The sequence below is a fragment of the Mercenaria mercenaria genome, chromosome 19 (genome assembly GCF_021730395.1).
Source record: "Mercenaria mercenaria strain notata chromosome 19, MADL_Memer_1, whole genome shotgun sequence".
In the NCBI taxonomy this organism is placed as follows: Eukaryota; Metazoa; Mollusca; class Bivalvia; order Venerida; family Veneridae; genus Mercenaria; species Mercenaria mercenaria.
The window spans coordinates 19,935,892-20,062,500 of record NC_069379.1 but is presented as its reverse complement, the minus strand read 5'-3'; the positions used below and the strand labels follow the sequence as shown (position 1 = coordinate 20,062,500).

The 126,609-nt window shown below is 33.2% G+C and overlaps 2 protein-coding genes and 2 long non-coding RNA genes across 6 annotated transcripts in view; 2 read left to right on the top strand and 2 right to left on the bottom strand.

Annotated features, from left to right (window-relative positions):
- Positions 1-2,047, bottom strand: part of LOC128550984 (uncharacterized) — a 33,287-nt gene extending 31,240 nt beyond the window's left edge. Inside the window, exons 1-2 of the mRNA XM_053531210.1 lie at positions 1,179-2,047; positions 1-19 (exon numbers count right to left, since the gene is read on the bottom strand). The exon at positions 1-19 is cut by the window's left edge and continues 140 nt beyond it. Coding sequence (XP_053387185.1) covers positions 1-19; positions 1,179-1,754 — 595 coding nt within the window. The 5' untranslated portion in view covers positions 1,755-2,047. The remainder of the gene's footprint in view (positions 20-1,178) is intronic.
- An 8,918-nt stretch (positions 2,048-10,965) lies between these two features.
- LOC128551166 (uncharacterized) lies at positions 10,966-13,850 on the bottom strand. Its single transcript, XR_008368664.1, has 3 exons — positions 13,751-13,850; positions 12,776-12,898; positions 10,966-12,238 (listed from the first exon to the last, which is right to left on the bottom strand). It is a non-coding gene; the product is annotated as an uncharacterized LOC128551166 (long non-coding RNA).
- A 29,970-nt stretch (positions 13,851-43,820) lies between these two features.
- Positions 43,821-95,417, top strand: LOC123541765 (uncharacterized). Of its 3 annotated transcripts, none has more exons than XM_053532138.1 (31): positions 43,821-43,974; positions 46,324-46,393; positions 51,188-51,551; positions 51,873-52,283; positions 52,580-52,766; positions 53,085-53,189; positions 54,284-54,424; positions 55,180-55,340; positions 55,546-55,695; positions 62,126-62,288; positions 62,599-62,744; positions 63,197-63,272; positions 65,297-65,493; positions 65,815-65,982; positions 67,007-67,157; positions 67,442-67,546; positions 68,249-68,364; positions 69,095-69,206; positions 74,993-75,190; positions 75,944-76,034; positions 80,869-80,970; positions 81,402-81,430; positions 82,522-82,589; positions 82,903-83,002; positions 83,124-83,197; positions 83,473-83,623; positions 85,286-85,339; positions 91,453-91,602; positions 92,935-93,063; positions 93,689-93,836; positions 94,551-95,414. In XM_053532138.1, exons 2-31 carry the CDS (start codon positions 46,362-46,364, stop codon positions 94,615-94,617), a joined length of 4,146 nt encoding a protein of 1,381 aa, XP_053388113.1. In that variant the 5' UTR covers positions 43,821-43,974; positions 46,324-46,361; the 3' UTR covers positions 94,618-95,414. The 3 variants fall into 3 exon arrangements, with proteins under 3 accessions (XP_053388113.1, XP_053388115.1, XP_053388114.1); XM_053532139.1 differs by having other exon boundaries at positions 43,826-43,903; XM_053532140.1 differs by lacking the exon at positions 65,815-65,982 and having other exon boundaries at positions 94,551-95,417.
- A 25,816-nt stretch (positions 95,418-121,233) lies between these two features.
- LOC128551319 (uncharacterized) lies at positions 121,234-124,378 on the top strand. The gene is made up of 3 exons (XR_008368754.1): positions 121,234-121,332; positions 121,939-122,086; positions 122,797-124,378. It is a non-coding gene; the product is annotated as an uncharacterized LOC128551319 (long non-coding RNA).
- Positions 124,379-126,609: the final 2,231 nt, after the last annotated feature.

Sequence of the window (126,609 nt, the reverse complement as noted above, 5' to 3'; positions counted from 1 at the left end):
CATTGCCAATCTCCCTAGCCTGCAAGCAAATGGTAAAAAAAGTATCAGAATAAGTTTTTAGCAATACTTACGTTTAACATAAAAATGAAATTGACAAAAGCGTTTTGCAAACAACCGTACATGTAAACCTTGTTAACCTGCGTTGCGTTGCGGTTTGGTAATGATGCGTTCAATAAGGTTGTTTTTCACTGCTGGATATTTATCTGTGGTTTTCAAATTGCAAAATGTTGATTAAAAGTTAAGTGAAATTGTCTGTCCTAACACAGTTGCTTGCACAATTTTAAAGGGATGTATTTTTAAAAAAGACAATTGTCTTTTTTTCAGTGATCTGCTATCACGTAAATACTCTTAACAACCTTTAAAAAAATGATTGCAGTCATTTTAAAAATTTGGTAAAAGATTAATAAAATAAATGAATAAATAAATAAAGATAGATTTACATATCCGTTCTTTTATTGACAGCTATCATTTGGCAATATTAAAGAAAACATTTCAGAACTTGCAATGACATGTCCCTTAAATCAAAAGTTAAGGACAAAAACACGATGATTCCTAATTGATTTAAATCTGAGGCACGGGTGTTTAGTCCTGTGATTCCTTTAGTTGCCCCATTGCATTAGGGCATATTTTCATTATGATTGCCTGTGGTGGTTGCAAAATTTTGCCCGCACAATAAAGTGACATAAAACCTTAGTCATTAAGAGAAACTTTGACTTTTAAGCCAGAGACATGGGTCTTGCGCGCCAAAGGCCGGTATATTACGAGGAACATTTATGCTAGGTTTTATTAAAAAGGCAAGACGCTTACAACTTACAAGGATGCACAATTTCACTAATTGCACAGCTAAAGGCCGGACATGAGAACCTCCGTGACAGAGTGATTAAGTTCGCTGCTTTTAACCCACTTGCCCCTTAAAATTGTGGGTTCGAGCCTTGCTCGGGGAGTAAACTCGTCATGTGAGGAAGGTAGTCAGCTGGTTAACGTTATGTTGTAACAAACTCCTTGGACTGAGCGTAGTTTCATTGGTCGATTCTATACGAGACGGATTGTTTGAATACTCGAATAACAGATCGAGGGACAGACAGACGGACAATGCTAAACATTTGGTCAAACTGGTTTACAATTCGAATTAGTGAAGAACTAATTTATTTCTCATTTTTAAAGGATTTTAAACATACCTTGACAAAAATATTGTTTTTCTTCCAAAGGTCATCGTGAATTTTTGACTCGAAGGCTTTATTGTTGATGATAACACTGCTGATACCGTGGAAATTTGTCTCTGCTGCACTCGTCACATCCTTGTAACCGTCTGGCGACATAAAACATTTAGCCACTTCCCAAGGATTGCTGCACCACTGGGTAGCGGTAGTGTTTATAAAGGATGGGCCACAGAATCGATGAGCATTCTGGATTTCTTTTTTAAAATTATCACATATCTTATTAGGACAGCCAGATGGTTGAAATTTAATAGCAGAATGTCTATGGAAATTGCATTTCCCACGTCCTTCATTACACTTTCTATTTGTAGGACAAGCAACAACATTTTCTGTGCAACAACTAGAACATGTGGTTCCTACAGGAAGACCATTGTTGTTGCAAATGTCGCTTAAACATTTCTGCTGAAACTGTTGTATTTCATGATTAACAAAAGGCTCAATACCTTCTTTAGTAAATAGAACACTTAGTCCAGCCTTAATCCAATTCTTGAATTTTGATTCTGACAATTTAAGACTGTGCATTCCTTCGACAGCCATATCTATTTCAACAGCTCTCTATTGGACTAACATATTAAAAATGTAAAGGCTTTGTTCTTGGTATTGCACAGCTTCACCTTAATTGCTTCGTATCCTTTCAGCTTTTTCAATCTATTGACATTTTTTTAATCCTGAATCAGATCAAATTATTTCTATATTTAAGTCTCAATTTCATTAGCAGACAGTTAACATATCGTAATAATGATTCCTTGTTTAGAACGGTCGCCTTTAGGCAAGAATGTCCGAACTCAATAGCATTGATCCTGTAGCGCAACCATGTCTCAAGCATTCAACGACCTGCAGAATAAACAACAAAATATACTAGTGGTATAATAAGTATGCTATTATTTATATTGTTTCAAGGTCAAGCATTCTTAGATCAACACTAAGGTATGGAATAATTAAGAGCTGTATGAGTTTGAAGCAATGGATCTATGCACGGCCAGAAAAAAATGTCAAAAGAACAAATGTAACAACTACTGTTTTCAAATACCCGTTTCGGCATGAAATATAAGTTGACAAATCTAACGAAAGAAGCTTATCAAGTTTCAGAAAATATTTCAATTCATTTAACACTGGACAATTTGACACTGTTTGTAAGAAAAATGAAACAGCAAACTATAAATGTAAAATACAAATTACACATTGAATGATTTATTTTTGAGTATTATAAATGTTTGGTTGTGTTTAGCAAACATATGGGACCGACCTTCACACTAACTAATTTTGTACACTTATACATTTCTTCTTTTTAGCTCACCTGAGCAATGCTCAGGTGAGTTTTTCTGATCGCTCGATGTCCGGCGTCCGTCGTCTGTCAACATTTAGCTTGTGTATGCGATAGAGGCTGTATTTTTCAACTGATCTTCATGAAATTTGGTCAGAATGATAACCTTGATAAAGACTAGGTCGAGTTTTAAAATGGGTAATCTAGGGTTAAAAACTAGGTCACTAATTCAAATCAAAGAAAAACCTTGTGTATGCGATAGAGGCTGTATTTTTCAATTAATCTTCATGAATTTTGGTCAGAATAATTGCCTTGATAAAGACTAGGCCGAGTTTGAAAATGGGTAATCTAGGCTCAAAAACTAGGTCACTAGGTCAAATCAAATAAAAACATTGAGTATGATAGAGGCTGTATTTTTCAAAAAATCTTCATGAATTTTAATCAGAATGATTACCTTGATGAAGTCTAGATCAAGTTCGAAGATGGGTCATCTGGAATCAAAAACTAGGTCACTAGGTCAAATCAAAGAAAAACCATTTGTATGCGATAGAGGCTGTATTTTTCAATTAATCTTCATGAATTTTGGTCAGAATGATTACCTTGATGAAATCAAGGTCAAGTTTGAATATGAATTATCCGAGTAAAAAAGTAGGTTACTAGGTCAAATCAAAGCAAAAGCATGTATATGCGATAGAGGCTGTTTTTCAATTGATCTTCCTGAAATTAAGTCAAAATGATAATCTTAATGAAATCTAGGCCGAATTTGAAAATGGGTCATCTAGGGTCAAAAACTAGGTCACTAGTTCAAATCAAAGAAAAACCTTGTGTATGCGATAGAGGCTGTATTTTTCAATTGATCTTCATTAAATTTGGTCAGAATAATTATATTGATGAAATCTAGGTCAAGTGTGAATATGGATCCTCTGGGGTTAAAAATTAGGTCACTAGGTCAAATAAAAGAAAAACATTGTGTATGCGATAGAGGCTATATTTTTCAATTGATCTTCCTGAAATTAAGTCAGAATGAATGCCTTGATTAAATCTAGGTCAAATTTGAATATGGGTTATCTTAGGTTAAAAGGTAGGTCACTAGGTCAAATCAAAGAAAAACCATTTGTATGCGATAGAGGCTGTATTTTTCAATTAATCTTCATGAATTTTGGTCAGAATGATTACCTTGATGAAATCTAGGTCAAGTTTGAATATGAATTATCTGAGTAAAAAAGTAGGTCACTAGGTCAAATCAAAGCAAAAGCATGTATATGCGATATAGGCTGTGTTTTTCAACTGATCTTCCTGAAATTAAGTCAAAATGATAATCTTAATGAAATCTAGGCCGAATTTGAAAATGGGTCATCCGGGGTCAAAAACTAGGTCATTAGTTTAAATCAAAGAAAAACTTTGTGTATGCGATAGAGGCTGTATTTTTCAATTGATCTTCTTTAAATTTGGTCAGAATAATTATATTGATGAAGTCTAGGTCAAGTGTGAATATGGATCCTCTGGGGTTAAAAATTAGGTCACTAGGTCAAATAAAAGAAAAACTATTTGTATGCGATAGAGGCTATATTTTTTAATTGATCTTCCTGAAATTAAGTCAGAATGATTGCCTTGATTAAATCTAGGTCAAATTTGAATATGGGTTATCTTAGATTAAAAAGTAGGTCACTAGGTCAAATCAAAGAAAAACCATTTGTATGCGATAGAGGCTGTATTTTTCAATTGATCATCACGAAATTTGGTCAGAATGATTGCCTTGATAAAGTCTATAATCAATGTGATTATGGGTCCTCTTGGGTCAAAAAGTAGGTCACTAGGTCAAATCAAAGAAAACCATTATGCATGCAATAGAGGCTGTATTTCTTGATTGATCTTCATGAAATTTGGTCAGAATGATTGCCTTGATGAAATCTAGGTCAAGTTCGAATTTGGCTCATCTGGGTCAAAAAGTAGGTCACTAGGTTAAATCAAAGGAAAACCTTTTGTATGCGATAGAGGCTGTATTTTTCAATTGATCTTCATGAAATTTGGTCAGAATGATAGCCTTGATGAAATCTAGGTCATGTTCGAATATGGGTAATCTGGGGTCAAAAACTAGGTCAATATGTTAAATCAAAGAAAATACTTATTTACTCTTCAAATTTTTGCTTCAATTTTAATGATAATTGGTCAGAATATATTTTTTTCCATGAAATGACTAGGTCAAACATGTTTACACTGTTATTGTGTGTTATGGTGTGTTTCTCAGGTGAGCGACCTAGAGCCATCTTGGCCCTCTTGTTTTTGTAATCAGGTGAGTTATCTTCCCAAATAATTAAACAGGTGTCGCTACGGGCGAATAAGTCCTATAATGCGGTGTACTCTCGGCTTTTATCGTATTGTTAAAACTCTTTTGTTAACCTTTTATGCGTTTGACAGCTGAATTAAAAAGTGATTAAATTATTTAAAAAGATATAATCATGTAATTTATCAATATCATCTATTTGGATAACTGTTTCTTTGTTTTTAACATAAAATTTAAAGCCTTGTAGAATTGTCATCACTTCAAAATGCTGGCAAGTAATAGTTAACGGAAATATTGTAGCATTTATTTTAAACGAGTCACATTTCCATTTAATTTACGAGCAAAGTGGTGCTAGCTAATTTAAAATTAGCTAGTTGAAAATATTGCTGAATTTTACCCCTTTATGGATGCTTTGTTTCAAATAGACAATGATTACTCTGGATATATTAAGTTTGCACAAAATTTCCTATCCACTGGCTGCATACTGATTGTTATCATAAAAATGTGCATGCCATGTTTCCTGTTAACTCTAGGGGATTCAAGAATATGTCCTTAAAGCAGACTTAACACTTCCTGCTCTCACTTGGGTGTTAAATATTGGACAGCCTGATGTTAATGTAATGCGACTATAAGTTTTCTTAATACTTTTAACAATTTGAGATAATGTCTAATAGGTCTCACATTTAATTTTTAATTTCAAAGCTCTACAAATTTGTGGTCTGTTTATTTTATTAAATGTAAAGTTTTATATTTTTACATTCTTGTTATTTATTAGTTTGTTTTCTATAGTTAAGAAATAAACGTGAACACATTGTCAGTGTTTTTGTTAATTTTCAATATATTTAACTTATTGTTGGGGTGTTATCTCAAGAAGAGATGCATTAGGCCCGATAAATATGCGAATGACAACCTCCCCATAAAGTACAGTGTCAAACCCACAGTGAACAATTAAGATATTAAATCATGACTATTTTATCGGAAGTTTGTATTTCACTTTATTTGGGCAAGTAATTGCTGTGAATTTGAATTGACTGAAAATTAAAGAGGCAGTACCATAAAATTAAAATTAATACGAGGTATGTCAACTTGTAAATAACTTTAGGAATATATACTGTCTATACTGATCCTTATTTAAAGAATATAGTCAGAATACTTGCACAATGATTAAAGGGTTTTCCAAGAAGTGCATTTTAATATTGAAAAAAAAAAATACTTAAAAGCTAAATAAAAGCATTTATTGTGACAGTTAACAAATATGACAATCATACAGTCTATAGATATACAGACACACAGAAAATGCACTTTAAAACAGTCCTTACAGCTAGTCTATATTTTCAAAGCAAAGAATATCAATAAATATAAATAAAGCTCTTTCCTTAATTGCTCAAGTGATAAACAGCTGAATTTTAATGACATTGTCGGATACTTTCCAAATCTACTAATACTACTTTCGCACGGTATTTGTAACAATAACATGCTAAATGTTACTATTGAGAAAAGGGTAATCGGGTAGTGAAACCATTACCCGTGACAAAACAGTTGTACTACTGAATCGTATTGACTATAAAGCAAACTCTGATTTACCACGAAGTAAACCCTGAATTATGTAAATAATGTAAACACACTTTTCTAGGGCCTATTCGCATGTCGCGCCACCTATACGCGCACCTGTTTAATCAGGGGAATTAAATGACCGAAATCGACCAATAGGCATGAATAACCATCTACTTACTGGAAGATGCATGTTATCATTCTGACGGCGGTATACTCATTTCAAAATTTCAATAACCGACTGCAAGCGAATGTCATATGATTTCTATAAAAGCAATGATTGAACAAAGACTTAATCAGCAACACTTAACATGGCTTAATATTATTTAGTGTATGGTTCAGTTTACTGTAACTCAATAGTATATTGCACTTAAATGTTGAGTAACTACTTATTACTGGTATGCAGTTGGTTAGTCTTTCGAATTGCCAACTAGCTTCGCTGATCTTTTCGACGACTTTTTTGTAGGTTTTTTTTTTTTTCAAATATAAAGTTTTGAATATCTTTGTCTTGAATCTATTAACGTTATCAACTGGCTTTTATTTATATTTTAACGGCAGTACGATATTTTCAAAAACAAATACCGTTGCTAAGACTGATCTATCCAAACAATTTCTAAAACAGCCTAGGTTGTTCGTACGTAATCATTCAGTAATGTATGTGGATTTTGTTCTCGTAACATGCTGTTTATCAAAATTTAAAATCGTATCATAAATGTTGTATGTTATGGGCAATTGTAACCCATTTTTTAACTTCAATAGATTTATATCTTTCAAATTTCTTTTAAAGATAATATTTTTTCATTGGTTTCACTTCCTAGTAATTTAACAAATGAAGGTAACGTATCTGATTAATGCTTTGTTGACAATACATATTTGAATGCAAGGACAATTAAACATTGTTTACCAATGAATGCGGTGTATTTTAGCCACCGTTCAAGTCTTTAAAAGTAAAGTTAGTTGAAAATATCACAATCCAGTATAATTGCAGTGACTGAAAAATCATAATTAACTGTTGAACTTTACTATTCATGGCACATTGATATTACTATTTTCAGCCGATTATGCTTATCAGATCAATAATTATGTACTGTAATGGATGCTTTATTATTAATTTTGGTAAGTCATTCATTAAGATAATTTAAAAATAATACCAAAAAATTCGTAATACAATGTACAAGTTACAATGTATAAGTTTAGTCAAAATTGTTCAGCAACACATAAATTTTTTTACAGTCTTATGTGGAATCAATTTGCATGTCTAAAAATGCAAAAAGCCTCCCTGAAAATGCTACAAAATGTTAAGCATAGGTCCACAATGATGTAAAACAGGAAAAACAGGAACTAGCTTACAGAAAAAGAAATGTGTTTTTTTTTTGTCTTACAAGCAAAATAACGAATCGTTGGAACCGAAAAGTTGTTGGCTGGGACATGGTCGGTAACATATATTCAAATATGATGAAATTCTGCATAAAATACAAAACAAAACCTTCTAGTACATGGGGACAGACGTTAAGATGGACACAATGTGATCATAAACAAATGTCACGTGAACACCCGCCCTGTATTAAATATTGATAGAAATTGTTAACATCAAAATATCACAAGACGGCATTGGAATAGTATTCTCAAACTTAAGAGACAACTCTACCGAAAAAGTACCCTAACAAAAGTTCTATAAAATTGAAACCTCAAAGTTATCAAACATGTTACCCTTAATAAAAAGTACTTTTCCCTTAAACCATTTCAGTCATTTGTTTTGTACTTTCAATGCAATGTCTAAACCACCGACTGTGACAGTGAAATATCTGTTATAAAAGATTGTTATCATTATTATCATTATTCTTATTGTTATAATTTGAACTATAATCATCATCAGCAGCAGCAGCATCAGCATATAAAAAGCCAGGTATAGTGAAAACGGGATAATTACTGTACTGCACGAAATACAAATTCATTTGTTTATACAATTTCAGCAGATTTGATACGGTAGTTATAATTCTTTATCCATAATTCTATGGCGGTATTATGGAAATTAGAAAAAAAGATCCGCCTGTATGTGAATACTATTTAGGTAGATATAAAAACGTATTTCCGTTTCCAGCAGTTTAGATAAAATAAAATGTTCATATGTAACACTATTTACAATTTGTTATGTATTATTTGACTTTTAACACGTGTAACAAATTAAAACCTAATTCTGTCCCTACAATGTGTGTGCAAACTGAACATAATGAATTTCTTTATATCTTGTCTTCTGGAACCCTGATTTATTTATTAAGCATATATGTCTGTCACTATTTAGCTTCATCTTGTAACGATATAGACAAGTTACTTGTGTTTTCTATTTAAATTTTGATGGTGGTATACTTTTTTTCCAAATATTACGAGGATCGTTCAAATATGAATACATTTAGAACGTTATCTCACTCAATAATGCGAAAATCACGAGGAAATTAATATTATTGGGTAGATAAACGTGTTTGCATTGATACCACACCCATTAAAATCCGTTCACTTTAGCTGTGTCTATCGCTCGCTAAACATATACTAATACAAAAATGGTTGGAAGAAGGTCAGCGTACGCTGTTGAAATACGGTCCTATACTAACAATCGTTGTATTCTTGGCATTAGGTGTAAAGACATTTTTGATGAAATATGTTCTGTTTATGGGCATAATGAAATGCCTGTTTGTGCAGCGCAAACACCTCGGTTCTGCAATATTCCAATGTCTTCATAGTATACCTAGAAAAGACTATAAAAATGCCTTCAAGGATTGGATTAGAAGACTGAAACTTTTCCTATCTGTTGGAGGTGAATACTTCGAGGGGACCATTTTTATATGCTTAGATGCATTCATATTTGAACAATCCTCGTATCACACATTTTCTAATGCATATCTAAAATATAATACCCTCCAATCAATACTTAACACTATTTCTATCAGTTTTTATAATTATGTATACTTACTCTTTAACAATACAACTCGGACAAAAATCATCTTTTCTATAATATACAATACAAAATTAAAATATGAAGAACGTTAACACGCTTTTAAATCTACACCATGTAATGTTATAGCTTTATATTCATCGACCCTTGTATTACATTTTATACGAAACCTTTTGTGAGAAATGCTCTCATGTGAGACGATTGATAATACATTTACAATCAATTAAGGAAGTGTTCAATATTATTTGTCTAGGATTTATTTCTCAGTCTTCATATACCTAAATATTTGGTCTAAACTATGTGCTCTCTAAGTCAAGCAGTTCTTATCCAATGTTTACCACCCATGGTCAGAATGGAATGGGCATAATATCTCGGCTAAGTTTAATAAGAAATTATCCTTTTGTTTCACGGTATCGAAGACACAGGAGACCAATAGTGTTTGAACTGACCAAAAGTCACATTTTCTTGCGTAACCTTAAATGGCTTGCCTTGACCCCTATGGGTACGACATATACTCAAACTTGGTCTCATTTAATAGTCAGGTCTCATATCGATATGACCATGTATAGTATATGCATATTTGAACCCGGTCGATAACCTTTTAAACATGGTCAAATACGAAGTTAGAAGACAAAATAGTGTTCTTATACGATCCGACCCGACCCCTTGGGCTATCCAATGTACTCGAACATGATGTCAGTCCTTAGCCAGGATCCATAAGTACACATCAATATATGGTACAGGTATATGTGTTGGTGATTCAGGGTCGAAATTTATTGAAATTCTTTCTGACGTGGTCAAAGTAGGCAGATTTTCTAAGTTCGAACACTATCTTGTGACCTTGTACGACTTGCCATGACCCCTAGGGCTACACTAGGTATACGCAAAGGGTCTTAGTCCTTAGCTTGGACCTGTGCCTACACGAGCATGTATGATACCTGTATATATCACGGTCATTGGGGTTCGATCCGGGTCTAAACCCTTTCAGACAAGGTCAAAATTGTCATATTTCGCAAGTGTGAACACTTCGACGCTGTTTTTCAGGAGGTGAAAATAAACGTTGCGTCGGAGAGGGAGCAGTTATTACTTTACGGCGAACTCTGTCGTAATAATGAGGACTGGTTCTCGGCTTCGTTTTAAAACGTCAAAATTATTATGAGAACAATTGTATTTTTGCAGTCATTGTTATTAGGACGATTATATGTTTGATAATCAACAATTCATTGTGCGAACGATGTTCGTTTTTATCAGACACATAGATAAGATCTTATTTATGCCTCTGCTTTGTTTTAAAGTACTGTTGATGTATCTAAGTATAAATAATGTTTTGAAAACTAGAAAAATGTAACAAGAAATTGAGTTTTGCAACTGTAAAACAATCAAATCAATTTAAATTTGAATATTAGCATTTGAAATTTTTTGATTAAATTAAATAAATGTGTCAGGACATGAGATTTTTGGCCCAAATGCGATTTTGGTCTAAATTGGGGTTTTCAGCTAATCTGACAGATTGTCATGTTCAAAGTAAAAATTTGCAATTTGACAATAGAAATCAGCCATTGGTATGGAGAAATTACCGCTTTTCGGACACCATATTTTCGTCTAACTGAATCAAAATAGAGGCAGAATATCTTAATGCAAACTCCTTCTTAAAATAATATGAAAAGAAAATACATAACAAAATATCAAACACAACATGCAGTTTATTAAATTTATTTTTTTCTGTTTCTTTCTTTCATATTAGCACAAATTATTTTCCCCTAAAAATCGTTTCCATGGCAACACAGTTGTTAAATCCAATTTTAATAGTTCCTTGAGAAATCCAGCCAAAATTAACATCTAGAAAGTGTAGTTAATATACCGTCAACATTTTCTAGTGTACAGTGTTTAAAGATAACAGTTTTTTTTGCAAAAATCTTATGGCTTTCTTTTGTAGAAAAATAGATTTACTAGAAATCGAGTTAGATAGCATGACAAAACTAGGACATTTTGTTGTAAGAACACTTAACTCATTGGCATATTTCTTTGTTACTGTTAGACAGAAAATTATGCAAAAAGATATAATTATTAGAAATATTATAAACTGATTTTGCTCAAGGTAGTAGTACAGATGTCATACTGATCAGTGACTCGTTACCATGGCAACAATGATGTATTTTCTTACCAAAAGTACCATTTCTATCAAGTTCTTGAAATAACTGAATATGTTAAAGTGTTTTTCAAAATACTATGTACATCGAAAGCTGTCTACTTCATATTCAAAAGTAAGAAAACCTCATTTCATGTAAACTGATGTGACACTGTTTGGGATATACATAATTTTCTGATACACACAACACAGTTACAACTCTTGCTAGTTCAGGGCAGATTCATATGATAACATAATGTTTTGTTGATGCAGTTATTACTTAGAAAAGAATATGACCTTACATTAATTTTTTGACAAATAGAACATATAAACATGAAAGATGTTTTACAATAATCTATAGTCAGATTAATGTTTAATACCATGGCAACAATGCACTATTTTCTTAAAAAAATAGCATTTATTGTCAAATTTCTTGAAACTGTATGATTATTTAAATAAAAAAGAGCACTCAAGATATTTTATGCATTGAGAAGTTTTTAAAAAATATTCTGTATTGCTTAAACAAGACAGTTTTACTCTAACCACTTCACTGCTGTTCTGGCAACACACCATACTTTTACCAAATATTTCTCACAGTTGAACTGTGACAATTCAGTTAGTTCTACTTTTTTCTTGACTTCCATTTGTAGTTTGAATCAGCTTGATGAACTTTTGCAGAAAACATGGCCTTATTTTGTGCACTTCTGTGACAGTTGCACTTTATTCCATTGACATACTTTCAACTGGATGCTCAGCAAATATGTTAGGTCCTTGGGTTTTATTGTCATTCACAAATTCATAAAGAATTTTATTTTTCTGGAAATTCTTTCATCCTTCAGCCATTCTGCAAAAAAAAAAAAAATACATTAGTATTAGTAACTTTAAGAAGCAAGTTACAGAATAGAATACTGTGAAGCATTTTTTTAAAAACAAAAGTGTCTTTTTGTGTAATCTACATAAAAGCATTAATAAGTATCCATCCACCAATCAGTCTTATAATTTTCAAGAATACAAAAGCTAGCTTAAGCTTCTGACATACTAGACATACACTTAAAAGAATCAATTCATTCAGTATAACTAAATGAATACTCAAATACTACAACAGTTTCTTGGGAAAATACATGTATGATAATATTCAATCATTATGCATAGTTCTCCACTCTCTTAATATGCTAGATATGTTTGTTGAATGAATCTATTAGTAATGATTTCTTTCAAAATGTTATTAATACAATCAGGTCATTTATGTGTATGATATTTGTAAATGTATTTAACTTACTTGTACTTATTTTAAGAGGAATTTATTTTTTGTATATATTTTTAAGATGTATTTATCTTTTTTTTAAATAAAAAAACTGCAAAAATGAAGAAAATTACAAACCTACAAACTCTTCCAACATGTGGTACGTAGACATGCCTTGAGAATTCCTTTTTTTTTGTTTAAGGTCATAGCAACATCATGCCAATATGCCAGATGTTCCTCAGTAGTTGATCAATAGTTGATCTGCAAAATTAAAAATACTTTTAAAAAAAGCTGAAATGTGAGATAAAGATGGCCTAGCTAGTTACATCAGTAAACAGAACACAAAAATTTATATTAAGAGTGTATATGTTTCAACCAGAAGCATGACTTTCTTAACGAAATGTCTTTAAAGTTTAAAATATATTCATTTAATTTGTACAAGTTGTTTGTAACTTGTCAAGAACATTATGTAGCTGGTGAGGGATCCAACAATCATGGTCAAGTGAACTGAATTCAAGTTTACATGAAAAGCTATTGAGCAATTGCATACTGGTATTTCATACTGATACACTGATCAGAAATAAGAGTGAAAACAGTTGTGGAAAAAAGTTAGCTTCCTGACATCCACCCCCACCCCCACACCGCCCCACTTATTTGGAGAATATCAGAGGGGGGTAATTTACAGATTAAAAAAAACGAGGGAGGAAGAAAGAGGGGGTTATTTAGTTTATGTAGTGTGGAGGCAGTTCCCAAGCTGGGGACGGGTGTATTTCATGTGACAATGAGAGGGAAAGAGACGAAAAGTATTTGGTGGAAGTTGGAGAAGGGGGGTAAAATGTTTCCGGGGGGTGGGGGGCGGGTAATTTTCTTTTTTGAAAAACTGTGGGTGTTCTGGCTGACGCTGTTTTTATTTTCTGAATATTGCCCATTACCATCAGAGGTCCGTAACAGCATATAAAATCTCAGAGCCGAATATTTTAGCTAAAAGTAAAATTAAAGCCCAATTGACAATTCTGGGATATTTCTGAAGAAAAAAAAAACACTGACAAAACGGTCGATATGGATTTAATTAATATTTTAAACTCTACATATTGTGTAAATATTACTACTTACCTGTAAATCGCGCAATACCATTCATTATCCCTTTTAAATTAATCGTCAAATTACGATTTAAAAGTTTCCTTTCTCACGACTTTTCATGTTTACAAATGGCGTGTTGATACAAAGGGCGATAAATTGTCAGTTATTTGATAATGAAACAAAATGGCAAAACACGGAAATGTTACAAAACATGCTTGATAAATGACGTTTGTCTCTTCGTTCGTTTATTGTCCCGATAATATAGTGTTAATTGATAAAATGCATTAATTGACGCGAAAACGTGTTGAACTCCACACATTTTTGTGACGTAACTTTAATCGGGTTTTTCTCGAATGACGTAACGCCGAATTTGGGCCAAAAATCTCATGGCGCGACACAAATCTATAACTGAAACATTTAAATTTCATTAAAAAAACTGACTAACTAGTGTCATTATGAAAATGATATAATGTTACTTTAAATATAAATAGGGATAATGCACTTATAAACACCAACATGGGAAATAAATTGGCATAATGAAATATCAACTAACAAAATATATGAAATGGCGAATATCACCTTCCATAAGAGTATACGGTATACATACAACTTATTTCCAATATGGCCTTCTATATAAATCAAACCTGGGGTCAATTACTTTATAATGTAATTAATTAAATTACAATTACATTGAGAAATGTCCAATTAAATTACAATTAACATTACATAGAATTTAACAAAGTCATTAATTACATTATAATTACATTACAACTTGTAATTAATTACATTCAATTACAATACCAAATGTGGTGCTTCTTACATGAACACTGTAGCAAAGTTCTTTACTTTGTACTACATATACATGATAATTCACCTGTAAACTGATTTCAATTATTTAAAGTAATTTAAAATCTGTCTTTGCGGGAGAACATCACTCAGTCTTTAATATTATTACAAAAGGAGCTGAAAATCAGCCCTAATTAATAGTAACTCTATTGTCAAGCGGAATTCAGTTACAGAAGATGCATGTAAAGTCGGGTATTTCTCTGAGGTCTGAATTTCTCTGAAGTGTACAGGATCATGGTTCCGCAATATGATTCAGATTCAACTAGTATAGTTCAGTATTTAATCATTTACATTTTAAACATACATTTAAAGTATTTATCCTTGACACTACCTATTATCCAAAGGACCACATTGAAAATAAGTTGTAAAACATTCATGAGCCATCCTAGAATAACTGTGTCTCTAAAACTGTAGAATATCATAATGTCTACAATGATAACCATATTTTTTTATCTTGTTAGAGCTGTGGTGTCAAATGCTATGTTGTTTGTATCATTTTATACAACAAGTTTTATCACAGATAATAAAGATTAAACTAAATGCTAAGCATTTCAATTTTTACTCGGAAAAGAATCTAAAAAGTAATGATGCAAATAACAAATCATAATTTGATCAGTTTCGCCTAAAACATAGTGACAAACATCATCAAATATTACCAGTTGGTTCTAATAAAACAATTATATCAGAACAAAGGAGCTCTGTCCAAGGGATTAACACATACCATAATATTCTGTTGATATATTTTTACAGCTATGAAATACAAATTCGCATGTTAAAGTGAAGTGTCACTTGTAATAAACATATATATATACTATTTGTTCAACAAACTGGATTAGCATGTGTCATGTAATTGGAAAGTAATTGAAATGTATTTGTCAATAACACCATCAAACTGTTCTGTTATTAATGAAATTACAATTACATGTAACAATTACATGTAATTGGAGAATGACACAATTAAAAATTACATTCAATTACTAAAGAAATGTAATTTAATTGCAATTAATTACAATTACATTTTTAATTACCCCAGGCCTGATATAAATGTAAAACAAAGTATCTACAACAATAAGAGTAACAGTAGCACAAAATGAACGACAAACACACATTCAAAAACAAACACGATTCGAAATTATTTAACCAGGAGAATAAAACAGTGTAATTCATTTGCATACATGTACATTCATCTATCAATATCATAAGTGACATAAACTTTAAGAGCTATCCTATGCAACAAAAAAGCATGATAAATTATGAAGATTTAAAAATAAATAAATGAATAAATAAAAAAGTAAATCTCATATTAGTAACATTGTTCTTGTAATAAATAATCGGACGTGAACCTATGTTTACGGACCTGAGCCTATGTTTACGACCGTGAACTTGGATATAAAAGCGTGAACCTAGGTTTACGTTCCATAAACTAGGTTTCTCGAACAAAACTGATTTTCGTCCGTAAACATAGGCTCACGTTCGTAAACTATGGATAAAAGGCTTGTGAACCAACGCTAAATTGAAAAAAAAACTAGTACATCGAACGTAGCCATGGGTTCAAAAGCGTAAACTATGATTTACGTCCGTTATCCAATGTTTTCGCTCGAAAATATAGGTTTGTATTCGATGATCTTAATGTTTCGACCAAGAACGCACTTATTGAATAATTGACTTGCCGTGAACCTATGTTTACGGACGTGAACCTATGTTTACGACCATGAACAATAGTTTACGGACATGAACCTATGTTTACGAGCGTAAACCTATGGTTACGACCGTGAACTTGGGTTTATGAGCGTGAACTTTATTTTACGATCGCGAACCTAGATTTCCGTTCTATAAACTAGGTTTCTCGAACAAAATTATTATTTTCGGTCGTTATACTATGTTCACAAGAGTGAACGTATGTTTACGGTCGTTAACCAATGTTCATGGTCGTAAACCCAAATTCACGATCGTTACCATAAGTTCACGTTTGTAAACTATGGTTTACGCTCGTGAACCTAGGTTTACGCCTTTTAACGTAGGTTCATGCTTGTGAACTTAGGATAACGACCGAAATTCATAGTTCAATCGAGAAACCTAGATTTTCGGAAGTTAATCCGGGTTCACGAGCGTAAACTATGGTTTACGACCGTTATCTTATGTTTTCGCTTGAAAATATACGTTAGTATCTGAAAAACCTTGTTTTACGTTCGAAAAACCTAGTTTTTATAAATTCAAGAATAGTAATAGCTCACAACAAATATTGTATATATGTACGTTATAGGGCAGGTTAATGATATATCAATGTCGCTGGAAATTGTTTTATTATTATGACGGTTGATTTTCGCTAAAAACAATTGAAGACTTTATGAAAATATTTCTTTATTTATATATCGACATCTTTGCGATGAATTTACTAATTATATGACTAATTCAGGAAGAAAACTAAATGCAGAAAATGGAAGAAAATGATTCTCGTGTCATGCTATTTATATATGAAAAACTCTGAACAGACAGTATAAGCACATTGAAACCTACTTAATGGGGTCAATTAATGTATACACTCGCAAAGAAACACTTCATCAAAGAAATAGAATCCAAAACAGAACGAAAATTACCTCCCATTTTTGTTTGTCTATTCCTGTTTATTGAGCCTCCAAAAGTCCCAATTCATTGTCTAATTGTTACATTAATATCTTCATGTATTTACGTATTCACAACACTTAAAATCTTCCACGTTTTGACGCACTATTTTTGGAAAATATTTAACTTGAACACCAGTATTTAAATTAGTAGAATATTCACTTCACAATGAACACTCCAATGTTGAAGATTATCTGTCCAATATCATAAGTTAACTATTATTAGATTATTACTGTGGGCATATTCTATTTAAAAATACTTTATGTCGAAATGATTTAAAACGTGTTTGTAGGTCATATAACTTAAGGTAGTTCGATACATTTTGTGCGCATGCGCGGATGCTCTCGGTTTACGTAAAGTCGAAAAATTTAAGTGTGTTGAATTTTACTTATTTCTTGCTTGCTTTCCAAGAGAATCTTCAATAATCGGCGTCTTAATGGAAAAGGTAGAAGGAAACTATTCGTTGAGGCTTTAAATCTAAGTTTATCGCGGGATTTTTAACGACATTCACCGGTTTCGTAAAGCGGTCGTTTGTTTCGGCGCAATGCGGAAGTGTCGTCTTGATGCAGTTTTTTGGCTAAAAAGTTGACGAATCTTCGTCTCACTACGTCTGTCATTTGTTTTACGTTTGCCATCAGTTTTAAGCAGTAACTGTTAGCTGTCGAGAGTACCGGAACAGACTGTGAAGTATTTCTATAGATCTAAATATGGTTCGTAAAAAATGACACTTTGTCTGGCATTCGGAATTCCTACACTAGCGATCCATGAGGACTTTATCCAGTTTCCAGAATGGCAGGAAGGAAGGACTTATTGAATTGGACCACTTGTCAAGGCAGCTTACAAAAGTCAGAAATTTAAAAGCAGCCACTCGGCGACAGTAAGCTTGTCTACATTTTCCATAAAATTTCCAAAATAAATACTGGGAAAAAAACATGAAATACATACGACATCAACACAAAATAGCACAGCACCAGAATGAATGCGGAAGTTGTCACGAGTGGTGTGGCATTGTTCCTGTTCATTTATGGTTTACAGATTCCAAAAGTCTGATGAGTCATGTAAAATCTATTGTATTGTCATTTGATTGTAGATCATACTGTACTGTAATTGTTTATTAATTATTTTAGTTCATTCTAAAGCCCTCAACAGACGGTAGGTTTTTGTTGTACAACACCAATTAAATTTAAGATGTACAGCCAAATGTTATCGTGTGTTCGATGCTATTCCTTGATTTCGTAAATCTTTCTTGACCTACAGATTAGGACATGTTCTATTTTGTAAAATTTGAGCCGCGTCATGAGAAAACCAACATATTGCCTTTCCGACCAGCATCAGCACAGTCTTGTCCATGCTGTTCGCTATGAAATGGTTTCTCTAATTGCAATAGACTTTGAAAGCAAACATCATTGATCCTGATCAGACTGTGTGGATGCACAGGCTGGTCTTGATCCATGCTGGTCGCAAAGTCACTATGTGAAAAGTTAAATGATTTGAGCCGCGTCATGAGAAAACCAAAATATTGCCTTTCCGACTAGCATCTGCGCAGTCTTGTCCATGCTGTTCGCTAACGGTTTCTCTAATTGCAATAGACTTTGGAAGCAAACATCATTGATCCTGATTAGACTGCGTGGATGCACAGGCTGGTCTTGATCCATGCTGGTCGCAAAGTCACTATGTGAAAAGTTAAATGATTTGAGCCGCGTCATGAGAAAACCAACATATTGCCTTTCCGACCAGCATCTGCGCAGTCTTGTCCATGCTGTTCGCTATGAAACGGTTTCTCTAATTGCAATAGACTTTGAAAGCAAACATCATTGATCCTGATCAGACTGCGTGGATGCACAGGCTGGTCTTGATCCATGCTGGTCGCAAAGTCACTATGTGAAAAGTTAAATGATTTGAGCCGCGTCATGAGAAAACCAACATTGCCTTTCCGACCAGCATGTGCATGGTCTTGTCCATGCTGTTCGCTATGAAACGGTTTCTCTAATTGCAACAGAATTTGGAAACAAACATCATTGATCCTGATCAGACTGCGTGGATGCACAGGCTGGTCTTCATCCATGCTGGTCGCAAAGCCACTATGTTGGTTTTCTTATGGCGTGACTCATTTGTGTCATGCATTTATAATCATATTCATGGGATATTATTTTTTATTAAGAATGGTTACATTCTTTTCAGTACCTAATGCACTATGTTTACTAGGTAAAGCTCTGTTATTTAAATGGGAGTGGAATACTGTCTAAATGTGAAAGATGTACAATTTTAAAATTGTACATCTTTGAGATAATTAGTGTTGTACAATTAGAACTTAACGTCTGTTGAGGCCTTAAGGTTCTTTTATCTTTTCTGGAGTAATGGACCATTGTGCTTAAATATGTTTTATCATGATGATTTATGAATGAATTAATAAAGACCTAGTATACATAATTTTAAAATATTTAATTATAAGTAATCAAGTTAGTATTCTGTAACATTGCGAATTGTATTGATTGTCAATTTTCAGAACCAGATATGATTATGTCTATTTTCAGAACCAGATATGAGTAGAGTACAGTTTGAGAAATGTCTTGGTAGAACAGATACTAAGGAAATAATAAAGAGCAGAACAGACCACATTTCTCCTTCTTATAACTGGTAAAGTTCCAAGTAAGGGCAAGTACAATAATGCAGCCCCAGTGAGAGTTCGTGATGAGGTGTCAACTGTAAATGTGTGGTCGTTAAATGATGTGCAGTCAGATTGATAAGTATTTGAAGTAACATTAATTTATAAATTATCAGTTCTGAGAGAAATTTTTGCTGAGCTTTGTGCAGGATACTCACTAATTTTATATTATAATAATAAGTACAATGTCAGATGTACTCCAGACTTCACACATATGTTGATGCTTATACATATGTGGTGATTAATTTGTCAAGTGAAGAAATTTTATGAATAATGTTAGTGGGTGACAGAACAGAAGTACAAAGTCAATTACAGAGGTCGACAACACTGAGTTTAGGATACAGAAAAAATCCGGTGATTCTGACGAAACAACATACATAGAAAGATTATACTAGTAAAATGAAAACTTTTAGTGTATGGAAAAGTTTGGAAACAGGTTTATCATTGACAGAAGAGACAGTATTTACAGACTGGTCTACACTTATTTTGATTTGACTTTTACACGGTGATTCCTCCAGTAAACAGCTAGTGATCTGAGAAAATTGTGTTCATTATATCATACAGGTTTAGAGTGGATGTAAAATTAATGTGTATTTAAATCAATCAAAATTTTTCAAAATTGGATGTTGAAACTTTACAACTGTTTAGTATTTCAGTAATCAGTTTGGATTTTTGAGTGATTTCAATAAAGTACAAATAAAAAAAAAAAATCACTCTTAGCCAAGATGATGTGCTATTGTAAAAGATAAAAAGAAAATTCACAAGTCACATTAACTTGGTAAAAGGGATTTTAACAGAATTAAACTATAATTGGTGAAGGATTCTGCATGTTGTATCAAATAGCTATAATGTATTTTATAGTTCTTTGGATGTATCTTCTATCTATCTCTTTTCAAACTAAATTTTATCTCTTAAATCTATTGAAATCTATTGAAATTGCCATCAAAATAAAAATTTATTTTAAAAACAATATATTTAACAATTAAAAGGTATATTCAACAAGCCAGTACTTTGTTACTAATCTTAGTCAGTGGAATTTATTTTTAGACTTGTCCTATTTTTTTTATTCAGTTTCTGGATCCCCATTTATTAGTTACAGTACACATTTTGGGATTCCAGCAATTTTCCACATCCTCATTACAAGGTAGTATTGATTTTCATTGGTCCAGTGGTTAACTAATTTTAGCATAAAGTAAAACTGTTCTATTAATAGATTTTCAGAAAATCTGTTTGAGTATTTATACCCAGTATACAAATTCATGTACTTTTATTTGATTTGAACATTACTGTTTAATATTATCCTGAACAAATTACAGGTTATCTTTGCTTTATATTAGAGAATTTTGGTAAATTTCATTGATGAAAGGTCCAAGGTACTTTTCTCAAATAGTCAATTAATAGAAATTTTCAAATATAATATCTTGTGCAGTGAATTAAAAGAAATTTATTTATTTCAGTACTAGTCAGTTCTGAACTTGAAAGATACTTTGATAGGTTTTTGGTCTACTACACACTTTATATATTTCTATGGCCTGATTAGAAGTAGCTTGTTGGTTTAATTCAGTAACTTACTACAGGAAGAATTATTTAAGGTAGCTCAACACAACTTCTGGACATTAAGGTGATTTATTATCATATATGATATAAGATAATTTTCATTGAGAGTCCTACATACCAGAACATTTTTGAGTGACAATTAGAAATATTTTAGATTACTTGGGGTGGTTCACTACCTGTTAGAAATATTTAAGGTGGTTAACCATCTGTTAGAAAATGATAATACGGTACAGTACTGGGACTTGTTTTTGTAGGCAATTATCACAACATGAAATTTTATAGGTGCTGAATTGAAGGTATTGTCGTGGTGTTTATAACTCCCCCGCCACAAGTGGTGGGGGTTATAGGAATGGTCTCTGTCCATCCTTCCCTACTTCCGTCCTTCCATCTTCCGTCCTTCCGTAACATTTTGTGTCCACTCTGTATCTCCTAAACCCCTTGAACATGTTGAAGGATTTTTTTTCAAGTGTGCTGTTAACAGACAGCTTTTGTGATATATCAGGAGCACATAATTCCGGACAAGCTGGTCTGATCATACCCAAAATCGAGTTATTCCAAGAGCTTGTGCTCGTATACATTGCCGTTAAATCTGATCAAAATTGTTATGAAAATGTTCAGAGCGTTAAAATTGTCAAATATTGCAACTTTTTATATAACAGGGACAGATAACTCTGGACTTGCTAGTCTGAAAATGCCTGAAATCTAGGTCTTGCAAGACCCTATGGCCGTACTAATTGTCTATTTTAGACAATTTTCTAAGTTTATTAGAGATTTCTTTAAATAAAAATGATACAGTTGTAAAAAATGGGTAAATATTGCTATTTTTTACTATATCAGGGGCATATTACTCTTGATATACTGGTCGGATCATCCCCATAATGCAACACATTCCAGATTATGTAGCCATGAATATTTTTTTACTTTGGTGAAGATTGTTATAGTAATATTCATGCTGGAGTGTAAACAATGCTATATAATTCATACTTAACTTTACAAAAAGTGGGTGGGGTAATATTACATCTGTTTTTTTATGATGAAATGTCGATGTAAATGGTTTGGAACTATTTTGTTATTTAAAATTATGTTTTGCACACATGTTCATATTGTTTAGGCGTTTTTTTTTTTTCATGAAAATATTTGTTGTTACAGCTTATTTGCCAGCAGACCCCAATATTCTAAAATTTTGGTACTTTCATGATAAAATACAGAATATCTCTCTTATATGTTCGGTGACCCCCAATTTTTTTACCCTTATTTTGAAGCAATTGTGAGACACAATATATACAAAAAGTATTTCAAAAATCTTAATTGTAGAAATAATGTTATGCTATCTTTAGACTGATACAAGTACTGGTCCCATTGGAAAAAAGTGGGTGGGGTAATTATATTGCCTTGTGAAAATGAGTAACAGTATTATGTGAAAATCATTAAAATTTCATACTGACTTCATAGCATATTCAATCTGAATTGTTAGAAATACAATTATTTTACAACTGATAAAGATAGTTTGTGTTTTGAAATGTACCCCCAATTTTTCCAGGTTTTTCAAATTTCACTTTTGTCTTCACAGTGTGTGTAGAAAATGGCCGATATAATGAAAAGGAGTTCGGTGACCTACCGTTTTTTTTTTTGCTTTTATATGAAATAGATACTAAAGATCTTCAAACATGCAAAGTATGAAAAAATTCTTAATTGTAGAACAAATTGGCCTGAAACGTATCCAACATCCTTAAGTGGTATAAAGATAACCTCGGTGATTTTAAAACGCAATATCAAAACTTTTCGTTCAAGGTCGAAGATATTCATTTACACAGAAATTTATGTGAATCAGTCTTTGAAGCAGTAAACACCTTGATTAAACGTTTTAAAGAATTTTAATTGTTGAAAACTGTTTAAAACCACGTGGTAATGAGCAAGTCTCAATGCTGATTAATGTAAAAATAATGCGATCGGACGCGCTTTATCATGGTGTTTTACATTTGCCTAAATCTTTGAGATATACTATTACAACCAAAAAAATTAAAAACTAGTCAAAGTGTGCAATTATATTAAAATGCTTCTAGGTAGGCTAGTAATTAAACCAAAGCGAAACTGAATTCAGAAACAGGCTAAAGTAAACATAATATCAAACACAAACAACATATTTATTATCAACCTCAATATACTAAATACTACAAGTATTTCTACACGATAACTCAGCGGATATAAAGAAGAAACAACTTTATAAAAAAAAATATATCCTATATCTTTTATTTATGTTAACAATCAGGTCCGTTCAAAAATGAATGATAGGAAACAAACCAGTAGAAATTATCAAACCCTCTCATGGTGAAACAACATTTACCACCGGAAATAATTTACATACAAGTCTTCATACAACATAGATGCACATGAATCGTCCGGTACTTAGAAATTTGAAAAAAAGGAAAACTGTGAAGTCAAGCTGTTATTACCAAATTAAACATGATTAATGCAAGAGATCACAAGAACCTTAGTAGCTGATTTTATTATATACCTGTATTAGATATGTCAAGAAAACTGTTTATTATTTTACAAGTAAATATGAACAGGAAGAAAAATATCAATATTGAACCATTTATGTTGTATGTTGCCTGACTACCGACATTTAATATGCATGACCTGACAAAGATCTATAAAGCACACAAAAACTACACTCAGTTTCAAATAACATCGATATACATTGAAGATTTCATTCGATAGCAAAACAGCAAACAAAAAGGTTGGGGTATTTAACATTGTATGGTAACCATGGCCGTTCTAAACAAAAACAAAAAAAACAAAAAAAAAAACAATGTAATATAATCTAAGTTACATCAAACGATTTTGACTTAATGGATGTGAAATTACATCAAACGATCAAAATCGTTTAATGTAACTGAAGTATATTCACATCCATGAAGTCAAATTAAGTCAAAATCGTTTGATGTGACTAACAGTAAAAACGAAATTGTAGAACACCTGACACAAAATTGCACACTTTCTATGAGTTTAAAAAAAAACATATAAGTTAGGTACCATTCCGATCGAAATACCATTATGACGATTACTTCTTTAGTTGGTCATTTCAATAGTTATTGAACAGATTTTGGTAACAAAAGTTCAAAAGGACGTATGTAACTTACCTTCTAACTGCTATTTTTTGTTTCTAACTTGTGTTTCCTACTTTGCACTGATAACACTATCGGTAAGTGTTACATGTTCAAAATTTATTTTCCGACAAACGAAACATAGCCTTCAATCACTTATTAGATTTTGTAAGATGATAAGCTTATAAAATGGATATGTACACTTTCAAAGAAATACTCACTTGTTGATCAAAATGAATAATGTATTAACAATCCGATGTTACAGCTGCCAGGTCAGAAGACAGTCGTTTCAAAATTACCCCAAAAGGCGAGTATAAATTAAAAACGTTTTTGCACATATGTACCATGAGACCGGATTTAGTTTCGTACAAATTGACACACATCTCACACCTAATATTTGTTTCAGCATTTGCATAATAATCATAGACGTTGAATGATACCTTTATGTCTACCAGAAATACGTGAAGTGGTTCAATTATACAGGACTAACAGACGACTTGGTTTCCATATCACATTTCTATGTTGCTACAAGCCTTGTGGTGATTATGCAAATATACATATACATAAATACATAGCCTTTAAAGGTGGTCAATCACATTTAAACAACATTTAATGGCATTTTTTACTTTTTGTATATTCTGGTAGAGAATTATTTAAGGAACAAAAGGACCGATTACATAGAGTTAGATTCCTATTTGAAATGTTTATTTTATTATTTTTATAAAATTTTGTAATTACTCCCCTTTAATATGAAAGTTTATAAAAAGCTCGGTATTTCTTTTCGATACAATGTCTAGTTTTACATTTGCATTTGATAGACATATCAACTATTGAACAATCTGAACCAAAGTGCAAGTTTTAAAGCTGTGTGTAGCTTCTGAATTCATTTATTTCCAATCTATCTTGGTTGCGCAACCAAGATAGGCAAAGGGAGGTAATAATAATTTTTCAAACTTGCGTTTCTAATGAATTCCATCTAAATACATAATTTTTAATGCAAATATTTTACAAATATATTACAATATGTCTAATATTTATACATTTCCTTAGGCAAAGTATGTTTATCAAATTTATACTTATGATAAAATAGCTCTATCTTGGTTGGGCAAGGAAAATGAAATTTTAATAATACCTCCAGTGAAAATCTAATTTGTATTAAGTGTTAAGTGAACATAAATGAGTGTAAATGATCAGATGCTAAAGTTTCGAACAAATCCGTTACATGGCCAAAATCTGATTATCCACCTTTAGATAGCGAAAAAGTATAAAATATTCTACTGCGCTTTACAATTACATAACACACATTAAAACATAAACATTCAAAATATGAACAGGATTATAGACCTAACATTTAGACTGATAGTATTTAACAATAGTCACACATTGTTCATGAAACTGTCTATACAATTGTGTTTTCAGTTTTGATCTAAAGCTGGCTTAAAACTGAATGTCTTTCAGATAGGTCCAACGACGGCCATAGAGCTGTCTTCTAATTTTGTTTGCCGTTCAGGGATGTTAAAGTTGGTGTCACTTAGTGCTCTCAGTCTGTACCGTTGTCGAGTAGGTACAAATATTTCCCTCAGATATACTGGAGCTGTACCATTTGTGACACGGAAGACTATAACAATGTACTAGGACTTTCAACATGACCCTAGTTTTAACCGGAAGCCGGTGTAATGCTTTCAGAAGTTTAGCAGTTGATTGTTCATATGAAGCATTCATGACTACTCCAGCGTCATGATTTTGGACTCTCTGTAGTATTTGATTTGGTAGGCTGGAATGTCGGTAAATGTACCGTGGCAGAAGTCAATGTGTGAATGAACCAATCCATGCACTACTGACACAGTAGACTTTTTCTGGATGTGATGGTCAAAGGTGAGTGTATTTGCCATGGTTAACCCAGGACTCTGATATGATCGACACATTTTACGTCACACCCACCAACATTTACACTGTCTTGTGATGATCAATTTCGCTAACTGTTGTCTGGTTCCATATATAATCATTTTAGTTTTAGCCTGATTTATTTTCAGTTTGTAGGTTGAGTCCATTTTTTTTATTTATTTCATTGAGGCACCTGTCAAGATTTTGAAGAACATTTGTCTTATTTTTAGAATTTCTCGCTTGAATTTTAACGCAGTCTTTTGGTCATCCGCCTGTTCATAGAGATCTGCTGAATATTTCTGCACCATTTGGATGCAAACCGATATATACAGGGTAAATATCATCGGTCCGGCACAAGAACCCTGAGGAACACCGAACCACAATGGCTCAGTGTCAGATGCTGACTGTTCGACTAAGACTTTCATTGTTTTATTCGTGAGTTAAGATTCGATCCATTTCCTTATGAAAATGCTACATTTGTTCATACATTGTCAAGTATGTGATTTTAGCAAAACAATTGCAAAGACAAAAAAGGAAAATAGCTATAAAGACCAAAAAAAAAAAAAAAAAAACCAACAGAGAACTATTTGAATCCACCATTAGATTTGTATCGTCTGCTGTTTAATTGAACAGAGGCTCGGTAGAGTTCGTTATATCACGGATATTGACACACTTTTCCGAGGTGTGTTTCTCCCTGCAGTCATTGTTAACACTTTTCATGTATGTCCAATCATTTTGTTTGTTGTACATGTATGAAGATGAGGCTGAGAAAAAGAAATACATCGGTCTGTTCTTTTTAAACTCTTTGCACATTTCAACGCCAAATTCCTTCAGTCCTCAGCATTGGTCTTTGTACTCTTTAGAGTAAGACAGAAAAAAATAGAGAAAACTTAACTCACATATTTTTTTTTAATTATTTAGTCTAAGATAACTTCCATTAGTTATCAGACTCTGCGGGAAGAATATTTTGAAGTATCGTCAATACTTATTTTGTATTTCTTTTAAATTACACAACGCATGAATAACTATTTGACAAATGTGCATTTTTTTGTATCATTTTATCATTAATTTATCATGATTGCTAATTCCATCGTTATTATGTTTAAGGCGTTTCATAAGTGCGGAAAATAAAGCATTAGAAAGAACCTACGCCGGGATTGCTAATTTGTTAGCCCTGTGACATACGCTTTTTGCTTGTATTCTTATTTCATAGACATTTTACTCTATACTGTAGGTAGTCGTTATACAAATTGAACCCGGATAAATTCGTACTAAATTTTGCGAGTGACTTGTCTTATTAGAACACACTTAAATATTAAACTTCTTTATCTCTTATCAGAAAGTAGGCGATTTTGAAAATATAAAGTCGTCCGCACTAACTATTGATTTTATTGGTTGTAGTTTTTAAGGTAGGCAGATATTTTCGTCTGAACTAAATGGGCAAACTTCGCAGTTAAATAGGAAAAAATATTAAGGACTTTGAAACAGAATTGAACGTAGAGACATGAACATAAACTTCAAATTAACATGTAGGGCTTACAAACTTCTGTTTAATTTCAAAGAATGTATAAACTATAAAATTTCAATATACCATGTTGAAAATTTGACTTAAATATTTTTATATAATCAAATCAAGCACAGATGTGTCGCTGTTCGTTTTATAAAAAAAAACAAACATAATTGCAAAATCTTAACAAACCCTTAACATCGAGCTATATGAGAAATGTTGTCAGAAAGTATACCATAAATTCATCCTCTTTCGTTGCATACACTTCTCAAGTAGCTCGATGTTAAGGGCTTGTTAAGATTTTGCAATTATGATTTTTTTTTATAAAACGAAAGAGGATGAATTTGTGGTTTACTTTCTGACAACATTTCTCATGTAGCTGTTTCTGAAGGAAAAAGGAAGACTGTACTTCCCCTGCGATATGGTTATTTCGTTTATGTATGCAGGTCGATTCGAAAAGCGAAAGCATTTCCTAACGTACAAACGACTTTTAAAAGTTGTGAAAGAGAAATTGAAGAGGAAAGAATTCTAATGACGAAAAGTCCCAAGTGCCTGTGAATGTATTCGAACCCGGGTCGGTCTGACCACTGAGCCAGTGAGTCGACTCCCTGACACAGTTATCAGGGATTGGTTTTAAACTAACAAACTATGCGTAAGCGACGGTAACACTTCCCCTCTACAAAGAAGTCATCATTTATAATGACGCGTAAGCCTATATGGGATAGAAAGTGCCATTGTCGGCACGAGATAAAGTCCATTTCGCGGACGAGCCCCCATCTTACGACTTAAAAGTGTAACAGAAATTGAAGAGGAAAGAATTGTAATGATAAAAAGTCCCAAGTGCCTGTGGCGGGATTCGAACCCGGGACGCGCAGATGGAAGGCTAATGCTGTAGATAGGATACAGCATCGCTTAAATTGTTGTTCATGCAACAGTATTTATGTATTTAACGTAACATAGTCTCCACAGACATTTCCATAATATAACTGCTGACGAGTGCCTTTACGTCAATAGGAAAGCCTGTGTATTCAAATGTAACGTAGAATCACAATATGCTCTTTTGGCGGGTGCTTTTTGGCAGTTAGAAATCCTATGTATTTTACTGTAACGTAGAATCACACCATGGTCTATGGGCGAGCGCCTTTAAAACAATAAGAAATCATGTGTACTTTATTGTAACGTACCTCGTACATACGCTCTATAGGCGGGCGTCTTTTCAAAAATAAGAAAGCTTGTGTACTCTACTGTAACGTAGAACCACAAGATGCTCTATGGATGAACACCTTTACGACAAAGAAATCAATATTGCAACGTAGAAACCACTATGTTCTACGGGCAAGCGCTTTTACGTCGTTACAACAAAAGGAGGTCATACATACCCTATTGTAACGTAAAACCACTATATGCCCCATAGCCTTTACGCAAGCACACAATTATAGAAACATCATTTAAAAATACTCGATTTGATTGAGTTTGTTGATGAGAGGTAATTAAATAGCAACACCCTAAAGACCTCTGGTACCGACATAGCGGAATTCTAATAATATGACAGTCTAACGGAATAGATTCTATGATCCTAAGGACCAGAAAATATAACAACACTAAATCAAAGAGGGTATTACAGCCGCCACATGGAACGCTGCTGTTGTGATAGTTAATAAAATCTACAAAACCATCACTTGAAAGAATAGAATACAACCAATACAAAATAATAGCAGATTCGGGTTGACTCAGTCTGTTCATGAAGAGAATTAACCCTCACACCCCCGTAGTAAGAACTCCATGCACTCAGTTGCGTAGAACCATATAGGCAAACGCTTGTACGTCAATAAGAAATCCTATGTTCTCCGGTGGAACGTAGTATTATAGCATGCTAAAAGCATGAATAAATATGTCTGGCAAACCACAGGACACAGATCATAAAGTTTAACATATCAAATATTCGCTCCAGTTCCATTACTGAAATTCATAGTAAAACAAGACCACTTAATCGCAAAATTAAAGGTAACCTTGGGAAATATATAATTGAATAAATAAATGATACATTTAAAGGTTATTTTGCTGAGTATATATATTTAGGCATTTCAAGACCAGTGACTAAGTATTTTCTAATTGGTACAGAAATACAAAACGGTCAATTTTCGTATTAAGCAGATTGCTGAGAGAAGACCTATTTCATGGCAAATTTCTATAGAAACAACTATACAACAAATAAGTAAGTCTAGATGATGTCTTGGTATACCTTTCACATCGGTTTTTTCAAACATATTAGAAGTCTTTGACGCAACTGATTTCTTCCAAGGTTCTTTTCACAGTTTTTTTTTGCATAAATATGGGCTCCCCAATGTGTCAGGTTAGCAATCAGTGATAGGTTCAAGTTGGGTGTGATCACGCGGTGTCGATAACTTTGCTGATAAACTAAATAGGAGTTGTAAATATGATTTAAGAAAAAGCGTCATATGTTTATATAAAGCCACATGAGTGTCAAATGCTGAAAACAAGATTGCAATATTGCTTAATATGTTAGCGTGGTTTTAAAAGATGATATCACATTTGAACACAATTGCTTCGATTCTTTTTTGATATATACCGAATAGTGCTTTTCCCCATCCATACATCAGAGGTAGCAGAATCAAAACTAGTCTAATTTGTAAAGTAATCAAAGTCTGGTTTAAGCAAACCAAGATAATCGTACACGAGATATTATCAAGGGTATAGTATATTGAACCACAAGATACATAAATTGGAAGTCGAAGTAGGAAGATTTTCTTCCACAGATTTCCCATAGAGCAGCCTGGCATCTGCTTTGCGCTGCAACGTAGATAATATTAGATAATATCAAAAACGTTTAGTCAAATTCGAGATACATGAAACAGCACTCGACTGCCGTTAACGATTTTTTTTTTGCACGGTCTCTGTCATGTTTGAATAAAGCATACAGTGTATTGTACAAGAGTAAAAGGAGTTTTACTAACATCTATGAAAGGTCGCTTTAAACTCTAGATATGAACAAGTATCAATTGTACTATATGAACTAACGTGATATATAGATACATGATCTTGTAACATTTAAATAAACGGAAAATTACCAGCGCATGTTGTTGTGTCTGAAATCGTTTTAGATCGACCGAATTAAATCATTTGTCAATCTATATTGTCAGAGATACAGAAGACGTTACAAACGTCTTGCTTGATTACTTAAAATCTGCTTCAAGGCGATAGTTTTTTTGTGAAAATTATACATTGTCAGCTCTATACAGAAATGCTTTTCCAACTTTGCATCGCACTGATTATATTTTCGTTTGTTTGTTAACGTCATGCCTACACAATTATAGGTCATCGATAAATATGGAAGTCCAATGAAATAAAACGTGCTCAAATAAACTTTGAAAACGTTTCTCGAAGACAAATATTTTATGTTAATTGTCGAACCGCTTGAAATTAATAATACTTGTATTGCGTATATAGACTGCTTATAATCATGGTCACAATGTACGACGCGAGTAAACGCACAAAGTAAACAAGCACAACACTCATCAATGATAACATGAATACCGCCCGATAACCGATCCCTAACTTGACATTGATGAACGAACGTTTATTTTTAGAAACTTCGTCATGTATTTGTTATACACTTGTAGTGTACAATTGTAGATCATGCAATTAAGTGCAGTTAAAGAGACTGTCAAATAGGTTATATTACTTTCAGGCATACAAGCGATCACTTGTTTATGAAACGCCTCAAATGAAAATCTGTAATTCACGGATATTTTAGCAAAAAAGTGTCATTTCTACACCGTGTATAATATGCTTTACTCACACTAAAGCTGTGAGTAAATCAGTTAGTCTCTAATCTCAATTATCAGAACAAAAGCAAATACAGTATAGGTTAAGACTACGTATTTTGACAGCAAATATCTACATTCTTCGCGGAGTAATACAACATTTCGATAATGTGGATAACCCTCTGGTTGTACCCGTCAGTGTTTGTTTACATTTTAATGACCTGTCTTCTGGCATGGATTGTAAGATATTCTGAAACGAAACTAATACATACCTTTTAAATAAATAATCGTAGAAAAAAGTTAGATTGTATTCAAAACTAAAAACAGTCAGTTTACTGAAAATATGATTTGTTATGATTCTGAATGTATGTTATTCAAAATTTTAAATCAACTGAATAATACAATTTATTATTCGAAATTCGAAAAACAATAATTCTTAATATCTTAAGCTCTATTTTTAATATACCCATTTTCCATTACTCTTATCTTCAAATAATTTAGTTCAAGGGCCGCGGTTGATTGGGTCCTGATGCGTATTGTTGTCAAAATGTTAATCTCAAGTGACGAATACATCTTTTTAAAGGTTAAATAACTACGAAACAAACTCGTACTAAAGTCCCGCCAAACAAATTAGCATACAGCCTGATAATTTCGAAACATAATACTTATAGACTATGTGCAAGATAACTTTTGAGTAATTCCAAATCCAAACAATAGTATTTACTAGCAATCTTTTATCGCGTAAATTCCCCCGTTATCCAATCTTTGTATAATTTCTGCGAAGCATGTGCTTTGTTTCACCCACATGATTCTCTTTTAGTCACTCCAAAGATGAGACAGACGACTGTAACACTTAATCAGCGTATCTTCTTCTAATAATTATAATGATGATGATGATACCAGTAATATAAACGGGAATCAAATTAACTATAGATTTTCCTCCATAACGTTATTGGAATTTTGAAATACCTAGTGCTTTATACAAATGTCATAGTAATTACAGAATGGGAAAAAAAGTTTAGGAAATTCTCTACATGAATAATATGATCCAAATGAATATCCTTCTTTACAAAATAGACAAAATTCGATTTCTACTACAATATTTTGCTGGATGAAAATGATTTATTTTGCATCATACGAAACGTATAGTGAATTAAACACGCGGTGAATAACCGATATATGTAACCAGACTGGATTATTTACATAATCAAGTACTAGTTATCTGCCTTGGACTATCATACTATTAGGTAATTCTCCCGCCTTTTATCAGTGTTGTCACGTGCTATCAGTTCCTAGTCAGTTGTAGAGGAGGACGGACATGTGGAATTGGTTCGTCAATTTGATTGTTTCTTGCTGTAATGGTCATTGTTGCAGGTTAGGAATGCTTTGCTCTTGTTTTTATTTGTTTAATTATAGACTGCAAGTTTATTTCCGGTATTTTATAAGTAATGAAATATTTGGAATATATGTAATTATACATGTATATAGTTTTCAAGATGGCGTCATTTTTAACTTTCTTACTTTCTATAATCTTATTCTTAAACCTAACCGAGTGGTGCAGAAATATCCAGCTGATCTCTATGGATACGCGGACGACCAAAAGATTGCGTTAAAAATTCAAGCGGGAAATTCTCAAAAATGAGACAACTGTTCTTCAACAACTCGACAGTTGTCTAAATGAAATCATAAAATGGATGACAACCTTCAAACTGAAAATGAATCAGTCTAAAACTGAAATTATTATGTGTGGAACAAGACAACAGTTAGCGAAATTGAACATCACAAGTGTAAACGTTGGTGGGTGTGACGTAAAATGCGTCGATCATGTCAGAGACCTAGGTGTAACTATGACCAATACACTCAACTTTGACCATCACATTCAGAAAAAGTGTCAGATAGCTCATGTGCAGTTACGAAACCTTAGGGCTAACGGAAACATCTCACACAGAAGTCAACTGAATCATTAATAAACTACAGCGGGTCCAAAATCATGCCGCTAGAGTAGTCAAGAATGCTTCCTATGAAAAAAAACAAAAAAAAACCCGAACTTCTGAAAGAATTACACTGGCTTCCAGTTAAGGCTAGAGTCATGTTCAAAGTTTTATTAATAGTCTTCCGTGTCATCAATGGTACAGCTCCAGTATATCTGAGGGAAATGTTTGTACCTACTCGACAACGATACAGACTTCGCTCACAAAGTGACACTAACTTTAACATTCCTAGACGGCGAACAAAACTAGCAGACAGATCTATGGCAGTCGTTGGTCCCAAATGGTTGAACGATCTGCCTAGCTATCTGAAAAACATTCAGTCTGAAGCCAGCTTTAGATCAAAACTGAAAACACATTTATTTAGGCAGTTTCATGAACAATGAATGTAGTCTTGTTAAAATACAAAATATCAGAAGTGGTGTAAAATAGTATTTATATATGTCCAAATCTTTAAATCTAAGTTCTAGAATCCTGTTCATATTTTGTATGTATGTATGTATATATGTTAAATGTGTGTTATGTAATTGTAAAGCGCAATAGAATAGTTTATAATTTTTGCGCTATATAAATGCCATGTATTTGTATTTGTATTTGTAATTAATACCTATGCAGTAGCAATAAAGGATCACAGTGTATGGTACTTAGTTGCACTTGTTGTTACTCTAATTTGCAGCATAACAGCACCTTCACGGGAGTGTGTGTTGGACAGAGTACAGAGCAGTTGTAGAGACGGTGTGTGTGTTGATTCGATCCACAATCGGTATGTAAAATGTTGTATTTATTATAAATGATTGTATAAGGTTTATTTAAGGTAATAATTGGGTTGCCTACTTGATGATGTAAGTTGTATACTTTTAGAGTTATTATGAAATACACATAATACTATGTTATAAATATATGTATAAAACCGGATGTCCATGTCTGATACGGAGTCGAACCTAACCTTTTCTTGTGAGTGTTTGTATTTAAATTTAGTGTAATACTCCCTGTCGGAGTATGATATTGACTAAGGAATAATCGCCTCTAAGGCTGTCCGGATTGCTATTGTTTTAATTCATATTGCCGCTCATGTGTCTATTAAGCTCATAAGTATTTAGTGTAATTTATTGTTTACTTTCAGGGTCACAACTTTGTCGACACTTACGATACTTGTATTTTATCAATCTGGTGTGCCCTGCAACCTTATGCTATAAACTGCGAAGTAAATAGAAATAAAATGATGAACTGTACTAGTGTTGTGGTTCAAGCATATTAGCTGTAATTCTAGTTAGAAGTAGAAGAACCCAAAGGGTAACACACACACACATATATATATATATATATATATATATATATATATATATATATATATATATATATATATATTATCTTGTCGATCAACAGTGTGACTTGCCGGTAAAATTGTTGTTAGGGATGTCGTTCAATAAGAGTTTTGTTACATGCCATCCGATTTTGTTTTCAGTTTTCAATGATTTTCAAAATTCAGTAAACATATGTTGAATGTAGACCAGTCATATAGCACATACTGCGGACAAATTATTAATTCAATAAGTCATAAATTGCTAATAAAATTCCGAACAATGCATGAATTTAAACTTAATTTGGATTACATTATTTATTACATTCTCTTCCCGGCGTATGTTTTCAGGTTCTGTAACAATCAGGCTGCTAATGTATCAAAAGGGTAGCTTTTGAATGTAGCTTTTGAAATGATGAATGATAAGACATTCTGCTTGGCCGACAATTCCATACACCCGTGTGGATCAGGTTGTGCATAATTTTATAAAGAATTTAACAATTTAATTAATCTAAACAGAAAGCAAGTAATATTGAATTAATGATAAATTGTGATTGTTCCAGGTATGTCTGCTTCATTAAGATTGACAAAACACCACTTCAATATATAAGCTAAGGAAGAAGATGTCCACAAGTGTCAAAATCTTGAAATCAGGGTAATTCGTATTTGGTGGCATGGTAATCTAGGTTGAATGTTGATATAACAGCTGACAAGCATTCACCTGACACTATCATCGACTGTTAGCTGTACGTGAGACAATATGATAACACTAATTGGCGCATCCTTCTGCAAAGCGTACTGAAAGCGATCAGTTACAATATATGTATTCAGTTCCTTCCTTATTTCATGTAAACAATTAGATTTTGAGACCTCATTTTCAGTTCTTTAGAGCATTTCAATCATATGAAAACGATATATAACAAGTAAGTATTACATGTCTTTTTACAACAACAACAACAACAACAAAAACAACACAATAGAGGTTATGTTACATACCTGAAAACATAATCTGTTTATTTTTTTTTTTTAAGAAAAACACAAAAAAAAAAAAAACTCTCTGAAAAAAGGTCCCATGAAATTGCTGTTTAGCTATTAGACATATGTAGACACTTTCTCAATGGATAAACCTTAAACCTGGAAATTCATAACGAAATGTGGTCTAGATCTTTTCTCAATACAATAAGCAATAATACTTCCGTATAGCGGGTTAATTCTTCGGGCAAAAAAAATCTGCGGCTTTGCCCTGAAATGGACCTATTTTATTTCTGCGTTTTTTTATTTCTGCGACCTTCGAGAAAAGCAGGAATTATTTTTTGCGGTTTGCATAATCTGGAAGTAAATTCTGTGCATGGGAAATAGCTACCGCATTTGCTATGTTATAAGCAACCACTCAAATGCATATCGTCTCGTTAGTTTTGTCTTGGTGGCATTATCATCGAAGACAGTGAAGTTGGCGCAGCTGATTTATGTTAAAAATAAAAGGTCTTAAGTACCGGAAATTTATTTTAAAAGACATTTTCTTAAAATGTTATAATAGTGGACGCAACTTGACCCCGATGGTTGACCTTTGTATTATAATACATAATGAGGTACAACCTATTATTGAAATGGTGTGTACGTAAAACGCTGTATACAAACTCATTCCATATAAATATACACGGCCGCCCTAAGCACCCCTTATTTCTACAATGAAATAATCGATATGAATAATCAGCCTAAGGTCAACCATCGCGGTCAAGTTGCGACTGCATTATAGTGCTGGTAGAAAACTACGATTTATTTACAAATATATACAAACGCAAAATCTAGAATGTAGTCCGTTCACATTCCATTTAGTTACAACAGTAACAACACACATTAATTAATTGTTTAACTTTTCATAAACCTAGAGTGTTTTGTGATATACACTTGTAAAGATTACACACTCGAAACGGTAACCATTCATTCCTGGAAAATAGATTGATACAGTAACAAAAGCAATCAACCACAATGGATACGGTGTGAATAATTTTATAGCAGACGAAAAGCTCGTGAAATAAAGATAACAGGTCATTATATCAAGCGAAATATGAAAGTTTATTCCTGCGTAAGAATATTCTGCTAATAGTTTAAATGTGCGGAAATTATTTCTGCGTGACAGCCTCGACCCACAAATTTAGCAGAAAATAAAAAGTCGCTATACGGTAAGTCAAAAATAAGGCTGTTACATCTTAATAATAACATATTTCTTCAGTAACATTGAACTACATTTTGGACTACTTCAAATGTAACGCTGAATAGTCACTTTCCATTAGGTGTAAACAGTTCTTAACAGGTAATTTTGTTAATACTGAACATGTAGATGGATGGGGATGTGTTTTTAATTTCAAAGTAAGCGTGCATTTTGTTTATTCTTGTTTTCCCTAATTTAAAGCTTTCGGACATTTGACTGGACAGGCCATCATTTTGAGAGGAAACGCGAATGGTTTTACGTTCCGAGGTACTATAAATGGCTTTGAATGCACTGAAGTGCCTAATAAATAGCATATAAATATAACATTTACAGATTTCAAAATAAATGCTGTTTATTATAATAATCAGTTCTTTATTTCTTTCAGATCACTGCGTGAAAAGAGACGGCCTTTGTCTTCAAATGACTTGGGTATTGTCAAAACAACCGCCATCTTCTATTACGGATGGACACATATGTGTTATAAAGAAATACAAGAATGTAAGCTAAATTACATGAAAGTTTGGTTCGAGGTTTTGTTTGAAAAACTACAGTTTACCGGCTTGAAAGTTAGACCTACTTTAGTTGAATGGCCCCAACGGAACCGATCTGTGCGCGGATCTGTGCGCGAGGGGGGGGGGGGGGGGGGGGGGGGGGGGTTCGGGGGAAGATGTTTTTTCTCATTGTCAAAAAGGTCATACCCGTTTGACTTATTTTTGTCTTCTGAATAAAGAAAATCAACCTGAATGTGTACCATGTCGAACACCACTTACTATTAAACTTATTTTAATCGATTGTATGGACAACGCTCCACAGCGCAGTACATACTATGGCGTTTAATCTTTGAAAGAGTTACATGAAAAAGTTTCATTCGGCAATATTATCTTATTTAAAACAGATAGGCATTATCACAAAATCTGAACACTATATCTTTTGCAATATTATTATGTTTACAACTGATATTGTTGACACTATAATAGTTTAAGCGTATGCTTTACAATTTTACGCTTTCAAAATATCTTCTTCTCGGCGATATATAATTTTGTTTGTCGATTCACCGTAAAATCCAACTAATTCATTCATAAAGGGGTACGGAATATAATATTACGTAAAACCTATGCGTAAAATTTCAAATATAAGTCAACTTAGTAAAACATACGGATACAATTTATATATTTCATATATGTTATAAGAATATATATGATTATACATTAATTAAAGTAGAATAACTTCTTAGGGCATAAAAAAATACGTTTTGTTTCCGTTTTATTGAACATATGACATTATAGAAAGAATGGCTGAGTTAAACTGCGAAAGATACTTCTACAATCGGACTGTGGTCTTGAAATCGTAGTTGCGAACAATGGTTAACACCAGTTTTAGTCTTCATATAAAACCAGTTTTGCATAATTAATTTTGTTTCATGTTTCATAGAGAAGGAATTTATGTTCAATTTTGAATTCTAAAACGTTGCAAACTTTTATGAGATACATGCGTATTCACACTGGAGAACGTTAATACAAGTGTGGCAGGCTTTTTATTGTTGCATTTAAGTACATACTAATCAACACGCTCTTGATTACTGTATGACAGAACATTTTATGCTACAGGTATGCTACAACGTTTGATTTAATATTTTGATAGGATAAACATTCCGTGGCAGAGTGGTTAAGGTCGCTGACTTCAAATCACTTGCCCCTCATCGATGTGGATTTGAGCCTCACTCAGGGCGTTGAATTCTTTATGTGAGGAAGCCATTCAGCTGGCTTACGGTAGATCGGTGGTTCTGCCCAGGTGCCTGCTCGTGATAAAATAATGCACGGAGGGGCACCTGGGGTCTTCTTCCACCATTAAAGCTGGAAAGTCGCCATGTGACCTATCATGTGTCGGTGCGACATAAAATCCAATCAAAAAAGAAAAGAAAAAAGATCCATCGTTCACATTATTGATTTTAGCTTACATGTACAGGCTCTGTGCAGTTTCCCTTAATACTCACAAACCAGAGTGGATAGTTCCTTTTAACCCAATAAGTATGACAAGTATGGGTTTGGTCGATACAGTTACAATTATAAAATTAGAACCATTTGAGATGTGCTTACACAATACTGTTATATCAGGAGGCGTATAACTCTGTATGTGAAATTGTACGGAGAAGGCATATATACCTGTACACCTTTATAAACGGTTATTTCCGCTCAGTTAGGGCATAAGCACCCCACAAGTATCTCACAATATAACAGAAACAGGGGCAATGACTTAACTAAAGAATATTTTGTCGTCATTTGTTACCACTAGAAAGGCAATATATCCATGTTAAAACAGTTACATTGTATCTACATTACCCAATTTAGTGTTTGTATCTATACATGTAATTTCGCACAGTGTTATGTAAGGTTAATTAACGATTTAACTGTAATTGTTTTCCTGCGTATGTTTTTACAATAATCGGGATAACGGTAAGGTGCTGTAACGATGTGGAGGCAGGTCACATCGCTTGTTTTACATTAATGTTTATATTTTATACCAGATTTATATAGCACTTTTTTTAGATCAAAACGTTAAAATGTGATTTACATAGCGCAAAACCAGCCACTCAGGGCGCCAAATTAATCCTCTACTAGTACAGACACAGAGCGATCTGACAAGAGGGACAGAGTGAGACAAAGCCCTCAGAACATTGAGGGAGAGTAATCCTTTTTGATACCATCCTGTCGGGCTAACTTAGCCTACCTCTTTGAGAATGGACAGTCTGGTTCTTTAACGTGCACGTTGAATATCACCGATACATACAAAGCCGTCTGTCCTTCCTAGGATGAACCAGCACTGGCTTCTTAGTTAAGCGGGAGACACTCAAGAGCATCTTAGAAATTTCCATTGCCAAGGCCGGGATTCAAAATCCCGGATGTCTGAACTGATTACAATGTATGTACAAAATTAAACTCTTTTATGTTTGGCAATAATTATGTTACCAGGAAGTAATACAAGCATGTATATATATATATTGAGAAATGACCATGCAAATTTTGCGATGTGCAGCAATATATACCGGTAATTGCATACAGTCCATGGTCACATGCAAAATCACTCAGCAATTTAACAGAAAATTTGGATATCAAACCAAAACTACCAAGTGCTTTGCAAGCAATCGATGTATTCCGAATGTGAATTAAAGGACTAGTGTCTTTAAACACGGACACATACTCTTCTTTGCATTAGATAGATAAAATGAAAATGCATTCAGTTACAAAACTGTAGCATTACTTCTATATAACATTTTGATATTATGAGAGATTACATGCAATAAGTATCCATACTCTTTGTCACATCTTAAATACCCACAGAAAATTGGCATGTGTTTCTCTTTCAGAATATCTACTAACGTATAGTTCATTATCTTCGTCGCACCAACAGACAGCATAAGGATCATTCAGACGCTTCAGCATAACCTTTCTTTCTGTACCATCGCCTGTTATCTCAACAACTTTCTTTGTTTCATTTCCGTCTTCATTGGATACAGTAACAAAAACAGACCCATCTTCTGTCAGTGTAAGACGTCTCGGACCTCCAACGGTTCCATATCTACTTAAAACCTGACCTTGATAATTTAATACAAAAAGAGCTTTGTTATCTCGATCAGAAACGTAGATTGAAGAACCTTTTGCATTGATAAATTGTGGACGACTAAGTATATTGCCTCTCATATTTATTATATGAAGCTCAGGGGGAGAAATTAATGACACAACTAGTTGCCCTTTGCAGCAGCATATACCCCAGTATTGTGTACTGACCCTCAGGGTACGTTTCTTCCATAGCTTTTTTGAGGAGGTCGAAACCAATTGTATTTTTCCTTCATACGGAAGAGTGACGGCAAGTTCTTCATTGGTAACTGCTGTGACACCCCAAGGTTTGCCATTTAACCTTATCTGATCTGTGAGAAAATCGTTGCATGTGTTTGCCATTTTTTTACAAATTTATTGCGGGGTAATAAAAATAAACCCCAGATGTGCGTTTAAAGGTGCGGATTTGACTGTGATTTTTTTTCTAAACCAGGGCTCCAGATAATTTAAATCAGTTTTATAACATATTTATTGGGTGTAACACCCATGCATTTGTTTGCAGTTTAGTTTCAATTCATCATTTAAGTTTTTGCTTCTTTTTCCCCTGGCTTGCTTTGGCTTCACACTCGCTACCGAATAAAATTATAAAAATAGAATATTCAATATACCTTTAGCTATGTGTTGGGGATAGTTTTGTTGGTTTAAAGAATGCGTAGAGTGCTTGTTCACTTATACATTCTTAGAAAGAGACATTTTTGTTTATTCCGCCCCCGGAAGTTGATATTTAAATCGACACCGCTTTAAAAATACACTACCGTACCATCAATATTAATTCCCAACTATTTGATTTACGCAGACATTGATGTAAATAATAGTTTAACCTCTAGAGGTTTATAGAGTACCATTCAATGCATGTGTACGTTCAATGTGGGAGAATTAATGCCGACTGTGCTCTGTTACATAAAGCACCCGGGACAATTCAGATTTTGTTTACGCAGTAAAAAGTCATTGCGTGCATTTCTGTTATTTCATATACGTTTAAAAATTATCAGACATGTGTATATGCATTATTTCATTTTAGCGTAATTTACGCTAATACGCATCTTATCTGGAGCCCTGTAAACAATTTTACTTACTGATATATTGATAAAACGATGTGTAGATATATAAATTTACAGGCGATATACTGATTTATATATGTTCTGTTAATTACTGTGTGTGCTCTACTTGGTGAAGTTCTGTAAAACAGCTTCCCTTGAGTAATATCTACGCCCCTGTTAGCACTGGTATTACTATGTAATAGGAGCGGAAAAATGTGTAGCCCGATACAGGACTCGAACCTGCGACCTTCTGCTTGCAAGTCAGATGCTCTACCAACTGAGTTAATCGGACAATCGATATCGTAGACTAATTATATACATTATATACACACTGCTACATTCCTCCCTCCTTTTTTTAAAGACAAACTCAGATTCTTTTGACTAACCCAGCCATTGCTTCCCCCTAGCTCTAGGATTCCAAGGCTAGTCACCACACTCACGGCACCAATGTAATAGGAGCGGAAAAATGTGCAGCCCGATACAGGACTCGAACCTGCGACCTTCTGCTTGCAAGTCAGATGCTCTACCAACTGAGCTAATCGGACAATCGATATCGTAGACTAATTATATACATTATATACACACTGCTACAACTATTAGGAGGCTTAGCATCATGAAAAATGGAATATATACATTGAAAAAGTAAAATGAGGTACATTATCTACCATAGAACTAGTAAAACCAACATGAATATTTCATATTTTCAAGAACTGATGACAACACCTTCGTTGACAGCAAATGGTGTAAACATATTAAAGGGAAGTCACCACTGTTAGTCAATTTGATTGTAATATACATTTGCGCGCTTGTATTAAAAATCTTCAAATGCGCGAAATTATGAAGATATACTGAAGTATATTTTACATTTGTGTTTATCATACTGTACATAGTGCCCAATAAAATCAAGCGTAACTATAGTTACATTTCAACACTTGCTGAGGAAGGCGAATCCAATTCTTGCGATGTAGAATTTCAATGTCGCCGCTTTGGTATGCAGTGAAACTGCCGTCTTTTTATGACGTAGACAACATTGACGTCTACTAGATCCTGTCTACACTAATTTCCGGTATAAACCCTTTACAAAAAATTCTTTACGGAAATGATCAAAAAGTTAAATTTCAAATCAAAAATAAAATTTGAAAGAAATATCATCTTTCAATCTAGAACCGTAAGACGGTGAATCCATATACTTTTTAAAACGCTTAAATCAATTGCACGCTGAGCATGCGCATTTAACCTGCTCGGTTTTGCACGCTGGGCATGCGCATTTAACCTTCTCGGTTTGGCACGCTGGGCATGCGCAGGAGAACATTTATTTGCGCGGTAGCGCACGCTGCACGCTGAGCATGCGCAATAACTATTTCTCGTTTATGCACGCGTTTCTAACCGTGCAACACGTTTCACGTTTCGCCTTCAACACGCGTGTTGCTCACGTTATCACGCAAACTCGGGGAACAAACACGCAGGCGCCACTGTATGTCTTAATATTTTGATTTTGACACGAATTGAACTATTTGCATAATGTTATAAGATTATGTTAGGTAAATACTATTCGGATCGCCATTGCTTTTTAGACATTAACAAGGTTTGATAGTAACAAAAATGAAAACAAAGACATAGAAAATATCTTAAGAGCTTACATGATGTTCTTTGTTGATTTTCATTTTTGTTTTGAAGACTTTTATTGGCCAGATCCAAACATACGGTTTAATACAGTGAAACACATAAAATGACATTATACTCCATGAAATCAAATTATAATGACATCAGTCAAGCTATTCCTGTTATTAAAGTTGTATGTGAGTAGGTCGTATATGTTCTATATGCCTACCTGCGTTTATTTTGAAAGTCACAATTGAGACTGACAAGTAATACTCCATATATTTAGCTAACATTCGGTAATCTAACAACTTCTGGATGATTCAGGTATGAAAAATTACTAGGTTCATAAGATAGCGGAGCACCATACGACAAGTTTAATGTTCAAGTATATTTCATTGAAATAGTTAATGAAGATTACACAAAAAGAACACCTCACAACTCAACGCTTGCCGAGGAGGTAGGACTTGAAATAATTTATTTCAAGGATTTTCAGTAGCATTTCATCAGTTAAACGCAAATGAGAAAAAGGTAAATCTTTAATTTTCTACGTTTAATGGATTCAAACGTCACTCTTTAATCCCATTGTTTTTCTATGTTACAAGACAGTGTGTATATATATATATATATATATATATATATATATATATATATATTAGGTAAAATTATATTTTAATGAGAACTAAATTGTCTCGTACACGTACAATCAAAATGGAATGGTAGTTACTAATTGTACAGTTTGTTTGTTTGTTTTTGGTTTAACGCAATTTATTTATCAGGACTTCAGTCATGTAATGGTGGGCAGAGAAAACCTTATGAGTGTTTCTTGATTTTGCACCAGTATAAATTTGTTTCCCATAGGTAACTGCCAACTTCTCCACATGAATCAGAGGTTTCAGACACAATGTCTATCAATTCGCCACTAAGATCATACCATGGGATCGTGCTTGCGACCACGTGATACTAAGTTCGGTGCTCTCTGAGCTAAGCGGGCAGGCTTGACCAACTGTGTAAAGACTTAACAATAAACGTACAATTTGTCTCAGAGCTATTAGATGATAGCCCGTTTGAATAAAAACCATTTGTTTATTGTAAAATATAGCTACGCTAATTCAGACCTAACGCCGATAAATTAAAAAAAATGAATTGCAAAGTTAATGCTTACGATTGTCCGTCTGAAGGAACAATTTAATAATTGGTATCACTGAGGATAAAACCTTAGCAGGATAAAAGGTCCTAAAAAATCTTGTAATTTTAGAAATAGTAATCCTAATACGAAAAGTCTAACTGCAATATTTCGGTTGAGTTTGATTAAAAGTAAGCTGCAGTCAATTAAAATTATGTCCATTGTATTAATCCAAAAGTGCATTGTTTCACACTTTTCATGCTTTAAAGGCAACTGTATTGTTGAAAATTTCAATGAATTTCTTATAGAATATATATGTAAACAGGAACTCGAGGATGTTTCATAATGAATGACATAGCCATACCTGAGTACCAGGCCAAAATTCTCAAAAATGTCAAAGTTTCTCTTAGTTTTAATTAAGAAATAAAATATTCATGAGAAACGAACGACAACATAGAATCGGCAGATCCATGAATCGCACTAGAGAATTAATTTTTTGATCATGTTATGTCTTTCATTTCGCATGAACACCGAAAAAATGTTTCATTTAATGTATTACCATTATATTTCCTTTCCATTTGTAAACAGTACTAAATTATAAGTTGCACACTTTTGGTTTCATTTCACATTAAGATCAGCTTCCCGGCCACTCTGTTCACCAGACGGAACAACTGCGGAACTAAGTAACTTTCTCACTCACTATACGCGGACGTCGTCTAAGCAGCGGTCTGTTATCACTAAGCAACATTAACGTAACTTTCGCGCCTTTCCTTTTGCTGTTCATACGAAATAAATGTCATAATTTTCAATTGAAAATAATAGGGCGAATGCAAATATTTGTTAAAAAATCCCACGGACGCTTCGTGAAAAGTAATCTACAACGATGTGAGTAGTCGAAAAGAAATCTCAGTTAATATAATAATTATTATTGATAATAGCCAATAGTTTGCTAGTTCATCGAAATATCCCTTGACACTTCAAAGTTTGCCTTGTTTTAAGATTTAGAATTGCTCGCTCAGTAAATTCAAAGACCATGAAAAATATAAAACATTCTTGAAAATAGAATATCGCTCTGTATGACTTGTTTACTACATCCACACACTGTCTACATTTAGTCATTTTTTGAGTGCATGCTGTTTTTGGATCTTCGAGGTCTTGGAAGTCGAAGAAGTCGATTCGTTAAACGGTCATACAACTCCGTCACAGGACATTGTAGACTATCATGGTCTTAAAATTGACATATCTGTATATTGTGAAAAGAGTATTGATAACATACACTTGTAACAGTATAATACCACTGATATCATGCCATTAGTGAATTTAGTTTAAAGATGTCATAATGATTTAGTACATGCAGGTTAAAAACCAACTTGTTTATATACACATTGTTACTTTGAACTTCATCCCCGGTCACAAGGTCTAAACGTTTGTTGCTACTTTGTTTATTGTTTTGGTTGCATTTTACAGTAGTTATATTTTGGTTTATGTAATTGTATACCTTCTTAACCGTTTTAAAGTTTAAAAGTCTTTGCGTATATTCAAGCAAATGTAGGCCTATATTTCGGGAAATTGGTGACTTCTCTTTATATTTTCTACATTTTATTGCAGTATAAAATTCGATACACATGAGATAGCAAATGTATGGAAAAAAACGTTATAGATAAACTAAAAGGTAAAATTTATTATAGCATAGGATATACATGTTCTATATTTACTTTACCCATGTTATTTACAAATAATGTTTGATTTTGTAGATCTCAAACACATTGAAGTGTTTATATGTGTAGTAAGTATGGCATCCTCAAGTGCAAACCAAACAGACAGGTAAGAAAAACGAAAACATATATATCAATGTTGATAAAGTAATTCGGGTTATGAAAATATGGAGCAGAGGTTCTAGTTCATCTACCTTTCAAACTCTAACGGTAAATTTCTCATATAAGATACCGACAATACTAAGCAAGCCTGTGTCTAAATATTGCTTGTCTTAAGTTTAAAAAATCTGTACTTATCCATATATAGGTGCATTACTGGGTGTATTTTTGTAATTTAATATAATTGAACAAAATATACAACAGTATTAATCTACCTTTATAAAGAAATTGTATGTATTCAATGTATTGTCGAATAAAAATTTATAATAAAATTGATAGGTGTTGCTACGGAAGAGCATTAGTAACTCGAAATTTCGACTTCGTATCTTGCCCTTCTATCCGCTAAATTTGAACGTCTGTCCGTCTGTCAAAGGCCAAAATGTAATGGACGACTTCTAACTCTTCAAAGTGGAATCATCTATCTACATATCGATATATTGTACCCAACATGTAGAGACTTGAACATCAATGTATGACCTACCCCATAGCCTCTAGAGCTTCTCCAGATTTCAAACTGTATCCAGACTATATACATGTACATTCATTTACATGTATGTATGTTTAGGTGGTAGAGGCTCGAACTAGGACAAAAACCTTCCAGATATGGTAAAAATAGTGAAATATTCTAAGCTTGAATACTTCCAGGTAAACATCTTTGACCTCTCCTCAAAATCTACATCTATCCATGTACCTAATCTTGGTCAGATTCATAACTACACGTTCATGTAAGGTATGTCTATATTTCCGTATCATATGGGCTCAAACTAGGTTGAAAATCTTCGAACTTAGACATGATTTGAATAATCATATCTTTATGAGCAAACTCTGCCCGGCCATCTGTTATCTGTTATCTCCGTGTCTTCACCGTCTTTACAGACGAACTACTTTACCTGTCTGTATCGTCCCACAACCACAAATTCACATATACAAAATATATACAACTGTCTATTATGACTGGAAAATCGCCTTACATTAGATGACTAGGCTGATGCAGTTTTGTACCTATTATTACGATTAGGGCTTTCTCTAAGCTTAATAACTGTTTTTAAATGTCTATAACGTTCATTTTGAAGATTGAACAGTAGACATCTGCATTGGAATTTTAGATCTGAGAGCTTTTCATAGTGGTTTTTATACTTCCACGTTCTATATATATGTGATCAGTCTATAATAATGTTAATTTTGTCATGATCGGTAGATTCTTCCCAGTTATAATAATCAAGCTGCAACTCTCTAATGATCGGTATACGCGTCGCAGATAGAACACAACAGTGGAGAATGAAATGTTCGAGTGTCTCTGAGGCACCTAAGCACAGGCGACAAACGTCATCTATTTCTTTTTGATTAAAGGCTGCACGGTTTGAAAGATATAGACTCCACACATTAATTTCAGTTTTACCGGAATCTGTTTGCATCGTATGCAGACTTCGTTGGTATTTGTACTAGTGGATGTGGTTTATTTGGCACCATTTTTCTACAGTTCATATTTTTCAAATTCAGTACCTAATATTGGTCAGGACCTATACATCACCGTAAACTATTGTAGTTAATAACTTAAAAGTTCGAGTTACTAAGCCGAAAATTCGAGTTACTAAGTTAAAATTTCGAGATACCTAACTCGAAATGTCGACATAGTAACTCGAGACTTCGACTTAGTACTTAGTAACTCACATTTTTGACCTAGTAACTCGAAATTTCGGGGAGACAACTTTTTCGGAATACTTTAAGTACAAATGACATTCATTTTCAAAGGAAGAAAACTTTTTCCGATTATTTTAAGTAATCGTCGAGAAAAAAGTTGTTTCCCTTTGAAAATGAATGCCGTTTGTAAAGAAATAAAGATAAACAATTGCTGAAAACTGTGTTCCACCTTGTTATGTGAAATTTCACCACTCGCACGCTATTGCAAATGCATCAAAACGAACATATGTAGCAGTTCTTTGAAAATGGTGAGTTTTTAAAAGGGGTTTTACTGTCCAGAAGTGGGGCCCCTATAGGCAGTCATTTTCTGGAAATCAATGTTTATATCAGTATACTGACACTTGTTTCGTAAAGTAATATAATATACATCTTTTACATGCTGTTCAATTTTCATGTCAAACAAGTCTTTCTTTGTATGATTTGGTGTTGTTTGATTTTTGTTTCTCAAGACCTACTTCGTAACCTTAAAACAAACTTAGCACATGTCTCGATCTTACAACAACTTCTGTTACAATTTAAACATGTTTTAAAAACTTCCATATTCTATTAATGCAAAGAAAAGCACAAGACAACTTACTTCGAGCTTTTCAACACAAATTGCTTGTCCGAAGAATTCGAGAATAAATCCGAGCTTGATGTTAAGCAGTCAAATCTACCAATAGAGCCAGGACACAAACGAAATCATCAGTGGTTATAATAAAAAATACCCGCTATAATAGTAATCTTCCGCGTTGGCCGAGAGGGTAAAGGCACTGGTTCAAAATGCCCTGTTTTGTCAGGGCCGTGGGTTCGCTCCCCGCTAAGGGCGTGGAAAAACTCTTGTTAAAAATTAAAACCTCGAAAGCCGTAGGACCGGATAATATATCAAATGCACTTTTGAAAAATTGTGCTAAACAACTCGCTCCTGGTATGACGTCTATATTTCAAGCCTCAATAAGCACAGGGAACTTGTCGGACGACTGGGTGAATGCTAACATATCGCCCGTCTTTAAAAAAGGGGATGTCCACCTTGCCGAGAACTACCGACCGGTGTCTTTAACTTCAGTTTCATGTAAATTATTGGAACATATTATATGTAAACATCTTCTTAATCATTTAGAACGGAACAATATCTTGACTAATTTAAACCATGGATTTAGGTCAGGTTATTCGTGTGAAACCCAACTTCTTGTAACCATGGAAGACCTATTGAAAAACTATGATGAAGGTCATCAAACAGATGTTATAATATTGGATTTTTCTAAAGCCTTCGACACTGTCCCTCATGATGAGTTATTACACAAATTGTAAAGTTTTGGCATTGAAGGCCCTATACATACATGGATAAAGAACTTTCTAACCACCAGACACATGCAGTTAGTTGTCGACGGTGAATGCTCCTAGAAAGCTACAGTAGATTCTGGTGTGCCCTAGGGCAGAGTGATGGGATCTTTTTAATTCTTGTGTCATATAAATGACTTACCGCAATCAGTGCAATCCCAAGTTAGACTTTTTGCAGATGACTGTTTACTACACAGAAAAATCCGTTCCCAAAAGTACTATGAAATATTACAAAATGACCTATTTAAACTTGAACACTGGTCTGCTAAATGGGGCATGCGTTTTAATGCCAAAAAGTGTTATTTATTAAGTGTTAATAATAAATCACCACATTTTTACACGTTATGTAATGTCATCTTGAAACAAGTTTCTGAAAATCCTTATTTAGGCCTTACACTCAGCGATGATCTTACATGGTCAACACATATTACTAAAGTTGCTAAGAAAGCCAATTCTACCATGGCGGTTCTACGTAGAAATCTTAGAAATTGTACTAAAGACTGTAAGAAAACAGCATACATCTCACTGGTTAGGTCATTGATGGAATACGGAGCCATTATATGGGACCCATACTTAAAAATGATATTACCAAACTTGAAAGGGTGCAACGTCAAGCAACACGTTTTATAAGAAATGACTACAAATCCAACAACGAAGGGTGCATGACAAGGATGCTACAAGAACTGGATCTTCCACCATTACGAGATCGTCGCAGATCCAACCGACTCGTCTTCCTATATAAAGTGGTCGAGGGGTTGGTACCAGCTATACCACTCGACGAGTTCATCAAACCAGCTAGAAGCAAGAGACAAATTAAAACTAGTAGTGACCCAAATTTTAATACAAAAAACATAGTGGATAGATATATAGTGAATAACCATCGTGGTCTTATAATAAAAACTGCAAAAACTGAACAGTATAAAAATTCTTTCTTCATCAACACGACTGTGGATTGGAACCATCTGTCAAGTGAGATAGTCGACACACAGACAGTTGAGGGCTTTAAGTCTGCCCTTCCTCAGTATTACTAGCGCACTCCCCCCGGTGTCCTACGCTGTAAAAGGCCCTACACCGTATCGAAGCAGAAGCAGAAGCAGAAGGGCGATTTTTTTTATTTTTTTAAATGTAATATTGACATATTCTTTTTAACGATATAATCTCAAAATAAAAAAAAGTTATTAAAAAATAGATTTCCATAGCGGGGAGCAAAACCTACAGTAATTTTTACTAGCGCCTTAGACCGTCGCGACTGATGACGTCTAGAGCGAGTATTTTTATTATAACCACTGAAGAAATTGTCTTAGTCCCGGCTCATTTAGTAAATTTGACTGCGCAACACCAGCTGTTGCTCTTCTTATTGGATACTAGTTTGCAATAACAAATCAGAAGAGTGTGTGCTATTTTTAGATAACTACATCCAATGTCCGGATCTTAGGGTATTCTGTTGATCGGAATGTTCAGTTAGCAGTTTTATATCGAACTATACAGGCGGATTTTACGCTATTATTGTATGGTATTGTTGAAAATGTTTTTTTTTTTTTTTTTTTCGAAAAGCGCTCGGGTTTATCGTTAAACTTTTGACACTGTTTGAATATACATTTTCTTATACTCGTTACTTCTACGTTTATGTTCTTTTATCCTTCAAGGATTCAATGTGTTTGAAAGGCATTTCGTTGATGTTTCTTCTTAATTCTTTCACTTAATTTACTCTGATCTACTTTAGAACGCAACCAAGAGAGCCTTTTACCATTCAACGCCCGGCCGAGATTGAACAGAGACGGACGAAAGAGAAGGCGAGCAAAGACCGTCATAAACCATCAAAGTTCGCTGTAGGGTCAAAATGGCTGTTCACCTTCATATTCGGTGTTATTCTTTTATCGAGTCTAACACTAAGCAAAATTTCGATTCTAGTCTTATCCGAGGCAATGAACACTGATCCGGACATAAATACAGATTCAAGATGCAGATTGTTTGTAAAGTTGCAAATACTTATACTGGTGCCAAATATGTTTGCTCTCTTCAAAAGTGTCTGGAAAGGAACATTTCGCAAAGATCTGCCTATGCCATCCCTCAGAACTATTTTTTATGTAAGTATTAATTTCGGCGACTTAATTCTTACAGTTTGAAATATATAACGAATATGCCTTCTGTCACAGAATTGTATTTCTTAATCTGTTAGTTATCTTCAGGAATTACCAAGACTGAACTTTAAACACATGAGACAGGAGGAAGGGACGTTTTTTCTTTCATATAATCATTTTCATAAGCAAAATAACTGGCAATGTAAACGATTTTCTTTTATTCCATGTCTGTTTTGATTCAAGTTGTTTTTTCACGATTTTCTTTTCTAAGAATTATGACACAGCAAATTATACTTTGTATAGTTAGCATAAAAATTTAACTTCCAGGCTGTGCCCATCTCGGTTCTTGAATCAATTGGAGTGTGCCTATTTATATTCAATATCCCGGGACTGTGCAAGACACACCATATTGTTTTGTTAATGAACAGTGTATTTTTTGTTCCATTGCTTGATAACTTTGTTCGAAGTTGTAAGAAAAGAAACGAAGAAGATGGAAAACGGACCCTTGTTTTATTTGGTTCGGCTTTGTTTCTTGAGATAGTAGGCGTTTTGCTCTCTGTCTTCTTGGTGTGTCTTCATGTTGCTTTGGAAAAATTGTGGATTCCGATTATTGGAATTTTATTCCTGTCTTTCGCTTGGACGCCTTCAATTAATAAAGTTTTGCTGGAAACAAAAATTAGCGGGAGAAGAAACAACGGAAATACAGAACAAACCGACGGGCAAATGTCAGATTTACAGGTATTCCGGCTTTTACAATTGTCAGCCTTACTATTGTCTACGATGCAGGAACTATAGACGGGGCTATGTGAATTAAAAATATAATGATTATCTTCAAAGTTTCTTCTAACACGCGCCAGCCAAATGTATCTATTAAGAACATATCTAATGAAATAATGTTCACAAATGACCCCCTTACAGATCTATTGTATGTTATATTGACGTTAACAAAATATTTAGTTCTGGCATTAACCCGTAAAAAAATAAAAATGTAACGCAATTTTCACTGGTTTGTATAACCCTTTTCTTTCAATAAGGAAAATCCAACAATACAGGAGGAATCACAAGGTAGACCAGCCCAACCTGAAACATTGAATGATGGGAAAAGAATCACTTGGAAGTTGACGCTTATCATGTCTCTTACAAAAATATGTTCGACATATGGAATATCAATGCTCTTATTCAGTGTTGATTCCATTTCCCCATTTCCGGAAAACACTAGCGGTATTTTTGTTGCCTGTGGCTTTTTAAATATTGTTTACAATAAACTTTATGTTTCAAGAATATTCAAATGCACTTTATAATTTCTGCCATTTTTAATATTTATTCAGTTTTCGCAATGGCATCTATCACATTTCTTATTTAATACGTACAGAGATTAAAATAGTTCGTTTGAAATGTTAAACACACACTCATGCGCGCACACACTAGCACATGCACACCCGTTGTTTAAAAAATACCTTTATAGAGTGAATGAACTTTTGCTTTTAGAGATACTGAACAATGACCTTAAGTACTTTAAGTCTTTATGTATTGTTTTAGTGACAATTGTCAATTATTCAAACGGCTGGAAACTGTCGGTTTGGGAAGAGGCTAGCAACGAAGAAGTGTATTATTTTGTCGCACACATTTGCAGTAGTTTTATCAGTAAGTTATCATAGTGTTTACTAATATATGAACACCTTGAATTAAATTATTTCATAAATTAGCTAATGTTGTGGATTCGTAACATTAGACTTTACAAATTTGATTTTTTGAGTGCATGAAAAGTTATTCATATATTCTAACAACAACAGCCATACAGATGCGCCGAATGCTAAATGTTATATAGTTGTATAATTCAATAACTAGATATATACGTTACTGTTGATATGCTTACATTATTTGGATTCATGTAAATGGAATTGAACGCCTGCTTATGTGCTTCATAATGTATATGAAGCTGCAGAGCTACGTTTAATGTATAACGGATTTTATGATACAATTTTAATATCAGATTGGGGCTTAATTGTAGCAAACTCTACACATGGTGGTTAATAATGAGGTACAAATTATATACATTTGTGTCCCTAGCGGGGTGAGGGTTGAAGTTTGTCCACCCTAATCGTGTAATTAAGGGTCAAGGTCAGGACAACATGTCAAATGTTCTGTTCTATTTTTTAACAAAAGTATAACTTTTTTACAATAATTTAATTTACAGAATTCACTGTGAAAGAATACATGTTGGTTATTGGAAAATGTAAAAATGTGAAATGTTGCATTTCCTAATAATTCAATACCCGGATTGTCTTTGCCATGTTAAGTGTATTGAGGAGATTTAATAGGTGTTTGAATGATGTAAAATTCGTTGACAGTAGTTAATGTCTAATTTAATTATTTCTGAAATTCTAGATCAAGTTCGGTAATAGCTGCACAAGTAGCTATCTCTCAGTGTTTTTTTCCAGAATCTACAATCAATATGTTACTTCACTTAATTTATTTTGATATAACATTCTCAGAATACTATTCCGTTGGCACGTTGGCACAACATTTACATTTCTACGATGTCAAGTATTTTTAAAGATTACGATCCTTTGTCCGGATTAGTTAATATTTATTACATGTCTGCACAATATTTCAAAATAGCCAGTGATATTCGACATTTTCCCCTTATCTTGACTGCACTCGTTCCTGTCTTTAAATAATAAAAGTAAAAAGCGCAGAAAGGAGATGTAATGCAGATGTTATTTTTCGTTTCATAGGTTATTACATTGGGTACATGGCTTGTACCACCTGCATGCAAATTGGAGCGTTTGCACTTCCGTTAGTGTTAACAATTGTTCCATCACTTCTACTGCTGACAATTAAAGGAAGCTGTGAATCATTATTGATGCGTATTGGAAGTAAGTTTACTATCTGCTTCTTGTTTTACAAAACTGTATTCGGACTGTTATCTGTAAGTGAACATGCCTTTTATAATTTATATACATTTTGTACCTAATTTTAAGGACTGTTATTTCAAAAAGGTGAAAACATTTAAACGCTATATTTGAAATGAAATTGTATTCGCAAGAAAGGCTATGTTGAAGGATTGTTGTACGTATATAACATAGATTAAAGTCATTTGGGATGTTATTACACGGTAAGTTTAAGTTTTGATGACATTTTATAAAATTTCAGACAGCGTGGCTCTTTATAGATGGAGAGTCGATATGTGACAGAAAACTAATAAAACATTTAGTCCAATTTTGACTTTCAGTGTAAAATGTGTACATTTATTTATATTTCTTTTATTATAGCTACAATTAAACATTCGTTTCTAAAGAAATAATTTCAAAGCAAATCATTCATACAGAGTAAAACATTACATAAAAACAACTTTAAGTCTGGCTGCACCCTTCTTCCTTGTGAATGTTCATCAAAAATTAATTGTGGATATTTCGTAATTAACATAAGACTTAATCTTGTTTCAGTTGTTCTGCGAAATTTAAAAATTAATAGCTTGACCATGCAACGTTTTGGGAAACTAAAGAAAAGAGCAAATTGCTTTGAAAACTATTATTTTCATATGTACTTATCATGTTTGTTCTCTATTTAGCATAGCATAATATGTTTTGACGTTAACATGAATTTTATAATCCATGTCAGTTTATTGCAGGCACAAAGGACATATATGATTGCATTGTCATTCCGGCTAACACGAAACTAGACTTAGCTCTTTTAGTCATTTCCGGAAGCTGTCTTTTAGCAGCACAGATACTGTTCACATTTCGTTTAATATGGAAAAATGGCTTGCTGTTTAAACTGAAAGAGGATCAGGTTTGTACTTATTCATAACATTTTGTTTGAAAAGTACATTTCTAAATCAAGTCTGAACTTTAAAATGCATTTGAGTGAATACAACGAATACACACAATTTATAAATTTGATAAGAAAACCACAACTAAACCAATAGTGATATATTCATTTAAGGTGGTCACAGTGATGTTTAAAACTAAACTTGTTTTATACTTTTGAACTTCAGTTGTTTTGGCTACCAATGTACACGCCAGTACTTCTAGAACAGTGGCTGATGTTAATAAGAAGGAATGAGTTTAATGACGAAAACTATAGTGAAAAAGTTAGAAAAGGAAGAGAAGCAAAAGTCATTATCTGCACGACTATGTTTAGAGAAGTAAGTAAACGGATAGGTAATATTAGTAACATCATACACTATCGTTTCTTGTAGTATTGCAAGTGACTGCTCTGTAATATTTCAATAAATGTATTTTTAAATACTGATATTATATTAAAGCCACATCTGACAGTTTCCTATATGTATATGTATTGGTTGGCTTGACACATAAAGGCAAGGAGCGTTGCGCGCGCGTAAAGGTCTTAACTTGCCATTAATTCTTCGCAAGGGAATTTATCTGGTGGTGTTTCCGGGGAATTCGTCGGGCTACTATTGTGCATGTTGGGGTGTGTTGATACAGGATGTTTGGGAGTGATTATAATTTTACGTTTGATTAATCAAAAGTAACCAAACTGCTTTTAAACAGTTGGACACGGCCGATTGTATTTGCATTTAATGTGGAATATTTGAATGGCACTTTTCTGCGTGCCAGTTCATTCATTTCATTAATACAACTTGATGTTGCATGACTCATGGGTACAGTGGTGAAGAGCACATACTTTATGTGTCAAGCCAACCAATACATATACATACAACATCATACACTATCGTTTCTTGTAGTATTGCAAGCGACTGCTCTGTAATATTTCAATAAATGTATTTTTAAATACTGCTATCATATTATTTCTGTTTTTAAATTGATTCTCTGTCAGTAAACATAGTTTAAAGAAGAAATTATGTCCGTAGGAAACTTTTGCCCCATGCCAATATAGACACTGTGGCAAATGCCCTTGACTATGAACATGACAAAATAATACATAAACGTCCTGGTCGTTCTCATAGACCACATTTCTTAAGATTTTGTATACTGAATGCAAATGCTGACTAAAACAGTATTATAAATTAAAATGCACTGCTTCCTTACCTTAATCTTGAATTATCTGCCCTTGAAAATTGGAATTTTTAGTATTTTATGATTTTCAAGAGCATATAATTCAAGATCAAACACCGGTGCCTATGCGATTTAATACATATTTCCGTTTTTAACTTGATTCTTAGTCAGTACACACAGTTTAAAGAATTTCTGGGATTAGGAAAATGTTTGCGTATATACATATAGGAAACTGTCAGATGTGTCTTTAAGTATTCCCTTTTAAGTTTCATATGCGTCTTTTGTTTGTAGATAAGTTTATATATCTGGGAATGGCAGAAATATTTACTGTTTCATCCATATTTTCTGTGACTTTTCTGACGCCTTCAGCTTAAATAATACCTTCATAATATACAATTTTAGAACAAAATTTCTTACGCTTACATTTGTTAAATACTATTGATTATTCTTGAATTTATTTATAAAAAATCGACTTCGCCAGGCACCAGTTAGAATACTTTGTATAGTGTTAATGATTCTAGAAACGACCGCTCATAATGCTCTTGACCGTATTTGGTTAACAATAAACTATCTTATAAGATACAGTTAAATCATCCACAAATGAGTGGCTTGTCCATCTAAGAAACGTCATTAAGTCCTAGACAGATGGAGGTTTCTAAACTGTATTGTTCATGCCCAACCTGCAACAAACGTGCGATATAATTGCCCTTTTTTATTCTTTGTAAAGCATAAAAAGCATTTGTCTTAAAGAACTAAAGACTTATGGTGGAATGCATTATTTTGAAGAAATTTGTTCAAAAGATGACTTCACACATTTTTAAATGATATACATTTAGTTACAGCCTGTACAGAAATCCTTTTTAGAAGTAAGACCTACGAATCATTTAAAAGTATTCACATATGAAAGTAAATACTAAAATACAAATACAAATACATGGCATTTATATAGCGCAAAAATTATAAAATATTCTACTGCGCTTTACAATTACATAACACATATTTAAAATATAAACATTCAAAATATGAACAGGATTCTAAAACTTAGATTTAGAGATTTAGACATGTATAAATACTGTTTTATACCACTACTGATATTTTGTATTTTAACAAAAGTACACTCACTGTTCATGAAACTGACGAAACACGTGTGTTTTCAGTTTTGATCTAAAGCTGGCTTCAGACTGAATGTCTTTCAGATAGCTAGGTAGATCGTTTCACCATTTAGGACCAACAACGGCCATAGACCTGTCTGCTAATTTTGTTCACCGTCTAGGGATGTCAAAGTTAGTGTCACTTTGTGAGCGTAGTCTGTACCGTTGTCGAGTAGGTACAAACATTTCCCTCAGATATGGAGCCGTACCATTGATAATACGGAATCTTATTACTAGGACTTGGAACATGACTCTAGCCTTAACTGGAAGCCAGTGTAATTCTTTCAGAAGTTCAGCACTTGGTTGTCCATAAGTAGCATTCATGACTACTCTAGCGGCATGATTTTGACTCGCTGTAGTTTGTTGATTTGGTAGGCTGGAATTTCGGTAAATAAACTGTTGCAGAAGTCAATGTGCGAATGAACCAATCCATGCACAAATGATTCAGTTGACTTTTGTGTGAGATGTTTCCGTATAGCTCTAAGGGTTTGTAACAGCACATGAGCTATCTGACATTTTTTCTGGAGGTGATGGTCAAAGTTGAATGTATTGGTCATGGTTACACCCAGGTTTCTGACAAGATCGACGCATTTTACGTCACCAAAGTTTACACTTGTGATGTTCAATTTCGCTAACTGTTGTCTGGTTTCATACATAATTATTTCAGTTTTAGACTGTTTCGTTTTCAGTTTGAAGGTTGTCATCCATTTTATGATTTCATTGAGACAACTGTCAAGTAGCTGAACAACAATTGTCTCATTTTTAAAATTTGCCGTTTGAATTTTTAACGCAGTCTTGTGGGCATCCGCGTATCCATAGAGATCGGCTTAATATTTATGCACCACTCGGTTGAGAGCCGATATATACGGGGTCAAGATCATCGGTCCGGCACAAGAACCCTGCGGGACACCAAACCTCAGTGGCTCCGTGTCAGATGCTGACTGTCCGACAAAAACTTTCATTGTTCTGTTCGACAGATAAGATTCTATCCATTTCAAGGGAGTGCTATGTATACCAATTTCATCTTGAAGGATTTGAATTAGTATCGGGATATCGATGGTATCGAACGCTGCACTCAAGTCAATCATGACCACGATTGTTACTTGGTTTTTATCTATGGTTTCCAAAAGATCATTATGCATTTTGACCATTGCTGTTACAAACCCATGGTATTTTCTATAGGCACTTTGGTAAGCTGGGAGGAGATTGTTAGCTTCAATATGCTTATTGATTTGGTTTAGTGCAGCTTTTACAAGAATTTCGGAGAGGAATATTAAATTTGACACCGGGCGATAGTTTTGCAGTTCAAGTGGGAGACCTTTCTTCTTCATCAAAGGTTTTATTACAGCACTTTTCCATTCCTCAGGGATCACACCATTTAGCAGTGATCAATTTACAATTTCTGTCACAACGGGGGCATCTTGTGAAAAATGCTGCTTTAATTTTTTAGTTGGAATCACATCAAGTTCACAAGTTGTAGATTTTGACGCGTTTACAAGTTTCAAAATATCGTTTTCGGAAAGTGGTTTGAACGCAGCAAATGCATTCATAATCACAGGTGGATTCGACGAGGAAGAATTAGTATTGCTGGGTGTTTCAATTGGTATATTGTGAAGATCATTTCTCAACTTGATTATTTTATCGGCAAAGTATCGTAGGAAGTCATTTACCAAAGATACTGCATTTGTGTGTAATGGGAGCGGATTGTCCTTCGACATTCCCAGTAAACCTGATGTAACAGCAGATAAGTTTTTGATGTTTCCTTCTGCTTCTCCAATCTTGGTCTGGTAGTACTTATCCTTGGCCCTAGAAAGTTCAGCTCTATATATGTTTCTTACACCATTAAATACTTTCTTTGACAGGTCAAATTTGTCATTCATAAAGATTTTCTCTATTGATCGTTTGTATTGTTTCAGCAGTTTTAAGTATCCTGAGTACCAATGATTTGTCGGTCTACAGAGAATAGTTCTATCCTTTAGAGGGGCATGTTTCTGAACAATGTCTGACGTGATTATAGTGAACTCAGACACAAGATCATTGCCGTTGTACGAGTTCACTACAATGTTGTTTAATTGTCCGAAATCTGCTTGTAATATGTCACTGGATACAGATTTCCAATTGCGATATTTGATTTCTTTCCTGATCAAGGGAGGACGACACTGTTTATTGTTAAACTAAGAAAGCAGTGGTCAGAGATGTAATAGTCTGCCAAAGTTCTAAAACATTCACACGTTTGTCTCCCAGCTTTGTGATCATCAAGTCAAGAATATGACCATCAGAATGAGTTGGAGCATTGACATGTTGAACCAGTCCAAAAGATTTCAAACACTGCATAGTTTATTACCAATTATACCATCCCAAACAATACAATCTTTAAACGCAAGTTAATACTTTTATATCAAAATATTGTAGGACGATTATACTGTAGGATGATTATTTAAAAGGCAACAGTTCGTTTCGAAATTGTATACACCCTCTGCAACTCAACTAGGGTATCAAGTACATGAGCTGGCTAAAAATTACACTATAACCAATATATGATTATACTATATTTTTAATGTCAAATTTTATTTTTGAAAATATACATTAAAGGTGGTTAATAAGATTTTGATCAAGCAATGCATTTATTTGAAACTATAACATGTGCTCATTTACATTATTTGTGTGCAACATTCAAGTAACATTTTTATTTGAAGTATATTTAAAATTTGATTTATCTACAATGGTTTTTCAACCAACTTGAAGATAGTTATTTATGCATATGTATATATTTGATACAGATATTTTGCCTACATAATGATATAGATATAACATAACTATTATATAACCTCAATGAAACCAGTCTCTTTTCATTCTGATTCCAAGACAGAGTGTGGTTTTGGCGAACACGTGCATTTCCTAGGGTCGTAAAGTTAACATTGTGTCTTGATGCAGTCATAATGGGATGTCCTAGTAAATTGTAGACACTGTGAATAACAAGGAAAATAGTACATGGTTTATTTACAAAATTTAACAATGCACTCAGACAATTACAACACATCTGAACACACAACGGCCACCGGCAGCGGTCTTAACGCCATAACCGCCAACCACATGCAGCTCCTCAAAATACTTCATACATGCATAATACACTCTGATTTGCCCAAACACCAAATATTAGTTAAATTGATAAATCATTGGCAGGTAGTATGTTGTAATTTTAGGTACTTTCATATGCCTACTGTTGACGATTAAGACGTCTGTTTTCTTCGGCATATTGCTATAACAGCAAGTTTGCCGCCGTCCTCAGGGGATGACTTCTGTACATGTATGTTGCAATCTCTTCCGGATACATGCACCAGTTATTCCGTATTCTATACACAAAATCTGTCATTTTCTCGGTGCGCCCTTGCGTCTTCCGGCATCGTGGATTAAATTATAAAATGTATTTGAACACACGTATGCATGAATCAAACACTGTTCAGCAAAAAATGATGTCACTTATTTGAATTTTGCAGCGCGATATCGAAATGTTTTACGCGGACGTTTCTACAAAAGTTTAATGGTAATGATGACAACATGAGTTGTTATAACCTTTTGAAGGTAGATCACCGGTTGTATATTGTTGTGTCGTAAGATCTGCGGCGTTTACATTTAATGAAGGTGGGCCGGTGTTCTAGTGGTAACACGCTTGACTGCCAATCCAGAGGTTCGGGGTTCAAATCCCGGTCCAGGAACTGGAAATTTTTGAGATGCTTTTGAGTGTCTCCTACCTGACAAAGAGGCCTATACTGGTTCTTTCCAGGAAAGACGGCTTCGCGCGTATCAGTGCTATACACCGGACACGTTAAAGAACCAGACTGCCTATTCGCAAAGAGCTAGGCTATGTTAGCCGGAAAGGCCCGTTCTCACTGTCTGTTCTGGGGGCTTTATCTCACTCTGTCCCTCTGGTCAGATAGCTCTGTGTCTGTACTAGAAGAGGATGAATTTCACGCACTGTGTGGCTGCGTTTACTATATGTATAGCGCCTTTGAACGTGTTTGTCATGAAAAGGGCGCTATATAAATCTGGAATAATAATAATGATAATAATAATAATAATGATAATAATGATAATGAACTCAGATGCAGCCTTATGTAATGTTATTGTTTGATAGAACATGTTTTGTTCCTTGGAATTAGACAAAATGTCCATGTGCGTAAAATGATTGCAATCTGACGTCAATAACATTTTTTCCAAGTGTCTTCGATTTATTTGGACATCTTAATCTATCAAACTAAGTCTCCCGTGAATATTACGAATTTACAGTATTAAAAGTATATGAAAAAATAAGTCTAGATTCACAATTGTTGCTTCAGACTAGATTGCGAGTCTCCCTTTCAGCCTGCCCATGTTGCTGTATCACTGACTATATAAAATTATGTTGTTTGGTTTCGAAATAAAATAAAAAATTAAAAATCCTTTCCAGGATGAACATGAAATGAAGCAACTTTTAGAATCAATATATGGAGTTTTTCAAACCAAAGAAAATAAGTACTATGAGTCGCATATTATATTTGATGGTGCCACAAAAGGTATCGATCCCACGGAGCATGCTTTACAGCTTCTATACCTTATCCATGAAGTGTTAGGTGAGCTAAATTATTTTGGTAACGTTTGGTTAAAGCAATTCGTCAAACTACATTCAGCATGTTGTCATTTACATTCATTTACCATTTAAGAGCGTCGCATAATCTGATTTTTAGATGTTTACATATGTAATCTATCTAATAAAAGAAATAAAGTACATGAATGTTCTTGAAGCACAAATTAGAATTAACGCTGAATGTCCATCAGGGCATTGACTAGATTTACTTATTCTTTATGAGTAGTGATGGCATTAAACATGAAACTTTGATACTTGTCGGAATACTGATATGGACTTGTTTAATATGTTAAAAGGGTTACCACCTGATAAATGCGAAAGAAAAAGTACGCCATATGGGATGTCTCTTAAGTATAAGCTAAAACCTCAGACTGAAAATAACACATACGGAGACGAAGACAAAACAATGGAACTTACAATTCACATGAAAGATAACACAAAGGTGAATATAAAATGGAAAATAGTAAATTCCTTGCCCATACAGTTATATGTTTAAGCTATTGTGCTATTGTTTAAATATTGAAATAAATGAATCACTTATTACTAAATTCAGTGGATATTATATGATTACATTACATTTCCCCTTTAGGTACTCTTGCTTGTGGTCAGATATTGAGACTGAGAATACAAAGCAATAATTTGTAACGATGGACTTTCTTGAATCAAATACATGTATTTTGGGTTTGAAAAATGGTATGTCCACAACAATTATACATGCATATTAAATTAAAGTGAATGCACAAGAACACGGTGACGAAGTCGATATAGTCAGGTTAATGATTTTTTATATTAAAAGATATTTAAGATTCATTGTCATAAGTCTAATTAACTTGGTTATTGTTTTTATTCTATTTATATATTATATTCGATATAATTTTATTATCATTTCTTCAGGTTAAGAGTAAAAAGCGATGGAGTCAGGTGATGTATATGTCTTATGTGTTAGACCGTCGCCTCAAAGATATAAAGGGTAATTATCAAGCCAGAGATTTCCTTTGTTAGAAAACCTATACTCGCACAGAGAAACAAACATATTCACTTTGTTTTAGTGGTAAACGTCTACAAAAATAACAATAATACACCTTCTCGTTTCAGGCAAATTGATAAACTACGCATAAATGGCCGGCAATATAATTTCAATAAATATAACGCTTAATAATGCAGCCTTTAGCTCGACTGGTTGTATCTGAACAAAATACATCATCATGGTGGTGGTGTCAATTCGTGTTTAGAAATCAATATCCTTTTCTTTTGCATACGTTGTCCCGGAAACACTTTGAACAATTCATATTTTTGCAGACTCTTACTTTACTTCCAAGTGCATATTAGAATATTCATATAGAGTCAGTGCCCTTATAAAGATTGCTGTGCAACGACTGTGTATTGATCAAACTAGATAGATTCGGATGTACGTTGTGAGGCTTGATATTTGTTTTTGCCGTGTGGCCGCCGTAAAACGACTTCCCCGTACATTCAATCTCGAACTTCTCAGATCCATAGCACGACTTTTATGTCGTGTTTTTGGGACTGTTTAGTTTCTTGGCTTGAACAGTTCTGTCTGGGAGGTTCCAATACTCACGCTTTCATAGCTTTGGGTATTGTATAATCACCTCTTGGATATGGTGCCTGCTTTTTAAGTTTTTCTTTTGGCAGTTAATGTGATATGCAGGCTTCATAACATCAGATCCCCTTTCTAAAGTCCAGTTTGTTTAGTTCTGGTCATTGTTTTCTCGTTTAGGGCATACCCATTATTTTAACTGGGAACCGCTTTTCATGGAATTACATCCAAGTGTATTATTGAAGGTTGCATGTGCTCCGCCGTATGAACACGTGCGGATGTCTCTAAATTATTGTTGTACTTGTAGCATTTGTAAATGTTGACTTCTGCTCAACCAGGGCTAGATGGCGTGGACGATAGCATGCATTTCCACTACCGTCCATGAACAGGCTCAATCAAACCGCGTCTGCAACATTTTCGCTTTTGTCGTGTAGACCGACCTGTGGAGTTTCCCAGAAAATATTACTGCGGTTCTAATAATCATGCCAAACAAAACAGTTAAACAAATATCTGTATATTTCACAGCATTTGATATTAAATTAAAATTCTTAAACCCGAATTCTTTTTGTCTCACACAGTAGGCATTTCTGACACATGAGACAAAGTATTCTAAATAAATTGTCGATTTGAGATAAAGGTATCCCACATTTCATTTCTACAACCAGAGTTAAAAAGTATTAAGGATTCATCGCATTATTAACGCCTTTATTATGTTGGGTTTCCTTTTCAGTATCAGATAGCCTTAGTTTTAAACAATTGACGATGCAAATCATTGTTGTGCTATGTAAACATGACTAGTGGAATAAATCTCTTGATTTATGATTTTCGCCATCGTAATCACGCGCTTCGCGTATCGCTAGAGTAAATGAAATTGAGGAGAGGAAAATGCAAAACAATTTCAGGCTCCGGTATCGTAATCTCGCGATTCGCCATCGTGGTCTACTGCTTCACCATGATTGTGGTCACGCGATTCGTCATCGTAAACTTGAATTTCATCAACAAGCTTTTAGCGCTTTGCTTACAATATCTGTCTAAGAGGAGTCGAAGGCCCTAAAGTCACACCGTTCAAAACTGCTGAGATTTCTCTTACGTATTTTTAGCTTATTGAAATAAATAAAGTGTAGTAGCAGTGAAACATAGGTTACATACTTGCCATGGACGGCGAAAAAAAGAGACAATGATCTTTCGATTTATCGTTATGAATTTACTGATACAATCTAAATACCAGTCTGATTCACGTGAATTCGATAGCATTTGCATTCAATCAGTATTATTACTATGATCGTCATTCATTAATTCCTAGTTTATTGTTTACATTTAATTGTTACCAGCGCAAGTATAAATTACAGTCCATTACCAAACTCAAGGACTCTTAACGGCTTGCTTATGCAGAATTAATTTTATTGTAAAAGAATGTTATTTCTCACATATTACAGCTACAGACGAAGATGTCTTTATTTTGACTACGGACGCTGATGTAAAATTTACCTCAGATTCAATAGCTTATCTTCTCGATTTGCTAGTTCGTGATGACAGTGTGGGCGCAGTATGTGCGAGGACATTTCCTCTTGGAAATGGTCCAATTGTTTGGTATCAAGCGTTTGAGTATGCTATTGGTCATTGGTTTCAAAAGGTTATTATTTTAATAAGTAACATAGTGCATTCTAGTTGTTTGTATCGTAGTACATGTTATATGAAATAAAGATGTGTCCTTTATTTGCTTTATCCAACTGCAAACACAATTTCTTGTTACATCTATATCAAATGTAAATTTGTTAGTTCTCATGATAGTTAATTTTTCTATCACATTGTTCTGTGGGACACAAAATAACAATTGTACTACAGATATACTACACCTTGAATTCAAGGACAAGCTTTAACTTTGGTATATGTCATATATCAAAGAAAGAATCGGAACAAATCTAAAACAGGCTCAATTTCCTTGCTATTTTAGGCAGCAGAACACGTATTTGGATCCGTTCTCTGTTCGCCCGGGTGTTTCAGTGTGTATAGATGTAAAGCGATTCGAGAGGTTCTACCAACCTATGCATCAGATGTGGAACATGCATTTGATTTTCTTACAAAGGACATGGGAGAAGACAGATGGCTTTGCACACTTATGGTATAGTTTTTATGTACAGAAAGAAAGCCAACACAAATATGCATGTACTCAATATTATCAAACTTAACTACATTTATTTTTAAAATTTCCATCATGTAATATATTATGTTCGAATAGAAATTTATGAGGCATAAAAACCATTTTCAAAATGAGTACTTGAACTGTGACATCACATATGATCAATAAAAAATTTACAACAGATTCAACGAGTGTAAAGCAATAGAAAAAAATGAAAAATAAGGTATGATATGTTCAAATTATCTTTTTCTGAGCAATGCATTTGATCACGGATAAAATATAATTGATATGTTACGTCAAAGGGTAATAATGACTTGTTACTAAGGATACTAAAATTAACAGAAAAAAACCCAGCAACTATTATTGATAACAAATTGTATATATTATCTATTTATCAATTCAAATACATTTAAACGGTGAAATATCCGTAATATCCGATACAATATGCAAAAATAGTCAAAATCCTCCCCTTTTCAAATTTAAATCCAAATAAGATGTTCACAAATTCAAAGAATATAAATTCTCTCTTCAGAGATAGTTTTTAAATCCTTACTGTTTAAATAAATTCTTCAAAAGTTAAATATCCAAAGTTGTATCATTTTCTTATTAAGAGACACTGATTTTTTTTCAATAAAATACTGACTTTATGTTCTACCCTGTCAACAGACAGCTTACTATTTACAGTATCGTGGAAGGTTCCAGATTTTTCAAGTATCTACAAGAATAACATTTAGATTATGAAAACAAAAAAGGAAAATCGATTTAAGAAGATTTAAAAGTAGTTTTCAGTCTTACATGTATTTATTAGTATTGTGGTAGAATATTCTGGAATACCGTAGAATGATAACAACATATTTGATGTCTCAAAATTACGTCAGGAAACAATAACTTATCAATAAATTATAACCTTAGGGGAAATGACATATACATCACAAATATTTGATTTCAATTAAGAAGGAATCTATTGTTTTGTTTGAAATATAAGTCAACTTCTGTCTACTTACAGGTTCAAACTGGACGACGCATTGAATATTGTGCTGCAGCAGAAAACAGCACACATTGTCCTGAGACATTTGACGAATTTTTCAAACAAAGGAGGCGATGGGTGGTTTCAACACTAGCAAATATGATGTTGCTGTTGCAACAATGGACATTGGGTTATACATTTTAAACTTTAGCAGTCTTCGTTTTTATATCAAAAGTTGAAATATGAATGGATCTCATGTGAGTTAATTTATGCATTTCATACTTTCTCGAATTAAACGCCTTACAAGACGAAATTTTTGTCCATCCACAATTCCTTATAACAACTACCATAGTAGAATATTTCAAAAACGTTCCAAAGACGGCATGGTACAATACGTAAAACACATCTATTTAAACAAAGACGACTTGCACGAGAAGCATTTAAAATATAATCCTTGCATTTATATTTTTATAGTTTATGATTTCAATCACCGTGTTTCATTTCTGTTCCTGGTTTACCAAGCTGTCTTGCTGTTTGCTACACTGATTGGGCCAAGTTCTGTCGTATTAGTTATATGTGGTAAGATACATACTGTGCGAAATTTGGCTTCTTCCTATTTCCTCCGACACGTGTGATGTAACAGACTTATATATGCTTCCCGTTGAATTGCACACTTCAATATGCACACTGTGTTTCATTATTATTGTCGTTTTATTATCTAGAAATTATTAGAGCACACTAAATAATCAAGATTACATTCTGTATTGTATACATATCTAAGCCCGCTTATCTCAAAAGAGAGATCCGTTCTACGGGTCGCTGGACAATGAGAACGATCCTCTCCGTACGGGCCGTATGTACTCAGTAACGATTTGATAAAATAAGTTATGCCTGAAATCATTTGTCCTCTACCACAGATTTATGTGGGGAAGTAACTTGCGGAGAAAAGGTTTGTACTGGTACAGAATCCAGAAACACTGGTTAGGTTTACTGCCCGCCGTTATAAAATACTGTTGAAAATTGCATAAAAACACACAAAAAAAAAACAAACAAACAAACAAATGAACATATTTAGGTTTACAAATAAACTTAATTTTTCTGTTGGTTTATAAAATCGTTTTAAACCAACTCCTTAGCAAGGGAAGAGAACACTCGTTATTCAATTGTAAATCTGGTTCGAACCGAACTGACATTTAATACTACGTTTTAAAAGTGAAAAGTAAGTACTGACCTTGGTATACTGCGACGCTTTATGCGAGTGGTGTGACTTGTTGTTTTCAGGTGGTTTGCAGTATTCCTGGAACTGGAATCCAGTTCTTACACTCATATTGCAGTTGATGATATGTGCAGGATTCACTATAACATGCCTTATTACATCACCAAAAACTCAGCTTACTGTAAGTTTTTTTTCCAAATGTTTGAACAAAAATGCCGATGCCTGTTTCAAGACATTTTCTTATCAAGTTAAGGCTCTTGAATTAACCAAACAAAATCTAAAACGCCACAACCAACCTACTCATAGGCTTCACTACCGTCCATGAACAGGTTCAATCAAACCAAGCCTGCAACATTTTCATTTTTGTCGTGTTGAGCGACCTGTGAAGTTTTCACTTTTCTCTATTTCATAAATGTTACAGCAAGTGTGTCTGCCTTTTCGTTATAATTGGATAGGATCATATTTATGGACACCTTCAACCTTTTCATTTAATGAATTTACTACTTAGTTTGAGTTCCTGAAATAAAGGATGCAGCAATCAGTAATTAAAAATCTGGTATGATCCTAAGAAAAACATCTATATAGACTTATCACTTATGGAGGCTACAATAAACATTATTGTTGTTTTACTTTTTAACTTCAATATTTTTGCATTTTATTGTTGTCCTTCCGACAATTGCAATGTTTTCTATAATCTATTACTAGTCATTGCCAAGATACAAGTAATTTTATAGAAAATATAATCACTAATCACTTAGTGCAGATGACACTGTTCTAAGGAATAAACCTGGATGAAAATCGACGTACTATTACTAGTACAACGGTTTTATTTGTGAATACTTTACGCACTAGTTTAATAGTTTTTTTTAGAAATAAAGTCACGGTTGGAATAATATAAATGTTTTTAACAGGTTGCGAAGATCCTAACATTTATGTATGCAGCCGTTATGACAGCCGTTACAGTTGGAACAGCATTGCAGATTTCATACGATTTCAAAGGATTTCCAGGAGCTGAGGCGAATTGTGAGTACTTGTATGAATTTATTCAATAAAAAACGCGTATTTTTCTTTCTTTTTTTAAAATGGAGTAGGCAAAGGTATGTTTTGAAGTCTCTTGTGATCAATAACCTATCATTAGTTCTATCCCATGTGACTGGTACAGTAATTTCAGATGTATTAACCAAGGAGACATCATATCATAACGCTGGACGCAGAAGAAATCAAAGGTTATTTAAGATAGATTTAATATAGAAAATAACTTCTCAATAATGTTTTAATTTCATCAGTTGCCTATGAACAATTGAGGGTTGTCCGCAAAACTGTTGTAACTCACTTTTTCTTGGAAAATCACTTTTTTGAATTTCTTTAAATATTTTCATATTATACACCTGCAGAAAAAATATAGGGTTATATTCCCAAAACGTTTGTTGTATAATTAAAATGCGACATAGTTGTAACTCAAAATGACAGAATGTAATTCCCGCAAGACTGTTGTAAGTTGACTTACTGCAGTCTTGCGGTAAACTGATGGTCATTTGTCAATAAGAAAGAAATGACTTACTGCTATATTGCACTGATAAGAATTTTTAACTGTTTTACTGTTTAGTTATACTCCTAAATTGTTTCTTGTAATAATGCCTTCAACAGAACTTACAAGCAAGGGTGTGGTAAGAGAGTCGAAATGAATTTTTAACTCAATGCACTATGCGTCTCCTATAGAAATGCTTCGGAAAGCTTTTTCATACAAATTCAATAGTTTGTATTGGTTAAAGTATCTTTATTACACATACGCAATGACTAATCAATAGTTTACAATGGTTTTCAACAAAAAGAAAAACTGATCAGCAATATGTACCATCATCGTATGAGTATAGATTACATCTTTTTAGATTCTGGTCAGGGAGGGCCAATGTGCCCTATACAAGGGTACAGGACAAGCCAAATTTTTCCTTGGCTAAAAAAAAATTAAGAAAATCTATCTTTGTTTACACCACAGACCTTTACATTGCAGACAATTCATGGGGACTCGGGCATAAAAGCGGGTAACAGGACCGGGTGTCTTCAATGAAATTTTTATAAAATGTAAAAATTGATTTCAACTCATTTAGATTTGAAGATTGAATACTGCTTAAGCCGGTGCTAGTGGGCGTGGGCAGTGTTGCTTTTTCCATTACTTCCCATGGACAGACTCAATCAAACCGAGTCTGCAATTTTCACTATTTGCCTTGTTCTCGGTGCTTCCGAGGGATCTACTTTCCAGATTTTATTCCCTTAAAAGCTTTAAAGAAATGCAGATTTTCATTAAAATATTTAGTATAAAATCAAGAGATGTTTTAGAAGGCGATGAGATCGAAAGGTTGTTCAGAAGTTTGAGATAGTTTGGACAAAACTTTAAATACCTCCCGATTTTAGTCTTTTTCACAACTTTGACAAACTTATGGGTGGTGCAACAATTGCCGACTGATGCCGGAAAAAAATGCATTTTCTTACAAATTTACATGGTTTTGAGATTCCCTTTATGTGACCAATACATGGTTTTAAACAGTTTTTCAGAAATCTGTATATATTTTAAACTGTGTCTTATACGACCTACACTCTAACGTCATCTTGACAGTATGTTTTGCTCCCCTGTGAGCAAGACTTTCTGAACTTCGTACATTCAAGCAGTCTATTGCAATGATATTCTATCAAATTTAACCACCTACTGGAAACTCAACTCAGTGTCAATTGATTTGTAACACATGTTTGGGTCATGAAATAACACTTTCCACCCATGGAAGTGATATTACATTTATATAATACAAAATTTGATTCATATACAGCTTAATTGGTAGAGAGGGAACTCGGAGAAGGGACAGAACAACACGATTTTTATTTGAATTATAAATGCGATGTATCTCATGCTATCACCTACATTTATAACCCCAAAGACACCTAGTAAGTTCCAATTCAATATCTGCATTTATTTTGGAGATAACAATTTGCATGTAAAATAGAAAAAGTGGAAACTCCACAGGTCGCTCAACAGAACAAAAACGAAAATGTTGCAGGCTCGGTAACGAGGATTTTCTAAGTCAAGAAGGGGCATAATTTGGCCAAAATACATGTCAGAGTTATGTGACCCAGTGAAGTTGATACTTGACCTAGGAAAAGAAAAAAAAATCAAAGCTATATGCCTTTACATGATAGCCATATGTACTTGCATGTAAAACTTTAAGCAAAGTGAGACACCGATGCAGACACCAGGGTGAGCAGAGCTGAGTTATGGAACCTGCATACTGCATGTCATATCATCACAGTGAACAAGTGTGTGAAGTTTCAATCTATTCCTATTAGTGGGTACTGAGATACCTAAATTTGTTTACATGACATTGTTAAAACGCAACCAATAATTTCTTAGTAAAAAAGGGCATTTAGATTTTGTAAAAATGGCTATCAGTAGACAGCAACGTTAGACTTTTTAACAGCCTTGTCAACTGAATGAATATTAAAGTCGAAAAATGGGCATGATTATGTAAAATTGCAAAACAAGGTAATGGAACCTGTGATAGTTTTCCGACTTGGAAATTTTTGGTAAAGGTTTTATACGTAAGCTCGTAACTCAGTGCCCACTTATGGGAATGGACTGAAACTTGTCATACTTGTTTGCTGTGATGTTGTAACAAGCAATGCACAGGTTCCATAACTCTACTTATATTTGTACAAAACTATGCCTCTTTTTCGACTTAGCAGCTTTTGGTTAAGTTTTTGTATGTAAGCTGATATCTCAGAACACACTAATGGGAATGGATTGAAACTTATGATAATTGTTCGTTGTCATGAGCCGATGTACTTGCAAAAGTCATGGATATTTATACCAGTCCACTCATTTAGTTCAGGAGATAGACTACAGGACTACAGCTTAAAAGTTCAGTACTTATAACATCTGTGACAAAATAACTGTGGTGTGCAAACACCCGCAGTTTCAATCTTCTTTAAATAGGAAAGTAAATCAGATTGTGCAAAAACGTTTATTTACAGTTAGCATTCTAATGAAGTTGTTGCTAGAAGTATAGGGGTGTGATTTTATGGTATTATACCAGAATTGGCATTTAAATTACTAATTAAGTGCAAATGTAACAATGCAGACAGTTCATATTCACGAAGCCGCTTCAAGATTCTACAGTTTATATAAAGAAGAAAGCAAAAGAAAAGTTAGAAATGCATAATTTTAAGTTTTAATTCAAATGCAAAAAGTAGTAACTAATACCAATGTAAATAATTGGTAGTCCAGAATACTGCAAAAGAGTTGTAACTTTAGATACAACTTTTTGGCAGTAAACATGAACAATGCTAGTAAAATGGATCAGTTTGCAAACGAGTTAAGTTACACCTTTTTGCGGTAATGACTTGACTGCTAAAAGTTAGAAAAGTCATGCAATATAGTTGTAAGTAATTGAAAGTCAAATATCTCAGATAAGTATAACTTTAGACATAAAAGAAGAATTTATTTTCATGAGTCATTTAAATTTTTCCAGCATATCTTCAAGTTTTGTCAAATAAGCTGTTTCTTGTAAAATAAGACATTTTTTAGCTTTTCCTGAAAAGTTTACAAAAATGCAGTTACCGCAGTTTTGCGGGCAACCCCCAAAAATGATACTCGCCTGAATGACAAACATACAAGAAACAGCTTTCAAACACGCACGATTAACTCGATAATGGGACATTTAACGAATTTCTTTTTTTTTCACTAAATCTTTGTTTGTTTATTCGTGCGTCCCTCCTTCTGTCAGTGAACAAAGGCTTTAAAACATACAAGGTATTACAATGACATTTGGTATGTTGACAACTAAGTAAAAACTGAATTAATCTTTCGATAATGAAAATGAACACTTTAGTACATAGATGGAACCCGCTGTTTACAATCTTTTTCAGTGACCATATATCCCCGCTGATTGGCTTATTTATCTCAACATGGGGACTTTAATTTGAAAGATATTTAATCGCTATATGTATAAAAGTTATATGAAATAGGAGTGTGCCATGTTTATTTGTTCCTATACTTTACCAAAGTAAGGGGAAAACTCTGCCCTATAATGATCTATATTTGAATTGAATTTCACAAAGACCTATTAAAGTATTACAGTAACTTTGTTTTGTCGGAATTAATGAATTCGAAGAGGGCCAAAATAAGAGCTGGTCTCATAGCAAAGGTAACAGAAAATAAGACAAAATTATATGTCTCCCATAATGGCCTGTCAGTGGTAACTCACTGGGCATGTAACTTACGTTTATTTTCAGTACGCTTTGAATTTGAACCAGAACACTATAGTGGTCATCTACTGAACAAAGACACTCGTGCTTAATGCTGGATGACCATAATATGTCAAAGTGTTCTCAAGCTTATATAACCTGAATCAGTGTTGACCATGACAAAAATCATCATTCAGGTTTCGATAATAAAAAACTGCAGTCTCTTAGGGTCACTGTGATATTGACATTTAACCTACTAGCACCTTAAAGAAAGATATCATCTACTAATCTACAATGAATTTTGACTGCAAATCATTACGAGTGTCACTGTCACAGATATCTGTACCGTTGTGACACTTGTGTGTCAATAATTCTGCTCGATTTCCATTTTAAGAGAACCGAATGAATACTCTTCTAGCTTATTTAATACAACAAAATGGCATTTGGCAAATGGCACACCGATCTTAAAACTGATTTTCAATGACCTTGAATGCGACCTACTGACCTACTTTCTTGTTTCTTAAGATACAGCTGTGACATTTTGATGACATTTGTAGTTTTGCATGCCGATTTTTAAACAGACTTTATGTAACCATCAATTTGACCTACTGACCTACTTTCTTTTTTTCTAAGCTACAGCAAAAGGGTTTGGACAGCCTGTAATATTGTTTTACAGATTTCAAAAGTAATCTTGCATAATCTTTACCTCTCCTAATTTTCTTGTGTTTAAAGCTTTAAGTTAGCTAAGCAAGCAACTCTACTCAGGTGAGCGATACATGGCCATCATGGCCCTCTTGTTATGCTAATGAGAGTTATTTTCCATAAAAAAACAGCAACCCAAAAAGAACTGATACTGATATTCAACATAGATATCACAGTAAGTTACATTGTCCCTAACGTCACGTCAAAGGTGGTTCAGCTGGCTGTTATGTTAATATGATACCGAATTCGCGCAGAATAAATTTTCATAATTGCTAGACGTGAGTAGTTCCTTTTTCGTTACTTAATACAATAAAGTTGGTATTAAACGCAGTTCGTCATAAGATATCCAAACGTAATTCAGCTATATCTTTTCCGAGAATTTAAGGTAAAGCTGATCATGCATAACATTAAGTAAGCATACATTCGAAAAACAACTATTACGGCAATATTTCTGTTTGTAAGTATTTTGAAAGTTCTAATTTACTTTTTTCATGAATCCGTGTATAACAATTGCATGATATTGAGACACTATACAGGTTATTTAATTAAGTTGCCACATCGTCAAATATGACAACAGAATGACAAGAAATAAAAGCATTATATTTTAAGACATGTTATTGACATGCTACGCTTTTGCTACAACTTAATGTTTGGTTTTGATGGAAGAGTATTTTATTACCAAAGTCCTTTACGATGTTCAGCCTAAGGACCAATTACAGCAGTTCCTCTTTACTACTTTTACTAATGAATAAGAGTATGTCTTGATATGATACATGTAACTTTGAAAGAACAGTTATGATAAAACAATGATATTGACATTCATTTTTAATTTCTGTCGGTGTTTCATTTAGTCATTTTCCTGTTCAAATTTTCAGTCATAAGCCACGACATAAAAATATCAACAACAACAGTATATCTTGCCACAGTAACCGGAATATTTCTTATCGCCGCTGTACTGCACTTGCAAGAATGTATATATCTGTTACATGGGATATGGTACCTATTGTGTCTACCCGCTGGATATCTGTTGTTGATAATATACAGCATCTGTAATATAACTGACAGATCTTGGGGTATGTTATATGATATAATTTTAACATCTGTTTTAGACGAACAATATGTATCCTTTTTTATTATATACCTATATAAATTCTGTAAATAACTGGCTTATTTTTAACAATTAAATATGAACAGGCAGGAAAAAGTCATTATTGTTCCTTTTAAATTCCGTAGTCTACGTTCCGTATTGTATGCTGCCGGACTACTTTCATTAATATGCATGACCTCACACAGTTCTGTAAATAGCGTACATAAAAACTTCACTTAGTTCCATTTTAATATCGATAAACATTGACAATTTCGTTCAATAAAAGAACAACAAACAGAAAGATAGAGGAATATAATAAAAGTGTCATTATAACAGTAGCTAGATCTGGGATTTTGTATTAGGCTCTCATGGATTTTGCAAGGTCGGGTCACACTCCGCGCTTGCGCGCCTCGTGAGATCCGATGTGGCAAAAATCCACTCAAGCTGAATACAGTATCCCAGATCGAGCTACTTTTATAATAACCCTATTATTCCGTATACTTACTTTAATGTAAGTTATTGGACTATGAAGAAGTCGAATGAATAATTAAGATCAGAATGTAAATTATGTCATTTATATTTTGTGTACGTTTTGAATGCATTTTGTCAATTCCATGTATTTTTCAAACTACTTTACCTAGTCAGAAATAGAAACATAAACTGGAATTGCTTATTTAAAGCTGCTGTGTACCTAAATTTATGGCTTTATCTGTATTATATGGAATATACTACATTGCAGGGACAAGGGAAGGAAAGCATGGGTCTGATTCTTCAACCGTTTATACAAACATGCAAAAAAAGATTGCGAAAAAAATAAGATCAATATTCAGGTAAATTACCCGGTTAACAAAACAAATATGACTGATGGTTCAAAATCGATACAAGTACATGTTTCAATTACCGTCCATTGACACTGGGACTCAAAAAAATACTTTGGCTGCAGTGAATATCTACAACGTTAAACACAACATAATGAATTATAAACCGTATTTCAAAAGTCCATTGGATTGTAGAAAGTAAGGCTTTGAGAATAACACTTTTTAAGCATTAGACATAACAGAAAAAATATCATTCTTTAATGACATGCGTTCACAAAACATGTGGCATTTCAATCTAAAAAGCAAGTGTGTATTTTAGATATTTAGCTGTTTAAGTTCGAATAAGTTCACTGTAGATAAAATTATTTATAATGCGTTTTTGCAACCTCGCAAATCTCACAAATAGGATACGTACATGTAACTGTTCTGAATTAAAATATTCCCCTCTACGCACATTTCAGCAGTGTATCAACTAACCCATATAAAATTTCGAAATATGTTGCATTCTAACATCATGTTCTATTTGTAAGTCCCCTACTGGTTGAAAAACCAGTTTCGTGAGCTATATATCTGTTCAGCCTGTAACTCAACAAGACATAAAATATTATATATTGCTCGACACAGATGTACCCCATAATAATGATGTGTCATGCTAAACTTACTCACCCCTGGCTTAAAAGTCAAGGTTTCATTTGGCAGTATAATATTAACATAGCATGAACAGGGTGTCCAGTTAAGAGCCTTGTCTTCTATCAAGGGACTACACTATATATATATCATCAGAAGACGTCTCATGGCATGTACCCCATAATAAAACAATGTGTCGTGAGCCACATCCAGACCGATGTAAGGTCAAGGTCAATCTTTAAGACCAAAAGTCAATAGGTTCCTACCTTTTCCTGTCAATAACTCTGTAATCGATTAAGGGATTTATATATTAGTTAGCACAAATATTCCCAAACATAAGAAGACGTGTCATGCGCCCAGATTCCCAGCTCAGATATCAAGGTCTAACTTTGAGGTCAAAGGTCAATTTTTGTTTTCCTTTGTAATCCATAACTCTATAATTAAGGATATTACTTGATAAATATTTTACCCATAATGAGACAATACGGCATGCAGAATACCAAGACACATAGTTTAAAGGTCAAGGTCACACCTAAATGTCAAAAGTCAACGTTGATAGTTTCCTGTCCAATCTATTAAATATTTTGATACAAGTTCAGGTTTCATATGGGCCCAATATAAATTGTTGTTGATGTATTGTTTTTAGAATTACTTCCCTTTCATTTGATGTCTACATATATTTTCAAAAGTTTCAAAATTGAATGTTATCAAAATTGAAATTATATATGTTTTTAATATCTATAGAGTGGAGCTTTGCATGGTAATAATCATTCATCATGTTCACTTGTTTCATTTAAAACTGTGAACATCAAATATTTGTGACAGTAATATTAACATAATTTATATTTTACAAAGCCATGATAGACACTTCCGTAGAAGTGATTAATTTAATCAATTATATACTCTGACTGTAACATTATTGCTCTCAGAAAATGGTCATGATGTACAACTTATCCGAAATAGTCATGTTATATGTTTATAAGCTGCAGTGTTTCAATAATAATAACAATATTGATAACTTTATTTTAAGAAGGTCACATATTTAGAGTACATAGCATACATACAACTTATTTCCAATAGACCTTCTATATACATGTAAAAGCACAGTTTCTACATCAGTTAGAGTAACAATAGCACAATTTATACAAACTCAATTTGAAATGATTGTATCAGAATAATAAGTCAGTGTAATTCATTTTGCATACATGTAAACTCATCCATCAGTATCATAAAATGATACTATATGTCAAAATTATGCATAATAATTGACGAAGATTATAAAAGAAATCTCAGTATTAATAACAGTGTTTTGTAATAAATAATCCTTAATTTTTCTTTTAAATGTTAATAAATTATCTTTCAGTTTGATGTTGAAGTGATTTCCATAACCGTTAAGCTATGTTTGTTTCAAGTAGTTTGTTCGGGGCTTCAACAAAAAAGATCTTTACGTGTCGAAGATCGAAGATTATATCTCTCGTTGTGAGAAAAATGATATTAATTCTGACATATACTTTGTACAAGGTTGTTGTCACATTTGAAAACCGGTACAGCCATGTGATTGCATCTATTTTCGAAAGTGGGCAGATTCAGATTTTTGAACACGCTACTTGCAATACATTTTCCCCTCTTTTGTACATTATATATTTTATCAGTATCAAATTTACAGGCAAACCCCTATACAGTAGTACAATATAGTACGTGGTTTACATAATATATGCATTATAATATAACCTCTATTATACAGATTCCCAAGAACAATTTGACTTTCTCATGATAACATTAATATTTCAGAGACAAAATATGAAACTTTCGTGACCAATGTCAATAAAATGACTAAATTGCTATTCTTATTTATTTGTGAAATATTGTATTAGAGTTTGAGGACATTTGCAAGTGTTGAAACTGTCCGATAGTTTAGCGTTTATAAAGCATCACTGAACGGCTTGTCTGTGATTGGCTGTGGAACATGCAAGCTCGTTTGTGCTGCTTGATGTTTTGCCGAAATTGTTCTGGTGTATTAATTATGTCCCCCACATAATGTAGTGTTGACAGTATTTTCGGTCTGCCTCTCTGTCACTCTGTCACAAAATTTATTAACGCACTTCCTCTGACACCACTGAACAGATTTTACCAAACTTCACAAGAGTAATCGTTGCTAAGCTTATGTGTGCCTGACGTCAGCATTTTCCGGTTTGATGATATTCAGACGAGTTTTGACACTTGATTGATCAAATTTGATAATGTTTTTGGCCTTTTCATTACATATTAGATGATTTTTCACAAAACCTTGCAGGAGTGATCAGTGTCAAGCTGCACTGTGCATATTGTCGGTTTGTTCTGGTTGTCTGATTTTTAATCCCCCGCCACGAGTGGTGGGTAGTTATAGGAATGGTCTCCGTCCGTCCTTCCGTCTTCCGTAACATTTTGTGTCCACTCTGTATCTCCTAAACCCTTTGAAGGATTTTCCATAACAATGTGCGGAACCGATGAGTCAACCATGTCGGCTCAAGGTCAAGCTCATAACTCAAGGCCAAATGTTTGAGCCTTCCATTTCGTGTCTGCTCTGTATCTCCTAAACCCCTTGAAGGATAATCATGAAACTTGGATCAAATGATAACTTCATCAAGACAATGTGCAAAACACATGAGACAGCCATGGTTGCTCAAGGTCAAGGTCACAACTCTAGGTCAAAGGTTTGAGCCACTATCCATAACAGCGGCGGGGGATATAGCTGTCCTTAAGACTGCCTTGTTAGTGGAGTTATGGCCCTTGATTTGTTGCATTTGCATTGCCTGGTCAACTGCCCCGATACAGTCGGCGATAATTACACTTAACTTTACAAAAGAGATCATTGCCATGCCTAGTTGTGCATGTCATGGGCATGTTCCAGTTTGGTGTTATGACCTTGATTTCTCAAAGTTTAAAATATTCTAGCCACTTTTCTTACACTTTCGGGCAGATTTCTACTACACTTTACAAGAGTTAGCAGTGTCAAGCCTAGTTATACCTATCATTGACGTGTTCTGATCCACTTATTACAGGTATGACCCTTGATTTGTCATATTTCTACCTACTGTATACAAACAGACTGAATGTTACCAAGCCTCCAGAGCAATAATTCTGAACCGTAATTGTTCATGTAATCACCATGTTCTGCTTGAATGATTTTCAGCAAAGCCATTCCCCTTGATTGTGAAACTATTTTATATCTGTGCCAAACTTCTATACCACTAATTGGAACTCAGCAAAACTTATTACATGTACTGATGTAGCTGCTATGTCTAGTTGTGTACATCATTTGAATATCATGGCTCAATGGTTTCAACTAAAGTAATGACCCTTAATTTGTCTCATATGCAATTTCTGCACGTGTACTGGTGTAAGGTATATATAAAAACTTTTCTGATTGTAATTACTTTCCTCTCTGCACACTGTTTCTATAAATTTATCTTATTCTTGCGATCCAGATAACTTTCAGAGAGTGAATATGCAGTTTGACTGGTCGAATTCTGTTAAAAAATGTCAGTCACTGCCTGTTTGGGACGATATAATAGAGATTTGAGAGTAGTGCATATCAGTCGCGTATATTGAGCAGCTTTGCAATCAATTTTATTTCGGTTTGATGGAATGTTTGTGGAATATACAAGCTCCTCTGCACTGCTAGGTGATTTTGCTTAATTAGTCTGGTTGGTTTGTAGTTGTGGTTTGTTCTTATATATTCTACTACAACTGCATTGGTTTCGATCGATTAACATAGTTATACTGTAAAAATTGTCGTCATTGAAGAAATCAGATTCTTGCTTTCTTCATTTGCATAGATATGTTGTTCCAATATAATCATAAGAAACAAACGTTTTGTTGCAGCTTATGCTGTCAAAGTCCTGCTGTAGATACCCAAGAATAATAATGTGTAATCTTTCGAACATGTGATAATTACGAACATGCGCTTTTAATATGGGTGTAGAAGAAAAAACAATTCCTTTTATTTTACATTACAGCTAAATGACAATTAAGCTATCATCAGTTCCGAACAAGATATTTAATAAATCATCCTAAGACACAATATTTTGGGACTTCAAGTCCTAAATGAAAGTTTGAAGTTAAAATATATTTATGCATATAAACATTGTCATTTTTGAAGAAATCAGATTCTTGCTGCCTTCATTTGCACAGAGATGTTGTTAAAATTTAATCACATGAAACAAACGTTTTGTTGCAGCTTATGCTGTCAGAGTCCTGCTGTAGATACCCAACATCAAGAAACAAAAAGAAATACAGTGTCTACTCAAACAGATGAATACGATGAAAAGGAAGAGAAACAGTAAGAATAATTACGTGTTCTCCTTAGATCTTCTGATAATCATGAACATGTGATTTTGATAGGGGTGTAGGAGAAAACAAAAATATCCATTTTATTTTACATTACAGTTAAATGACATGCCATTATCAGTTGCAAACAGGATATTTAATAAATCATCTTAAGACACAATGTTTTGGGATGTTTAAGTCCGAAATGAAAGATTGTTGTTAAAATATATTTATACATATATTAAATGATCCTAACCCTAACCCTAAGATCATGCGTAATGTCTATCAAGTACATATGGATAACATTGAACAGAAAGCAAGACGTTGCATTAAAAAATTATAATGCTGTGATTAGACAATTTATTCTTGTTTGATGTGTTCTTTTTCCTATTCTACTTTTTATATCAGTAATAAGTTCAATAATAAATTCTTCTGCATTTTCAGTCCGACAGTGAAGAAAAATAAAGGAAAGGGTATGTTAATTTTTATTGCTATACATTTTATATTCAAACTTAACTCACCTTTTTTCCCCTAACACAATATTATTTACTTAAACAAAAGATTGATATTGTTTGATTAATTTTAAAGTCAGACTTTTCCGACTCTCATAAAAGTTTTATAGCTTTTTTTTTGCAGACAACAAATAGTTCACTCTCATTGTCGACAATTTACAATGTGTATTCAATTTGTCAAACATATAACTGTAAAATCTGGCAGATAAGCGTATTTTCGAATATAAGCGCATATCAAAAGTACGCGTGTACGGCCTAGCCATTATTGCGTATGGGATAATAAGCACAAGTCATACATTTACCGTAATTTTGTCTCAAAAGTAGGTGCATATTCGATTACTGGTAAACAAACAACAGATTTAATAAAATATATAATTAACGGTATTATACCATGATAATTTTCTTACCTGTTGAATAGCAAATTGGTGTTATTTTTTAAACATATTTTGGTAAAACGTTAACCGTTTACAATAATCATGTATTTTGAATAGAAAAAAAGTTTGAATACAAGAAAAATTATTTGCGTTGTCATTACAGTTTGTTATTATTGTATAAACCTGTAAAACATTATTTGCAATATGATCATCATGCTTTCATTATGCATAAATACTGTATTAGTCTATACCGACGCAAGTGTAGGGGTATTGCGGCTGCTTTTTTTGTTTTTGATTGTGGAGGAAGACCCCAAGGTCCACTCCAGGCATTATATTACCACGGGAGGCACATCTGTAAAACCGTCAAATTCTGCACCTAGATGGTTTCCACACATGAAGAATAACGAGATCGAGCTCTCTTTGGCAAATGATTTGATGTCAGCGACCTAAACCACTTATCGCCAAGGTGGACCCTAGTCCTAATGAAATGTTTGTTTTTCATATTGTTTTTATGTACGTAGTATAGTATGGTTATATTTATATTGATAAAGGGTATATTATGCTGCAAATAAATCATTTTGTTTCTCTTGTTTAAACTGAATCAAACTGTGTTAAATTTGTGTTCATGAATTTGAAATAAATCAACCAAACACATCCATAATTGCTTATAAAATTCAGGTACGGAGGTCGGTAAAACTACCCGGAGAGACTATACTACAGTTGATGATTGGTTACCGGAAGAAATGGTATGCATATATTGCACTAAGTGTTAACGAAATTGCCCATCAATGGTGACATAATTATTTTAGTATCTTTAATTCAAAACTGATCATTTATTAAAGTCAGATCTAGTTCAAATAAAAAGCATAAATTTGTATTAAATATTTAGAATCAACAATAGGCCGTGGAAACGAATAACAAATCTGCTTTAAAATGCACTTCTTTTTATAAACCCTTAAAAGAACTTCTGTACAGAGACAAATAACAGAAACAAATCAATTCAACGAACATAATAATTTTAACAACCAGAACGTCTTGCAAAACTTTGTTTAAATTCAGGTAGACAAGTACAGCAAACAGTTTGTCGATAACGGCTTTGAAAATACAATTTTCATAAGTGCAATGACAGAGAAAGATTTGCGCAAAATTGGAGTAAAAAGTAAGTAAATATTTTTGTTTATACAAACGTCATGGAAGTGTTTACCGTAGTAAACTATAACAAAATCCAATTTCATCTGTTTCTTTTAAATCTTTGGTTATCTTTTCGATTTATTTTACAGATGACGGAGAAATAGTAACATTACTTTCGCGCATAAGGACTCTACCAGATTTCAAAATAGCCCCTGAAATACCGGTAAGAGAATAACGATTGATATTGAGTCAAAGCAAAGAAACATCTACGAGTTCATTTTAGCTACACAAATTGTTATATATGCGGGATAAAAGCGCTAACGTCATATCAGCCACAACCATATCAGATGATTTACACTCTCATCGGTTTTTAATGTCAGTTAATTTCATAAAGTATACAGTTTTCATACAGCAAGTGTGTAAATGAAAATAGGTTTCGTGTACTTTGTCACATTATTAGATCAATCGTTGTTTCCATACGTTATTTAATTACTCCAGACTACCTTATCGGAATGGTTACACAACATTGGACTTGAACAATATAAAGCAAATTTTATGGAAGCCTCGATAAAGTCCAAGGAAGAAATGGAAGCACTGAAATCATTTGGAAAACAAGACATCAATGAACAGCTAAAGATAGTAAAAAAAGGTTTATACGCATGTTCTTTATTCTTCTTTTAACAGAATAGAAAAACTTACAAAGCACCACTTCATACCTGAGATTTTGAACTTTGGTTTTCCATTTTAGCGCCCCTAAACTTTATTCAGAGTAAACTATTAGTATATTTAGATAAGTATATAAGAATGTACGGCGTCCGTCGTCAATCGTCAGTCGTACGCCTTCCGTGGTCCTTCATAAACAATTTTGCTTAAATACCTACTCCCTTGACAAACTATCAGATTTATACCATTTTGTTTGCAATAGCATCCATCGAATTTGTTTAAAATGTTCATGTTAGGCTCTTCGATAGGCCGCCGCAGCTAAAAATAGATATACGGCTTCTTCTAATGAAATATCTGAAGGATTTTCATCATTACTGGTCTGATGCATCATTTTGCAGTCTTATTATTTGATTGTTTTAGCTGGAGGCATCTGGCCAATCGTAAGGGCCGAAAGATCGAACAATAGAAATACTTCGAAACAACTTTTCCTCAAGAACCGCCTAATGGATATTCATCAAACTTAATCTGTAGCACCTTTATGTTAGATTCTCAATCATGTGTGTTCAAATGGATCCCTTTGTCAAGTTTAGGGACCTAAAAGCTATATATTTAAATACCTTTTAACGACCTTTTTGCACTATGTACTGAATGGATCTTCATCAAACTTGGTTTTATACCGTTCAGCCGTTTTAGGGGCCGTTAGAGTTAAAAACTATTAGAATATCTTTAAATGACATGTTCTTATGAAACGCTGGCTAAATCGTTATTGGTCTATAGCGTCATTGCAAGGTCCCCCCTCACACTCGTTCATTTTGGGGCACTTGAACCTTTTTAAGGGCCATTTATTCTATAATAAGCTAAAATAGAAACAAAACATGATTCACTTGATGGATCCTCATCAAACTTTGTATATAGCGTCATTGAAAGATCAACCATCACATGTGCTCAAATGGAGGCGCTTGGTGTCATTTAATGACCACCATAACAAAACATAGAAAGACCCTCAAATGACTTCTTCTGATTAATCATTGGATAAATCACATATGGTGTGCAGATTCATCGTAAAATCTACAACCAATGTTGTTCAAATTAGAAAAGCTTTATGGATCTTTATCAAACTTGGTTTTTATTATCACTGTATGTTTTTTCCCATTTCCTTTTAGAGGCCGCTAGAGTTAAAACAAACAATACAATTTAGTGTCATTGTTAGGTCGTCTCCAGAACTTGTTCAAATCGAGTCATCTTGGCCACTTTTAGGGGCAACTAGAGATATAGAGATAATAATAGAAAATCGTCTTATCAACAACTTGAAGGATTTTCATCAAACATAGTCTGTAGCGTCATTTCAAGATCCTCTCTTGATGTACAAAAGGGTAATAACTTCTTATTTGTAAGTTTGTCCTCATTGTGAGGCTTTATTTGTTGGCCGTCACAGCGAAATCTCAAAGAAATAAACGCGTGGTTAACAAAGATTTTACCGGATATGACGAAATTATAAGTCACTTCAATTCTTGAAAGAAAATTTAAAACTGAAGGACCATGTCATGCTTAATTCACGGTTTCAGCATTTCAGACTTTATAAGTTGTATAATTGTTAAGCTATTTATTTTAATTTTGATGTAAAATCATTGTGCATTGTGTCTTTTAGGACATGTCAAGCGCCTACGTGATGCGATCAAACAGATGCGTCAACCAACTAAAAGTAATGTATATTACAGAATCTTTAAATAATTTATTCAGTAACGCCATATTCGATAAGATTTAAAAAAACCTAAAGTATTCATAGTGACTAGATTAATGGTCTACTTAATGAATTCACTTACAAGATATTTTTGTGAGGTGGAAAAGTATGCAGACGAAGGTGTTTGAAATTGATATTCCAACTAGTAGAAATTATATTTTGAAAAATATCTTAATTACAAATTTATTACATTTATAATCAATCTTGTAGGATATCAGTTGTCGTTATTTATTACTGTTTCTTCAAACATCACCAATTTATGTAAATTTAAGTGGAAATATTACTGGGTGTAATAAAGGCGGAGATTTGTGATACTGTCAAAATAGTGCATCACTATAAATGCTAGACAGCATAGTTTGATAAACGTTTATAATATATTTTACGGTTGAACTTACGTCATATTGCCACGTATGTCAAATTACTGGCATCATCCTGTGATAGGACATTAAGACTGATGAATCACATTTTGGTCTTGTTTATGTTTTTTAGTATACCAGTTGTATTAACCGTCCTTGATTTACATATTTGGATACATTAGATAGATTCCAGGTCATATCTTCATCTGTTTGTTTTATGACAAATGTACACGTTGAGTATACATTTTTCTTCTGGGATCTCTAAAATCAGTATTTACATTAGACAGTATAGTATAGTAACCATTTGGTAACACTTACAAATTGTGTCCCTACCGCGCTTCAAGTGTATACGAAATATAAACGCATCTTTTGATATCACATTCAGCTTAGATTCATATCAAGTTTGTCAGAAACGCATTGATTCATTATATATTTACGGTGTCAGTTGTTTAGTGCCCGATTTCGTACGTATTTACACAATATACAATTTCAAGAACAATATTATATTTGTATGACCTTCTCTGTGAAGACATTCACTCGTAAATAAAACAACCAGATAATTAAACAGCAAATAAGAATGTGTAAGTTGCAAAAGTAGTTGGGTTTCTCTTTTTTGACGTTGCATAGGAAACTTTTCTCACAGAGCACAGGAGATATTTTTCAAAATAGTATTTACTGGTGCGTGATGAGCCAGTCCTCCTGCTTTCATTATGTTTTGGGAGAAGACCTATCGGGGACTCTTTAAAAATTGCCGATGGGAGTTTATCGAACGGTCCCGCGATATGACTTAAACTTACAAACTGATTTAATTTATCCACCCGAGTTGTATAGTTCTGAAATTCTGTAATAAAAATTGAACCTTTCCGGATACATCTGTATCTGTATCGTTGTTATTTGTAACTTGAAGGGGTCAAATGATCATGCTATTACATTTCTGCTTCTGTGACTTTTCTTTAGAAGCATATATTCCATTGATTATATAGTCCTATCTTTTTAGAAATGTTGTATCCGAAATATACTCTGAAAATATTTTTGTCATTTATAATTAATGCATAATATAAAATTGACGTGAGTAAATAAGTGTCAAAGGCCATGCGCTTTATTTTTTTACATTAAAAACATGTCCGAGATAAATAATATCAATGCACATCTAAATTTGTTGAGTTGATTCTATTTTAAGATAATACAGAGATGAAGTAAATGTATTCTAGGCAAATACAGAACTTCTACAAAGCTCACTTTTCAAATTATCTACCTTCATTAAACTACATTAAACTTATGAATAACTTCCCAATCGACTTTACTGAAGTTTCACACAATGGCAAATTACGTTTAAAGAAAGTGCATCTTGACTTTTACCACGCTAACGTTTTATATGATCTCCCCTTATAAAAGTGTTGTCGTGGCAATAAAAATTAAACACAGAGAAGGTTTTAACTGATCTGCCATTTCTATCAACAGAATATCCAGAATCCATTAAAATAAGAAAATAAGGGATACACCGGGTACAAATGTACTGAAACGATGACTAAAAAGCATTTTCTCATCGCTATTATATTCTATTCAGTCGTCTAGATTGTACTTACGTTAATTACAATAACGGGATATTAAGACAAGGCAAGACAAGGCAAGACAAGGCAGATGAAAAAGATAAAAAAAATCTCAATGCTTTGTTAATTTTATTTCCTAAGTAAGGAAGTAATGCAACAGTCAAGAAAAAAAAATGACAAATAAGGTATAACTTGAATGTAAAATGTCGTCGCTTTTATACTAAGAACGGAAACTAGAAACACTGGTCGTTCAAAGAAAAAAATCAAAAAGAAAAGATACGCCTCTGAGCAATGCATGTCTTCCGGAGTGTATACCATGAGTTGTTTGACCCCTGCTGGTTAAAAACCGGTTTCGGGGACTATATGATTGCGCTTTTCCGTCCGTCCGTGTGTCTTCCCGTCCGTCTTTTCCTCAGCCCGTCCGTCCGTCCCCAATTTCGTGTCCGGTCTATAGCTCTGTCATTCTTCAATGGATTTCAGCGTTAATTCCGCACAAGTACTCGCCATGAAAAAACAACCTGACAATTACCCGAAAGGTCAAGGTCATACTTGGAGGTCGAAGGCCAAAACGGCTTTTTTTCCCGACCCGTCTATAACTCAACAATCCTTTAAGGGATTTTTTATCACTTGGCACAAGTGTATCCCATAATAAGATTCCATATAATGTGCAACACCGCGATCCCTAGCTCAGAAATCAAGGTCACACTTAGAGGTAAAAGATCAATAGGTTTTTATTGTATGGTCAAGAACTCTGCCATCCAGGAAAGGGTTTTAATATTACTTGCAAAATGTTTTCCAAAATGAGTCAACGCGTCTAACGCAACATACTTATCCCTATGTGTCTAACGCAACAGACTTATCCCTAACTCAAAGGTCAAAGTCACAGTTGGAGGTCAAGGTCAATAATTTTGTTTGTCTTTTCTGGTCCATAAGTCATCAGTTAAGAGATTTTAATATTGATAGACATAAATGTTCCCCATAATTAGGTATTTTGTCATGTGCAATACACACACCCAAAGACCAAAGGTCAATGTCCCACCTGAATGTTAAATATCAATATTGTTTTTTTCCTGCCCAGTCTGTAAAATATTTTTATATTAAATCATGTATCGTATGGACCCAATAAATAAAATTATTGATGTATTTTCTTGAGAGTTACTTCCTGTTTATATGATGATTTCTTACATTTTTCTCAAATTTTCCACTAATTTCAAAATGAAATGTTATTCAAATTGAATATAAATACTGTATATATTTATTAATGTTATTAGCAATCAACAATTGTAGATTATGGACATGTAAATTTTATCCAGTAGGGGATTTTGTATTGCACGGCAATAATATATTCACTTGTTAACATATGGCTTATCAATTACCCGATACCTAAAGTACATGTCTATTTAGAAAAAGCATACTGTAACATGGTGATATTTTTTATGTTTATGTAACGCAGAAGTTACAGTACATGTATTACAGTGAGAACAAATGCAACGAAATTTATTTTATGATAAACATTTAATAGTGGCAAAGTGTTACATGTATTTGTTTTTCTGGGCAAGTGCCTCCAACTTTCTGGTGATTTCATCTATTTGTCACATGTGTATCTATCTTGCACGATCAAACTATTAGTGTCAGATGTCCTTCCTTTAATGAATACGACTTATTGCAGCTTAGGGAAAATTAGTCTAAGTCAAACCTGTCTATAAGGCCACCCTTGGGAGAGCCAAATTGTGATCTTTTTTGGGAGGTGGTCTTTATTCACAGGTTAAAATACAAATAAAATGGGAAACAAAACATGTGGTCTTTACAGCCAGTTGGTCTCTGCACAAAGGTGGTCTTTAACATAGGTTTGACTGTATATATGATAATCATTTTAATATAGGTAAGTAGTAAATAAAGTATTAAAATTTCTTATCATTCGTTTAAAAATAGCGTCTCACTACAATAAAATAATGCTTTTCTTCAACAAATCTAGGGTTGATAAAATTTTGTTGTCATATCGTGTAGAACATTTAACAATTTTCTAGAAAAAATACTTATGAACACTTCGTATCTTTATAAATGGTATTTGCTCGTTTTCTAAAAACACAGCTTCAATATGTATCTTGTGATTTTTTACAAATGGAAAGAAGTAGAGAAATGAATGAAATAATTTGTTTATGTTGTTTAATATGTTTGAAATTTTACCACATTATTTACAACAATTTGGTCTAAAGTTATGCTTAGTCCAGTACAATGATAGAGCATAGAGAGTGAAGGGTATATACAAGGTTTGATTGCAGTTTTCTGTCATTTTGATCATATTGAACAAGAAACTGCTGGATGATGCCTTTATCATTGGGCAAACCATTTTGTCATCGAATGCTCAACCTATGAAGCGTTGCTTATTTTTACTATGCCCCACTTCGAAGAAGGTGGGGTATAATGTTTTGCAGATGTCCGCCAGTCTGTCGGTCGGTATGTCGGTCGGTCCGTAGACCAATTGGGTTTCAGATGATAACTCAAGAACTCTTGAACCTAGGATCATGAAAATTGAAAGGAAGGATGGTCATGACAAGCAAATATCCATTATTGATTTTGAGATCAGTTGCTCAAAGGTCAAGGTCACAGTGAGTCGAAACATTTAAACGGTTTCCGGATGATAACTCAAGAATGCTTGGGCTTAGGTTCATAAAAGTTGATTGAGATATTTGCCATGACAGCAAATGATCCCTGTTGATTATGAGGTCAGTTGCTCAAAGGTCAAGGTCACAGTGAGCCGAAACATTTAAACGGTTTCCGGATGATAACTCAAGAACGCTTGGGCTTAGGTTCATAAAAGTTGATTGAGAGATTTGCCATGACAGCAGATGACCCCTGTTGATTATGAGGTCAGTTGGTCATAGGCCAAGGTCACAGTGACCCGGAAGAGTAAAATGTTTCCAGATGATAACTCAAGAACGCTTATACTTAGGATCATGAAAATTTATAGGGAAGCTAGTCATGACCAGCAGATGACTCCTATTGATTTTGAGGTCAGTTTATTTAAGGTAAAGGTTACGATAACCCAGAACAGTTAAACAGTTTCTGGACAAAAGCTTGAGCCTAGGATCACGAAACTTAACAGGAATGTTGATCATGACCAGCAGGTATCTGAATGATAACATGAGAACACTTGAGCCTAGGATCATGAAATTTGATAGTGAGGTTGATCATGACCAGCAGATGATCACTATTGATTTTGAGGCCAGTTTGTCAATGGCCAAGATCACATTGAGCCAGAGTAACTGGAGAATGTTTTGGTCTAAGATCACTTTTGATACAGAGTTTACTTATGATTAGAGTAAATGATCTTTAATTATGTCTCCCACACCACTGTGAGAAGTTTACTGAAAATACTGATGAGTGATACAGGTCTTGGTGCGTGGTTGACTGAAATACTTAATGGAGACGAAATGCCAATCTAGATGATTAGTCAGTTGTGGGAGACTGGCGATTTTCTCAAAAAGAGCTCTAGTTGTTGATTTGAAGTCAAAAGCAGCTCTAGTTGTTGATTAGAGGTCAGTAAGTCTAACATCCAGTGCACCATGACCAAATATTTTCTGTTCCTTGTACATTTACTCAATGCACCAAAGGGCGGGAGAATTTTGTGTTCCACGAGCTCTTGTTTAATTGATATCACCCTGGAAACCTTCTTTATATTTTATATCGTTATTTGATAGAATTTTTACAATTTTCAAAAACCAATGGACAGTAAAATATAATAAAAGTGTTATTTTATTTATTTAGAACACCTTATTTTATGATAAATATTTTTCACGATAATTTGCCTGTATATTATAGATTATGCAAGGTTCAGGATACTACTTTAATTCTGATGATGTTTTATCAGTGATTACATGTTTCAACCGTACATTTGTAATTTAATAACATTACAAGTATGATTCTTTGTTTAGGCGTATTCTGTACGCTTGTGTTATGCTTATTGATGTGACAACCTGGAACTATGTTACAAATATAACCCTTTTAACTTTAAATTTCATTTTAAGTGAATAAGTTACGATTTAAATGTGAAACCTAGTCAGATATTCCAAAGGTAAGTATCATATTATATCTTCTTGAAAGGTCCTCGGACTAGCAAACTGAAAAACCGAAGTATCCAAATTTAGATCCTAGATATCTTTTGTAGGAGAGGAGAAAATTGAAAAAGCGAGAAAGGCACTACAGAAGAATATACCAGAGGATCATTCGAACGGGCTTCAACAATTTTGGACTGATTTGATTAAACTTTGTCTTGTACCACAGTCGTCTGCATTTGGTTCAGAAAATACATTAAAAGGTAAATGGTATTTATTATGGCTTAAGATTTTGGATCCGTAATAGAGTACCTCACCATAAACCTACCTGGACTGCAATTCTCAATGGAGGAGGGGGGGGGGGGGGGAGTGTGAGGGGGTGGGGGGAGCGTAGGTTCAAGCCCCACTGGGACCAATTTTTTTCTCTATTTTCCTTTTTTTCTAGTAAGTTTTTACTTCTTTCTTTCAAGACTTACTATGGATGTATTGTACAAAAATGGAAAATTTTCACTTTATAAGCGATTTATTGCTGTTCAACGTGAATTTACCTCTGAATCAGGAGGGGTAGAGTTAGACATCTTTACAAATACTGACTTACATGCGGTAAAAGTTCTCTATTTCGCCTTCATTCTTTATATTTCATATCGTGGCATTAATTCAGGTAGGTTTTACCTCTGCCCCAATGTTATTTTTGAATGAAGTGAGCAAAATTCAAAACAAACCCACAAGATTCGACCTTAATTTTTCAATGTTGGAGTTAGAATTCTGTCTCATTAAATCTATTTACTTGAGGCACCCTAGAAAAAAATGATATTTACAGTTGTATTTTGTGTTTTAAAATTGTTTAACAATAGTTTGATCTGGCTTTTATAATATTTAATGCTGTAATGAATTATCTGCAAACGTTTTAGATAGTGGCCATCACATTGAAATTTGTCTCTACTTGTCAATGAGCTTGAGGAAATACCATAAATAATACAAACTTTACAAAAAAACAGCACGGTAAAAGTTGTTTAAAATTTGCAACACAGTGCGAAACATGGTCAGCTTTAAGAATATACCAAGCAAATGCCATTTTTTTTAAACATTACTATTAGGTGTCCAATACCTTAAAGGACCTAAACTAAAAATCCGGTCTCGAAGTTTATAAATAGTTATGATCTAATTCTTGATCATGTTAGTCTGAGGCAAAGTAAATTTCAGGCCAAGGAGATTTCTATCACTAGTATATCAACTTTTAAAACTTGACTAACACACTAAAAAACTTCCCAACTTACTTTACAGATAGAACTTGTCTTAATATGAATAATATATTGCCTATAACTCATTCAAATACTTTTTACTACAATACCAAACGACGGCAGATTCTAAAACTCGCGAAATGCCCTTTTAACAGTGAAATGTTAATATCTCTCATTCTAGAAAGGTTGAAGAATGTAATGCTGTCTACTTCTATGCAAAAATAACGTAACGTTGTTTGTTTTGTTTTTTTTTGTTCATTAATGCGCAAATAACCTTGATGTTGCAATTCTGTTAATATATGAATTTACAAATTTATTAGAAGATGATACAAAATACCTTCTTGAATTTTACAGAGAGGTTGAGTAAGTTGCGCAACACTTGGCTTGTAATATTTGCTTTGTCAAATATTTTGTGGTTGATACTGATTTCCACTTTGGCTGCTGAAGGACATTTACTGAGTGTGTTTGGAAGCAATCCTGTCGGTAAGACATTACTGTTATGCTGGATGTGTTTTAAAGTTTATGTCAGACCATGTGAGAAATAAATACTCCGTTCATGTGATACTGAAAACAAAAATTGCTCAAACACCATTTTATTTAATATTCAATTTTGTGCTAACTTTGTTTCTCTACTTTTAACATCAATTTTCTTATTTCGGAAAATCAATGTCTAACGTGATATACACATCAAGTAAGATCTATGACGTGCACATAATGCGCGCCTTTGACCGGTATCGCGTTTCACACAGCGTCATTACGTATGAAGATCATACATAGTAAATTTATTGTCGAAAATGATATATAATTCCGAACGTTTACTTTTCTAACACATTCGAAATCTTTCAGGGAATTGTAATACAATAATCATTATTTTAAAAAAATATATGTTATGTCGATCTCACTTATTAATTATTACTTACAACTTTATTTGTTCTGGAATTAAATGTCATGTTGCATATATTTAGTATACTATGTATGTATGTAACACCTAATAGGCTAAACATCCTGATAAAGATACTAAATATCAACTTCAACACTTGTTTTTGCGTAACTATCACAGAAATGGAAATTATCGAATACTAAAATGCTAATATTATTTTTGTTTCAGGTTTTATCGTCGTAGTCCTTTTTGGGTTCATTTTGATATTACAATTTTTGGCAATGTTTGTGCACCGCTTTTCAACATTGAAACACTTTCTGGCCCGAGCACCATATTTCCGCAGCAGCGGCAAAAATGTTATCTACGACCTTAGCAAGTAAGGTTTACCATAATTTTAGTATTTTCGCCAAAGGAGAGAAAAATTCACACGGGGTTGCGTGGATGCAGCCTCAAGAATCTCATATATAAGCATCCATTTCAAAGACCTTTCCACTCTTGTTACATGAACGTATTTTATGCTAAGCCTGACTACTGAATGGTAATTTTTATTTAAATTGTAAATTGTTCTAGTATCTTACATTTTGCAAATATAACAAACACATGCAAACTTCTTCTATTGATCTATTTAAGACAGACCACCAACCTTTTATGGCAATAATTAAGTAATTAAAAGAATTTTAAAGCAAAACGAATATCATTTTGCAATTTAGTGCAATATTAGATACTTTGTCGTGTATTACTTTATTCAAAATGGTTGTCTTAAAAGTAGCAACTTGTGATATTGATTTAAGTATTGGCCAGTTTTATATTTTGTTCTTTAAGTTAGAAGAAGAAAAAATATATTAGTGTTACATTGCTGAGAACACATTTTCTATATATATATATACTTCTGAAGTGTATACTTGCACTGCTCGAGCGATTTCATAAGTTTGACACAAATGTACGTCGTAGTATTCTAGGTCTAGTTCAATTGTTCAATTCTGATCTACAAGTTTAATATATTTTTGAGGAAATGCTATGCAATTTCTTGGATGGATAATCTAGTGTCACAAGATTTTTTTCCATTCTATTAAATGTGTTTTTATTTCAGGCAACCCGATGAAGCTAGGCAAATTGGTTTTGAAAATCCAATGTGCAACGTACCAGCAGAAGATTAGCGCCCGTAGCTGTTTAAGATCTTTATGCGACCACATTTGAGCAACATTTAGTGACAGTTTACATATTTCATTTTAGTATATTCTGTTACAGATTCATTTAAGAAACAAAAGGACCCATTTCATAGAGAGAGATCCTTGTTAGAAATGAATGTTTAATTACTTTTTATAAAATTTTGTAATTACTTCCCTTTAATAAAAATATATTTAAAAAGTAAACTATTGTTTTTTTTTTTATTTAAATTTTATTTCTTATCTTACACTTGCATTTGACAGACAGTTAGTTCAAGAAACTCAAACCAAAAGGCAAGTTTGAATAAAGTGTGTTGCTTCTGAATTAATATATTTCCAATCAATCTTGGATTTGAAGCCAATATATGTAAAGGGATATGATGATATTTTACAAAGTTGTATTTCTAATGATTTCGGCTAAATAATATTTATCAAAATAGATATTTGAAAAATTTAATGCAATAATTCTTATATTCATGATTTCTTAGGTAAGTGTGTTTAATAAGATTGTATGATTGCTAAAATAACTCTATATTATAGTTTTGCTCTCAGGACAGGAAAGTCAAATGTAAAACATACCGCCAGTGACATTCTAACACGTATTAAGTCAGTGAAAACAAATAGGTGTAAATGATCATTTGTTGCTTTTTGTGGCCAAATCAATAATTGCAAGTAAAGTTTTTAATCTATAGGGGTTGTAAATCAAATATATGATTGCTAGCCGGTGAAAAAAATATTTTGGTAAATATTGACCAGTAGACTATAGCAGATACAATATTGGTATACTCAATAATTTTGAATCAAAAGTAAATGATACATTGGAAATGAATGTAAAGTAGTTAGTTGTTGGACAAAATGTCAAGATATTAATTGCTTGTTTTATATTGTGCGTGGTACGACACTATGATTAATTACGTTGCAAATCGGACAGTAAATCATAATAAACTAATCATACTACCTTGTAACATTGTTATTTTATGTTGATGTTGCTATTGAAGATCGAACTGACAACTAAATTAGTGGTAATGTCCGGCATTTACATATATTTTACTGAGTTTACGGCTTCCTCACATTTTGACAACGATCATATGAAATAGACATTTAACAAATTAAAGAGTAAATAACACGGTCGGAAGTGGAAACCTAGAAGGGTAGTGTTTCAACAGATTTTGCATTATCGTAAATTGTCTTTCTTGGTAATCTTGGAAATTATAATTGTATGTTTACATTAATCATTATTCTAAGACCAAATTCCTGGACGGGTGTACCATCACATAACTTAAACCTTTTGTTAAAAGAAAGTAAGAACACTTCTGATTAAATAATACCATTTATGTTTGTTTCAGGTAAGTGTGGATTTAAAGATGGTCATAGTGGCATCAAACTTCAAACGTTAAATGGCGATTGAAGTTGAAAATCCTCACAAAGGGAGCGACCAGGGCATGCCTAAAAGAATCGAACCTTGTTGCGCTAAAACTATGGCACAAGCATTATGCCATAACTATCCCCGTAACCCTTGGTACGATTAGCCAGGTAGAACCAGGTAGAACCAGGCACCCCTTTTGGTACCAGACAAGAACCAGGTACTTCCATGTACCATATACGAACCAGGTACCCCTTTTGTACCATACAAGAGCCAGGTACTTCCATGTACCGTATACGAACCAGGTACCCCTTTTGTACCAAACAAGAGCCAGATACTTCCATGTACCATATACGAACCAGGTACCCCTTTTGTACCATACAAGAGCCAGGTACTTCCATGTACCATATACGAACCAGGTATCCCTTTGATACCATACAATAACCAGGTACTTCCATGTACCATATACGAACCAGGTACCCCTTTTGTACCATAAAAAACAGGTACTTCCATGTACCATAAACGAACCAAGTAACTGATAGTACCAAGGTAACACCATTAGCGCAACATAAACCTAATAACCATACATGTAAAAAATATAACCTATATAAATGGTTGAGCAACTATAAGAACGCCTAGCCCTTTTCGCTCTCTGGCCAATTCTTATATGCTCGAAAAAACGAACTAGAAAAAAAAATGAATTTTTGAACCCACGAGTGTCAACAACCCCGTTGAATGGCGGCGGCTGGTCAGGGACCCATGAGTATGCAAAATAATTTAGTATTTGACATTATTAACAGCTCAGTATGGCATGCCCACAGTCGCACCCAGATGTAAGAATTTTCCGCCGGCATGACAAGTGAAAGATTTAAAGAAGGAAAGTTTAAAATTGTACATTACGAAATTGGCAATTCATAAAGATTTGAAATAACACGTATAACAAACAAATATCTTTGTGTCTCATTAAAATATGCACTTAGCATCGTGCACCTCACAATATATCCGATTTATAAATGGTATGAATAGTGATTGTCATATATTAGGCAACAATAACGTATAAAGAGTCAAGTTTTTCAAGTAAGCACATTTAAACATACAGTAATCTAAATCACTGAATATTCCCAGTCATATAAACCAATTAATGCGCGTATATTTTACACATCCAGCTCAATGTCACAAATGAAAAATAAATCACTGATGAATATTACCAGTCATATGAACTGATTAATGCACGTTGATGCCGTACATCAGCACAGTGTCCGAAATGTGTCAACGTTCTATCACATCGTGATTGAAAAAGCAGCGAATCCTTACATGCAGGAGGAATGAACTACATGTATATATAATCGTCTTGTTATACGACATAGGTAGCGTTTTGTGTCTATCATGTCTGATAATAACGACCATTGACTCTCATGTGCCTTATCTGATGCCAATATGTAGGTAAAGCATTCTGAAAGAACGAAAAACTCGACAGCAGAAAAGTAACAATGTTGGAACAAAGAAATAAAATACATTTTTATAGCTCTTTGGTTGGAATAATGAATAAGTATAGCAAGTAGCGTGTGACAACATTGTAATACTTTAACGGTTTAAAAGTAGAATATCATAAGATCAAACAAGAATAAACTTCAAGTATTTAAGTTATGCTAAACTAAAAAGAGGGTGCGGTGGGCGGGTTGTTCGTTTAGCGAGCTCGTGTAGAATGGCCGATACGGAAGTATAGTAAACACGTGACATTTTTTTAAAACTTTATTTCATATTATCGTCTGCTACGAAATCTCGCGATACTAGCCATAGCAACGATTTAGCGTTATGGCAACTAAACCTGAACTATAACCAAACCAGACATTCGGATTTAGGCCAGAATAAACAAGATTAATAGAAAGGATTAATCTCTATTATATTTCAAACATCAATTAAATAAAAACTGAAATAATGTCTGAGCTGTTTATTGATCGTTTTAGATGTTCCATACATATTTTATGTTGCAAAATGATTCCAGTTATAACGTTTTAGTTGCCAATGGGCAGAAAATAAAGTCTCAACCGTCAAAATAATGCAAATGGTGAAACGAGCATTAAACTTTCAGTAAGTGTTAAAAAAAGAAGTGGGCTTAAAATCATGTACTATCATAAATTGTCAAGATGGCCGCCATTTTAAAAACGGCCGCTTTAATTTAGTCCACACATACAGGTCAGTCTTGAAATGTAGCTACATAGTGATGTATCTCGTACGTTTTAATCAGGATCACGCTGAAAAGCATATATTATTGTAACAGACTGAAAATATTTCAGCCCTAAGGCGAACACTTTACCACGTCGCCATAAAAGCCAGCTCAATAACAATGAAGTATAAGTGCACCCTTATACTCTATCCTACTACATCCCTTCATTTTAGAATTCGTTCTCGGATTCCAGGAGTTTGAACCTCTGTGAGATGATCCGAGGTGTCAATTTATATCTACTCTAGATATTTACCTTGGGTTCCAAATGTAACGGACTGAAAATATTTCAGCCCTGACCAGGAATCGAACTCGGACCTGTCACACTTAAGGCGGACACTCGCTATAAAATCTTGCTCAGTAGCAAAGAAGTATAAGTGCACTCTTATATTCTATCTTGCTTTTGGGGCGTGAGCGGTGTTGCACATTCCTTACCTCTCATGAACATACTCAATCAAACCGTGTCTGCTATTATTCTTCTTGGTTGCATTCTTTGCTTCCAAAATATCCTTTTTACAGATTTTATCATTATTTTTGCAAAACGAAAATGAGTTTGCTTTGGCAATTGTATTTAATATATCTCAGTGGAACATGATATTATATTGGCGAATATTTTACATATTTGATAAATCCTTAATTCCTGTATCAAAAACATCAAAAGTTAAAGAGCAGAAAGAATAATCTTCTTTGCATGTGACTAATGCAGACCTAATCGAGTTTAAGTAAATCAGTCCGAGAAATATATACTATTAAGTACGTAGAACATGCTTTTATTATGGAGAATTATCTAATATTTTTTATTACTCCAAATGATACCAGTTTCGGAAGTAAACCGGTAGAGCGTCTCATCCAAGAAAACCTACATTTCATGCGTTAGGAACTCTGAAATAGTTTAAATTCAAATTATGAGAAAAATACTAAAAATATGTTACCTATCCTGATTTCCTGTTCCTTGTAAAAAAATCCTGATCAATATTTATATATTTATTGCAAGCACAGATTATTTTTCATGAGAATGAAAACTATGTCTACCCACTTAATATGATCTTCTTCTTTGACATGGTTTATATTAGGACTGAATCAGTCGCAAGCTAAATGGGTTTTATATCTCTTCCTATGTGAATTTCAATTAGAATTGGGAATCAATGAATTAATATGTTAAATATCGGCCATTTTTAATTGATTTATTACTTTTATTCATCTGATACAACATCTGAAGTAAAACCATCTTTGTTTTACAAAAATAATATGTGTGTTTGAGCGTAATACTGAAATTGGCCGATAAAGATGTATGTGAAAAGTAATAAGACAAATCACTTTGTCATTAAATTTTAAGACGGACATGTATGCAAATGGGATAAAGATTTAACCGCCACTATTACGTGCACGAACGTTTTGCGTGTAGAATATATACTGAATAAAAGTTAGGGTTAGGATTTACGGCGGCGGGTCCGTTAAGATATCACTATAAGTCCAATTACTTAAACTAAGCAATTTGAGATATTCTTACCCTGATATATTACATAACCAAACAAGTTCAGTGAGAACTAATTTAAGGACATATTTCAAATGCACGAGTTTGATATAGCGCGACAATTCATAATCATCTACACCAATACAGCTAATTGATGAACAGGACTACACTGTTGATATTTTATGCTTTATCGGACCATTAGTTCCAGGTTTATCTGGACTATACCTTAATTCTTACACCAGAGAAGACTTCCTTATACAAGTATGTTTGAGTAAATTGACAATGCTTTGTTCATTATATAATTATGAAATATTGCAAACTAAAATCCTTTTTTATTCATTTTATTCTACAAACGGATGTACGTGCAATCAATGCTTTATAACAACCGTTGTTTGGTCGTATAATCTAAGAAAAGGGTCGAGCTACAGGAATTATAAAACATTAGCGATATGAGCTACAAATTTTGACTGATTGATTGATTGATTGATTTATTGATTGATTGATTTGTTGTTTCTTAAATTAAACGGAAAAATCATTAACCATCAGAGGAAACAAATGGTGGAAGTACGCTGGCAACTTTTTTTTAAAATATTTCAATATTTACGGCTTTCCGAAAGAGAAACCCTACCAATTTTATTTAATAATCAATAAATTGACACAGAAAGTGTAAGGTCATTTACTATTTATGCAGCTTTATTATTCGTTTGGCTGACCTTTTGTTTTCTTTTCAAAAAAGAAAATGGATTCGTATTATAAAACAGGTCTTAGGAAGGAAACAATGTAGGTCTGATTGTTGTTTCTTTTTACATTTAAATTCTGCATTGATCATAGGATTTAAGATGCTGAAGGGGTAATATTAGATATCGTTTCTTACAACATCAATCATGTATCAACTATCTCTTACAAAAGAACAAGACAATAATGTCAAAATCCAGTCACATGTTTTTGGTAGATTACAAATGCAAAACAAATATTTTTTTTTTATCACCAAGTGCCTTAGACAGTTGTAGGTATATATCAATTAGTTAATGTGTTATTGAATGACCAGGTGTAAGCCCTGACAAATTTTTATGAATTGGTTTATCTGAATGATAAACACTCTATACCAAGACAACTGAGAAGAAAATGGCCTTTAGTTGGATAGAGTGTGTTTTTCAGCTTTTTTTAACAATGACATTACAAAAATTGCTGATTTTAAACTACTCAGCTAATGAGCGTTCTTGTATTGACTTTTTTTAAAGCTATTTTAAACATTTAAGGTATTAGGCCCATAATAGAGTACCTCCTTTTTGAAGAGTATTCAATTTCTACCATTAACCTACTTTGACTGCAATTTTCAGGGGGGCGTAGGTTCAAGCCCCACTGGGACCAGTTTTATTTTCTTTATTTTCCTTTTTTCTTGTAAGGTTTTACTTCTTTCAAGACTTGTTATTGATTTATTGTACAAAAGTGGGAAAAAAAATCATTTGATAAGCGATTTCTTGCTGTTCAAAGTGAATTTACCTCTGAAACAGAAGGGGTAGAGTAAGACATCTTTAAAAATACTGAGTTAAATGCGGTAAAAGTTCTCTATTTTGCCTTCGTTCTTTAGATTACATATTGTGGAAGAAATGTAGGTAGGTTTTACTTCTGCCCCAAGGTTATTTTTGAATGAAGTGAGCAAAATTCAAAACAGACCCACAGGATTCGACCTTAATTTTTCAATGTTGGACTTAAAATTCCGTCTCATTAAATCCGTTTACTCGAGGCACCCTAGAAATAATGATACTGACAGTTTTTATTTTAAGTTTTATAATTGTTTACCAATAGTTTGATGTTTCTTTCATAAAAAATAATGGTATAATGAATTCTCTGCAAACGTTTTGAATAAAGGCCACCACTTTGAAATTTGTCTCTACTTGAGCTTGAGGAAATACCATAAATTACACAAAATTTATAAAAAACGGCACGGTAAAAGTTTTTTAAAAAATGCAATTAAGTGCGAAGCACGGTCAACTGTAAGAATATACCCAGCAAATGCCATTTTTTAAACATTACTATTAGGGGCCTAATACCTTAACTGGAAGGAACTGCTCAGTGATATTTACGTTGTTAATTGTTTTGAAATGTTCAGATTGCAAGTCTTCAATTGTAGAAATTGAATTCAGTTAAGACAAATGTCCAGTAGACTACAGCTTTATTTATTGTGTGAAAAATTGACCATCTTGGAATCTTAATTTCATCTTTAACTTTGCAGATTAGTTCTGGCAACACTGGTTAGGTTAACTGCCCGCTGTTACCTAACTGATATGCTGTTAAATATTGTGCTTAAACCAAAACGAACAAAACAGATATGTGCCTTAGAAATGCATTTTTGTAGATCAGGACATACAGGCGTTTCACTCCGATCATATTCATATCATTATAGACCTCATCGGGGAATGTTACCCTCGCCGCTATTAAAGGTAGAGGTTTGTTTTAGAAAGAAAGCTGCCCTTCTCAATCTTGTTAAATATGGTTCAACTTAACACAAAACTCGTTACTTTGTAAGACAAACATGAGGAACATATGTTTACCCACAGAGAAAGAGATATCAATGCAATTATAACTTATTCAAGAATCAATACCAGCAATATAACGTACTTTGTTTAGTTTTTTAAGTAGAAATATGCTATAGCAAGTTGTATAATTTGCTGCATTTAGGATACCAAGATTTCAGTTTATGTATGTGCTTGCTGAGGGTAAATTGTTTCATCAACGGCAAAGGCCATAGCTTACAGAATAAATAAACCGGAATATTAAACATGTTTTGACGTTTTGATAGGATGTTGTAAACGGCTGGATATCTATATAATTATACAGGTAGTATGGCCAGTTAAAACTTAACTACCAGGCAAAATGTATTATCCCTAAGTAAGCTAAAAATGGTCAAATCAAAGAGCCAACATTTTTTGATTTTCCATTGATGAGTTAAAACTGTTTTATGATTTAGAATGATCAACATCAGACTTTAATTTTACAACTTTACTTTGTATTAAAATGCACGTATATTAATTTTATTACATCAAAAAATAAATCTGTAGCGTACCGCACATCATATATAAAAACAAAGAAAAAAAAACCTCTTGAATATAAACCTTGAAAATTGACATTGGAATAAAATGACTTATCACTAGGTTTTAACCATAAACTTCATTTTCCTTTTTTTTTTTAAAGTTTGTTCATTTTTCTTTTCTTACCTTTAATGTACAGTTTGTTAATGTCAGGAAGGGTTATTATTTGTGACATCGATTGATCCCTAGTGCTATATCTATAATATAAACTAATGAATTTGAGCAAATCTTCACTAGAAATGAAAAAAGGCCGTACACGTGGTTTAACATTTTGTTTGAATTTGTGTTCAAGTGCAGATGCAAGTGTTTTACTTCTGAATTTGCAATGTTTTACTGCAGACTAGGGTGTTTTGTTTTAAAACTAAGCTTTACAAATGCAGGTGAAGCGGATATGGTGACTTTTTCTGACCGAAGTAACACAGAATCCTTACCCACTCTGTTTCTTAATCAGTAGTTGTTTCTTTCTAATACTATCATCATATTGGAACAGTTTTACTAAGTAATTTGATAACTCTTTATGAAGTATTATACATATGCTTATTTCAAAATCGCTTTTTTCTGTCAGGTAAAGACGAGTTATTTCATTCTTTCAATACAGATCCTGTTGATCTGGATACAATTCCCTTCTGTGTCATAGCCATAGCGAATGTTCTTTTTTGTTATTACGATGTTGACAGAACTATCAATTGCTGATACTGTGTAAGTCAGTGTTGATACAATATAATTAAGCTTTAATGTAAAAACACTTACAAATAGCTTACGAGAGTGGTTTTACAGTTTTAAGGCGGGAAGGTAACCGTGTTTTATATTAAAATAGGTAAGAGAGAGGTGTTCAAAAAAATTAATTCTATATGAAATATAGCAAACTGTGTATTATATTTATTAATGTTATCATTCTTTGTTTCATTTCTCTTTTAAAAGTGTCTTGCTTATTTTTCTCCAGGGGTACATAAAGTTTGCAACATAAAAAGATGGTAATATTGATACAAGCGCGACTACTTGTCACTTGACAAATCTCGTGCTTTAATGAAATATGATAATCGCTTATAGTGTGCCTATATATCCGAAAAGGAGGCATAGAAATTGCATTTGATGACATTCTTTGCTAAAGCATGTTTCCAGTTGGGGTGGGGTGGGGGCTTTTGCCTTTTTAAAGCCATAGCAAGGTCACAGTATGATATTAATAGTAAACTAAGTGCATTTTATTAGAAAGGTTGAATTTCCACAACTCTTTTTGTGGGGGATAATTACATAAACATAAACACAAAACATAACATAAAAACAAATGACGTCGCATAGATGTAATCAATTTGAGAAAACTAAAGTGAAAAGAGCAAACATTTATTTCGATAGAATGATCTAAACATTTCGTTAGAGATGTCATTAAGTTACTGTGCCAGCTAGAAGGTTATTTTTTCCAAAACTTCCGTTTTTAGGCTGCCAATTTAAAAAAAAAAGGCCTGTTTGTCATTTGTATGACCATTACTGGGTGAAAAAAAATCTACGACGTTATTTTTTCATCAAAACTATAACTGACATTTTCAACTCAGGTACATCTTGTAAACCATAAAGTCCTCACAGCTTTTATTATGTTTTAGCCTTAAAACTATTTATTCAGCTTTAAACATATTTTCTCAAATAAATAAAATCTGTATTATTCTTTTTATAACCTTTTTCTTTACTCTAAAGCAGAATTTCTTCCGTCGTACGTGATTGACTGTGCATCATGAATAAGTTGTATTTATTATACTAAGGCTATTAGACTTTGCTTCTAGCAGTGCCATAAACCGAACCTGTTTCTCTGAGTCTTTGTACATTTCAAATTTCAAAATATCATGTTTGGTTAAGGGTTTGTTAGTGTTGTAATAGAACGTTTGCTGTACCAAAGACTGTAAAGATATTTGATATCAATGACTTTTACAATTCAAACATCTTTTCTTTTCCATGCTATAATAAGACAGCCTCTATTTAGGTTTAATACGTTCACTACTGCGAATAATTTTTCATGGTTCGTTATATGTTGAAAAGTCTTGAAATGCTGTTTCCGTTTCGGTTTAATAAGTCAGTAAACAAAGCAATGTCATCTCATACACTTTTCCGTAAAACACTTGCTCTTTAAAAACTTTAAACACTTTAAACACCTTTTTGAAACAAAAACTTGTGACCGACATCGCATTTTAAATCGCTAAACCTCCTACGGGATGGTACAGACCTCACAAAATTTATATGTGACTACTTTAATTCGCTATTTTTCTAAAAGACGGAGGCGGAACTTTATAAATTGAAGCAAAACGAAGCATACTACGAGGATATAGAAGTAGTAAACTTCTAGGGGAATATTTTCATCAAAATGTACCTGCCGGGTAGTGTTTCTAGCGGTTGGTTAAAGTACCAGGGTCACTTTATTTATAAGACAGTCTTTGCGTAGATTTCCAAGTAGTCGTTTAAGTATAAGTGGTATAACAATTTTACAATGAACACATTATGGTGTTGCCTAGTAACAACTTAAAGTAATGCAGTTTAAAGCGCACCTGTTTTTTTTCCACCTGATATTTAGAAGTCCAATACAATTTTAACAGATAATTCATTTTCAAAATTGGAGGTTCTGCAAATAAATATTAAGCCACGAAATACAGCAATAACCTATCAATGTTAATGTATTTCAATGAGGATACGTTCTGTCACTATGGTTGTCTATAGTTACTAGTCTACATAACAACACTGGAATTTCATGATCTTAACATAACATATGCATGAAATATTGATTTAATACAGTTACTGTAATAATTAAGCAAAATATCCATTATTGAATAATAGACACTCATATACAGTAGCTAAATTTCAATACTTACACTAAAGCTCGGATTTCTTGGGGGTTTCTCGGAGTTATTTTCTGAAATTTTGTGTCGTATCCATGGTAGTTCTGTATTGACGTTAAGAACAGTTTTTCTTTGGGATAAACAGTTTCAAGGGGGTCAAACTAATCTCCAAGACACCGCCCAGACACAGGCTGGTTATTGAAGCAACAAAGAAAAAACATGCTGCCGTTAGGGGTATTGTACATGTAGAAGATGGTTGATATACTATTTTTCCAAAATAGATAACATAATAGGCATTTCAGAAGGGAATGTCAGTCAGAATATAGGGACTGTCAGTCATATTCTGTCTGACAGTTTGAAATTACAGAAGGTTTGTTCTAAAGGAGTTCCCTATAAGACATAAGACAAATAGTCCGAGCGTTTATTTTGCAACAAAAAAGATTGTGGAAGAAATATATAAATTGTAATTCAAAAAAAAAATTCAGAGTTGCCAGATAGGGAAACAACTTGAGTTTTTCGTTCTGAGCCCAGCGACGCATAAAAAACGCGGTTAAATCAGAAATAAGTGTATTTGCAAACCAATAAGGTATATGTTACAAAATTTGAATTTGACATAGATGGAATAATAATGAGGAATTTCCGTGACATTATTTAAACGATATTATTCATTACAAAGCGTATGTTATTAGAAAGATGTAAAAGAGATGGTTTAAAGAATGAACTAATTCATATTTAACCATATCTCTGCTCTGCAGATAACTTTGCGTTATCTTGCAAAACTCGAATGAATCTGTTAAATTACAGATTCTATCAATAGAACTACATTACATTCATTGTAAAAGTAAATTTTAATTTTCAAGTCTTCGATTTAATCACAAATAGGTGTAAGTATTTGCAGATCTATAAGGTATATGGTAAAGAAATTGAATTTGGGGTGATAGAATAACAATGAGGAATTTCCGTGACATTAAGTAAACGATATTATTCATTAGAAAACGTATGTTATTAAAATATGTAAAACAAATGATATATGTTTTCTGGGCTACAAACAATCAAAACGAAGTAGTATTTGATTCAAGCAATTTTATGTTAGAAGTAAATGCTTTCTACTTGAATAATGCAACGAGGTACATATGTACCTATTTGCTATCGTTTTGTCACAAGTCGACTATAATGGAGTTTTCAAGGTTATCACTGTAGCTTTGTATGACTAAATAAACAGTGGTTAATCAATCGGCAAAACATGATATCATGCCATACCGACTTCAAACAAGAGTACAATCATCTCTGATTCGGATGTTATCAGACGGTTCATAAATATCAAGAAGGTCATTTTGTTGCTATCTGACTGATACTGTAATACTTATAGATTGTCCTGACCGTGCAACAATAAGGGTAAATCTGCCGTTACGAAATCCAAAACAATGGATGTATTATTTTCACAAAGCTACAATATTGAAAATTTCTCTGAAAATTTTTCTCTTTTAACTAGAAGTGTTAATCAAACACACTGTGGTCTTCCGAAGGTTATCTGTACAGTTGTAATTAAAAAAAAATATAATCTATCTATCTTCAAATACTGTATAACCCTTTACGTAGACGTAGACACATAAGACATACGATTCAGATGTATTCATGGGAAGAGTGTCAACAGTCTGCATAATATTTATCCATTTTCAAATTGATACCTCAAGTGCCAATTCTGTTTCAAGAACATCTCAGATTTTGCAGCTAAGAAAAGCAAAATTCCTTTAATTCTAAACACGTTTAAACAATCTTAATGTGACTTTGTTTATAATCTAGAACTCTGATCGTTATATATATATAAATATATTGTTTAAGCTTTTCTGAAACGTCTTGTTTAATCTCCATGTAGCCCCTCTTGCAGATAGTCCTACCTATCAAGGCATTGAGAAATACTGAATTACTGCTGGAAGAACTTATCTGACTGTGAAATATATGTCAATACATGCAATATATGACTTCGCTGTACATGGGAAGCATACACAAAGTTACGGTTATGAAACAACATATCTAAGCTAAAATGTAGAGCTGTGTTTAAACGATCGGTGATGAATAATGTTTCTGTGTTGATTTTTGTTTTAAGCAGTTATATTTGCAAGAACCAAACAAATGGCTACCGGTGTAGTTACAATGCAGTGAAATTATACTGCATGACGTCAAATTATTGGGACTATATTGTAATTTTGACATTCACTTGTAACACTACTATTCCTCTGAAAACATGCCCTACGTAAATTTAGTACACAGGTTTGTTTACAAATGACATAATTACATTTAAAGCAATGGACCAACTAAGAAGTAAACATTGTTACATTGAAAATTCATTCCAGGTCATAAGATCTCACAGATTATTGCTTCTTTGTTTTTGATATTTTTTGTTTGGGTTTCATTTAACATAGTTATCTCCTTCTGGTATACATTGCTGTTCATCACCTGAATGAGATTGAGCTGAACTGAATTTACTTAAAACGCTTATTTACTAAGTGACTAATCTAAAGTTTAAAAGTCTTTGCGTGTGCTGGTACATGTAAGCAAATGCATATTTCGGAAATGTTTGACTTTACTTCATATTATTTACATTTTCTTGCAATACAGAATTCTACACACATTAAGTACAAAAGAGTAAAGACTGTATTATCGATTGCTGATATACTAACAGTGAAAAAATATTTTAGCATAGGAAACGAGAACATTACATTTTATGTATTTCTTGTTACAAATATTGCTATTTTATTTGGTTTTACAGGCGATAGCTTTAAGTGTTTATATGTGTAGTTATGCGTTACTATGGCTTTTTCAAGTGCAAACCAAACAATGAGGTAAGTAAAACGAATACGTATATAAAAGTTTATATGAGAAAATTAATGGTGTTATGATTATTGGGAACTGAGGTTCTGGTTCATCTACTTTTTCAAAAGCTAATCTCAAATAATAAAGTTCCCGTATGCAAGCCAGTTTCAGAACATAGAATCTTAGTTTGTACAATACGAAGCTTGTTTTTAAAATTTTGTAATATTCCATAATATGTACACAATATAAGTACATTACTATATGTGTTTATATGTTATAATATGACTGAACAAAATGTGTAACTTAATGAATTTACTTTTTAAGGAAATGTCGTGAATACTTTCATTGGTGAATTATTCCCCCAAACTTGATGATATATCATAAAAATGATAGGTGTTCCATATGCCCCCAAAAGGTCTATATTGCTAATTTTTTTGTAAAATCGATGTTATAAAAGCATAGAACGCAATCAAAGCAAAGTTATAGAGTCTATTCTCGGAGATAAAGAGAATACAAGGTTACTGTCTTTTAAGGAATCAAGTGCATCCAGTAAGTCAGAGAAAGGTTTATCCACCCGAAGCTCTGCTAAGGGGAATAACCTTTTTGTTGACGAGCTGGAAACCTGTCAAGAGCAAAAATTTGTATAGATTGATGTTCGGTACAAAAATAACTTGTTGCATTTTACTGATCTGTAAATTCATCCGCCAATTGCTCGCTTCAGTTAAAAAACAATTGTCTAGATATTGCAACAAAATCATGACTGCTTACCTTACAGTTCCACTTCTGCGTAAAGTAAATCAGGTAAGAACCTAGCATTCATTAACAAAATATTAAAGATTTGACCTGGACAATATGACTCTTGAATTGGAATCAAATGCCTGCAGTCTCTACCTTAAACTGTTCTATTTCCGGTATGAAAACTAGTATTCAATGCAAGCACTTCTTCAACAAATGGTTTTGATACAACAATTACGGCAAAACTTTAAAACATATTAAAAGTCTCAGCTTCTAACCAGAAACGCCATTTTTGTCAAAGTTAAGGTCTATTGACTCAGGCTTAAAAACTGTCTTCGTACCGTATCAAATTAATGTGGAAAAGAATAAAATTGAATATTTGTTTCATTTTACCGTGGCAGTCGAAATCATGCATGATAAATTGTTTGATCTGAAATCTTGACTAAGTTTGTTACTATGTACTCACAAATACTTTGTCAGTCTGTGCCGTGTTAAGGCTAGGTGACGTATAAAGGCAAAATCTATACGACGACCCGCAAAATGTGGTAGTGACAAGATATATGAAATACGCAAACCCTTTCTTATACCTAGCACCGGCTTAAAACCAAACCATTGTATATAAACTGGATAGACTTGAAATAATCGCAACATGAGTTCAACTAAGAAGCAATTTTTAATTCGCCACAAAGAATTTGAAAACTGTTGATTGTTTAGCTGCTTGTATCTATCACAATGTATTTTGTGAACACAGAACACAAAGACGCAACATCATAGCTGGACCTCCTGCATGTATATCGCATTGTTGATGAGTACAGTATGTTTTTGAAGCGCCTGTTCAAAATGCTTTACTAGTTGTCAGACAACTTTTCTTGTTTCCTAATTGGTTGGGACTCCACTTTGTATACAAAGTTATATTTTTGCACTTGAGGAACTCTTCAAGCGGTGTTGAGGGAGGTCGCTGCCTTACGTCGTCCTTCAACGCATAAAAATGAAAAGTCATCAAATCTTCTAAATTGTGACATTTGCATATACGTTGGTTTGTACACAAAGTACCTCTACCTTTATACTCCAATGACGCATTGCCTAACTGCTCATATTATTTATTAACATGAACTTTTGTTTTTCACCTTTAGATAATTTTTCATTCATAGCTTGTTTCTACCGTAATCATTATGTCATTTTCTGATCTACTTAAGAACATCACGAAGAAACAAAATAACCATTGAACGCCCGTCGGAGACTGAACGAAGACAGACGGCAGAGAAGGCCAGCAAAGACCGCCAGAAACCATCAAAGTTCGCTATAGGGTCAAAATGGCTGTTCACTTTCATATTCGGTGTTATTCTTTTATCGAGTCTTACGCTGAGCAAGATATCGATAATGGTCTTATCCGATGCAATGAACAATGATCCGGACATAAATACAGATTCAAGATGCCGGTTGTTTGTAAAGTTGCAAATACTAATGCTTGTTCCAAATATATTTGCTCTTTTCAAAAGTGTCTGGGCAGGAACTTTTCGAAAAGATCTGCCTAATCCATCTATTTTTATGTAAGTATTAGTTTTCTAAACTCAAACCTTAGAGTCTTAATTATATATAAAGAATATTCTGTCACAGAATTGAATTTCTTAATATTTTTCAGTTTTCAGCTAAACTTATGAAATCCTTAAGACTGTAATTTAAATACGTGGGACAGGAGAAGGGGGAGGGGAAGCTTTATTTATATAAACAATTTCATATATATATATATCTTCATATATACGTGTTTCAATGTCTGATCTTATTAAACTTATTTTCTATACGAATTTCTTCTAACACTTTTTTTAGCAATATGACACCGTGAAGTACATATTGTGTAATTAACAATTTAAATTCCAGGCTGTTCTCATCGCGGTTCTTGAATCAGTTGGTTTGTGCCTATTTATATTCAAGATCCCGGGACTATGCAAGAAACACCATATTGTTTTGTTGATGAACTGTGTATTCTTTGTTCCATTGCTTGATAACTTTGTTCGAAGTTGTCAGCAAAGACACGACAAAGATGGAAAACGGACCTTTGGTTTATTTAGTTCAGCTTTGTTTCTTGAGATAGTAGGCGTTTTCCTCTCTGTCTCCTTGGTGTGTCTTCATGTTGCGTTGGAAATCTGTGGGTTCCGATTATTGGAATTTTATTCCTGTCTTTCTCTTGGACGCCTGCAATTAATCGATTTTTACTGGAAACAAAATATAGTTATTGGAGAAACAACAAAAATTCAGAACAAAACTGGAACACGTTACCGTTACAGGTATTTCCTATTGTCGTTCACATTAATATCTAAAATGCAGGAGCAGTAATATGAATTATAGATAGGGCTAGGTGAAACACTCACACGCACGCCCGCACGCGAGCGCACATACACGCACATACACATCCGTAAATGGTTTAAAAAACAAAACGACTTTCTAGAGTGTATTAACGTTTACTTTTAGCGATACTGAACAATGACTTTAAGTACTTTAAGTATATTCATGTATTATTTCAGTTACAATTGTCAATTATTCAACCGGCTGGAAATTGTCAGTTTGGGAGGAGGCTAGTAACAGAGACGTGTATTATTTTGTTGCACACATTTGCAGTAGTTTCATAAGTAAGTTATTACGGTTCGTATTGATAGCTAGACAACTTGGTTAAACCAAACTATTTCAAAATTAGCCGTTGTGGATTTGTTATCATTATATTTTACAAATTTTAAAATCTTTAAGTGCACGAAAAGTTATTTATATATTTTAACAATTGAATAAATAGCTCTAAAAATGCGACTGATTCTTTGCTTTAATAAACAGTTAAAATATGATTTCATAACGACATATATACGTTACTTTTGATATGCTTTTATTTTTTTGAATTGGTGTAGATGGAGTTGCAATAATTGCTGATACGCTTTATGAGGTTCAGGTAGTTGCAAAGCTACGTTAATTACAATGTATGTAACGGTATCATGATATCATTAAAATAGTTTTTATTTAGCAAAGAAATTACATCGCGGTTATTATGGAGGTACAAATTATGTACATTTGTATCACTAGTGGCGTGAGGGTTGGAGACTGGCTTTACGACCTGTCGTTTTCGTTCGTCTGTACGCCTTAACCGTCGATTTGGAGTCAAGGTCAAACGCTAAACTCTACATTTTAGCCAATGCATAGCGTTTGTAACAATTTAATTCAAATATGCTTATGCAAACCGTTTCAGAACTCACTATGACGGAATATATGTTCCTAATTGGCAAATGTGTACTGTTGTATTTCCTGAGGATTTAATTTCAAGATTGTCTATTGTATGTCAGTTGATTGAATCGATGTGTTTATAAGTGTTGGATTGATGTAAAGATCGACGTCATATACATCATGTGTACTTTAATTGTTTCTGACATGCTAGATCAAGACTGGCAAATAGCTGCGCAGCTATTTAGTGCAGTGACTCTGTGCAGATCCTACCATCAAACTCCAAACTGTGTCCTTCTGACGTAAAAGTAAAAGGTCAAACGTAAAACTGGCATATTGCCACGTTTTCTCCATAACTATACAATCTCGAAATTTAATTTTATATAACAGTTCCGTAGGCACAATGTTAAAAACCGACATTTCTACGATGTCAGGTGTTGTACAAATCACAATCAATGGTCACAAGTTAGTTTAAATTTATTTTATGCTTGTTCTATATCTACAAAGCCAGTAGGACTCGACAGCTTTCCTCTACCATTCATGGGGGTTATGACTTATATTCTAGGCAATTATTTTTTATCTAGTAAAAATTTCTGTATAAATATGTGATGCATACGTAATTAGCACTGTCCGTGAAAATAATTACAACAGTTACACGTTGGTAGAAGATAAAGTTGCTTGCTGGACTGCGCCCTTTTCTACAAATTTATTGTTATATATGTCTGTTAAAAAACGCAAGACGCGGATGTCCTTTTATCATTTCATAGGTTATTACGTTGCGTACATGGCTTGTACCACTTGCATGCAAATTGGAGCGTTTGCACTTCCGCTAGTGTTAACAATACTTCCATCTCTTCTACTGCTGACAATAAAAGGAAGCTGTGAATCATTACTGATGCGTATTGGAAGTAAGTTTACTGTCTGCTTCATGTTTTACAAAAACTACATTCTGACTGTAATCTAAATGGTAACATGCCATTTGTACCTTATATACATTTTTGTATTTTAGTTTGATATCTTTTTTAAAGGGAAAAATTACAGTTATGACAAACATTTAAACCCAATAAATTGTATTAATTTATTGACCGGGCCATAAGAAATGTTATACTAAGTCTTGTACAAAATAGATTAGGTTTAAGCATATTATTACATGGTAAGTACAAGTTTTGACGACTTCATGTAAAATTTCGAACTGCGTTATAATCGTTGTTTATAGACAGGTGTCATTATGTTACAATAAACTAATAAAACGTTTTGTTCAAATTTGATTTTTAGTACGTGGGGTAACAAGCAAAGTGTCACATTTAAAAATAACGATATAAACCTTGTATGAATATGTATGCTGTAATTCTAAGGTTTTGTATCTTTTAAATTTAGCCGAAATCTTTAGTATTTAAAGTGAAATTATTTAGCAGAATACAGTTACAATCATTACAATAATCAGCTTTTTACATTTTGAAACTTTATTATCAAACGGGTTGCGATATCCATTTCACATTGTAAAAAGCATTCTAACCCGCTTTGTAATAATTTGAAGTATCCACATTGATATTGTAAATACTTGTTCTGTTTTTCTTTTATGCAAAAAGTTAATGCCAAATTGTCATAAGTATAACACATTACATCTTCACATCCATCACAGTGACATTTATTCACATAGTGAACCTTAGAACTATGACACAAATGCGTTTCAACTGATTCAGAAATATTACATTTAGGAACTTTATTACAAAACGGGTTGCGATGTCCATTTCACATTGTAATAAGCTTTCTAACCCGTTTTGTAATAATTATTACAATTTGAGTATCCACATTAATATTGTACGTACTTGTTCTTTATTCTTTTATGTAAAACGTTAATGCCAAATTGTCATAAGTATAACACATTACATCTTCACATCCATCACTATTATTCACATAGTGAACCTTAGAACTATGATACAAATGCATTTCAACCAACTTTATTACATTTTGCAACTTTATTACAAAAGGAGTTGTGATGTCCACTTCACATTGTAATAAGCTTTCTCACCCGTTTTGTAATAATTATTACACTTTGAGTATCCTCATTGATTTCGTATGCACTTTTTTTACTTTTAAGTAAATAAATAATGCCAAATTGTCGTAAATGTAACAAATTACATCTTCACATGCTTCACTTTTACTCACATAGTGAACCTTAGAACTATGACATAATGCGTTTCAAGAAAAAGGTAAAGGTAAAACTTTTTTGCAACTTTATTACAAAACGGGCTACGATGTCCATTTCACATTGTAATAAGCTTTCTAACCCGTTTTTTTTTAATCATGACACTTTAATTTGTAGGTAACCTTTATGGAAATAGTTAATGCCAAACTGTCATAAGTATAACACATTACATCTACACGTTCTTCACTTTTATTCACATAGTGAACGTTAGAACTATGACACAAATGCGTATCAACCAAATCAAAAATTTATTACATTGTGACGCTTTATTACAAAACGGGTTGCGATGTCCATTTCACATTGTAATCAGCTTTCTAACCCGTTTTGTAATAATTATTACAATTTGAGTATCCACATGAATGTTGTAAAATCTTGTGTTTTTTCTACTTTTATGTTAATAGTTAATGCCAAATTGTCTTACGTATGACACATTACATCTTCATATCCTTCACTTCTATTCACATAGTGCGCCTTAGAACTATGGCACAAATGCGTTTCAAGTAACTCAATAATGTAATATATTTTCCTACTTTATTACAAAACGGGTTGCTATGTCCATTTCACATTCTAATTAGCTTTCTTACACGTTTTGTAATATTTTTTACAATTTGTGTATCCGCATTGATTTTGTAAGTACGTGTTTTTTTTTGTTTCTTTTTCACTTTTATGTTAAAAAAAAAACTAAATGCCAAATGTATAAGTATACAAAGTATAACACATTATATCTTCACATCCTTCAATTTTACTCACATAGTGAACCTTAGAACTATGACATAATGCATTCCAGCTAACTCAGAAATTTATTACATTTTGCAAGTGTATTACAAAACGGGTTGCGATGTCCATTTCAGATTGTAATAAGCTTTGTAACCCGTTTTGTAATAATTATTACAATTTTAGCATACATATTAATGTTGTTAATACTATGTGTATTTTTTTCTACTTTTACGTAAATAGGTAATGTCAAATGGTCTTAATTATGACACGTTACATCTTTATATCTTTCACTTTTATTCACATAGTGAACCTTAGAACTATTACACAAATGCATGTCAAGTAACCCAAAAAATTATTACATTTTGCAACTTTATTACAAAACGGGTTGCGATGTCCATTTAACATTGTAATAAGCTTTCTAACACGTTCTGTAATAATTATTACAATTTGAGTATCCTCATTGAGTTTGCAAGTACTTTTTTCCCCACTTTAATGTAAATACTAACTGCCAAATTGTCGTAAGTTTGACATATTACATCTTCACATCCTTTACTTTTATACACATAGTGAACCTTAGAACTATGACATGAATGCGTTACAACTATCTCAGAAATTTATTACATTTTGCAACTTTATCACCAAACGGGTTGGGATGTCCATTTCACATTGTAGAAGCTTTCTAATCCGATTTGTAATAATTATTACAATTTGAGTATCCACAATAATGTTGTAAATACCTGATTTTTCTACTTTGATGTAAATAGGAAATGCCAAACTTCAGAACTATGACATAATGCGTTTCAAGTAAAAAACAAACGTAAAACTTAATTGCAATTTTATTACAAAACGGGTTGCAATGTCCATTTCACATTGTAATAAGCTTTCTAACCCGTTTTGTAATAATTATGACAATTTGAGTATCCGCTTTGATTTGTAAGTACTTTTGTTTTTTTACCTTTATGGAGATAGTTAATGCCAAATTGTCATAAGTATGACACATTACATCTTCACATCATTCACTTTTATTCACATAGTGAACCTTAGAACTATGACACAAATGCGTATGAACTAAGTCAGAAATTTATTACCTTTTGCTACTTTATTACAAAACGGGTTGCGATGTCCATTTGACATTGTAATAAGCTTTCTAACCCGTTTTGTAATAATTTGAGTATCCACATTGATATTGTAAGTACTAGTATTTTTTTTCTTTTATGAAAAAAAGTTAATGCCTAATTGTCATAAGTATAACACATTGTATCTTCACATCCATCACTTTTATTCACTTAGTGAACCTTAGAACTATGACGTATATGCGTTTAACTAACTCAGAAATTTATTACATTTTACAACTGTATTACAAAACGGGATGCTTTGTTTATTTTCACTTTTGTAATTAGCACTCTTAACCATTTTGTAGAAACTTCCTTGATGTTACGCTCACCAATAACCTTGTTAGTTACAATCAATGAGTAAAATTTCATGCTAAAAGTACGCCACCTGACATCCTCACCTCATTCAATTTTATTCACACAGTGAACCCTAGAACTATGACACACTCTGAGAAATTTATTACATTTTGCAACTTTATTACAAAACGGATTGTGATGTCCATTTCAAATTGTAATAAGCACTCCAACCCGTTTTGTTATAATTATTACAATTTGCAACTTTATCATGTTTATTACAAAACGGGTTGTAACAGTGCTTTCATGTTTATCCTGGTAACTGAAACTGACCTGAACTTGATTTTATTATACACCTATATAAATTCTGTCAAAAATACAAATTGTGCGCCTCGTGAGATCCGATCTGGTAAAATCAATCCAAGCCAAATACAGCACCCAAGATCAAGCTACTATTATAGTAACCCTATTATCAAATACCTATTTCTGCCTGTTTCCATTCAAATTGCTAATTAGAAAATTATAAAAACACAATTAAAATTTCATAAAAACATGTATTCAGAAAAATGAGATTTGAGCTGAAATTTTAGTACTGTTCTTTTTTTTTATCTTTAAAAAAATTGCAATGCTTATAATTATTCTATAACGGAACAGGAAAAAAGAAATTGTAGAAAACAAATCAAGAGAAAGAATTATAATAAAAATAGTGGCTAAAGAAATCGTAGGGAAATTATATGTAAAAATTACATAAAATCATGTAAAAACAAGCAAATTCAGTGCATATATACTCTGCGTCACTGAAAAGTTACCACTTAATATATAAGTCTTTACAATATCGACGTCACTTTGTCATGGCCTGTGCGCGCTCTATCACTCATAGACCCTGTCTGATCATGCCTCCTACTGTGAGGTGAGAACAACACATACGACGTGCAATTTCGTGACATGAAATTCGGTGTTAACCATGCCAATGGCCTGATGGCGTTGATCGTGCCTTAAAAGCGGCATTCTTAGCAAGGATATTCTGTTTTTTTAACGTATTCCTTTTAGTCTGTCGACTAACTTTCAAGTGCGATAAATGATTTGCGATAGAAAATTCGCACATGTCGACATTGCTGGAAAAGGTCATTTTGCACGTGCAGCACGTGCCTCAAATGGAGTTAATCGAATTTGACAAAGTTTTACACCAGTGACGTCTCAACTGCGTCAAAAATGCAGTCGTGTTATGCACTTAACACAGTCCAATGCGATTTTTAAAATATAAGGGCTATTAGGGTGGTAACTTTTCAGTGACGCTGAGTATATATCCTCCACCAGAAACGATCTTGAGAGGACTATATTTTGAAAAATGTTTAACAGCCCATAATGCTTTTGTTTAAAGAGTGGTTGACACTTTTTTCTGTTATGAATATATCAATTTTGTGTAAAATCCGATTTTTACCAATAATGACATGGAGCCCGCAGGGGTGTAGGTGAAGGTACATTTAAGTTGTTTTTTTTTTATGGCTATCTGTCACACTTTTTTGCATTATGTATACACTTCAGTTTAAAATCATCTTTCAGTTTTTACAATAATATTATTTGAACCATGCAGTTCTGTTCAATAAGTGTTTTTCTACACTATTCATTATAACATATTACAAGATGAATTTTCAGATTTGATAAATTTTCTTTTTCTGATACTGAAGATGGATAGATAATAGTGCATGTATTCTGCTTTTTGAAAAATATAGAATAGCCAGAATATAAAAATATTTATGCATATTACAGTACCACAAATGGTTGCATATCACTTACTGTATCTGTCATGTTAAAAACAGATCATAAAGGCACGTTGAAAGAAGGTGTCGCAGTTTCTTAAATTTTTCTATGAAATAACAAAAGCACAACTATAAGAAATGACTGCTAAACATGACATTTAAATGTAAATGCAGCTCTACAAACACTCTAAGTTTATGTAATTAGCCAAGTTAAATTCGTTTAATGAAGATTGGTATACTTTTTCTGTGAGTAAAGTCAACTATTTCATAAGTAAAGGATATCTTTAAAACTATCTCTAAAATATAGTAGAAACCCTTCATACGTAACACATTGTATATTAAATCAGGTTAGTCATATAATCTTCAATCTTGAACTACCAGTAGGTACAGAGCAGAGCTATGATTCAGGGGGATGCATTTTTGGTTTGACTTCATTCTACACTGTTGATTGATTTGGGAAGTTGTCAGTTACTTGTGGGGAGCAAAATTTAATAAGCAGTCATACACATTCCAGGAACACTGGTGACTCTGATAAAATGATAATCATAAGACAACAAAAGCTTAGTCATCAAACACACAAAACAAATTGTACACTAAAATTCTGTTATGACAAAGTGAATTAATACTTTTCTACACAAATGTACAATATGTATTGAAATGAATATTTTTTTTTGTTTTACTTCTTTGAATGTTTTCTTTAAATTTTTTGTTTTTTAAGTAGACTAGAACTAATGATGGACTAGAACTAATGACCATTTTACAAAACACTACATTATGAAAGAAAGATATCCTGCAATCTAATCCCATGAGTCCTCCATCTTGAAATGAAATTAGCACATAATTGTAATGTACAACACCATAGAGACTATTGGTTTAGTAATAAATTAGAATGTCAAAACAATTCTAGTGAAATGGACTTTGTTGTCTGTTCTATAATTATTTTTATAGTTTTAGGGACATCATTTTATTTATATCTTTATAGATCAATAAATAACTTTAAGAAAATATTTTAGGTCAAGTTATCATGTGTTATATATATGTGTTAAAACATTACTACTGAATTTATATCATTTTCAATGTGAAAGTTTTTAAAAACAAAACTATTTGTGTTATTTTTCTATCTATCTATTTTTTTCAATCTGTTTGTGTGTGTGTGTGTGTGTGTGTGTGCGTGTGTGTGTGTGTGTGTGTGTTTCTTTTAATATGTTTCAGTAAAATCCAGAACAGTTATTACTATTCTATGTCTAGAACAATTTGATCAAAAGATTTAAAAACTGGTAATAATGCATGTTTTCTTTTCCTTTGCAGTGAAGTAAAACAAATATAATTATGTAATAATTATGTTACATATATTATGATTTATAAATTTTCAGTTCGAGCCTCACTCGGGGCGTTGAATTCTTCATGTGAGGAAGCCATCCAGCTGGCTTACGGAAGGTCGGTGGTTCTACCCAGGTGCCCGCTCGTGATGAAATAATGCACGGAGGGGCGCCTGGGGTCTTCCTCCACCATTAAAGCTGGAAAGTCGCCATATGACCTATCATGTGTCGGTGCGACGTTAAATCCAACAAAAAAAAAAAAAAAAAAAAATTCATTATATTAATATTTTTGTCGATATAAATTTTGATTTTGCTTATCTAACAATTTTTTCCTCTCTTCCTTATAACAACCTTTGTAGTAAATGTTGCAGATATTCATATATATATATATATATACATTCTTAAATAATACATTAATTTACATACAACAACATGTAATAACAAAGACAAGTCATAATGTCAAATTATCAGTACTGGGGATCATACTATTGAATACAAATACCTGAGAGTGGTGTGTAGAGCAGCTGAGAAAACAGTCAGAAACATTTTACTTTGATGGGGACATGGGGACCTGGAAACCTGGGAACCTAAAATACAGAAACACAGGAACTGTTACTAAAAATGAAATTAAATATAATGTTCACTCATGTTTAGCCTAAATTGAAGATCTGGGGACGTGGGGACATGGGGACCTCAATCCAGGAGATACAAAGATATTGATGTAAAATATGTATGTATAATATACCATATAATTTAAACAATATTACAAAGTTAAACATTGAAATAATTTATAGTGAAAAGAATATATGAATATATTATTTAAGTCCAGATAATTTAAAGTATCTACATAGTGAAGTTGGGGATGGGGATGAACCATATATAGGGTAAGCTTAAATTTGGTGTAGTCTTACACGAAGTTCTTGCCCACTAAGGTATACGTGTGCAGATGTGTTCTTCTTTAACTTTATGTGCGGTGATTTTTTTATACTAAAACGTGCAAACATATTATTAATTACCTGCGAACATATTAGTATAAAAATCACCTGTGTAACCTCTTGCCACCGTACACAAACCATCTAGAATATATAATGGCTTACACTTCAATTTTTGCCCAGCTGCGTCCTTAACACTGATGTACTTTCTATAATGTACAATAGCTCCCCCGGGCCTACATTTCATTTTGAAAAATAAAAAATAATTCCAGATATACACCAAAAGGCACCATTTTGCATCTTTAATGTAAGCATGGGGGTGGGGTGGGGGCAAACCGTACCCATTTAAGGCTTAGCTACAATTTTGATCTAACTACGCCCCTGAATTGTAAATTTGATTTCAAAAAGTATAGGTCTGGTTAAGGTCTTGTGATTCAAGTACAATTGCATTCAGCTGTATGGCGTACCGTTAGGGTCGAAAATGCCGATTTAGCTTTAAGACAATTCGATTTAGTATGACCCAGGGTCGGACATATTCCAATTTGTAATATTTGCTTTGTCAAATATTTTGTGGTTGATACTGATTTCCACTTTGGCTGCTGAAGGACATTTACTGAGTGTGTTTGGAAGCAATCCTGTCGGTAAGACATTACTGTTATGCTGGATGTGTTTTAAAGTTTATGCCAGACCATGTGAGAAATAAATACTCCATTCATGTGATACTGAAAACAAAAATTGCTCAAACACCATTTTATTTAATATTCAATTTTGTGCTACCTTTGATTTTCTACTTTTAACATCAAATTTCTTATTTCAAAAAATCAATGTCTAACGTGATATACACATCAAGTAAGATCTATGACGTGCACATAATGCGCGCGTTCGACCGGTATCGCGTTTCACACTGCGTCATTACGTATGAAGATCACACACAGTAACTTTATTGTCAAAAATGATATATAATTCCGAACGTTTACTGGGAATTGTAATGCAGGAATCATTAATTTTTAAAAAAAAATATTATGTCGATCCCTCTTATTAATTATTACTTACAACTTTATTTGTTCTGGAATTAAACGTTATGTTCCATGTGTTAAGTTTTGGTACTATGTATGTATGTAACACCTAATAGGTTAAACATCCTGATAAAGATACTAAATATCAACTTCAACACTTGTTTTTGCGTAACTATTACAGAAATGGAAATTATCGAATACTAAAATGCTATAATATTATTTTTGTTTTAGGTTTTATCGTCGTAGTCCTTTTTGGGTTCATTTTGATATTACAATTTTTGGCAATGCTTGTGCACCGCTTTTCAACATTGAAGCACTTTCTGGCGAGAGCACCATATTTCCGCAGCAGCGGCAAAAATGTTATCTACGACCTTAGCAAGTAAGTTATACCATATTTTTTGTATTTTCTCCAAAGGAGAGAAAACTTCACACGGGGTTGTGTGGATGCAGACTTAAGAATCTCATATATAAGCATCCATTTCAACGACCTTTTCACTCTTGTCACATGAACGTATTTTATGCTGAGCCTGACTACTGAACAGTAATTTTTATTTCAATTGTAAATTGTTCTATTATCTTACATTTTGCAAATATAACAAACACGTGCAAACTTCTTCTATTAATCTATTTAAGAAAGATCACCAACCTTTTATGGCAATAATTAAGTAATTAAAAAATTCTAAAGCAAAACGAATATCATTTTGCAATTTAGTGCAATATTAGATACTTTGTCATGTATTACTTTGTTCAAAATGGTTGTCTTAAAAGTAGCAACTTGTGATATTGATTTGAATATTGGCCAAATTTATATTTTGTTCTTTGAATTAGAAGAAGAAAAAATATATATTTGTGTTACATTGCTGAGAATACATTTTCGGTATATATACTTTTGAAGTGTATACTTGCACTGCTCGAGCGATTTCATAATTCTGACACAAATGTACGTCATAGTATTCTAGGTCTAGTTCAATTGTTCAATTCTGATCTACAAGTTTAATATATTTTTGAGGAAATGCTATGTAATTTCTTGGATGGATAATCTAGTGTCACAAGATTTTTTCTATTCTATTAAATGTGTTTCTATTTCAGGCAACCCGATGAAGCTAGGCAAATTGGTTTTGAAAATCCAATGTGGAACGTACTAACAGAAGATTTGGGCCAGTAGCTGTTTATGATGTTAAATGCGACTACATTTGAGCAACATTTAATGACAGTTTACATTTTTCATTTTTAGTATATTCTGTTACAGATTCATTTAAGGAACAAAAGGACCCATTTCATAGAGAGAGGTCCTTGTTAGAAATGAATGTTTAATTACTTTTTATGAAATTGTGTAATTACTCCACTTTAATAACAAAATGTTTAAAAAGTAAACTATTGTTTTTGATTTAAATGTCATTTCTTATTTTACACTTGCATTTGAGAGACATTTAGTTCAAGAAACTCAAACCAAAAGACAAGTTTGAATAAAGTGTGTTGCTACTGAATTCATATATTTCCAATCAATTTTGGTTGTGCAGCCAATATATGTAAAGGGACGTGATAATATTTTACAAAGTTGTATTTCTAATGAATTTCGGCTAAATACTATTTATCAACATAAATATTTGAAAAAAAAATTAATACAATAGTTCTTAAATTCATGATTTCTTAGGTAAGTATGTTTATTAAGATTGTACGATTGCTAAAATAACTCTGTATTATAGTTTTGCTCCCAGGACAGGAGAGTCAAATGTATAACATACCGCCAGTGACATTCTAACACGCATTAAGTCAGTGAAAACAAATAGGTGTAAATAATCATTTGTTGTTGTTTTTTTCTGGCCAAATCCAATATTTGATCAAAATATGATTAACCACCATTTAACTCTAGTTCATATAAACGCTATATGATAAGTTTGTTAACACATTTCATAAATTATTTTGACGAAAGCGCTCCAAAGTGTACAATACTAAGTATTTCACCGTTCTGTACAAAATGTTTGTTCAGATGGAGGTTCCATTTAAACTACTCAATATTCGCATTTAAAGTTGAGTCAATGTTAATTTATAGGGGTTGTAAATCAAATCTATGATGGCTAGCCGATGAAAAATTATTTTGATAAATATTGACCAGTAGACAATAGCAGATAAAATATCGGTATACTCAACTAATTTTGATTCAAAAGTAAATGATATATTGAAAATGAATGTAAATTAGTAAGTTGTAGGACAAAATGTTAAGTTACCAATAGCTTGTTTTATATTGTGCGTGGTATGTACACTATGATTAATTACGTTGCAAATCGGACAGAAAATGATAATTTATACTACCTTGTTACATTGTTATTTTATGTTGATGTAGCTACTGAAGGTCACACTGACAACTAAGATATTTCTTTAGTGGTACTGGCCGGCATTTTCATATAGTTAACTGATTTTACGGCTTCCTCATATTATGTCAAATTTGAATCCTACAACGATCACATTAATAAATAAACATTTAACACATTTAAAAGTAAATGACACGGTCGGAAGTGAAAAACTAGAAGGGAAACGTTTCAATAGATTTTACATAATCGTAAACTTTCTTGGTAATCTTAATCTTGGAAATTATATTTGTATGTTTACGTTAATCATTATTTGAAACATATTTCTAATGAAGATCTATTCAATAAAAACTGATATCATGTCTGAGTTGTTTATTGATCGTTTTAGCTGTTTCATGGTAATTTGATTTCACAGATTTTATGTTGCAAAATGATTCCGATTATAAGGTTAAAGTTGGGCAGAAAAAAAAAAGTCTCAACTGTCAAAATAATGCAAGTGGTGAAACAAGCATTAAATTTTCAGGAACTGTTCAAAAGTGAAGTGGGCTCAAAATAATCTAACATCATAAATTTTAAATTTGGTAGCCATTTTAAAAACGGCCACTCTAAATTAGGAAACAAAAGGGTCACAATGACCCTGGATCGCTCACCTGAGTAATATGAGCTACATTGAACAAGTGTAAGAGGTCAGGTAAGAAAATCAAATATCAGTTAGCATTGAAATCTTTCCCCAGCTGTGTGAACATGTTTCAACTGTTAAACTGATGCTAAAATATTAAGCAACTAGGTCAGTATGTCACTGGTCATGGTCACTGAAAGTCAGTTTTAAGATCGGTGTTCAAAACTGTATATGTCGTCTAAATTTCAAGGCTGTATCTTAAAAAACAAGAATGTAGGACAGTAGGTCACGGTCAAAGTCAAATGACCCCTAATTACTTTGGTTCATCAGGTAATTATAATTAATCAGTCTAGGAAATATGATCAGATAATTTTTGAAGCATCTTTTCCTGTGTAACTCATATAAGAATTAAATGACCACGGGGCGGGGCTTTAATTGGCCCCTGCGTCATGATTTGAACAATCTTAGTAAAGGACCACTAGACTATGCCACATGCAAACTATCTAAGCTGTTTGCCTCTCAGTTTCAGAGCTGAACATTTTTTATGTTTTTCCTACAGAACTCTATGTAAATACAAGGGACCACGGGGCGGGGCCAATATTGACCCTGAAATCATAACTTGTACAATCTTAGTTAAAGTCCACTAGACAATGCCACATTTCAAATTAAGCTCTAGGTCTTCAGGTTTCAGAGACGAAGACTTTTGAAATTTACAATATAGCCGTACAAGGAAAATAAGTCCCGCCCCACTGGCAGCATGGCTTTTACCAAAATAGAACGGCTTAAGCAATTTTGGTAGAGGGTCACCTTGAAAACATTTCTACAAAATATTTTTGAAACACTGCTAACAGTTTCTGAGAAGAATTTTTTTAATGATTTACCTTTTGGTTGCCATGGCAATCACAGTTCGAAATGGATTTTAATTCTTTGGGCAGTTTTGAGAGCGGCCACCCAAGAATCATTTCTGTGAAGTTTAGTGTAAATCTGCCAAGTGGTTTTGAAGAAAAATATTTTTGAAATTTACAGTATAGCCATAGTGGGAAAATAAGTCCTGCCCCTTGGCGGCCATGATTTTTACCGAAATAGAACGGCTTAAGCAATTTTGGTAGAGGGTCACCTAGAGATAATTTCTAAAAAATAGTTCTGAAATCCGGCTAACAGTTTCTGAGTAGAAGATGTTTAAAGATTTCCTTTTGGTTGCCATGGCAACCACAGTTCTGAATGGATTTTAATTCTATGGGCAATTTTGAGAGGTGGCTACCCAAGGATCATTTCTTTGAAGTTTAGTGTAAAGCTGCCAAGTGGTTTTGAAGAAAAAGATATTTGAAATTTACAGTAAAGCCATATAGGGAAAATACGTCCCGCCCCCTTGCGGCCATGTTTTTTTACCGAAATACAACCGCTTAAGCAATTTAGAAAGACACCTAGAGATCATTTTTACAAAATAATTTTGAAATCCGGCTAACAGTTTCTGAGAAGATGATTTTTAAATAATTTCCTTTCGGTTGCTTTTCGGCAACCACAGTTCTAAACAGATTTTATTTCTTTGTGCAATTTTGAAAGGGAGCCACCAAAGGATCATTCCTGTGAAGTTTGGTGTAAATCTACCCAGTAGTTTTTAAGAAGAAGTTTTTAATATTTCAATATTCTGATCAATATCTAAATATTTATGGCAAACACGGATTATTTTTCTGAAAATCAAAACCATTTTAACCTACATGTACTTAATATGATCTTATCCATTGACCAATGCACTTGGTTTATATTGGGACTGCATCATTCGCAAGCAAAATGAGTTATACAATTCTTCCTGCTGTTAAACGTTAATGTGTTTCTCGATTAGAATTGAGAATCAAAAAACTATGTTAAATATCGGCCATCTTTAAATGATTTACCTATTAATACAATCGCTTAAGTAAAATCATGTTTTTTTTTTTGCAAAAATATTATGTGCATTTGAGCGTAATACTGAAA

Bases quoted from the DNA above. Each gene is read 5' to 3' on its own strand.
- LOC123541765 (XM_053532138.1), top strand. From the start codon at position 46,362: ATGGCATCCTCAAGTGCAAACCAAACAGACAG. The intron at 81,431-82,521 runs GTATGTTAATTT...TATAAAATTCAG, and splicing joins GAAGAAAAATAAAGGAAAGG to GTACGGAGGTCGGTAAAACT. The intron at 85,340-91,452 runs GTAATGTATATT...TATCTTTTGTAG, and splicing joins GATGCGTCAACCAACTAAAA to GAGAGGAGAAAATTGAAAAA.